The 144,179-nt window shown below is 34.6% G+C and overlaps 8 protein-coding genes and 1 long non-coding RNA gene across 35 annotated transcripts; 4 read left to right on the forward strand and 5 right to left on the reverse strand.

The window, feature by feature from the left end:
- The first annotated feature begins 21,062 nt into the window (after window positions 1-21,062).
- LOC18448254 (DNA repair metallo-beta-lactamase family protein) lies at window positions 21,063-30,127 on the forward strand. 3 transcript variants are annotated; one of them, XM_020676167.2, is made up of 5 exons: window positions 21,063-21,355; window positions 21,569-21,674; window positions 26,500-26,737; window positions 28,434-28,640; window positions 28,805-30,127. In XM_020676167.2, the coding sequence occupies exons 3-5, from the start codon at window positions 26,507-26,509 to the stop codon at window positions 29,969-29,971; spliced, it is 1,605 nt and encodes a 534-aa protein (XP_020531826.1). In that variant the 5' UTR covers window positions 21,063-21,355; window positions 21,569-21,674; window positions 26,500-26,506; the 3' UTR covers window positions 29,972-30,127. The 3 variants fall into 3 exon arrangements, with proteins under 3 accessions (XP_020531826.1, XP_006858395.1, XP_088708538.1); XM_006858333.4 differs by having other exon boundaries at window positions 26,526-26,737; XM_088852412.1 differs by lacking the exon at window positions 26,500-26,737.
- A 2,176-nt stretch (window positions 30,128-32,303) lies between these two features.
- Window positions 32,304-48,759, reverse strand: LOC18448255 (sequence-specific DNA binding transcription factor). Its single transcript, XM_006858334.4, has 5 exons — window positions 48,530-48,759; window positions 48,159-48,288; window positions 41,946-42,146; window positions 33,509-33,676; window positions 32,304-32,997 (listed from the first exon to the last, which is right to left on the reverse strand). Exons 1-5 carry the CDS (start codon window positions 48,661-48,663, stop codon window positions 32,551-32,553), a joined length of 1,080 nt encoding a protein of 359 aa, XP_006858396.1. The 5' UTR covers window positions 48,664-48,759; the 3' UTR covers window positions 32,304-32,550.
- Window positions 48,760-50,120: 1,361 nt separating this feature from the next.
- LOC110008486 (uncharacterized) lies at window positions 50,121-56,661 on the forward strand. 7 transcript variants are annotated; one of them, XR_016044855.1, is made up of 5 exons: window positions 50,166-50,544; window positions 55,225-55,275; window positions 55,355-55,459; window positions 55,580-56,014; window positions 56,125-56,661. It is a non-coding gene; the product is annotated as an uncharacterized LOC110008486 (long non-coding RNA). The 7 variants fall into 7 exon arrangements; XR_016044853.1 differs by lacking the exon at window positions 50,166-50,544 and adding an exon at window positions 50,555-50,729; XR_016044856.1 differs by lacking the exon at window positions 50,166-50,544 and adding an exon at window positions 50,558-50,729 and having other exon boundaries at window positions 55,154-55,275.
- Window positions 56,662-63,431: 6,770 nt separating this feature from the next.
- On the reverse strand, window positions 63,432-78,724 carry GONST1 (golgi nucleotide sugar transporter 1). 14 transcript variants are annotated; one of them, XM_011630253.3, is made up of 11 exons: window positions 78,417-78,724; window positions 78,131-78,293; window positions 76,315-76,546; window positions 76,065-76,204; window positions 75,566-75,695; window positions 74,359-74,457; window positions 69,438-69,592; window positions 65,287-65,403; window positions 65,043-65,140; window positions 64,810-64,917; window positions 63,432-63,748 (listed from the first exon to the last, which is right to left on the reverse strand). In XM_011630253.3, the coding sequence occupies exons 2-10, from the start codon at window positions 78,139-78,141 to the stop codon at window positions 64,859-64,861; spliced, it is 1,041 nt and encodes a 346-aa protein (XP_011628555.1). In that variant the 5' UTR covers window positions 78,142-78,293; window positions 78,417-78,724; the 3' UTR covers window positions 63,432-63,748; window positions 64,810-64,858. The 14 variants fall into 14 exon arrangements, 8 of the variants coding, with proteins under 8 accessions (XP_011628555.1, XP_088708541.1, XP_088708542.1 ...); XM_088852415.1 differs by having other exon boundaries at window positions 78,394-78,724; XM_088852416.1 differs by having other exon boundaries at window positions 63,432-64,178; window positions 78,394-78,724.
- Window positions 78,725-87,944: 9,220 nt separating this feature from the next.
- On the forward strand, window positions 87,945-94,185 carry NDHO (NAD(P)H:plastoquinone dehydrogenase complex subunit O). 4 transcript variants are annotated; one of them, XM_088852420.1, is made up of 7 exons: window positions 87,954-88,679; window positions 88,795-88,850; window positions 91,021-91,086; window positions 91,437-91,478; window positions 93,446-93,549; window positions 93,806-93,865; window positions 93,985-94,185. In XM_088852420.1, exons 1-7 carry the CDS (start codon window positions 88,439-88,441, stop codon window positions 94,088-94,090), a joined length of 675 nt encoding a protein of 224 aa, XP_088708546.1. In that variant the 5' UTR covers window positions 87,954-88,438; the 3' UTR covers window positions 94,091-94,185. The 4 variants fall into 4 exon arrangements, with proteins under 4 accessions (XP_006858398.1, XP_088708546.1, XP_011628556.1 ...); XM_006858336.4 differs by lacking the exon at window positions 93,446-93,549 and having other exon boundaries at window positions 87,945-88,679; XM_011630254.3 differs by lacking the exons at window positions 93,446-93,549; window positions 93,806-93,865.
- A 7,885-nt stretch (window positions 94,186-102,070) lies between these two features.
- Window positions 102,071-102,424, forward strand: LOC18448280 (SAUR-like auxin-responsive protein family). The gene has a single exon (XM_006858337.1). It carries the CDS (start codon window positions 102,071-102,073, stop codon window positions 102,422-102,424), a length of 354 nt encoding a protein of 117 aa, XP_006858399.1.
- A 12,546-nt stretch (window positions 102,425-114,970) lies between these two features.
- On the reverse strand, window positions 114,971-129,493 carry LOC18448281 (putative F-box protein At1g32420). 3 transcript variants are annotated; one of them, XM_088852424.1, is made up of 4 exons: window positions 128,140-129,493; window positions 126,075-126,700; window positions 115,833-115,992; window positions 114,971-115,413 (listed from the first exon to the last, which is right to left on the reverse strand). In XM_088852424.1, exon 1 carries the CDS (start codon window positions 129,326-129,328, stop codon window positions 128,159-128,161), a length of 1,170 nt encoding a protein of 389 aa, XP_088708550.1. In that variant the 5' UTR covers window positions 129,329-129,493; the 3' UTR covers window positions 114,971-115,413; window positions 115,833-115,992; window positions 126,075-126,700; window positions 128,140-128,158. The 3 variants fall into 3 exon arrangements, with proteins under 3 accessions (XP_088708550.1, XP_011628631.3, XP_088708548.1); XM_011630329.3 differs by lacking the exon at window positions 115,833-115,992 and adding an exon at window positions 118,574-119,189; XM_088852422.1 differs by lacking the exon at window positions 115,833-115,992.
- Window positions 118,570-119,820, reverse strand: LOC148779921 (putative F-box protein At1g32420). The gene has a single exon (XM_088850637.1). It carries the CDS (start codon window positions 119,818-119,820, stop codon window positions 118,570-118,572), a length of 1,251 nt encoding a protein of 416 aa, XP_088706763.1.
- Window positions 129,494-140,011: 10,518 nt separating the features above from the next.
- On the reverse strand, window positions 140,012-141,036 carry LOC18448284 (inositol diphosphatase DSP1). Its single transcript, XM_006858341.4, has 2 exons — window positions 140,792-141,036; window positions 140,012-140,552 (listed from the first exon to the last, which is right to left on the reverse strand). Exons 1-2 carry the CDS (start codon window positions 140,950-140,952, stop codon window positions 140,201-140,203), a joined length of 513 nt encoding a protein of 170 aa, XP_006858403.3. The 5' UTR covers window positions 140,953-141,036; the 3' UTR covers window positions 140,012-140,200.
- Window positions 141,037-144,179: the final 3,143 nt, after the last annotated feature.

The following is a 144,179-nucleotide window of genomic DNA, read 5'->3' on the forward strand; positions in this document are numbered from 1 at the left end:
TTGGTTACACCTGATTTGGAGAGAGAGAGCATGGTGAATCAGTCCGATCTGACTCTGTCAACCCGCTTCAAGATGAGAGAGAGTCTGGTCATGTCAACCCACGTCATGCGGATATCCCATCATAGAAGTCTGTGTTAAATAAAAGATTCTTTTAAAATTTTGGATGTTTTAAAAAATCGGATACCATACATACTTTAATGTTGAGAGCAAGATTCTTGAGAGTTTAGGATCGAGATTCCAGGATTGAGATCTTTAAAAGGCTAGGATCCGGATCCCTAAGATGTGGAGATTTAAACCCCTAACATATGTATTTTACAGACATCGCTTGAACTATACGAATCTTCTAGCGTTTTATGATCTCTTGTTTCCGATCCGATTATGCCTCCTGATTCCAATGACTATGATCTAAATGATAACAAAAAATTCCATTGAACTAGTATTTAAAACTGATCGGTGCTTGGCTAAAGCTTGGTATTCAATCCTTGCCTGAGCCGAGTAACTCAAGGTGAGTTCAGATGTACTGCATGAGTCATATAAGGCTAAAAATTATGAACAAAATTGCAAAAATTATTTTGATAACAAAAAATAATAAAAAGCAAACTAAACTGTAATTGAAAGTCTAAAAAAGATAAGAAATATATAAAAATAGAATTTGGGAAATTTTGATTTAATGTAAAAAATAGTCCAGAAAAAATCAAGAGAAGGGGAAAAATTAGAGCACGTGATCTAAAAAATCCTGGTAAAAAAACATCAAAATTATGCAACATATTTATACAATAATCTAGTAAAAAAGTACAATATCTATTCTTTTCTTGCACGGCTCAGCATGCACCCCAAGCTTGAGTAACTCGGCCCCTGTTCGAGTCGACTCGATTGAGTTTTAAAACCTTGATAATGTTTGAATCAAAAAACCTTCTAATATGCTCAAATTTGTTTTGAATGAACAAATTCAAAGTTGCTGTTGTGGTTTAATTTTTTGACGTAATATATTTATGCGCAATAAACTCACTCTCTCGAGTAAAAGACCTACTTAGAAGTACTACTTCAATTTATAATCATCGTGTCGGTATTTTCAAAAGGAAAATAAAATCATTTTTTTAGTTTCTAAACCAGCGTTTTAAAAAACGCCGAGTCGAACCGGACTCGCCCGGTTCGACTCGGAATTCGCGAAAAGGGACCGGATCGGTTGAAAAATCGGAAATCGTTCGGTTCTAGAGAGAACCGGACGATTCCGTCCAGTGACTCGCCGATTTACTGTACGGAATCGGCGAGTCCGAACAGTGAATTGGCGAGTCCGTACGGTTTTTTTTTTTTTTTTTTTTTTTTGTGATCCATGATAGATTTTTTTGTAATACTTGATCGATTTTTTTGTAATCCATGATCGAAATGTTTGTTTTCTTTTCTTGTAATCCATGATCGCTTTTTTTGTTTTTTTTTTTTTTTTTGTAACCCATGATAGAATTTTTTGTAATCCATGATCGAATGTTTTGTAATACATGATCGAAATGTTTGTTTTTTTTTTGTAATCCATGATCGAAATGTTTGTTTTTTTTTTTGTAATCCATGATTGAATTTTTTGTTTTTTGCTTTTTTTGTAACCCATGATAGAGTTTTTTGTAATCCATGATTGAATTTTTTGTAATCCATGATCGAACTGTTTTTTTCTTTTTTTGTAATCCACGATTGAATTTTTTGTTTTTTTTTGCTTGTTTTCTTTTGTAATCCATGATCGAATTTTATGTAATCCATGATCGAATTTTATGTAATCCATGATCGAATTTTATGTAATCCATGATCGAATTTTATGTAATCCATGATTGAATTTTTTGAAAATTTGTGATTTTTTTTTTTTAATCCATGATCGAATTTTTTTTTGTAATCCATGATAGAATTTTTTGAAAATTTGTGATTTTTTTTTTTAATCCATGATCGATTTTTTTGAAAATTTGTTATTTTTTTTTTTTAATCCATATTATTCAAAGAGAAAATGAGAGAGATGATGATTCTGAGGCCACCCTATCCCAGCCATATTATTCACATATCGAGTCCCAACAGCAACAGTGTAGGGATGAGCACGAAATACTGTAAATTAAATGCTGAATGGCGGTTCATGCAGGGAAAGAACATATCAATATTCGCATTTTCATTCAAAAACATGAAAATTCTTAATGGAGTACCCTCATTTTTTATTGAATTCCTAAAAAAAAATATTTATAATGAATTTTAATAATTTTTTTGAATTTTTTTTAAGCTTTATTCTGACTGATTCACCCGATTCCCGATCCGGATAGCCGATTTGCCGATCCGGATCGATTTTTTGGAAGCCCGATCGGGGTCACCGATCCGTTTTTTAAACCATTGTTCTAAACAGTTGGATTTGTTCTTCAATAAATTGGATTCGTTCTTTCAATCTTAGGATGCTGATTTTCGGCACATGGAAATTGCGTTTCCTATTTTGTTTGGATGTGGTGTGTGTAAGACATTAAACAATCAAAGTAAGGTGCACCTCCCGTCGTAATTTTGGTATAAATTTTTTTAAGATGGTACGAAAATCTGTTTTTATAAAATTTTCAATTTTAAAAATAGTTCAAGTCAGCCAGATCTTTTGAACTTAAAAAATAGTTCAAATCAAACAGATTTATAAACATGTGAAAATCTTGAAACATAACCCGTCCAAATAATATGTTGCAAGACATATTGTTTATAGGACTTGAAATATCTTTTTTCGTCTATATCTGTACATCTCGATATCGAGATGATCACTTCGATATCGAGATGGTCAATTCAATTTGATGTCGAGATGATAAATTCAATGATTAATTCTACATTTTATGGTGAACCTTAAATAAACTTTTTGCTTTTTATTTTTTGTGGTTTTTTGTTTTATAATATCGTTCTTTCCTCGGGTCGTTGTTGGGGTACGGTATATAAATGTCTCGTGCTATGCATTTGACCGAATCGCCGATTCTAGCTTAAAATCCAAGTGGCTCCTCGTCTCAATTGACATGATTCTCAATGCGAAGTCGGGTACGTCGGATTGAAGGATTGACGATCTAGATTAGTTATCCAAATTGGTGATCAAAAAATTAATAGAAAGTAGATAAACTAAAACAAAAATAAAAATAAGCAAAGGTGGGGATCTATGGGACCTAAAAAACTATTATATAACCTTTAAAAAATAAAATACACATTAAAAGGCAGATTTTGAAAAAATTGAACAGAAACTCGTGCCACCTTAGAACCGATTTGATCCTAACCAATTCTCATCTAAATAGACACTTTGGATAGGAAATCACCGAGTTTTAAAACACTATTTTATCATAGGGTGCAGGCTCTACACTTATTGTTATACTTAGAACGCTAATTGCCAATTAAGTCCCCACCACTAAATATTTAATTTAGATAAGAAAGGACCCAAGCTTCCTATGGAAGCTGATCACTCCCATTTGAATGTATATATATATATATATATAAATATATGGGAAAAGTTTATATAAAGTTGCAACTTTAAAATGTAGAATCACATATGCATCTCAAAAATCTATTGGAAATGCTGTTTTAATGTTGAAAAAACCCTAATCGATCATCTCGACATTCAAATATATGAATATCAAAACGAAAAAAGGTTTGAGTCTCGGAAATAGTGCATCTTGCAACACATTATCTAGACCGTCCATTTTCAATATTTTCATATATTTATAGATTTACTTGATTTTAACCATTTTTTAAATTTAAAATTTTCTAATTAGCTATGAAAATAGATTTTAAGATAATACTAAGAATTTTTAATAACAAAATTACATGTTATGATAAAATTTAAAGGTGCTAAGGTTGCAACCTTATGGAAACCGCACCTTAAACAATCCATTTACGGTGCACCTTCAAATTTTATCATAACATATAATTTTGATTAAAATATTCTTAAGATTATCTCAAAATATTTTTTCATATCTAATTATAAAGTTTTTAACTTCAAAAATGATTAAAATCAAGTAGATCTATAAACATATGAAAATCTTTTAAATGGACGGTCTAGATAATGTGTTGTAAGATGCACCATTTCTAGGACTCAAAATCTTTGTTTTTTTTACAGTCATACATCTCAATGTCGAGATGATGAATTAGATCATTTTTCAATACTAAAACGATATTTTTTGATGGATTTTTTAGGTACATCTGCAATTCTACATTTTAAGGTTGCAACCTTATATATATATATAATATATATATATATATATATATATGAAAAACTCTTCCCAACGTCTATAGGCGAAAATGAATAGTGATTTAGCCCACCTTCATCACCATCTAAACTTCATCGCACAGTTACAATTGCCCGGTAGTGTTTCATTTTTCATTTTTATTCTACAAATCCAAATTACTTAAAATTTGAAACGTGTGTACATCTTAGTGAGGCGAACCTAATAAAAATATGAAAAAAATAATTTATAAACTAAAAATATTTTTTTTTCCTTTTTAACATTGTTCATCTAATGATAATAAAGGCATCAAAAAAATTTTGAAATGAAAAAAATCCTTCTAAGGCCTAGAGCTAAGCATCTCACCAAAATGAATGGCCTGTGTTAATTGGGCTAAAAAAATACTTTCTATGTTATGTTTTCAATTTTTTCTTTTTCTTTTTGTGATTGTTCATTAGAATGAAAAGATTGTATATTGCAAAATTTGGATCAAACAAATGGCCATAAGATGGTTTTTTAAGGTTGTTGCATCATATTACTACACAACAGTTGCATGAAATCATCGTTATATATATATATATATATATATATGATGACACTACAAAACGCCTATAGGTGAAAATGAACAATCCTACTTTCATCACCATCCAAACTTTATTGTACGAAAACTCTTCCCAACGTCTACAGGCGAAAATTAACAGTGATTTCGCCTACCCTCATCACCATCCAAACTTCATTGCACAGTCACAGTTGCTCGATAGTGTTACATTTTTCATTTTTATTCTAAAATCCAAATTACTTAAAATTTGAAGCGTGTGCACATCTTAATAAGGCGAACCTAATAAACATATGAAAAAAATAATTCACAAAATATAAATTGATCAAAATAGTTGGGGTATTTGGTCAATTTATATTTTACGAATTATTTTTTTCATATTTTTATTAGGTGCGCCTCATTAAGATGTATACACACTTCAAATTTCAGGTAATTCCGATTAGTAAAAAAAATGAAAAAATGAAACAATACTGGACAATTGTGACCATGCAATAAAGTTTGGATGGTGATGAAAGTAGGCAAAATCACTGTTTATTTTCGCCTACAGGTGTTTTGTAGTATCCTCCTATATATATATATATATATTTATATATATGAATAATGATATTATGGGACCTGCGTGAATGGGTTGATTGATATATTTTATAGAGATTTGTGTCAAAATTTAATGGTGATCCCTTGGGGTCCTACTTTCATGGGTGTGGGAGGGTCTTATAGTATCATTACATATATATATATATATATATATATATATATATATATATATACCACCCGAAATAGAAGATACACTCCCAAAAGTAATAGACGATCTACAAACTTCCCAATAACTACAATATGTTAAGGAAGTTACAAGATTAAAATATGTAAACCTCTTGGATAAAGTGATAACCCAAAGATGGTTTACCATCATAAAAATAGTGGTACAAAAAGAATTCACTTTTCAAACTACTGCTCTAACCGATTCAGGAGCAGATCTAAACTGTATAAATGAAAGACTGAGTCCAACCAACTATTTCAGCAAAGCAACCCAAGTTTTGAATACTGCTGATGAAAGAAAAATGATAATAAAATACAAACTATCTGATGCAACAGTTTGAAATAATGATACATGTTTTAAATTTCTTTTTATAATGGTTAAAGGATTAAGCCAGCCTGTGATACTTAGAACTCCCTTCTTAAACATGTTCTATCCCATTAGAATTGATAATATTGGGATAAAAGCTGATATTGAAGTATATGAAGTAAAATTTGGCTTCATTGATAAACCAAGAATTCATGAAATAAATAGCATCAAAAATACGATTTCCACGAAAGAAAGATTTCTCTTTCATTTAAAAGAAGAGGTTAAATATAAAACTATTGATGAAAAATTAACATCTCCACAAATAAAAAGTAAAATCAATAACTTCAAAATGATATTAGAAAAAAAAGTTTGTGCAGAAATCCCTAACGCCGTTTGGAATAGAAAGCAACACATTGTGAAACTTCTTTATGAACCAGGCTTTAAACAACAGATAATTCCAACTAAAGTCAGGCCAATACAAATGAAAAACAGACTCTTAGAAATTTGTAAAACTGAAATACAAGAACTCTTTGACAAAAAACTAATCAGAAAAAGTTCTTCACCCTAGAGCTGTGCAGCTTTTTATGTGGAAAAAGCTTCAGAGATTGAAAGGGGAGCCCCACGCCTTGTTATAAATTATAAACCCTTGAATAAAGCTTTAAGATGGATTCCCTACCTTATTCCAAATAAAAAGGATCTCCTTGATAGATTAGTCAATGCCTGTATTTTTTTAAAGTTTGATTTAAAATCAGGATATTGGCAAACTAAAATCTTGGAGAAAGATAAATATAAAACAACATTTAATGCTCCTTTCGGGCATTTGAATAGAATGTAATGCCTATTGGGTTAAAAAATGCCCCTTCAGAATTTCAGAACATTATGAATGACATTTTTAATCCATATACTAAATTCATTATTGTCTAAATTGATGATGTCCTCGTATATTATGATAATATTGACCAACATTGGAAACATTTGAATATTTTTTTTAAAGCTATAAAAAATGCGGAACTAATTGTTTCTGCTAGAAAAATAATCTTGTTTAAAACAAAAATTAGGTTCCTTGGGCATAATATCTTTCGAGGAAAGATAATTTCTATCGATAGGGCAATTGAATTTGCTTCTAGATTTCATGACATAGATAAAAAAGAACTGAGATTTTTAGGATGTCTAAATTATTGCCTTGTTTTAGCTCTATCTAATCCTACAGCTTTTAAGATTATTGAAACCGATACTTCTAAAATAGGATTAGGGGGTATCCTTAAACAGAAAATCCTAGATGAGGAACAACTTATACGCTTTACTTCTAAAGCCTGGAATCCAATACAACAGAAGTATTCTACTATTAAAAAGAAAGTCTTAGCAATAATACAATGTGTCACAAAATTTCAAAGTGACCTATAACAAAAAATTCCTCATACGGACTAATTGCAAATCAGCCAAAGACATTTTAGAAAAAGATGTCAAAATCTCGTCGCCAAGCAAATTTTGGCTTGATGGCAAGGTATTCTTTCCGATTTCGATTTTGATATTGAACATATTCAAGGGAAAAATAATTATCTTCCTGACTTTTTTACTAGAGAATTTTTGTAGGGAGGGAAGGAGAAGTCAACAGTCGAGAATATAGCCAATGGATATAGTCCTTAGCTCACTAAATCTTCTATGTCTACTATCTCTCAGACAGAGTAAAACCGAATTATTTAATCCTTCTCTAGTTAATGGTTTTACTGCTATTTGTATAAGACCTATATGAAGATAGTTATAACCCTTTTTTATATGATCTGCAATCATTCTATTTGAAAAGAGTTGAAAGCTATCTTGATTTTCCATAACTGATAGAGTTTCTTCAATTATTTTTATTGAAAAACTGCTTTTAAACTCAAATGTTCCTTTTTTATATATATCATTTGTATGGACCTTTGGGATATTCCAGTTTTGTAATTGTTTATCAATATTATCAATTATTATTTCTTCTCTATTATTCACTCGTAGGGTATTATTACTAGAACTACCAGAAGCGGTTATATTTGATATAAATAGCAGAAGAGAAATCAATAATAATAAGAAAGAATATTTACTGCATCTCCAACAGTAATATTATCAAAGACCTATCCTGGTCCTACCTCACTTTTAACGGCCCATTGCTTAGTAGCATTTAAGATTTGATATTTTACTTCTTCGTCCATATGAAAATCCCACCATCTTCTAAGCCATCCAGTAAAGCTACATATAATGGCTTTAGCAATTTCGTGGTATTGATTTACATTTGTTTTACATGCGGTGACATACATAGTCATATGTTCACGCGATCGAGAATTTGATTCTCAAACATCCCATCTAATTCCAATTTACTATAGATCGTCTTAAATATGAGACTGAGGTAGTAATAAGGTCATCTTCTATTTGTAGATCTACAGGAGTGGGCATAGGATAATACATTCTTGTTGGGGGAACAGGCCTAGTCCTTTTCCCATAATCCCTTTTCTCGTAGTCAATCCTATTAAGCTCCAAGCTTTCTGGTTTAAAAGCTTCTTCTATTTTAGATATTTCAAGATCAAAAAAAAATTTGTCTTATTGAAGTACTTGGACATTACTTGATTTTCCTTTAATATCTAATTTTTCAAATCTTTTTATCAGCTCATCTACCAATTCTTTATTATCTTCTTTTTTTTTAACTCCTTGCAGGTTAAATTTTCCTGCGGCAATACTCGAAGGCGGTTTGAATAAAACTGTACTCTTTTCTTTATCTTCTTTCTTTTCTAGAGGTTTTATTTTATTTAAGACGTTTTCTATTCTATTGGTTTGTTTCTCTATAGTTTGTAGGAATAAATTTGTATAATTATTTTGTTCTATTATATGGGGTATGACTTCAATTTTAGCCATCTGGTTATCAGAATCTTTTGGTTCAATTTTGAAAGGTGAAGCTTTTATGTCTTGTTTTTCTCTTTTTAGATTTAGACTAGTTTCAGAAAGATGGATAGCTTCAATGCTTTCTCCTTTAACTGCATGAAATGTTTGAAAGGTGTTTTGGACATTAGTAATATTCTGGATAGTATTATCTTGAAATTCTGCGTATTCTACTCCTTCCTTTTTGAGGATATACCTAAGTCATTTAAAAAAATTTACATTTGTTTTATGTTGTATCATGAATTTATTGAATTTACTATGAAAGAGTTCTTTTAGTCTTTCACTGAATCCTTTGATTAACCATTCCCTTATTTGTTTATTTTCTTCAGACAAAAAATCCCTTTTTACCCATTCTTTATCTATGACAAACTTATCTTGGGTTTGAATTGTCAGAACTTCAAAATCAAATTCAGATATGGTTGGCTCATCAGGCTCAGTTTGAGAAGAGTTGAGAGTATTTACAGTATAAACTGGATGTTGTACTTGTTTTTCGTTTTTTCTTAATCCTTCTAAAATGATTTTGTTATCATGTGCATTTTCATAATTAGATTGAGGTATTAAAGAAGTCGGACTTCTAGAAGGAGTATAAGTTGAAGGTATAGTATTCCTGGTATGCAGCGTAGGAGCTAAAACGGTATTTGGAACACTCAATCTAGTTCTTCTAAGGGATGGAAACTGAATTTCAATTTTTCCATTTGGATATTCAATTATTTGTTCAGGCTCTTTATTTTCGGGAATATGTAAACGAGTCTCAATTTGTAGAGACCAATTTTCAGGTAAATTTACCTGCTTCCAGCATATAGCTTTAAGTGTAACAAGGTTGGATTTTTCCATATTTGTTTTAAAAAATATTGTTTGTCCCTTTTTATCAATTAATCTTGCATTAGGACAAAGAGTGTTCCTGACGTTATAACAAATTCGATAAACAAAAGCCAAATTCTAGGATATAGGGTCCATGTCAAAACCTTGAGTTTAAAGTTAAAGGTTAGCACTTTTAATAAATTTGGATCGGATAAGGACACATAACAATTTAGAAAGTAGTTGAAATATATGGGTCCATTACAGACACTCGACTCAACGATCCCTAAAAGAGAGTCACTGAATCTTCTATGTTTACTATCTCTTAGACATAGTAAAACCGATTTATTTAATCATTAACTAGTTAATGGTTTTACTGTCATTTGTACAAGACCTAAATAAAGATAGTTATAGCCCTTTTTGATATGATCTGCAATCATTCTATTTGAAAAGAGTTGAAAGCTATCTTGATTTTCCATAACTGAGAGAGTTTCTTCAATTGTTTTTATTGAAAAACTACTTTTAAACTCAAATGTTCATTTTTTATATATATCATTTGCAGGGACATTTGGGATATTCCAGTTTTGCAATTGTTTCTCAATATTATTAATTATTATTTCTTCTCTATTATTCACTCGTAGGGTATTATTATTAGAACTATCAGAAGAGGTTCTATTTGATAGTGTTCTAAACAAATTTTCCATTTTATCTTGGTTTTCTTTCCCTGAGTCAACTGGAAACAGTCCATGCACCTTACAGCCTTCCTAGCTCACGATGGTCTTTGGGTCACAACGACTTTAGGTATGTTAACCAGATAAATGTACAAATTGGTTCAGTTTTCTACTAAATAAACTCGACTCTGATACCATAAGTAGCGGAAGCAAGCAAAAATAGCAGAAAAGAAATCAATAATAATAAGAAAGAGTAACATTCATATGTAATATTTAAATATAAGTATAAAACAAAACAGAGATAGACACTTACATGAAGGCTCGAAGTAAAGGTGAGCGACAGAAAACAAAATGAAAGCTCGAAGTAGAGGTGAGAGGCAGAAAACAAACTTGAAGTACTCCTAATAAGTACTTAGGCTTACAACAGTCACTCAAAAATTATAATCACTCAAACTTATAACAATCACTCAAAAATTGCTCAAGCTTACAACACTAGCTATAACATGCAGAAGGAAATCTCAAGGTGTCTTACTTCTGAGGTCTGGTCCTCGTTTTATAGAAGAGGGAGGGCGGATTCCAAACACTCTTAAGTCTGCACCGTCAATGTAATATGCCTTTTCTTTCATGTCAAAGCAAAAGGTAGGTAAAGCAATTATTCTTGCCGTTTTTTCAACAATGTCGGCAATAATGCTTCTTTTACTATAGCAACAGTGTCGGCAATAATGCTTCGTTTACTGTAGCAATACTGATTGATGTGTTGACAGTCTTCTTTACCATCATTTGGGACACGTGTCCTGAATGGTGATGGAGCCGTACCGTCCTTGCTATTTTATCTAATTTAGTTGGGAAAATATCCTGTAACAATCCTAAAATTTCAAAAAAAAAAAAAAGAAAAAAGGAGAAAATATGTTTATAAATAGGTGATGTTCTGTTTGAGTATGATGGTCCTTGGGGACCATCACTGTTTTCAAAAACTTTTGCTTTGAATTAACATTTGCTTGCCTTTACTTTTTCCTTTCCCCGCTTTTGCCTCCTGCTGCTTGCAGCTGGCAGCGTCCTTTAGCGGACGTGGTTTTCGTACGATAAACATTTGCTTTTAACGCGACACCTCAGGTATGAGGTAGAGCGTAAGAAAATAATATAATAATACGTTATAAGAATTTAAATAGGGGATGTGAGCACTCCCACCCTAAAACAAAACTTTGAGATCTCTCTCTGGTCGAAACACAGTGAACTTCTCTCTCGAACCAAAAATTTTTATCGGAAGCTCCCTCTCAAATAATTGTGGGTAAGTGACATCGTCTTTCTGAAAAATAGTCTATTTTTAATAAATAGTGATATTTTCGTCCAGGATCTTTATTTTATAAGTTTTGTGTGTAAGTGACATCGTCTTTCTGAAAAATAGTCTATTTTTAATAAATAGTGATATTTCCGTCTAGGATCTTTATTTTATCAGTTTTGTGTGTAAGTGACCTCATTGTCTCGAAAAATAATCCATTCTTTTTAAAAATAAAATGAAATAATTATTTCTGCTTATTATCATGAATTTTAGGCGCGATAAATTTTATGCGCACGTGACCTCATTATCTTGAAAAATAATCTTTTTAATAAAAATTGTGATATTTTATCTATGTTAGAAATTTTGAATGCTGTAAATTAGAAAAATAAATTTATTTATTTTTCTTGTCTATTGTTAGAAATAAATGTGATATTTCTGCTTTTAGTAAAATTGTGATATTTCTTTCGACTGTTTTGAATATTTAGACATTAAAAAATTCATGTGCAAATGACTGCCGTATTATTTAAAAATTGACATTTTTGCAATTGATTATAGTATTGTTGTAAAATGTTTATTTGTGAATTGATATTCCATAAATTGTGATAATTCCGTATTCTTGAATTTTTATAAGAGTTTTTCTATACATATTAAATTGGCAATTATGCTAGAATGCCTTTACAAACTGCTACCTTTCTAAATTTGAGCCCAAAATATTTGATTGGTTATTTTTGAAATGTTATAGAGAGTGACTGTTATTAATGGTTTAAGGGAAATTCATATTAATGGTTTCAGTGATATGTTGAGTACATGATATTGCTGCTTTCGAATGTTTAAAGAGATTTAGAAATAATTTAAGTATGCAAGTGGACTCATCCGGTTCGCCGGTGAGGTATAAGTGGACCTATCTGGGACGCCGGTAGGGTTTAAGTGGACTCATCCGGTACGCCGGTGAGGTATAAGTGGACCTGCAGGGATTAAGTGGACCTATCTGGGACGCCGATAGGGATTAAGTGGACCCATCAGGACGCTGATGGGGTATATATGTGACCTCTTGGGACGCCAGTAGGGTATTTTGTGAAATCCTTTGAATTATGTATTGTCGTTAAAAGTGTTATAAGCATTTCAATTACTTGGATTATACTTAATTATGCACTTATTGAAAGTGAAATTGTTGATGCATTTCTATTAATAGATCTCATTTTGAAAAATATTGATATCTTTCAATCATGATTATTTTTAGGATTATGATGATCACTTACTGAGTAGCCAAACTCATCAAACTATGGTAAACATTTTTTCAGGATAACTACGGATTCATTTTGAGTGCTAGTCAAGATCAACCTTGGAAGATACTGTTGTTGTGCTAGCTTTCTTTACTTACTATGTAAGACCTCGCCACTGTAAATTTGTCCTATCAATAGATGTATATATGTTTTGTCTGTCACATCTCAGGAATAACAGTACTGTAAATTCTTGGGGTGTGACATATCCGCATATAATCATCTTCATTTGCAAGGTCCAGATCTTCGGTTTCTGTATCCTTTGAGGAATTTAGTTTTTTTACTTCTACTTCTTCTTCAAGGGCAAAGAGTAATTTATTCCTGAGCTCTGCTTTTGACAGAGCGGGATTTTTATGTTGCATTAGAGCAATGTAGTCGGAGAATCCCATATCTGATTTTGGTGAAGAGTTCAGAATTGCCTTCATATAGATTTTCTCGGGATCTAGAGCATCATACTTATAGTTGTCCCACAATTTAATTGAAATTTGTTTTTGTAGTTCTGGAATATAATCCCACCGGTCTAAATCATCTTAAAAAACTTGGTTGAACCATTTTAGAATATAGGGAACCTGATATAGGACCATGAAATATATGTCGTAGTCTCGTTATAGACTAGTTTTATTATATTCAGAGAATTTTATCTGTGATATTTGGAATTTTTCTGAAAGTATTTGACTTAATAATCCCCATAGCAGGAACCAACTTTTAAACCAGTTTGGAAATTATGTTGGCTCAGTTTTTTTAAACTGCACATACCAGTTGTGTGTATTTTTTGCATTCTAGTAAGCAAAGACTTCGTCCCATGCCTTAATATATTCAAAATAATAATAGGATTTGATTTTAAATCTTTTTGTAATTAGTGCCCTTGGTTTTAAGAGATTCAGACCCCAGCCATTATAAGAGATGATCTTATGTATTTTGAATTTTGAATATGCTATTTCCGAGTCATTGTTTCTATAGTGGTGTACTATTAACACCGACCCAGTTTCCATTAAAATAGCTTCATACCAATCTTTACATCTTTCTCCCATACTATGATGTAGATGATGGCACATATATATGATGGCTAATTCAACAGGGTCTTTTTCCCTGTGTTCCTTTTCGATTGTGATCAGCAGGATATAAGCTGTATCAAGAAATGACGTTCTATCAGGGTTTGGACTATTATAGCTCAAAGGGGATTGTTGAGGAGATATCTGAATCTCTTGAGCTTACTTTCTTATTAAAGCATTCGGATTTGATGAGGATGTCAGGGATTTTCCTAGGCTAGAACTATTTGCAGCCAGGTGTTTTCCTGGGCTATTATATATAGTTAGGCCTTTTCTTGAGCTAGGGACTATATCCATTGGATGTATTCTTGGCTGTTGGCTTCTCCTTCCCTCTCTGCAAAAATTCTCTAATAAAAAAGTCAGGAAGATGATTATTTTTCCATTGAATATGTTCAATATCAAAATCGAAAGCAGAAATAATACCTTGTCATCGAGCCAAAATTTGGTTGGTAAAAAGTCTTTGGCTGATTTGCAATCAGTCTGTATGAGAAATTTTTTGTTAAGTAGTTCACTTTGAAATTTTGTGACACAATGTATTATTGCTAAGACCTCCTTTCTAACAGTAGAATACTTCTGTTGTGCCGGATTCCAAGCTTTAGAGGTAAAGCGTATAAGTTGTTCTTCATTTAGGATTTTCTGTTTAAGAATACCTCCTAATCCTATTTCAGAAGTATCGGTTTCAATAATCTTAAAAGCTGTAAGATTAGATAAAGCTAAACAAGGTAATTCTTTGGCCTTTTGTTTTAATTTTCTGACTGCCGTGGTATGTTCATCAATCCAATCTGGAGGATTCTTTTTAGTCTCTGGAATAAAGGCTTAGCATCTAAAGCTAAATCTTTATAAAAATTTGAAATATAATTTAGACATCCTAAAAATCTATGTAATTCTTCTTTATCTTTTATAATGTCAGGAAATCTGGAAGCAATTCAATTGCCTTATCGATAGGAATTATCCTTCCTTGAAAGATATTATGCCCAAGGAACATAATTTTTGTTTTAAACAGGTTTATTTTTTTAGCAGAAACAACTAGTTCGGCATTTTTTATAGCTTTAAAAAATATATTCAAATGTTTCCAATGTTGGTCACTATTATCATAATATACGAGTACATTATCGATATAGACAATGATGAATTTAGTATATAGATTAAAAATGTCATTCATAATGTTCTGAAATTCTGAAGGGGCATTTTTTAACCAAAAAGATATTACAATCCATTCAAAATGCCCGAAATGAACATTAAAAGCTGTTTTATATTTATCTTTCTCCAAGATTTGAATTTGCCAATATCCTGATTTTAAATCAAACTTTGAAAAAATACAGGTATTGACTAATCTATCAAGGAGATCCCTTTTATTTGGAATAGGGTAGCAAATCCATCTTAAAGCCTTATTCAAGGGTTTATAATTTATAACAAGGCGCGGGGCTCCTCTTTCAATCTCTGAAGCTTTTTCTACATAAAAAATTGCACAGCTCTAGGGTGAAGAATTTTTTCTGATTAGTTTTTTGTCAAAGAGTTCTTGTATTTCAGTTTTACAAATTTCTAAGAGTTTGCTATTCATGGTATTGGCCTGACTTTAGTTGGAATTTTCTGTTCTTTAAAGCTTGGTTCATAAAGAAGTTCCACAATGTGTTGCTTTCCATTCCAAAAAGCGTTAGGGATTTCTGCACAAACTTCTTTTTCTAATATCGTTTTGAATTTATTGATTTTACTTTTTATTTGTGGAGATGTTAATTTTTCATCAATAGTTTTATATTTAACATCTTCTTTTAAATGAAAGAGAAATCTTTCTTTCGTGGAAATCGTATTTTTTATGCTATTTATTTCATGAATTTTTGGTTTATCAATGAAGTCAAATTTTACTTTATATCCTTCAATATCAGCTTTTATCCCAGTATTATCAATTCTAATGGGATAGAACATGTTTAATAAGGGAGTTCCAAGTATCATAGGCTTGGATAATCCTTTCACCATTATAAAAAGAAATTTGAAACATACATCATGATTGCAAACTGTTGCATCAGATAGTTTGTATTTTATTATCATTTTACTTTCATCAGCAGTATTCAAAACCTGAGTTGTTTTGCTGAAATATTTGGTTGGAACCAGTCCTTTATTTATACAGTTTAGATCTGCTCCTGAATCGTTAAGAGCAGTAGTTTGAAAAGTGAATTCCTTTTGTACCACTATCTTTATAATGGTAACCATCTTTGGATTATCACTTTATCCAGGAGGTTTACATATTTATAATCTTGTAATTTCCTTAACATATTACAGTTATTGAAAGTTTATGAATCGTCTATTACTTTTGGGAGTGTATCTTCTATTTCGAGTGGTAACATATTGTGATTATAATAATCCATTAGATTATTAAAAAAAATTTCAGGATTTTCTTCCTCATTTCCACTTTTATTTTTAGTGGCTGCTACTTCAAGAATTTGTACTTTGGTTTTAGAGTTATCAGTTCATTTCGAACCTCTTTTATTTCATTTTTTAGATCATGAATTATAGGTTCTTTTTAGTGTTGAGTTCTATTTTGAACTCTTTTCAGAATATCACTAAAGCTGTAATCTTCATTAGTAGTAATAAGAGTTGGTTTAGGAGCAAGAGAACTTGAAGGTTCTTTGGCCATGTTGATATAATGAATTAAGACTTCTCGTTTAACCTCAGGGTCACTTATTTTATCAATTAGGTCAATTATGAGATTTTATACCTTAGTCAGAGTATTTAAGTTTAGGTCTTTCAAAAAATTGCACTGACAATTTATATCTTCAGAATCTGTTTCAGAATCTGAATTGGAGAAAATCAATTCTTCATCATTTATTTCTCCGATGAGCATTCTTCATCAGAGTTAGAAGATTCTTCAGAATCATCTCTTTTAATTAAGAGGATATCAAATAATTGCTTTTTTATTTCAATGTCTATTTCTAATGCATTTATTTTCTTTTTCACATGACATTTATTTTTATAATGTCTTACTTTTCCATAGTTATAGCAAACTGGTATTTTTCTTTTTTCCTTTTGTTTAAAGCGGTGATCTTGTAAGAATTTCTTAGGAAAAATATTTTTCTTTTTTTTTAGATATCTAGATTTTGTCTTTCTAGAATCTCTAGAGTCTCTAAATTTCTGTTTGTGAGAGAGCTTGGAAGTAGGTATAGTATTAAAGCAGAATTGTTCACAAAAATCTCCTAATTCTTTTTTCCCAGTCATTTTTTGTTTCTTCAATTGCCTTTTTAATTTTAAGTCTGTGCATAAAGCAAGCCCTTCAACACATATTTCTGCTGATAATTCTCCAAGTGTGTACACAGAATAAGGTATAATTCCTCCATGCTTATTTTTCAATCTTATATTGACTTTTTCTCCAAACAAATGAGGAAGTCCAGCAATGAATTTTTTTTTCCAATAGTCAATTTTACTATCTTCTCTGGATAGCAGTCTGGAATAAAATACATCTTTATACCATTTGAAATGTGAGAGAGTTGGACAATGGAGATTTGAAAGTAGATCCTTCGATCTAGCTAATAAAAGGATTGTACTCCCCACCGGTCTAAATCATCTTCAGAAACTTGATAGGACCATTTTAGAATCCAGGGAACCTGATATAGGGCCATGAAATATATGTGGTAGTATCAATTTAGACTAGTTTTATTATATTCAGAGAATTTTCTCTGTGATATTTGAAATTTTTCTGAAAGTATTTGACTTAATGATCCATATAGCAGGAACCAACTTTTAAACCAGTTTGGAAATTCTGTTGGCTCAGTTATTTTAAACTGTACATACCAGCTGTGTATATTTTTTGTATTCTGGTAGGCAAAAACTTCGTCTCATGCCTTAATATATTCAAAATAATGATAGGATTTGATTTTAAATCCTTTTGTAATTAGTGTCATTGGTTTTAAGGGATTCAAGCCCCAGTCATTATAAGAGATGATCTTATGTATTTGGAATTTTGAATATGTTATTTCCGAGTCATTATTTCTATAGTGGCGTACTATTGACACCGACCCGGTTTTCATTAAAATAGCTTCGTACCAAGCTCTACATCTTTTTCCCATATTAGGATGTAGATGATGGCGCAGATATATGACGGCTAATTCAACATGGTCTTTTTCCTTGTGTTCATTTTCGATTATGACCAGCGAGATATAAGCTGTATCAAGAAATGAAGTTTTATCAGGGTTTGGACTATTATAGTTCAAAGGGGATTGTTGAGGAGATATTTGAATCTTTTGAGCTTGCTTTCTTCTGTATGAAGGCAATTTCAAACTCTTCACCAAAATCAGAATATGGGATTCTCCGACTACATTGCTCTAATGTAACAAAAAAATCCCACTCTGTCAAAAGCAGAGCTCAGGAAAAAATTACTCTTTGCCCTTGATGAAGAAGTAGAAATTAAAAAACCAAGGTCCTCAAATGATACAGAAACCGAAGATCTGGAACCTCCAAATAAAGATGATTGTATGGGGATATTTTCTCAACTAATTAGATAAAATATCAGGGACAATACGACTTCTTCACCATTCGGGACATGTGTCCCAAAAATGATGGTAAAAAATACTGTCAATACATCAATCACTATTGCTACAGTAAAAGAAGCATTATTGCCGACATTGTTGAAAAACGACAAGAATAATTGCTTTTACCTACCTTTTGCTTTGACGTGAAAGAAAATGCATCTTACCTTGTCGGTGCAGACTTAAGAGTGTTTGGAATCCGCCCTCCCTTTTCTATAAAACGAGGTCCAAGCCTCAGAAGTAAGACACCTAGGGATTTCCTTCTGCATGTTACAACTAGTGTTATAAGTTTGAGCGATTTCTGACTGATTGTCATAAGTTTGAGTGATTATAATTTCTGAGTGACTGTTGTAAGCCTGAGTTTGAGTGATTATAATTTTTGAGTGACTGTTGTAAGCCTGAGTACTTATTAGGAGTACTTCAAGTTTGTTTTTTGTCTCTCACATCTACTTCGAGCTTTCATTATCATTATATATATATATATATATATATATATATATATATATATATATATATATATATATATATATATATATATATATATATATATATATATATATATATATATATATAGCAATGATCCAATACAAACAGTTGTATCATAGTATAATGCAACGACACTTCTAGAAAACTATTTTTGTGGTATTTGTATGATCCCAAAATTTACACACTCACTCTCTTTATCTCAATAATCAATCATCAAACAAATAATTCAATTTGAACCCTAGATATAGTCAAAATGAGTCCCCTTCAAAAACAAATATAGAGCATTCATTTTGTGAGCCTTAACTTATTTTTGAATGACTTAATTCCCCACTATCGTCTCTCCATCTCACGTCATCGGTCTATAAGTTTATGACCTTGGACGTCAATGGCTATAAAGTAAAAAAAATTGCTATTCCTGCAGGAGTATGCTGTGTATTTGCTCCTTCAGGGTAAAACTCATGCTAAGGAATTTTTTTTTTTTTTTCGTTTTTTTTGGGACATAAGATATGGAGTTGTAACTTCTAGAACCTAACAACGGACTTCAAAGGAAAAAAAATTAACCCAAGATTGAACAAGAACCACCACAAATTTTTAGAAGGCAAGATCCATGTGTTTTAGAACTCAAAATTCATTTTTTTTCATTAAAATAATCATCTAATCACACCTAAATAGATCCCAAAGTTTTGGGTTTTAAAAAATCCTTCAAATTAGGTCTTGCGCCCGAGGGAATAAGAATACAATAGCTCCCAAAAGAGCATCTATGCGGCTATAAAAGCCTTTTTTTTTTTTTTCCTTTTTTTTTAATGTTATTAATGGATATACCCTAATCTTTATTGTTCTAACGAGAAAAAATATACTTGATAATATCCCTAGTACAGGCTGCCCTGTGATATTACGTGTTAACATATTAAGGATGTGATATTTTAAAAAGTTAGGCACTTATGCGTGAGAAGAAATCTCGAAGTACTTTATAAAACCTGAAACTTAAAACGTTTTTCATTCATTAAAGTTTGAAGGGAAATTTAGCAAAATACCTATAGAATATATTTACCTTAAGGTAAATTTAGCAAAATACCTATAGAATATATTTACGTTAAGGTAGTTATACACGTGAGTATTTCTTTAATATACTCAATATTTTTGGATATTTATTGATTTTTATTTTGTAAGACATTTATTGATTTTTATTTTGAAAAACAAAATTTTTGAGTAAAAACATTTTTTGTTGTTACGAAGAATAAGATATACATTTTTATATGAAATTAGTGTCATTCTAGTAGTAGTTAAGAATCACTAATTGTTCCAAATAGGTGATGTCGGAGCTTGCGTGGATGATATCATTTTTCAATATAATTAATAAGTATTTCTATTTCTATTGAGAATTTCTACTTTACTTTTGATTAATCCCTAGAAAAAAAATTACAGTGTTCTTTGAAAAAAGTACACAGTAGTTGTTTCATTAAGGTAATGAAGTTACATAACAACAAACAAAAGAACATGATAAAAGGAAAAGAAAGAACACAAACGGACATGAAAAAAATTACTATATAATTAGCGAAATGTAACAAATATGTAAAAAATATTAAATACCTTAAGAAAATACTCATATGTATAACTACTCTAGCATAACCTTTTTATATTTGGATACAGTTAGCATGCAGCAAAGCCCACACATTTATAAATATAGACTTGGCAATAAATATATCTTTTAAATATAATTTGATCCTATTTTTTAGAGAATATATAATCTTTAACATAGAGATTATGAATATGAAAAATTAAATAAATTGTAAAAATATAAATAATAATTATATTAAGAAAACATTTGAACCGTTAGTTACAATTGTTTTTAGATGATCCACCTATTTCCATTCATCTTTGAGATAGAGATGCTTCATACCTCTGAACCACGTAATGTACAAATGAGATCCATCCCGCATGAAACAATTACTCGTTATATTCTATATGTTTGTAACTATTCCTAATCGCGAATATGTGTATTTTGATGGGTATCTTAAAATTAAATCAAACAATATGATTAAAATATCAAATTACTAATCTTTCATAAGTACCTTAATAAATTATTTAAATTGAAATGATAAATAGATGGCATGCTTTTTATTTAAAAGATTCATTATTTTATTTTGAGACTCGTATCCAGGTCGGGCCATTCCATGGCCTCTTTCTTTGGTCATTCATGTCATTCGCTAAACTTATGAGGACTTCTAATTAATTTTTCATTCCTCCCCTTAAAGCTAATTAATTTTTCATTCGTCCCCTGCAAGCTATGTATACCTCCATGTACAGATCAAATCCACATTCTCTCTCTCTCCAAATTCATTCTCTCTCTCCTGTAAAGCTATGGCGGTGCCTCTCCCCAAAGGCCTTCCATTTTCAGTGGATACATGGAACCGATCATCGATAACGAAGAATTACCACTTTCTTACCCATGCCCACAAAGACCACATCATTGGAATCGCCAACCATGGCTCCTATCCCATCTACTGTACCAACATAACCAAGCTTTTAGTCCTTCTTCAAACTCCACAGGCATGCCATTTCTTATTTTTTCTTTTCTGTTTTTTGGGTGTTTAATTTTGAAATTGGGTTTTTTGTATCTGTTTTGGGGGTTTCTTAATCTGAATTTCTCTCTCTTTACATTCGCAATATCCCTTTTCTTCATTTCTGAGTGGGCTTTGATTTTGGGTTTTTGTATCTGGTATTGATTGGCTAATCTTTCTCTCTTTAATGGGTATTTTACAGCTCGAAGAAACCTGGTTTGTTGAGTTGAGGGATGGAGAGTCGGTGGAAATCAAAGACCCAGGTTGCGCTTTCACTTTCACCGCTTTCGATGCCAACCATTGCCCAGGTATTTTTTATTCTGTTGGTTCTTGCCTTAATTCAAATGCATTTCAGACGATTATATTTGTGGGTTTATTTTCTTTTACATTTTGCAAGGATGAGGTATCACTCCTATAATCATATGTTCTATAAATTTGTGATTTCTGGATTTTTATCAGAGCTATTGGAAATAAGAATGATTTTCTTGGCAGTTTGAAGTTATATTTACTAATTTCCTTTTGTTTGGATAGTGCATATTGAGTAAGGACGAATTGTAACTTACGTTGAACCACGTGACCAAGTGAAGATTATATTTTTTTATACTAATTTCCTTTTTGTTTTGTATAATGCGAACTGGGTAAGGACGTATTTAAAGTTTCATTGAATTATATGGACTGAAGGAAGATATATTGAATTTGTTGTTTTGAATTTGAGATTTTTGTTCATAAGATCTCTTGAATTATTGTCCTGAATTTAAGATTCTTGTTCATGTTTTTTATGAGGTAACTAATCAATCGTGCTTTTAGAACATTTTTCTTATTTCTTAGGATTATGCTATGATTCTAGTCTTGGTGGATCTATGCTATGGAATTTTGTGTATCTGCTGCCATTGCCTTTTCAAAAGGAGAACCTGGTCAAATGGGTGGTCTCCTGCAAATCATGGGTCATGTGGCTTCTTACTGAATCCGAGTACTCTCACGAGCTTTCACATATCACAGTACTAAATTGTCCACCTTTCTTGGTTTTGATTCTCAAGTCACTATTGCATCTCTTATGTTCTTCTAATACAGTATTTGTCCATTATCCTCCTTGTCAGCCTGCTGAGTCCCTGTTCTATTGTAATTAATTGACTGTACTAGATTCTCTTTCTCTCTCAAGCTTTTATTCTTCCTCAACTTTACATCCTCACTCTTGTGTCTTCAACATTAAAAGTCGATCATCGTTGATTTCTCTTGCGAAGTATCAAAGGACAGGCCTAGCCACTTTTCCAGCTTCTGCTAATTTCTCTAACTAATTGGTTGAGGAGTGAGGATTTTTTCTTTAGTTATTCCTATGTTCCCTAACCCTCACTTAATCCTTGAATATACCATGTCACATGCCAATTGTCTACTATGTGAAGTTACCAAAGACCCTACTCCTTCATGCCTCCTACCTTCCCTTTTAGTAAACATCCATGGAATTGAATGGAAGGAAATACTCTTTGGAAAGTTTTGACCTTTCCCTTTTGGTCCTCTCAGTTGTTCAATTGAGGTGCCTTCCACTTGGGTTTGATCTTTGAAATAATATCAATCTTTCCATCACTGCATCATTGATGCTTCACAACACTTCATCTCTTGTTCATTGTCTACTGAATGTTTAGAAGATGTTTCACACATGCAGTCCAACTATTACTAAAACAGTTGTGGCTCTAGAGTAGAAAAGCATGCTTGGGAGTTCATTTCAGATAGTGTTGCGATATCTAGAATAGCATTAGTCCCTTCCCCATTTCACTTGTGTAATTCTTAATGCCCTTGTGGAGTTTGTTTGATCATCCCCAGTCTTCAACTCATGATTTCCCTCCAGAGCTTCTATGCTACGCATATCTTTGGCTCATAATCCTCTCTCCTTTCTCCCCACCCTCCCTGTCTTATACGTTCAAAGCTCTTCAAACACCTGACCCCTTTCTTGGAATACTTGCAAAATGGCATTTGCGTTGCATAGTGCTCCTGCTAAAATGACTGGATAGAAGGTTGTTTTTAATATTTATTTAGAAGTAATGTTTGTATTCCTTCATTCTTGATTATTCAATATTATTTTAATAGTTGTTTGATTTTATACAAAATATTTTCTAATTTCTTTTTTGTGTTTTCTTGTTTAGACAAGCTAATTACTATTAAAGAAATTTCTACTTTTGTAGTTCTATTTTTAATTAGCATAAAAAGACCTTTCTAAATTTTTTATTACATTTTCTTTTGTCATTCCCTTCTATTTCTTCTTCATAACAATTTTCTAAATCAAGATTTGGATCATCATCATCATCATCATAGCCTTTTCCCAACTATTTGGAGTCGGCTACACAAATCCTTGTCCACTATTCTACTCTATCAAGGGTTATACCCTCAGAGCCTTAAAATTAAAAAAGATTTTTGAGGAGATACAGATTCTTTTGGCAACTTTATCATTAGATTTATATAACAAATTGAAGTGATTTTTTTAGCAAAAAGATGTCAAGGATAAGGGTTTATAAAGAGAAAAGGTGAGAGAGATTTTTAGGGAATTTGGAGGAAAAATATGTGTGAAAAATTTAGAACTCACACTCCTATATATTCTCCCTTTCGCATATAGATATGAACCATGAATTCAAGGTTCATGCACAACATCTCTTATTTATCTCATATGACACCCTTCAATTGGATTTCTAGGATAACTCAATTGTATTTCTTGATATAGCTTTTATGTCTATCGATCTCTGTTTACATAACTGAATAAAGAGATATAGAAAATTTTTTGGGTGGATCATAGATGTGAAGATTCCATAGTTGTATTTTTCTTTTTATAAAGAGAAAGAAGAGACGGGAAGGAGATGAGAGGACAAAAATACCTTATCAGATCCCTCCTACATGGGTGATTTCTACGAGAAAAAGATGAGAAAGAATCCTATCAGGGTGCTTGAGAGACTTACTCAGACTTATAGGCCTGCTGGGTGTGATGAAATCAACCCCAATAGCCACCATGAGCAGTACCTCGCTGCCGTGAACTCACTCATTTTAGGAACAGGACTAAGGATAGTCGGGCTTTCGGGTTAATGCATTAAGAAAACAATATCACTAAAGAGACAATTTTGATTTCACAATTCTCTTGCTTCATTAGAATACAAGGGGTACAATTTATAGGCCTCAGGAGGGAATCTTTGTTCCTCCTTTACATCAAATTAAATAAAACAAATCTTACTTTACATCTTATTAAAGGAAAAGTAAATAAATAGTAACACATTTACATCACCTCAAAAAAGCTTATGAATAGTAAAAAGCTAAAGAAATGTAAACTTTACATCTTTTCAAGAAAAGTAAATGAAGAGTATCTACCATTCAAAAAGTAAAAGAAAAAGTTTATATAAGCTTGGAACTTTACAATGTAGAATTAAAAATGAAACTAAAAAATCTATCGGAAAATGTAGTTTTAATGTTGAAAAACCATCTACTAATTGATCATCTGGACATCGAGATGTATGAATATGAAAAAAAAAAAAAAAACACAGATTTTAAGTACAAGAAATAATGCATCTAGCAACATATTATCTACACCGTCCATTTTTAAGTTTCTCATATGTTTAGAGATCTACTTGATTTTAACCATTTTTGGAGTTTAAATTTTTATAATTAGATATGAAAATAGATTTTGAGATAATCCTAAGAATTATTTACACGAAAATTATACGTTATGATAAAATTTGGAGGTGCGCCTTAATTGGATTGTTTAAGGTTGCAACCTTATAGGAACCACACCCAAAAGCAAATGAGTAGTATCTACTATTCAAAAAGTAAATGAATAGAACTATGGAAAAAGTAAAAGTCACGTCAATGATTTATGTCTTCTTCGAGTGGACAGTTGTCTTTCTTAATCATCTTCGAGGACATACACATTTCTTCTTTGAAGGCCTCTTCAAGTTCTTCTTCTATTTCTATTATGCTCTATGCCATCTGGATTTCCTTATGTTGAAAAATTGCTCTGATCTATCTAGGTGCTCTAGATAGGCATTGAGAGGCTCCATGACCATCTTGTCTACAAGAAAAACAAGGTCCTCTAGGAGCTGGATTATTATTTTTTTTATAAAATTTATAAGGCTTAACAGATCATTTTTTGGGATATGCTCCTTTAATATTATAACATCCTTTGGCAGTTATTTTTGGAAATTGTTTAGGGGCATTTATATTATTTTTTTGATGAAGTTAATTGTTTAGAGCCATATATATTAAAACATTATTTTTTAACTTATGATCGGGCCAAAATCACTAGTCTTAGAAGATATGATTGATTTTACCCGATCAGAAGTTAAAAAATTATGTTTTAATATAAATGCTCTTAAACTGCCAGAGGATGTAATAATATTGAAGCAGCAGAAACCTATAATATCCCAAGATTTTGAAAAGCGTATAGAAAAAGATCTTTTAAGCCTTATAAATTTATAATAAGGCTCGCAATCCTTCTCAATACTCATCCAAAGCACCTAGACAGATCAGGGCAATTTTTTAGAATAAGGAAATCCATATGGCTTAGAGTGTAATCGAAACAGACAAAGAACTTGAGGAGGACTTCAAAGAAGACAATGTGTATGTCCTTGAAGATGACTAAGAGTACAATTGTCCACTCGAATAAGACATAAAGCATTGAAGTGACTTTTACTTTTTGTATAGTTCTGCTATTCTTCAGCTTTTCACTATTCATTTACTTTTTGAATAGCAGAAACTATGCATATATTTTTTGAATAGTAGACATTATTCATTTACTTTTTTTGAAAAGATATAAAATTTACTATTCCTGAGCTTTTTACTATTCATTAGCTTTTTTGAGGTGATGTAAAGGTGTTATTATTCATTTACTCTTTTTTTAATAGGATTTGATGTACCTTTTTTTTTATTCAATTTGATGTAAAGGAGCAACAAAGATTTCCTCCCGAGGCCTATAAATTGTACCTTTTGCATTCTAATGAAGCAAGCGAGTTGTGAAATCAATTTGTTTTTTGCTTGTGACCTTCTTATAAGCTTTCCTGATAATGGGTAAAGTTACAAAATTCTTTCACTGTTTTATCAGCTTATTTTTTTCTAATATGTTATTTAGACTTATTCCAGCTATTGCAAACACTTTATTGACAGATGTCAAATGTGGCATGGGTACTCAGGGGCCATCATGCTTTTGTTCGAGGGTGACTTTGGCAGTATTCTGCATACCGGTGATTGTAGGCTTACTTACAATTGCCTAGAATATTTACCACTCAAGTATATAACCAAAACAGGGAGAAAATCTGTTGGATGTCTGGATTACTTATTCCTCGATTGCACATTTGCGAGATACCCTTCAAGGATTCCAAGCAAGAAAGCTGCTATTGAACAGGTTCTTGCCCATTCTATTTTCAACATAATATTTTTCCTTTGCTGTACTATTTCAAATAATTCCTAGTGAAAGTAATCTGTAGTCCACGGGACTATTGTATATGGTACTCAAGGGGGACATCCATCCTCAGTTCCCATTGATGTGTGGATAGTGATTAACTGCAGCGCAACCCAGAGGGACATCCACCTGGGTAATCCTTGGTGATTTAATCTCCACCCATTCATTCATGAGAAATGAAATGTATCCTAAATTACCATTACAGTATGGTGTACTTCCCTATACTTCCGATGTACACAGTTCTGACTTCAATGTTTTTTCTTTGATGCAATTTCTCTTTGTTAGCATATCAATTAGACACTTGAGCTTAGTGGTTTGAGTTGATTTAAGATAAAATATTATTCAAAACTAATTATGGGGAATTATAACAATCTGTTTGAACCAAATTATGATGTCGTGCTTTGAATCTTGAATGGGGAACTATGAGTCCTACCAACACCAAATGATTTTGTTGCAATTCGCGGGTTATGTGGCTATGTTTTCCATTTCCTTACTTTATTAGAAGTTGATATCGTCTAATCGGGTAGCTATATGCTTAAATTCCCCTCATGGAGTATTATTCAACTTCAGTTTAGAGGATTCTAGGACACTATTCTTGATTTACTTACACTCCTGGACTTCATTTTTGGCAAGAGACATTTGTTTTTATTTTTTTATTGATAGTATAAAATTTAGGGCCTATTTGGATAACTATTAGTTTTATCCGCAATTATCTTATCTGAAATTAATAACTCTTGATAATGTTATTCTGTTAGCCGTTTGGTACATATTTTGTATTATGCATAATATTATGTAAAGGAAGCATCTACAAAACGCCTATAGGTGAAGTTCTACGGTACTTCACCTACACCTCATCACCGACCAAAGTTCATCACACGGTCACAGTTGTCCGGTAGTATTTGAGTTTTTATAATTTTTGTACTAATCAGATTTATCTAAAATTTGGGGCATGTGTACATATGACCAAGTCGCACCAAAATAAAATATTAAAAACATAAGAGTCTTAAAATAAAATAACAAAATTACCCCTGAAACTTTATAGGGGTATTTTGCATAATTTTTGTCATTCAAATTGTTTGTTTCATATTTTATTCATGTGCATCTCACTAAGGCGCACACACTTACAAAATTTCAGATCATTTATGATTTGTTGAAAAAATATTAAAATTAAAATACTATCAGACATTTGTGATCATGTGATAAACTTTAAACGGTGATAAAGTCATAGGTGAAGTATTGTAGAACTTCACCTATAGGTGTTTTGTAGTGTTTTGCTCATGTAAATCAGTAAATATTTGACTTTTCAGTGACTTCCTGCTATTTTTAGTTATTTCCAGCCAAAAAAATTTTCTATTAAACTGCCTATAAGTTTATATCTTATTGCTTCGTGATGAGCACAATGTCCGACAAAACGATAGTTAACTTGTTACTTGGATTAAATTTATTGAAGTAGTGAATTATCAATGATAATGAGCACATCCAAACAGGCCCTTATCTTCCATCACTTCCTAGTACTAACCTCACATAGAATTAATTTTCACTAATTCTAAAGAATCCCTCATATCCTTATCCTAGATGCAGATGAAACTTGGTGCATATTTATCGAACACTTCATAATGTATATAAATCTATGTTGTAGGTCATCAGTTGCATATGGAAGCACCCAGATGCCCCCTTTGTCTATCTGGCTTGTGATCTTCTTGGACAGGAGGAGATCCTTATTGAGGTATCAAAAACATTTGGATCCAAGATATTTGTAGATGATTCTATCAATCCTGAGTTTTCCAAAATTCTCTCCATCACGGCACCCCACATCCTCTGTCAAGATTCCTCTTCACGTTTCCAGGTACAGCTTGTATTATTGCAACAATTCGAAAGTTACTGTATCTGTGTAAATTTGTACAGCTTAAAATGTTAGTATTCTTGAGCAAGAGAGAGAGTGCACACGAAGGCGAATAAAAACGATTGAAATGCGTTCAAGGATACTTATCTGTTAATTGCTACCATCAGGTATGTGAAGGATATTCAACCCGACTGTATGAAAAGGCACAGGTGAAGCTAATAGAGGCAAAAAACAATATGCAACCTGAGCCTCTATTTATCCGACCATCCACCCAATGGTACGCATGTCAAGAGGGCATTGATAATATGAAACAATGCAAGCAGAGATTGAAAGAAGCAGAGAGAGACCAATTTGGGGTATGGCATGTTTGTTACTGTATGCACTCCTCCAGGGAAGAGCTTGAACTAGCCCTGAAAAGGCTCCAACCCAAAAGAGTCATTTCCACCACGCCGAATTTTAGGGCCATGGAGCTTAACTATGTAAGAAAGAACTGTTCCTTGTCTTCTATAATGGACAATGACCCGCTGTGGAAGCTTCTTGACATCAGAGCAGATAACCCAACTCTTTTAAGCTCATGTGCATTATCCAGAAGTGATGAGTTAACAAGAGAGGTGGTTTCTCTGGAAGAACAAGATTCAACACTAAGAATCTCCACAAATGTTGATAAAGAGTTGAAGCTTTGTAATTCCACCATGACCAACTCTGCAAATTTAGTTAAAGAGGGGAAGACATCTGATATTTCCATGACCAGAGCAACAAATGTGGATAAAAAGTTGGGTAATTATACTTCCATCATGGCAAAATCCACAAATTTAGACGATGAATTAATGACCTCTACTTCAACCACAACCAGCTCAACAAATTTAAGTGAACGGTTTTCACAGACTTATGATTTCACCAGAAATCATGCGGAAGAGATCGTGGATTTGTCTTCTCCACCACTCAGTAGCAGACCCATTACTCTCTTTGGAAAAGCAAGAATGGGCCTTCAAGAATCGCCTCCCCGTCCCCTACAGAAGGATACCCTTTCAGTAAACAAAAATAGGATTCCTGGAACAGTGCCCATTGATTCGTTGCAGAAGGTCCCTTATAAAGAAGATGTAACCTTGAAAGAGAATGAGGCCACCGCTGATACAAGCAATGAGTATTTGAGACATGAAGGCGGGATTGGGCCAAGAGAGAGGATCACTAACATTGGTGCCTCCAGGACTCTTGATCCGAGCCTTAGGAAGTTATATAGGGCCATGAATGTTCCAGTGCCCCGGCCTCTTCCATCTTTGACAGAACTTATCAGAGTTGCGAAACAAGCTAGGAGGGAATATGGAAAGAGATGAAGTTCTGCATCTCAATATTGCAATTGTTTAATGATTTTTTGCTGATGTATGTCTTAATAATTTGTGTAATTCATCCCACAAACATTTGTTCCATATGCATGCTCTTCAGTGCCCAATGCATGCTTACATTCAATAAAGGTTCAACAGATTTTCTTAGAAGTTGACTAAAATTTCTATAGAAGTATTTCATATTGTTTGAAGGGAAAGCATATGCACGAAGACTGCATTGGATATGTGGTACACAGCCGGGTTATCTACTGTCAGATCTTGACGAGCTCCCTGTTGTAGACATTCACAGGGCTGCAGTTAAGGTCTGCTAGTTGAGGATTGACAGTTTATACCTTTCACAGTTCCTTTAGATTCTTCTTCCAATTCCGCTTTTTCTTCTTGGAAAATCTAGCCAAGCTAGATCAGTTAGTAAAATATCTTCTTTTATTTATATTAAGAATAATAGCCTTTTTGTACATTCAGTGCAAAAAAACATGGCATCAGCTTGTCTGCGCCAAAAACTCGTAAGCTTGCACAAGGAAAACTTAACTATGAATTAAATTTTAAAAATAAAGAATAAACGTGGGAAGGCTTCAATGCAAATAGGGTTTGCTAATGGATATGATTTAAAATCCATTCTGAGGTGCTGATAGTTATGATTTTATTCCATATTAGGTTTGATATTTACTGAGGGAGGTGCTTTCATTTCTTAGACTAACAAAACGCAATGCATGTCACACTACGCTGAGCGCTGTAAAGCTGCCCGATGAGGCGCCTAATTTCATTGGAAATCAATGGTGAGGATGGAAAATATAAGCTGGGGACTTTTGGATAATAACTGTGTTTTCATCGAGTGAATGATGGAAAATTTTGGATATTACATACGTTAAATGTCATGATTTCTTAAAGTAAATTGAATTACTTTATTTGAATAGAAATTTATCAAAATGGAGGATGTGGTATTTAACATTTTGCCTTTGTAACCATTTCAAGATCATGCGTTTTTTCTATGGGTATTTGAAATTTAATAAAAGAAATATGGAAAAAGTTCTAAATTATTTGTCAACCATAGGTAATTTGATAAATTTCCTTTATTTGAAAGTCAATGAACTTATTCCAAAAAAAAGAAAGGAAGAAACTAGATGCCCTATCGGGTGAAGAATATTCAAAATTCTCTCTCTCTCTCTCTACTAACAACTCTTCCACTAAATTTGTTCTACACAGCTTCTTAAAAAATCAAAACTCCTAAGTTAATACAAAAAAAATAAAAAATTAAGTTAGAGAAATTCACTTTATTGTCATGTTGCATTTTAAACTATATTTTGACGATAAAAAAGAATTTAATAGATAACAAGTATTTAACATGAAACAAATTCTCAATATTTACATATTTTTGACACAATAATGAAAAATTATAATGTAATTGCCACTATTTCTTTTAAAAACTTAAAATACTAGATTTTGAGAAATTATCGTGATTGTTTGAAAAAAAAAAAAATTAGGCTGAAACCAATCGATTCTGCAATCAGTATCACCAATCCACCGATCCAACACAGTTTTGGGGTGGCCGATCTAGATCGCCGATCCATTTATTTAAACCTTACCAATTCCCCTCTCCCTTTATCGAAAATGAAGTACAAAAATAGAAAAAATTCCTCCCCCTTTTCCAAAAATGAAGTACAAAGATATAAAAAGTTCCACTCCTCCTTTCTTCAAATATGAAATTCAAAAATGTTTTACGTGCTTATTTCGTTTCCATTTCTTATTGTTGGTTTTGCTGGTAATTTCAGGAATACAAATAAACCGCATAATTTGTATGAGTATTCACATGAATCTATAAATTTTATGCAACTATTTACCTACAAACTATGAAGTTTGTTATCAAATAGCTTAGTAATAGCAATACCACACCCATACGCAACGCTACCCTAAATAACCTAAATAATTATCGAATTAGACAAGTAAACAGCATAAATTACACAAACAAATAACGCTTGTATGTTGCTAAGTTTTCAAGAAAAAATATTGTTTAAAAAATGGAAAACACTAAATTAAATACACCACTCTACAAAACTAGTTAAGTTGCCAAATTAAACGCATTTCCAAAGCATATAAAGTCTTCTACTTTTGAATGCTCAAAGTATTACCTGCTCACTATCAAAAGATTTCAAATCATATAAACAACTTTTAAGAAACTAAAAACTTTCCCTCTGCTGCAAACTTAAAAACTTTTCATCTCAAAATATCACCACAATGGCCAACCTAAAAAACAATTTACCATCAAATCAATTTGTAATTTTCACAATGCCACTATATTCCACAGGCTTGAAAGGGAAAATTGAAATTAAAAAAAAAAAAATGAAAACTCTATTATTATCTAAGTCAATCTTATAGCACTGCAAGCAAAACCTCTTGTGCCAACTTCTCTTCAATACACATGCATGCAAAACAAATATATGCATGTGTACACGCACATGCATGTGAACATTTTCCAAATAATGCATGCACTCATGCATAAATATACAGGAAAAATATTATGAATACCCATTTCTTCATCAACACTTTGCTATTTGTAAGCGTCAATTGTCACATTAAAAGGAGTAATCCTTTAGATCTGAATTGGGGTCTCCTACTTCCACGTCGGTCTCACATTCCTCCTTAGTTAGAGGGGGGAGTTGCCTTGTCTTGCGCCTGAGATTATGCTTGTGCCACTCACTCTTGAAGTGGTCTCTGTACTGCTTTGAATCTCCAACGAAAGCATTACAAGTACCACACCTTTGTTGCTTCACCTGATCTTCGCTCTTCTCTCTAGAGGCTGGCCTCTCAGATATGGCATGTTGCTGCAATCTTTCAGTCAGTGAAGAAGGAGAATCACTCTCCTTTGTGGAACTCAGGGTGGCCTTATCTTGGTCATCATAATTATCAACATGGGCATCCCCCTCAAAATGAACTGAAACAGCAAGTATTTCTAATCGTCCCTGGCAATTTCTCACTAAGCTATCACAATCTCGGAAGAAACCAGGATCCATTTCACAAACCTGGAGTACATGACATACAGAGCACTAGTTAAAATCAATTCTCTCTCACGAATACACAAGGATATTGACTTTACTGACCTCTCTAAGTGGTTTACTTCAAAAAGAATTGAGCATTACCCACATCCCCCGCTTTAAATTGTTTTGAGTAGGTTCATTTGTCAAAGTCACTTTGCAAATGATATGTAAGACATAGGCATAAATGCATGGTTATACATTTAGTGCCTCCTTAAGGTGGTGTCACCACTCAACAATGTGTCACAGATCAATGCATATTAAGTGTGCTTTTCCTTATTTTTCACAAAGTGACACTGACAAATTATCACAAGAATCGTTGTAAATTACAAGACGGATAATTTATGTCCAAAACTTTTTTATGGAAGGATGATGAAGATTACCCCATAGGGAGAAAATCACGTGTTCAGAGTTTAGAATCACTTTTTAGCCAAGTATTTAATAATTTTTATCACCCATTTATGTAAATCAGGATTCATCTTTTTTACTGTATGCATACCAAGGTGAGCTGATTTCCTGAATCTTCTCTTGAAACAATGTGAGCATTCCATGTACTGAGCTTTTCGATAAGAGGAGGTGCATTCTTCTCAGGGACAGTTAATTGAAGTCTCATGGGTGACCTTTTTATAGGAAAGTGCTTCTGAAGTTCCCGGATAACTTCTAAAGCCTGCAAGAGATCGCGGAAAAATCACAATATCATTCAGTGCAAAGCAATGAATAAAAACACCAGCAAGACCTTTCAATTTCTTTATTGGTGAACTGATTTCATTCAGAAATAAGAGTGCAAATATAAGTAAAGAACAATGAATAAAACCACCAGCACTACCTTATATTTCTTTTTTTATCTTTATTGGTAAACAACAAGAATGTTAGCATAAGTAGATATATGCTTTGTTCAGAGAAGTGTTTCAGACTCGACATTTTATTACTAATATATGCCAAGGCACAAAATGGTTGCAATTTTGTGAATGTAAACCCAAAAAGGCAACCATAATTGTCTAGATTTCGCATAAAAGTTATCTCAAGGCTACTACCCAAATAAACAATGCTTGAAAGCGAGTCTTAGGGAGGTCTGTCAGGATTCTTGTAAATTTACTATTTCAAATGGAAAAGAACTTCCATACTTTGTTTCTAACAAAACTTGTCTTTTACGAGTATGGTGCATGAAAACCTTAAGATGATTCAATTCAAATAAAAAATTAGATACAATCCCCTCAATCCTTTATACCAATAAAAATAAGTACATAAGATTAATTCATAAGAAACTGAATAGGGAAAAAATTATGGGCCTAAGATATTAAATGAGATATACTCGATCGAGAAACAATTTGCAAACCAATTTCAAGTTGGTTGCCCTTATGGCTACAAACTTGGCTCCTGCACTGAGTTGATATCATTGCTGAACCTCTTTTTTTGGGGGGGTTGGGGGTGAGGGTGCAATCACAGTTATCAGAGAATGCTATGATTCCCTATACCTACTATGCTTTCCTACTTTCTTTGTGTTTTGCTATTCTCGTGTTTGCTTCTCTGGCACATGTTTCCGTCTGTCAGGCACTTCATTTGTTTCTCTTTCTTCTTTTTCTTTTGTGACTTACGTGCATATGCCTGTTCTCCTGTTCTCCCTTGTGTATTTCATCAATATCTCTTTTCTCTTCCTTTCTTTTCATGTGTGATTTGGCTTGTGTTGGCTAGCGCTCTTCTTTCTCTATCAGATTTGTTTGCTGGAACACTCATCTTTGTTTGCTGGAACAGTGAAAAGCATCAAGCATGTCCTTCATTATGTAAACAAAACAAGGTACTAATTCCTCAATAGTATTCACATCTCATTTAAAAACTGGATCAGGTTAAGAGCAGGGTCTTATTTCCAACGGCAAATTGTCTGGTGCACATCCTATTACTCCACTACAAATTAAAGACCTCTCTGATTAAATCTTCCTCTTTTATATTGATAATCAATTTTGGTTAGTAAATTTTCGGAAAATTAACTTTTGTTAAAAAATAAGAATCATCATCATCATGATCTGGGCCTTATCCCAACTACTTGGAGTTGGCGACACGAATCCTGTTCAGCCATTGGTCGAGGCTTAATACAAATAGATGTGGCAAAAGTTTTATACTGGCAACCAACCTAACACAACAATCCTTTCTCGGGCTTGGGATCGGCATATGCCCAGCTTGGTATCGGCCATGGCAATATATGTGTATGTGTGTGTGTACACACACACAGTTTGGTTGATGTGGTATTCAAGCCACTGATGTGGTGATGCCACTGTCAACAGTCTAACCTTTTCCTTGTTCTTTTGAAAGGTAACACCTAACACTAACCAAAATATACAGAAAGAAAGGTAACAACCTTAGCTTTCAAGCCATTGCCCAATCTCACCGAACAAGAATAGTAGCTGAATCAATTTCAATCCAGAAAAATAGTTGATAGATTATTTCCCTCAAGCACCTTTACAAATGTATAAAACATAAAACATGGTTTGAATACCAAAGTATCTTGAATACCAGAGGACCAAATGAGCTAGGATTTTCCTTCACATTAAAATTTAAGCTTGATACAGCCAACATGAGTTTTCCAAGTTTCTATTTTTCTGCTTCAGAGCCGAGACTATCCAAGTAAGCAAAACACTTCCTTTGTCAAGCAAGTGAAGCCTCTCCAATCTTGTCACTCGTATGTTTCTATAAAGGTTCAGAAACTCATCTCGGTCAAGGCACGAGCCAAGTAACTTGGCCAAGTTTGGGTGGATTCAGCCGAGTCACATACAACCAGAAAAAGGTAAAGAGAAAATGTTAAAAAAAAATAAAAGTTGTTAAAATAAGAAAAAAAAGAAGAAGAAAGAGGTAATATAGAGAATTAAAAAACTAAAAAGATGAAAAAGATATACAAAATAGGGATTATTGAAAATTTTGATTTAGACTTTGAATATTTCAGAAAAAATTTAAAAAAGGGAAATAATATGAAGTTCTCAAATCATTTTAAAAACTACCAAAGTCATTTAAAAACTTATTTCTAACAAATATAGTGGTGTTTCCCATTTTCTTCTACATTGTTTTCTTTTCTTATATATATATATATATATATATATTTTTTTTTTTTTTACTACATTTCTAAGGGTGGTGGGGAAAGTTGCCATGGAACTCGCCCCTACTTGGCCTGGCCAATAGGGCAAGTCTGAGTAACTCGCCCAAGACTGAATGGACTTGGGCGAGTCATGGAAAGCTCGTTTGTACGATATGGTGGGACATAACTATTTTGTTCAATTGATAAAACTTTACAAATTTCTAATCCAAAAAGGAAAAAAATAACTTGTGAACCCATGTACTAAAAAAAATTCCTTGATTAAGGGACATGAAAACCTTCATCATGATCATCATAGCCTTTTCCCAATTGTTTGGGGTCGGCTACACGAATCCTAGTCCACCAATCTACTCTATTAAGTGCCATACCATCAGTGAGGCTATAAGTCCTCATATATTTTCGGACTACTTTCAACGACATCCTTTTGGGCTTACCCCTTACCTTTTTCAATCCTTTCACTTAAACCAACTTGCACCTCCTAACAGGTGTTGTACTGAGTCGGCGCCACACATGGCTAGCCCACCGAAGTTTATTCTTTGTCATCTTATCTCTGATTGGTGCCACACTTAAATTTTCCCGAATGGATTCAATTCAAAATTCTATCCCTTCTTCTCTTGCCACTCATCCATCTCAACATCCTCATATCACTACACTCATTCTATGGGTATACTATTTTATGTCTGCCCAACATTCCGCCTCATAGAGCAAAGCTGGTCTCATAGCTGTCCTATAGAACTTGCCCTTCAATTTTGTTTGTATGCAACGATTACATAAAATTCTAGTTGCACATTTCCACTTCGCCCACTCAGCTCTAATTTTGTGTGCGAAATCTTCCTCAATCTCTCCATTTTCCTGAATTACCCACTCAAGATATCGAAAGTGTGGTCTTTTTTGTACTTCTTGACTGTCAATCTTAATTACTTCCTCGTCTCTACTCCTATTTTTACTAAACTTACATTTCATATACTCTGTCTAAGTCCGGCTAATTTTAAAACCTTTGGATTCTAGAGCATCCCTCCTAAGTTCTAACTTTGTGTTGACGTTGTTTCAGGTTTCATCAATCAAAACTATATCATTTACGAACAACATGCACCAGGTACCGCATCCTGTAGATACTTAGTTAAGTCGTCCATAACAAAAACAAAGAGGTACAGGTTCAATGCTAACCCGTGATACAGACCTATTGTTACTGAAAACTCACTTGTCTCTCTACTAGTTGTTCGAACAGTAGTTAGCACTCCATCATACATATCTCTCACCAAGTCGATGTAGCGTCTGGAGACCCCTTTCTTTTCCAACTCCCGCCAAATCAAATCTCGAGGTACTTTATCATAAGCTTTCTCTAGATCAATAAATTTTAGACCATATGGGGGTCTTTTCCCTTTGCTCTAAACTTCTAAATCAGTTGCCTAAGTAGGAAAATAGCCTCAGTTTGTTGATCTTCATGGCATAAAGGGACATGAAAACCTTAAAAGTCATAGTTCCAACTTCTATAGAACAGATAACCGAACCAGTTTGATCCTTTTTTTGCCCCTTGCAGTGGGGTAACAGTGGGAATGGAGACTGGGACATTATGCTGAGGCACTTGCCCCCGAGCCACCGATGTCCCGATCCCTTTCCCTTAAACCGATCTGATCCTCACTTCATTTATCAATATTTATGGACTTGGTATAAAATTTAACCGAGATCAGTGAGACCACGTCCTACTTCAAACATGCAAAGAGTGCATTAAAATGGCAATAGCGAACAAATGACACAAATATATGTCAATAGGGCTGAGGAAAAAAGCATTGTTCAAAACTTGTATGAACAGAGATTACTAGCAACTGTCATTACACTGTTATGTGCCAACATCATTAAACAGATACAAGTCCTAGATTAGACAGTGTCAATTTTGTCGCCCTCCAATGGAATTCAAATCTCAATTAAAATTTTCATCAGATATGTAACAACTCATTTGAAATCAGATCAATTTAAGAGAAGTTCAGCATTTTCCAAAGGGAAAAAAATCAGTGTCACAGCCTTTTTCTGTGTATCAAGTATCCAAAATGAAACATAGAAGTGCATTACTTGGGTGCAAAACATCTATTGAATTTAGAGAGACAACTTGCTTACATTTTTTGCCAAAAGGAAGATAAATGAATTTTCTTTTTTACAATAAATACACTTAGCAGCCCTAATCGTACTCCTCGGGCTCCCGTTTGGAGACCCCCCGACACGGGACACCTTAGACTCAACTTTGATGGCCGTTCTCTGAGTAACCCCAGTCCATCGGGAATTGGCTCACTTATCAGGGACCACACTGGTGCCATTATCGCTTCTACTTCCAAGACTATTGGACATGCCGCCTCCAGGACCGTTGAAGCTCTCGCTTTACTGGAAGGGGTTAGGCTATTACTCCCCTTTAGGCATACCCCAATTGTCATTGAGGGTAACACAAAGAATGTTATTGGTTGGGCGTCTAAAATTTCTCCCTTCCCATGGACTCTAGCTCACATTTTTGATGAAATCAATCACCTTTGCAAGGATATGCACGTCAGATGGAAGCATATTTGGCAGGAATCAAACCAGGAAACTGATACCCTCGCTAAGGACACAGCATGCATGGATAATTCGCAGATTTTTTTTGATGGCTCATTTTTTATGGCCCTTAATGTTATGTTATTGTAATTTTTTGTAAGAAAGGCCATTGCATAGTTCTTTCACGAGTTCTTTCTGCACCCCTTTGGGAGTATTCGTATATAGAGCTTAAGCTTGTGATAGCGAATTTTTTGGGAAAATGTAACTCCTTTTTTACTTTAATACAATGTTAACATATACAAAAAATAATAACAATAATAATAAATACATTTAGCAGCTCTAGAAAAAACTTGGATTGCTCATTTACACGCAGCAAGAAAACAAACAAACCCAATAAATTATGGCACTTGTAACAGGGCAATGTTTAATTAAGAGACTCTTTGGCAAGAGACTCTACCAAAAGATATGCCAAGCAACATAGATTTTAGGAGACAATGCAGCCAGTACCCTCACAGCTTTGGCCCAATATCAACAAAAACTTACTGTTTTCTGTCTGAATCTTTCAATAATTGAAACCAAAAAATTTATGTATCACTAAATAAGATCAAAGTGGAGTGAAAAATAATAATAATAACAAAATATTCCATAGCAAAGTGGCAAATTTTATGTATCACTAAATAAGACCAAAGTGGAGTGAAAAAAAAATACTAACAAAAACTTCCATAGCAAAGTGGCTTACATTAAGAGCGAATGAAAGAAGCAGATCAGAATAAACAAATATGAAACATGCAGTGTTTCTCTTTGTGATGCAATAAAAAGAAAAAAAAAATGCTATGTCATCCTACAACTAAGACAATTACATTTGCTATTAGAGTTTTTATTGATATTCGTATGACTCAGAACTCCACAATAAGACAAGATTCAAAGTAATTAAAACTAGGGAGCTAGAAACATCCCAACCCTCTACCCTAGATGACATGTTACACCATATATAGAATCATGACGGTATAAACCTAAGAGAGTTGAGAAGGCGAAGAATGCCGCTGCAGATAGAAGGCTATGCCAATTTATGATATGAAAACCCAAACATCATGAAAAAGCAAAACATTTAGCACTTTAATCAATCAAACTCCCCTAAAACATGATTGAAAATGAATTGGGAGTAAGGAGTAGAGGTGTCAAATGGGTCAACCCGATAAGTCGAGCTGACATGGCTCCAAGTGTGGACCTGGATACTAAACGAGGTGGGTTGGGTCCGGGTCCATTTGACTTGGATCCAATACGGATCGGGATCCATTCTAGACCTCATCAGATCAAGTTCGGTCGACCCAACCCAATATATACAAATATAATACATGTATAAATATGTTATAATTTATATCTTATCAATCATACATATTAAAATTTATAAAATGCTCTAACATAAAAAAGAATCTTGCTCATTTTTATAAATGCTCTAACATAAATATTAGAGTAGTTTTAGTAGAACACAAATTAAAAATATGAATCTAAATTGAGAAAACAAAATTTACCCGAATTTTCAATCTTCATGCTCTGTGTGAATCGAAGTCTCCAATCTTTGTCAAAGCTTCCTTAGACAATCAAAATCAAAACCACCAAACTATTTTCAAGTTTCAAGTTCGGATCTAGGAGAACGGAGTTCTTGAAAATTTTGGATGAATAGTAAATTGAAATTTCAAATATCTCCGATCCTAATATTTTGTCTTTTTGTGAAAACCAAGCCTATAAATGGATAAGAACCAAAAATAGGCTTAGAATTCAAATTTCATCAAAAGATCGACCAGAGCTTGTGAACAAATCGACTCGTGAACAAATCACAAAACTTCTGAAGCAATCACAACTTTTCTAATTTAATGAAACCCTTGCCAAAAATATTCGATCTAAAAAATCCATATGTGATTTTTTATCTTAAATCTAATGTCTCTAATGGATGAATCAGGCTAAATCTTTATAAGGACTCAATTTGTGCTCAAATCCCTGACCCTAGAATTAAAATGAAAGAATACAAAGAGTAAGAAGGGGGCCATATTTCCTCCTACCCCTTTAAACTGATAAGCCTAGAATTCTCGGGTGAGTACTATAGTCAATCATCCGAGTATATTGTGAAACTCGGGTGAGTCAATATTCGGGGAGTATGTCGCATGAGTACTGTACATTGTACACTTAGGTACCCTGTCCTGGCCAAGCTACTCGCCTAGTCTAAATTGATTTGAACAAGTTTTTGACAACTGGACCAACACTCAAACGGGATTAAACAAACCTCTCTTTAATTGCCATATGGTTCCACTTTAAAAACTGATAAAATAAGTGCCATCAGTTTTGTACAAAATAAAATTATTGCTAGGTCATCATCCATGCGCACCTCACACCAATTAATGACCGCAATCCTTAGGTCCATAGAGATTACATAACGATATGAAAGCAATTCTTGTATTAAGATTTCTCATACCAAGCTTGTATAATATGGGCCTCTACAAAGTTACAACGTACATGAATATGATTTAGTAACCAAATATCCAGGCCTGCATGTTATACATTTTTGGTCTTTTTGTTTATACATTTTTGTACATCCTTTATGGATTCTTTCATCCATCTTCCCCAAATTTAATGATATACAGTGAACCACCAAAAGAAAAAAAGGGCAATGATCTAAGCAGCTTTCCACTGTGGTGACTATTATGGCCTTGTTAATATTAAGGAAAATTCCTATGCTGGAGCGTGTGATGGTAAGGCACATTGATGAAGAATCCCCACAATCTTGGAAACTCAATCTGAACAAAAGTTCATTAAGGGGACTCCTCACATTCTTGGAAACTCAATCTATACCAAAGTTGACTAAGGTCCTCTGTATAGTATCCTACTATATTTGGACCCTTTAGTTGTAACCTATGTGCATGTTGACTTGTATTGTTACCCCCACGTGGATACTTGTGTATATATAGCACACATTGCCCCATGATTTATTTAAACAATGCCATAGACATCTACGTTTTACCCAATCATTGGGCTTGAATGTTCTTTTTCCTACGTCTTCCTCAAACTTAACATCAACTAATATTTTTTCAAAAACTTTAAAGAAGTAAAATAAGATGGTGAGATATCAATCAAGAACAATGCAACAACAACATCTAAATTTTTCTGGTCAAAGTTCCATACGATTAGGGAGATATTGGCAGAATACAACAATGCAGTTCAGCAATAAAATACATGTTCAAATATTAGAAATTTCCTAAAACAAATGCAATCTGCAATATCATATCTCGAACAATGGATTGAGTTAAACAAACAAAAAACACAAGAGCAGAAAATTAACCTGCTTCTTTGAACTATTATGAGGGTCCACAGCATAATGTATTTCATGCATAAGCCTCTCAATCATACTAATTGTGTAGGGGCGTTGTGTTTCCTGGTTTATTGTTTTCTGCATAACAATAGTGGCAATATCTCGAAACTGACTCGATAATTGAGATTCCCTTTCCTTTCCTGCAACTTGCAGCTCCCCTTTCTCCAGAATCTGAAAAAACATACAACTCTCTCAACACATGAACTGTACCCAAAATATATTTTAGTTCCACTGCAGTTTACGGGCTTACTCATCCAGTGAATCTTTGCAAACAGTAAGAAACTAAATGCATTTAACTGAAACCATGTGAACAGACATCGATAAAGTTTATACTTTTAACTTGGATATCGGAACTCCAAATCATTCGTCTCTAATTCGTGTAACACTTCCAACATGGACTAGAAGTAGTCAAATCTCAAATTACTAGTTTGTGTGTGTTGAAACTGATTGAAGCATGTTTAATAACTTGCCCCCAAATTTCCCTTTGCCAAATCATTAATAACTTTGCATTTGTGGCTGAACAACATGGAGTATGGCAAATTCTTCAATTAATTATTTAGATTAATAGAAATTCCATAAAACATAAATTCTTTAGGTAAGATATACAGCAATATGAATTAACACATGAGGAAACTACTAAACAAATAACAAACAAAAGAACTTAAACCATCCCGCATGGTGACAGTGAAGCAGGGGTCTCAAACACAGTTTTGATTGAATAGTTCAAAGTTCGGTTGATTAGTTGGGTGAAGATGAGGATAGAATATTGGGGGTTTACAAATTAAAATTTACCAACCACAGACATGTTATTCCTTGGCATCCACAATTCCCCTCCAAAAGGATACTGCCCCCACCCCAATTCATCAAATTGAATTTTGATGGGACCACAACAATCCCGGAGTGTTGAGAGTCAGAGTGGTCTGAAATCACCAGGGAACCATAGTAGCTTGGAGCAGGAGGGGGGCGCGGAGCAAGAATAGGAGCAATAGATCGACACATGCAAGAAACTCCCTAGGTTGGTAGCACATTCAGTACAATTTGTTAATTAATAAATATCTTTTAAAATTAAAATTTCTAAAATAAAACTATGATATAATCCCAACAAAATATAATAAAAAAAGGCCACATAAAAGGTGGGAAATAAAAAAAAAAAAAAATATCAATTAAACCTTATTTTATTCATAAATAATAATACTTTATATTCCTTTGAGGTGTGCAATAAAAATTAATTTTTATCAATTAAACTTTATTTTATTCATAAATAATAATACTTTATATTCCTTGTAGTTTATGCAACAATAATCCCACAAAATACAAGGGAGCTAATACTTTGTTCATAAAAATCTGCTTTATTTACAATTTCACACTCAACAATATCCAAAAGCAATTTTATATTTTACAACATCCAAAAGCATTTGAGAGAACGAGTATAATAGCAACTAACATCCAAATGAATCATCTTCTTGGCCTCTTGTTGGCCCTTCAAGTGGCTAGGAGCAATCCCTAAAAGTTGGGATCGAGATTCTAAGTAGACCCCTATCCAAGAGCATTGGATCGAGATCCCGGAGCGGGATTGACACCTAGGTAGGTAGACCCAGTAACTATGCCTTCTATAATTTCAAGGACAGTCAACCAATCAGCAACAAAGGGAACTCCTGTAAGATCCTAGCTGGAGTCTTTACTCTGAGGTTACGCCTATGGTAGGCCCTCATTATATCCCCATTAGGAGCCTTTGAGTGTTTGATTCGATGAGGGGAAGCCAGGCATCCCAGTGAAGGGAGAATAGGACCTAGCAGTTGTGTATTGGAGCAGTTATGGAATTAATTTTGTGGAGAACAGACTTTGGAGTAAGATGGAGATTGAAGAGGATGGATAGGGAGGTGCACTTCCTCCATCTAGACTTCTATCTTGGGGAATAGATTACATAAGAGGCATCGTTAGAAAATCTTTGTACTGTGACAAGGAAATAAACCATCCCCTTTGCTGTTTACCAATGTATCAGAAGGTTTGAGTCACATCATTGATGCAGAGGCTTACATAGCCATCCACAGTGGGATCCGACCCAGGCCCTGGAGGATACTCAATTTTATGTATCTACAGTTTCTAATGACCTTTAAACAAGAGCACAAGACACGTGCTTCCACTGATTGTTCCTCATCTAGGAGACGCACTAGATGGTCTAGGACAATACAACCTCTTACTAAGTGATGTACATGCAAGCTCGTTTTACAATGTTGATGAGGAATCTCGTTACAAAAAGGAAGCAACGCTGCAACGAAAAAGTTGCACGTTTGCAACGAAAAAGGAAGCAACGAAAAAGTTGCACGTTTGCACGTCTGGAAGCGACACATTTTCTTGCATCTGGCACGACCTGTGCGGAACAAGAAGAGTATACTTACCAATACTCTCTTTCAACATTGCCTTGAGTAAACCACCCAAAATCGTGGACTCCTCTTTACAAAAAAGCGACGACTTCCACAACTTATGTGCCCAAGGTTCCACAACCCACTCCCATGAACCCCAACAACTCCATTTAATAAAAGAAAAAACCAGCAACTCTACAATCCTTGGAAGTCTGCATCATGAGGATACCGCTCCAGTGAGAGTTTGACACTAAACCCTTGACTAGTATAAGTAGTTATATGTCCTAACAACCCATCCAGATACTCAAACACCACACCATAACGCCGCCTCACATTACCCCACTTCAATCACCAACCCCAAGCCACCTACACCTACCAACCATATGTGACATGGTTCCCACATCTAATCACACTACGTCCAATCACCAACCCCAAACTACTTGTGGCTACCAGCCATCTATGACATAGTAACCCCATCTCCACCTCCCATCACATAGATGAATCCCAGTTTGCTCATAGTAATAAGGGACCTCCTAGACCAAGTCATTGGGATGCGCAATCAAATGGGACTCAAGCTGCCCAGGGTATGCCATTGACATTTTGCATTATTAATACTTGAGAATTTCCTTAAGGAGGTTGATCAAGAGAAAAGACAATCTGAAGCAACGTGATAAACAAACTCCACCTATCATTGACCAAGGGTGAGGGCAAACTCCAGCACACAAAGAGCAGATTCATAATCAACAGCTCTCATTCTTGGACAGTGGAAATAGCAGTGCACAAAAAGGAGATAGGGGTGCAATGGCTCCAGCCACCATGTTGTGAGGGACAGTCTGTTCATCAAACTATCTTTCCTTTCATGAAAGTCGTATATTACTTCCATGCAGGCCATGAATTTACAGATTTACTAAGGGGCCGTTTGGGTACTCGGAAATATATTGTCTATGAAATACATTAAAAGTGTTATGTATTACTGGCGTAATGCATTACCTGGAAATTAGTTTTTGTTGTTTGGGAAGCATCCAAGCACAACCTGGGAAATACATTGTTGCTGTTTGGCTGTCTGAAAAAAATCTATGAAATGCATTATCCTCATTTTAGCTTGAAAATATTGCATAAATTTTACCTATAGTAATGTGATTTTTTAATATACGTTTTAATATATTTCCTCTTTTAATATAAAATATCAATTGAAACGAAATAGAAATATAATTACAATTCTCATACTCATATAACAACAATTGTCTTGAAGACATGTATGTGATACAGTGAAGAAAGCGCCAATACTTACTCTGTAAATTTGTAAAGAACACTTACAAAAGGAAGGCAGACTCGTGCAACACATTAGCCAAAAAAAAAAAAAGACAACAACAAATTCCAAGCCTCCTAACAAAAATTTCTAAAAAAGTAGATATCCACTTTAAATAAATTTGACACTTGTAACTGGCCAACAGTTACCCTGGAAATTTATATTTGCACAGAAAAAATAAGAACAAGGCAAACTCGTAATAACCTAATAAAATTCCCACCCTACTATTACGACACTTTACTCTAGAATTACATTTGAAAAAGAAAAAATCAGCCAATAAAAATCCTAATCCCAAATCTAACTCAGCAAACACCATATCACCGAGTAAGTACTACATAAATTACCCCCCCCAAAAAAAAAAAAAAGCACACTATATCGAGACATACTTCAAATTAGGGTTTAATCATAGATACCCAAAATTAGAGATATTCTAAATGTTTTAAGCTAGAAATATATATAATCGAGAAAACGATGAACATTTCCCTGATTGAAATGGCATTAAACCCAAAAATTGTTTTTGTTCCTCAATTGCTATTCCAAAGCCAATTAGGATATTATAGGGAATCACTCTCTTTGCCATTTGTGGGAAGCATCGGGATATTATTGGAATTTGGGAGTGCATCGGACAGCTTGCTGCTGGTTCTTTGATGCACGCAAATGCTACGGTTTTGCAGGAGGAGACCAGGGTTTGAAGGGGAATAGGTAGTTGACGTTTTGCAAGAGAGGAAAAATCAGGGCGTTTTAAGGGCGAAGATCAATGCCCTGTGAAAGACAATATGAGCGATCACAAGTCTTGAATCTTGGATCGCAAGAGGAAAATGGGAGAAGTTTTTGAAAGAGAGTCACTCTTTTATGCAGACCTCAAATTTATGAGGTGTATTTTATATGTTCTAGTAGGTCCATTGTGTTTATATTACCTGTCAATCTCGTAATACATTTTTCAGCTAATGGGGACAGGTAATAGATTTCATGATATTTAGGGAAATCTTAGCTAATGTGTTTCATTTCCTACCTACTATGTGCGTACCCAAACACTGTAAATAGCATATCTCCTTGAAATTTATTTCCCTGTAATGTAAATACCTGTACCCAAATGGACCCTCAAGGTGCGAAATATAATTTAACATTGCAATATAAAACTTAAGAACTTATACATTAATTCATGTGGTGTTAATGAATAGCAAAGATCGTCACTACAAACACAAACAGACACAAAATGCTCATGCAATGGTAAAAAGGAACCAACCAATGCAATGTGAACTGGATAATCAAATGGCTATTTTAAGGTTTTCGGGAAAAAGAGCTACTTGGGAGTCCGAAAATCTTGGGTCTATCTAAATATCATCAGATGATAGTTTTCAACAAAAAAAAAAGATTTTGAGTTCTTGAAGCCTCAATCTTGGCTTCCAAAAATAGAACAGTTCTTGTTCAATCTGGGGACTTTTTTTTTTAAGGCACATAGAGAGTGCAACTTATATATTTATTTATTTTTCCTTCAATGCTGCTTACTAGGTTCTAGAGGTTACATCCCCAAAATTTGGGGCTAAAAAACTATTCCAAGCTCGAATTTTATCCAAGGGAGAAAATGCACAGTATGCTCCCATGGGAGCAGCAAATCTTTCACTTTACTTCTCTGCCTGATAGCAAAGCCAGCTACTTCACTATATACTAGCATAGGAGCCCGGAGAACTGCTGAGTTAGCTTAGCTATTGGCTGGCAAAGCAGCACCCAGCAGATTCGTCAGCCTCCCAGTTGAGCTCTCTTTATAAGCAAGCATAAGTTTCCAGCCTCTTTCTTTGCTAACGGGACTACCCACAAGCATACGCTTCCAGCCTCTTGCTTGGCTAACTGGACTACCTAGGGAAACATTCTAGATTAACTGTTCCAACTACTTAGTCAGATCAAATTTTCAAAGGATTGTTCAAAACCAACAGTATTTGGTTTCCAATATGACTGAGAATATCCAACCAACTAATTTCATTTAAGGGCAGCCCCCCATTTTTCACACCCAATGAAAATCAAATGATGGTTTCAAGTTCCACACCAAGGACAAGAAATTATGTTAAAATGCTATAAGACATTTCTCCCCTGAGATCAATGAATAGATAATCAGCAATTTAATATTAATACTATGAACAAATTAGAATTAATCTCCAGTAATCAAATCAAAATAGCAAAATAAAACCCTAATTTTTGCAACGGAAACATGTAAAAAACATTATAAAGTACTCTAACAAATATATGAATTAGCATGCCACAAAGTTATAAGAACAAGAAATAATAGCAATCTAATTTTCACAACACGGATAGCACACTGGCGATTTAATTGGCATAAACAATATCAAAAGCAAGCAGCACTAGAATGATGACTAATCTGATTTCCTCAAGGGCTGAGTAGATCGGTTATTTGAACTTAGGTTCCAAATGAATACATGGTCTATCACAGTAATAATCTAGCAAAAACCAAACTGAAATTTCAAGAATTTACGACAAACGAATAATCAAACTGACCTCCAAGCATATTTTGGAATGATCATCACTTCCAAAAGCCATAATCAATTCCTTGGACTTCGCAAGAACTCCTTTCGAAACATTGGAATACACAGTTTGTGATTGCAATACTTCATCCAAGTCTTTCTCTCTACATCGAAGAAAAGTATATCACTTTACCGCAATTTATTATCGAAACAAAGTCAATCACAAAAAATTGAAATTTTTCCAAGATAAACCAACAAACTTAGAATAAAAACAGATAAAAATGTGCCAAAAACAGGTTTAGGATTCAAAATACGTGAGCACTATACAAAATTGCGATTTATTATCGAAACGTTTATATGAAACTTTCAGCTTCTGACTACAAACGAAGAGAGAGAGATGGTTACACTCCAGAACGCCATGAGAGAACTTTGTTCTTGTAGCAAGCAATCTCGAATCGCATGCCATGTTTCTTCAGGCGAACAACCGCAACATTGGTGAGCCTCTTCTGCCCAATGGGCTGAACAAGTGTCTTCGACATCTCTCTCTCTCTTTAAACCCTAAAGTTTAAAAACTCTAAAACCCACTTCCTTGTGAATTAGGGGACGTGCGAGAAGCAAGTAGAGCTCAAGTCGCACAAATTGTGTTATGGCAGGAGAAGATGCCTGATTGCGTTTTACTTTTTTTCGTTTTTCGGTTGATTTAAATGGGGGAATAATATAATGGACACGAAATGAGTCACCTCTTATAAATCTTTTTGTCAGATGGATTTTTGGTCATATCTCTAACATGGGATCATGACTATAAATATTAAATAAATAAATTTAAAAATTAAAAATAATAATTCTATTAAAAATTTATTTAGACAAACATAGGATCATGACTATAAATATTAAATAAATAAATTTAAAAAAATAATTCTATTAAAAAGTTATTTGGACAGTTTAGTTTCAATTTTTTTAGATGGGCTACCTATTTGCATCTATCTTTAAGATGCATGTCTTATACATCGGAGGCTGTAAATGTAGAATGTAGTCCTTGTAGCATGAAATAATTTTTCTAATAATATATCGGCAAACTAAAATAACATAATAAATTAGTTTTGCTCTATAAAGTCGGAGACAAAAGATGGGTCAAAAATACCAAAAATTAGGAATGTTAGATCATTATAAATAAAGTGAAAAAAACATGTATATAAAAATAAAAAGATATGAGATTATGAGTTGTGGTTATTGTATGGATACATCAAAACTACTGAACTATAATTTTATGTTCTAATATTGTTAGAGGTGATAAATTTTTGTCTAAACTTTTAATGAATACAACAATAATGTTTATTATTTTGTCAAGATACAAAACATATGATAGTTTTATTAAAAGCATATAATAAAACAACAACAATACTAAACACAAGAACTACATTAGCAAATAACAAGAATAACAACCTAAGTTATGGGATTGTTCGAATAAAAAAGCAAAATATAACCCTCAATATATGAAGACAATTAACTAAAATCCAAAAATATAAAATAGTGGTCAATCTAAATTGCTATGTTGTGTACAATAATTAAATAGAAAAAGATTGAAACATTGAAATTAATATGTACGCAAAAAGCAATAAATAAAATGTTAAACCAAATCTACACATTTGAAGCTCATCCTGAATTCCTAGCTGCCCTAAGTCTTAGTTTACTGAATTTCTTTCTTGCTCTTTATAATGACGCTCTGTGTTTAGATAAATTTTTTTTTTTATTGGGTTACTCTTCTTTTAACTCTATCTATTATTTTAAGATATATGGTTGTTTTGATGGATTGTTTTTGAAAAATATATTGCCCTTTTTTTTTTCTAGCAACATATTAGTGAAATTTTTTGTAGTAATTTTTGTTAAATCAAAATTCTTAATTAAGACATATTTTTAATTAAGACTTATTTTTAAGAAAAAATTACAAAAACCCCAATGATATTATCAACACAACTTACCCCCTAAGCGGCTCAACGGCTTTTACGCAACGCATTTTACCCACGCCTCTCTCTACGCCTCTCTCTGCGCATCTTACCGTTTTACTCTCAGTTTTTTTTACCACGCCTCTCTCTGCGCATTTTACTGCTTTACTCTCCATTTTTTTACCACGCCTCTCTCTGCGCTATTTTCCTCCCTTGCGCCCTACGACCCGAGCTCCCTCCTTCTATGTCCCCCCATGAGCTTCCACCCTTGCTCTCTGGCCCGAGCTTTACTCTCGCGCTCTCTCTCTCTCTCTCTCTCTTCGGCCCAAAAAACATTTTGCCCAAAAAAACCATTTTATCTCTGTGAACCGAGGTCTCTCCCTCTCTCAACTAAAGATAGCAGGGCTCAAGCCCGAACCGATGAAGCCCGAGCTCTATTTTTAGCTTATCTTTCATCCCAAATCAGCCCCATCAAAGGTATAGCAGATTTCATTAATAATATCACTTAAAACACTAACTGAATCTGTCTTTTTGAAGCTCCAATCCCGGGTTTTGACACCTTGTGCTTATGATCTAGAAATGTTGTATGGTGACTGTTCGTGGAATTTTGTTATACTTGATCTGTGATTGACAATGAAGGGATGGATTGCTCATGGATTAAGGTTTATCGAAGTTTTTCTTGTTAAATTTTGTGGAGTTTGTCATTTTTTTTCTATTGTCATTTTAGAGCTTAAATGTACTTGGTGGTTGTAAATTTGGAGTTTGTTTTACTGAATTGTTTTCTTTGCATTGATTGTTTCTTATTAGATGAGCCATTGTCTTTCTCTTGTTAACATCTAGTTATTAAGAAAAATATGCCTTGATATTGTTAATTTTAATAGTAGTTATGATAGCTTCAATTTGTCAATTTATCTTCTTGTTATGATAGCTTTGATGCAATAATAGTTTTGTCAATATTGTATCACTACTCACTGAATACAAGCAACAAATGTAAGCACTAGACAAAGTCCATATGCTCGATAAGACTTTCAAAGTCTCGAACTAATATAAGCAATAGTTTGGAATGAATTTAATTTCAATGTTTCTTGTGAATAAATATTTTATTTAAACATATGCATAGAAGATTTTTGCAAGGAGTAAATAAAGAAGTTGGTGGCGGTGCAATTTGACAATTTGATAACTAGGTGTAATTGTGTCTTTTGTCTTGAACTATAATTTTGTTGTTTAGGCATAATTGATTTACGTTAGCGCTATATAAAATTGTCATTGAGAACTATACAAAATAAGAAGTTGGCTAAAATCGTTAAGATTGCAATATTCAGATAATTATTGCTTTTATTTATATGTGGAGTGTAAATTATTACAAATCTTGTGCAGGACAAAAGAAAATGAGTGATAGGAGATTAATTTATTGTATTTTTGGTGGAGACCTCCAATCAAATATCGATGGGACTTTGAATTATATTGGTGTTGATGCATATACATTTATGATTGAAAGTAGAACTAGCTTAGGTGAGCTGCTAAAATATGTAGCCGAGCATTTCTCGCTAAATATGCATTTGATATCATTGAGGTATTTTGTCCCGAGAAATAGAAGATTTATTGTGAATCTATTCATTGACGATGATATTGAGATGATGTTGAATGCACATGAAGGCGAGAATAATCTCTTCGTTTATATATTTGATGGGAGTGAACAAAGGGGTGCAAGTACTTCATGTAATAGTAGAGCAATCGAAGAGGTTAGACCCCCTCAATCCTCTAATGTTTTGCACTCTGGTTCTGAACAAAGCAATGCACCAAAGTTGCTTAGTTCATAGGAGGATGTACTTACTGGTATAAGGCAACAATTTGAGTCTCTAGATGACTTTCAATAAGCCCTTAGTAAGTTTGCTATAGCACACCATTTCACATACCATCTTGTTAAAAATGAGGGGTATCGCGTAAGAGCGAAATGCAAAGGTGATGGATGCAAATGGAAGATATATGTTTCGAAGTTAGGCACGACATGTTTTTAACATCAAAACATGGATAAGATAATACTCATATAATATTGGGACAAGCAATGTGAAAGTGGATGCAAAGACTAGAGCAAATTTTCAAGCCAAAAAACATGACAAAATGGACACCTTTAACAAGCCACTTGCTAAAAACCAAGATAAGTGAATAAGTTACAATCTTTTTACATAACAATTACAACCATTTCTAGCCTTGTATAATCGCTGTAAATAAACGCAAATACTAACCCCTTATGAGGCAATCACATATAAAGCAAGACTAGCTTATGAATTACACTTTCATAGCACAAATTACATAAACTATGTCCCAAAGCTTAAATACATCATGTAACTAATCTAAACAAAATTCTAAAGAATAAAGTCAATTAAACAGGGAATTAGAATTCCAAATTAAAATAGGGAAGCCATGTTTCGAACCTCTTGTGTCGGGGCCGCGCAATCGGGCCCTATAAGGACTTAATTTTGTTCCTTCGGATTGTACAAAGTGATTCAATCTCACAAGAGTGTCTAATCCAAATGGGAAGAAATTATACACCTTAAAGTCACTTTTTAAGATCTCAATACCTAGCATTATCATCCAAAACAGAATGCAAAAGGTTTGAATCGAATCGGATAAAGAACAAGAGAGTTATGGCCACATGGTGGTCCTTCGGACCACCAAAACAGCCTTGTATGAAAAGATTATGAACCCCATAGGTAAAAACGTGTTGAAAAAGTTCTGAAAATGGAGTGACAGTCTGAGACTAAATTATTTGATGGGTTTGAACCTAAGTAATTAATGGATATTATGCATGATCATGGATTCTCATTCATATAGGCTACAACTCATGAAGTACTACACTACAAATAAGCATGATAAAAAAGATGATCAAATGGGGATTCTAAGATTAATGAAACTTCTCTAAATTCAAAACTCCATCAACTATAGATGCCTAGGATATAATCTTATGCGAAAAGAAAATTCAATAGAGTTTACCTTGATAAATGCACACTATGGACTTAAGCATAAGAAAGGAAGACCACCATCAAGATTACCATTAATGGAACTCTAAAAGCTCTCTCTCTTCAATTTTCTCTTACAAAACCTTAGAAGAAGGAGGGGAGCAACAATTTTTCAAAATGGTTCAAGAGTTGAGATAGTTAGGGTTTGAGATCTCATGATGTACTTTTATAACATGGGTGTAACTTTGGATTCAATCAACACCCTTGATGCACTATTCTAAAGGCACATGAGAGGCTAATGTACCTAACCACCTATCCCCATCCAACCACTAGGATGAAGGGATGAGATTTCACACCATATCACTCACCCTAACCCTAAGTTATGCCACTTTACCATTTTGTCATTGGCCCATGTTTTTGTTCTAATTGTATCCAATATGGCCTTACAAAAGTACCCTTAGTTTTTTTAATAATGCATTAGAGTAGATAACAACAAAAGCTAAAGAGCAAAGAAGTAATTGGCAAAGCTCACACATGTAGAGATATTCTTTTTTATCAAAGCCAATCACTTTATAGATCTAAAATTTCAAACCAATCAATTTAAAGATAATGTCCCCTTCACACATGTGTGTAAAGACATTTTTTAACTCAAATTTGAAAATGTATTTTCTCTTTAATATCAAATAAATAAATTAATTAAACTTCACACATGTCATGCATGACCCATGTGTGAGTTAATTAAAACATGTGATAAAAATGAGACCTTGATTTATAACATTATATAAAAATATATAACAAGACATCATAACACAACTCCTTATAAAACAAACAGCCAAATGCCAATCTAGTCCCCCGCCTAGGGATCAGTGTCCAGCTGGGCGGTGATCTTAGAGTGAGGTGTGGGGTACCATGTGGCAGCCCTATGGCCACTCGAATGCCGCATGACATTACCAGGTCAGGACTAAAATGAAATTTTAGTCAAACAGTATGAAAACCCTTATTTTTTAGCAAATAAAATTTTGAAAAATTCTCTAAAATTCACAATAAATATTTAAAGTATTTTTTAGAAATTATTAGGTTTTTATCATCATTATAAAATCGGACAAAAAGAATAGTGAGATCTCAGGCTAATAATTATAGGTATCGAAGTACTCCATCGGGCTAGTCCCCAATGACGTTCCGTCGAGTCTCAGATCGACTCAATAAACCTATGTTCTATAGTCTAAAGCAGAGACACATAATTGACCATATCAAAGCTGTTAAACCAGAGCTTCCGATCATTCGACTCTCAATGGATTATAGATGTACTCCTATGGGACATGAACCAACTCAATTACAAGGGTCCTCTTAAAGCACATGTTCACTGACTCTTCCAAACTCGCATAATCCATTTGGAAGAGTGGCTTCCTGTACGAAATGAAAATGCACATGTAATGCAATGGTCTCGTGTCAGGATACGGACTTATGTCACATAAGTCTTGACTATTCCATATATGGTGAATACTCAATAAGTACTCAGGTTCTATTTTTCTCATTTGGATTCTCCAAGGCCTAGCTGATTGCAGCTAAACATGAGGCTAACCTATAAAATCCTGAGTAGGAGGTAACCCTCACACCTCCTTGAGAAATTGCTTTCTCAACACGTGAACTCTTGATGCCTCATGCGTACTCGAGGTAAAAGAATCTGGGCTCCATTTCGCAAGATGTCAATATTTCAATCTCTCAATCGCTCCCACTGAATCAGAGACTACTGGAATTTAAGTCTTGATAGGCTATATTTCCAACAAATACTGCATTTTTAAGCATCGGTGAAATGGCTCCAACATTATACGATGTATGTCAAATATTAATGATACCCATGACAAGTGAGCCTGTAACCGGCATCAGGCCTGAAAACTATATTGCTTTTGTCAAGGAGTATCTGAGAGATTGCCCAAAAGATGTCACCCCGATGTCTCTAAATCATACATGGTTGAGGAGTAGATTCAGCCAACTATAAAAAAAACCATCAAATTACAACTCATGCAACCCACACGAGTATATCTCCTTTATTTAGTTGAAACAACTATATTTCTCGACTCACTTAAAGGATCTGACACTTTTAATATATCTGCAATGGTTTCGAGATTTTAATGAGGCAAAGAAGTATGCATGCGGTGCTGCGGTTCTTGATTTATTGTATCGTTCATTGTCTAAGGTCGTAGGTGGGGAAAATAATCATTTTAGTGGGTCAGCGACCTTACTACAGGTATTTCTCACTATCTATATCATATATATTTAAAGTATTACAATTTATGTAGCTTCTTACTTTTTTTATTTTTCTACAGTGTTGGATCTATGACCATTTTCGAGTTCTAGCTACCATGCATGCATTGGCCATCAACCTAGAGATGCTTATGACTTGCATGTGGAAGAATATCTCGTTTAATATGGTTAGTGATTGGCTTGTGTGCTCATAATGTAGTAGATATTCAACCTATGCTATTAATCTAGTAGATAATGTATTAAGAATGTCTTGCCTTGTTGTTAATATCTCCTGCTTATTTTTGTAGGTGACCTGGCAACTGTATGAGGAGTCGCAGGACATTGCAGAGTACTTCATGTGTCGATCATACCTGATTAGTTTCAACATTGTAGAGTACTATATGCCCGATCGTGTGTTGCAATAATTTGAGAAGATACAAGGTATTCCTGTTATGCCACCCAAGTGGGATAGGAGGGAGAAAGTCGGTGTACATCCCACAAATTGGACTGAAGAATTGGGTAGGCAGATAAAAGATTGGAAACAACGAAAACATGACGTTGTTAAGGCACCCTTAGATAAATCTAATGGAGTACTTACAGAAGAGTACATAACCTGGTACAATATGTTTACGCAAAGAAAAACATCATTTCACCTCCCGTCGCAGTCGCAATCCCATGTACAACCCTCCTCAAGCCAATTGCATGTACAACTCTCCATAGGTCAATCCCAAGATAATATATTGGTATAGTATTTATTATATGTATTTTCTTATTTTATCATTTTAATATATCTTAAAATTATAAAAAACATATCTAACAATCAAATTTGTTTGTTTTCACTATCTACTTGCAGCGACATACATGTATAGAGTTGCTACAAGCTGCACTTAATGGTGAAGTATTGGCCGGGGAATCCAGACGTTATGTATAGGCGGCTCATGATCTGCTACTGACTAACACTTCTGTGGAGAGAGGTGTCAAGGAGATAGTGCGGACTATGGGAGAAGTGAAAAGTTAGAGTGAGGAGGGTGATGAAAGTGAAAGAGAAGAAGACCATGATAATGGAAAAGAAGATGATGATGGAGAAGAGGATGATAGAAGATGATGATGATGATGATGTAGGAGATAATGGTGATAGTGAGCATGAAAATGAGAGAAGAACAAAGGAAAAAGTTGATCACTTTTAAGCGTCGGCATTACAAGAGGAATCGAGGTGGGATTTGCGGCGGAGAGATTGATTTTTTTTTTAATTTTGTCTTAGATATATATATTTCAAACAAATGTTAAGTAAAAAATATGGTTGATTTTGATCGCCATTCATATGTATTTTTGGATTTGATCAGTATGTTTGAAACATATGTTAGGTAAATGATATGGTTGGTTATATTTTGATGTTGAGTTTGATATGCATTTTTGGATTTTACATGCATGTTCGAAACAGATGTTCAATCAAGGGTATGTTACATAAATGAGATATCTCTCTTTATTTGCCTTTTCAATTATGAGAAAGTCATCAAGTTGGAGATTATATATTTTTATGACAATGTAACTTGGTTACCAGATGCGGTTGCTTTCATGCAATGCTAGTTGTTGCTTTGGTAATAAACTATGAAGCCATCAAAGAGAAGTGTAACTACTTTAAGGCTAACATATAACACCACCAAAGACTAACATATAACACCGGTACATAAAATATAAAGCCACCACCAAAGGCTAACATATAATACCACCAAAGGCTAACATATAACACCACTAAAGAGAAACACCTAACTCAGTTCTAACATACAACACCACAAAAGAAAAAAAGCCAACAAAAAAAAAAAAAGGTAGTGCAACTCCGACAGTATAAAAAGTTGCTCTGGCAGTACAACAATGCGCTCCGGTATTGAAGGCTCTGGAGCCACAGCGCTCCGGCAGTACACATGTACACTCCGGCAATTATAACAAGATGCTCCAGCACTACATATTTCACAGTTCGACAGTATAGCTACTAGAGCCACAACGCTCCAACAGTCCGTTTACACGCTTCGACAATAGAGAAACACACTCCAGTAGTACAGCTTCTGGAGCAACAGTGCTTCAGCAGTCCGTTTAGACACTCCGGCAATAAAGACAATGTGCTCTGGCAAAATAAGTAAAGCCTCACCTCATAAGTCATTGAAAATTACAATTCAAGCATTAGAAAACATTTATATCAATCATCTTAGCTTGAGTATTATGGTTGTGAAAAAAATTAGGATTTTAAGGTCTAAAATAATATATATATATATATATATATATATATATATATATATATATATATGAAAAAGCTGGTATTAGTCCACTAGCTTATATGAACATATAAGCCCAACGGCCAAGATTGAATCTGGGCTGATCTGATGGTCACGGATGTTTGTCAGTGTTTGGATTTTAATTTATTTTTTTTATAAATCCAAATAACTTGAAAGTTTATGTATGTGCTCTTCTCATCAAGGCACACCTAATAAAAAGATAAAAAAATTATTCGTAAAAAATAAAATGACCAAAATACCCCCAAAACATTTCAGGGGTATTTTGGTCAAATTATTTCATGTAAAATATTTTTTTGATATTTTTTAAAGATTCACCTATTTTTATGAACACAGGTCTAAAATTTTAAGTGATTTAGATTTAAAAAAAAAAAAAATTAATGAAATACTGACAGACATCTGTAACCGTCAGATCGGCCTATATCCAATCTAGGCCATTGGGCTCATATAAACTCATATGTTCATATGAGCCAGTGGGCTAATCCCAGATATTTCCATATATATATATATATATATATATATATTGTAACTATTTATCTAGACTGTCCATTTGATCCTAAAAGTAAATGTTTATAGATCCTCAAGATCTGTTCCATTATTTGAGTTTCAAATTTTCTTCTCGTTGTTGGAAATTAATTTTAGACCCATCAAGGAGATTTCCGTTGTCCAAAAATGATTTCTAAATAAGAATTTGAGATGAGGCTTTTTTTTGTTTTCAATAAAGCTTATGCCTTACAGAAACTTCATCCTTTAAAAACGAAGACTTGGTAACTATGGTTTCTATAGGACTTTGGCTTTATGAAAACAAAATAAAGCCTCACCTCAAATCCTCATATAAAAAGTTCTTTGGGCATTGAAAATCGTCATGATGGTTTTATAATCAATTTTCAACACCAACAATAAATTTTGAAACTTAAAAAATAGTACATATTTTATGAATCTGTTAACCAATTATCAAATAGGCCTAGGTGGGTGGTCTAGGTGATTTGTTGCAATATACAGTATTTTTTTAGACTTGAAATCCTAATATTTTTTCACGACTATAATTCTCAAGCTGAGATGATCGATTGAAAGGTTTTTCAATACTTAAGTTGCAAATTTTGATGAGTTTATGAGGTGAGGCTTTAATATATATTATTTAAAATATATTATAGTGTTTAAAAAAACCAAGTCAGATCCGGATCGGATCCACGTATACCCGGATCAGACCCGAATTACTATTCATATCTACATTTTGGATTTGGATTCGAAACCTAAAATTCGGATTCAAATATTGGATCCATATCCATAACTAGATAGGATCTGAATTTTAGGTTTCAGATCTGGACCGAGTAAATTCGTATTCAAAATCTAGGCAATGGGGCGGATCATTCACCACATATCTCTGTCAAATCACTGGATCGACGATCTACTTCGGAATGGATCTATCTGAATTAGTAATCCAAAAAAATATTAAACATATGAAATAAAATAAAAAATAAAATAAAGGTTTATAGGGTGACAATTTAGAGATGACCTAAGGAAACATTAAATAAACTTAAGAAACAATAAGAAAAATATATGTTTGGGCATTTTAAGATGGAACTAGGCCAGGACATATATCTTCCCGAAACTAATTCAGGCACGACCAATTCCCACATGATTGGCAACCTAGATAAAAAATCGCCAAAGTTTTAAAACATTGGAATCACCAATCTTTTTGTTTAACTGACAAGCAGAAACTGGTTGAGACCACTTGGATCAGCAACTGATCTGTTTGGATTTGAAATAATGAATGGAATGAAGCAAAATGATATTTAATATTTTTTAAAAAAGGGAATATAAAGCGTCCATCTTAGACCATAGAAGTAAGGTACATCTCAAAAAGTTGCCAAAAAAAAGTTTTTTCTAACGATGAAAAACCTTCCAATTGATCATCTAAACCTTTATATATATATATAGATAAAAGTAATGATCCTAGAGACCCTCCACACCCATATGTGTAGGACCCCAAAGGATCACCATTAAATTTTGCATAGATCTATAGAAAAGTTATCACATGGGTGTGGAACTTGATTTTTTTAGAGATCTGTGCCAAATTTAATGGTGATCCTTTGGAGTCCTGCACACATGGGTGTGGGAGGGTCTTATATGATCATTACTCTATATATATATATATATATATATATATATATATATATATATATATATAAATCTCATATGTTCATATGAACTAGTGGGCTAATCTCAATATTTTCCTATATATATATATTTAAAAAAAGATATGTGTTATTTTAAAAATTTTAAATTTCATGATTACAGATAAATAGATTGTCAAAGTGGTCAAAAGAATTTTTTAGGAGTGGCAATGGGTCAGGTATGTGTCGGTCCGGTTGGACTTAGACCCAGACTCAGACCCAAAAGTATTCGGGTCCACGTTTTGGCCCGGACCCGACCCCTCGGGTCGAAAAATTGGACCCATACCCGTCGGGTCCCACCCATTGGGTCTCAGGTCCATTGCCACCTTCACTATGGTTTTTTTTTTTTTTTACCCTTTTTTTACTATCATACACCCGTATTATTAGCAACAAGGTCACAATCGCCCGCCATTAGATTTCAAGCCATGAAATTTGTCATTTAATAGCTAATAAGCGGTCTAATTTGTTATTTAATAGCTAAAGATGATTACAAGTCTTATTGTATACGATCTTTAATACATCCAAATGAATAGGGCTTAAAGTATTTTATTCCCAACAATTCACAGGTATAGGTCGGGTATGGGTTGGATTCAACCGGACCCCGACCCAGACCTAAATAGTGTTCAGGTCAAGGTTTTGGACTTCAACCTGACCCATCGGGTCCAAATATTAGACCCATACCCCGACCCGTGTTGAGTATACCCAACAGTTCTGGGTCGGGTCTGTGTCCATTGCTACCCCTAAAATTTTTGCCCCGGTCTTGCATCTTCTTTCAGGATTCAGAGGTGCGCCTTATTTTGAAGTTTAGAGACTAATCATGCATCTTTTTTACATGGTTTGGAGGTGGCGTTGGTTGAAGTCATTGGCATCATACTTGGCATTTGAGTATGAAGACACGTTGTATACAAGAGAGATATGTCCTATAGAAAAAGAAAAAAATTTATATTATGGGAGTAAGGTGTACCTTGAAAATCCAATAGAAAAGAGTGTTGATTATCTTGATATGTCTTGTAGAAAAGGAAAAGGAAAAGTTTATATAAGGTTGCAACCTTAAAATGTAGAATCACAGATGCAATTCAAAAATCTATTGAAAATGTTATTTTAATTTTGAAAAACCTTCTAATTGGTCATCTCGACATCGAAATGTACGAATATGAAAAAAAAGAAGTTTTTTAATCCAAAAAATAGTGCATCTTACAACATATTATCTAAACCGTCCATTTTCAAGATTTTCATATATTTATAGATCTACTTGATTTTAACCATTTTTAAAATTTAAAATTTTCAAATTAGATTTAAAAATAGATTTTAATATAATCCTAATAATTTCTTACAATAAAATTACATAATTTCTTACAATAAAATTACATGTTATGATAAAACTTGGAGGTACGCCTTTGTAACAATCCTAAACTTCAAAAAAAAAAAAAAAAAAAAAAAAAAAAAAAAAAAAAAAAAAAAAAAAACGAAAAGAAGAAAATAAATTTTTAATACATGATGATTCGTTTGAACATGATGGTCCTTAGGGACCATCTCTACTTTTCAAAGCTTTTCGTTTAAAAGCTTTGTTGCTTCCTTGCTCTTGCCACGTCCACTAAAGAACGTGGGCTTTAAGCGTAACCTAACGCTCACACCTGTAACGTAATAAAAGAATAAAATAATATATTAGTAGAATTTAAATTCAGAGAGGTGAGGACTCCTACCTTATAAAACTTATGAGATTATTCTCTCTGGTCGAAACACAGTGAACTCCTCTCTCTAGCCGAATTTTTATCAGAAGCTCCCTCTCAAGTATTTGTGGGTAAGTGACATCATCTTCTTGAAAAATAGTCTGTTTTTAATAAATAGTGATATTTCCGTCCAGGATCTTTATTTTATAAGTTTTGTGTGTAAGTGACCTCATTGTCTCGAAAAATAATCCATTCTTTTTAAATGAAATGAAATAATTATTTCTGCTTATTATCATGAATTTTCGGCGCGATAAATTTTATGCGCACGTGACCTCATTATCTTGAAAAATAATCTTTTTAATAAAATATGTGATATTTTATCTATGTTAGAAATTTTGAATGCTGTAAATTATGAAAAATAAATTTATTTATTTTTCTTGTTTATTGTTAGAAATAAATGTGATATTTCTGCTTTTAGTAAAATTGTGATATTTCTTTCTACTGTTTTGAATATTTAGACATTGTAAAATTCATGTGCAATGACTGCCTTATTATTTAAAAATTGACATTTTTACAATTGATTATAGTATTGTTGTGAAATGTTTATTTGTGGATTGATATCCCATAAATTGTCTTAATTCCTTATTCTTAAATTTCTATAAGAGTTTTTCTATACATATTAGATTGGCAATTATGCTAGAATGTCTTTACGAACTGCTACCTTTCTAAATTTGAGCCCAAAATATTTGATTGGTTATTTTTGAAATGTTATTGAAAGTGACTATTATTAATGGTGTCAGTGAGATTCATATTAATGGTTTCAGTGATATGTTGCGTACATGATATTTGCTGTTTTCCAATGTTTAAAGAGATTTAGAAATAATTTAAGTATGCAAGTGGATTCATCCGGTTCGCCGGTGAGGTATAAGTGGACCTACCCGGGACGCCGGTAGGGATTAAGTGGACTCATCCGGTACGCCGGTGAGGTATAAGTAGACCTGCAGGGATTAAGTGGACCTATCTGGGACGCCGATAGGGATTAAGTGGACCCATCAGGACGCTGATGGGGTATATAGGTGACCTACTTGGGACACCAGTAGGGTATTTTGTGAAATCCTTTGAATTATGCATTGCTGTTAAAGTGTTATGTGCATTTCAATTATTCGGATTATACTTAATTATGCATTTATTGAAAGTCAAACTGTTGATGCATTTCTGTTAATAGATCTTCTCTTTGAAAATATTGATATCTTTCAACCGTAATTATTTTTTAGGATTATGATGATCACTTACTGAGTAGCCAAACTCATCAAACTATGGTAAATATTTTTCAGGATAACTGCGGTTTCATTTGAGTACTCGTCAGGATCAACTTTGGGAAGATATTGTAGTTGTGCTTAAACTTTCTTTTGTTACTTTAAAAAAAAAAATTCTTCATCGTAAATTTGTCCTAAAAAGAGATGTATATATATATTTTGACTGCCACATCTCAGGAATATCAGTATTATAAATTCTTGGGATGTGACAGCCTTAATTGGATTGTTTAAGGTTGTAACCTTATAGAAACCACAACCAAAAGGAAAATGTTTTATTCTATCGAAGTAAAGTTCAAAGTTAAAAAACCTTCCAAGTGATTATCTCGACCTATATTTAAAGCTCTAAAAATAGTACATCTTTTAACAAGTAATCTGGACTCTCCATTTTCAAGATTTTCAAATATTTATAGATATACTTGATTTGTACAGTTTTTGAAATTTTAAATTTTATAGTCAGGGTTGCACATGAATTTTCAAGTCATCGTAAAGTTCCTTGCATCAAAACTATCTTATGACAAAATTCAAAAGCGTGTGTTTACTTATATAGTAGTATACAGCAGGCACTTTATACAAACCTCACCCTATTAAAGTTTTACCACTTTATACAAACCTCACCCTATTCAAATTTTACCACAGAAGTGGACAATGGGAACCACAGAAGTGGACAATGGGATCACTCCTATTGTGTAAAGTAAAGAATAAATAATCCTTTGATAGAAAAGAGCATGGCTCTTGTATTAATGAAGATTGGAAGTGGTTTTAAGAGAGTCACCATACTGTAGAGGTCAACCCTGCTCTACACTGAGCCAAGCATAAATGAAGATTGTAAGTGGTTTTAAGAGTCACCATACTGTAGAGGTCAACCCTGCTCTACACTGAGCCAAGCAAGATCCTTATCTATAATGGATTTCGATGGTACAAAAACTTCCCAAACGTAAAAGATTAGACATTGGTTTGAAAGTTGTATTCATTTTTTTAAAATAATCTACTTCCATATCATGAACTCCACCATGGCCAGTCACAAGCCTGAATGAAAACGGAAAAAGATTGTGTTAGGTTGGCAACCAGTATAAAACTTTTACCATATCTCTGTCAAAGACTGAAATGATAGTGATGAATCTACTTCTATAAAAGTCAAATATTGTTGATAGGCAAGAAACAGTGACCTCTTCTAAAATTTTGAGCTCCAGACCATTTATTGGATCAAATTTTAAGCTGAAGTGGCTTGAATTCGTCGTATTAATTTCATCAGATTTTGCTCGAATTCCAGCTTAACAGGGTTTTAAGTTTGATGGCAAAAAAGTCAAAACAAAATGACAATCTTTTTCAGATCCATTTGGACTAATTCCTGGGCTGAGTTTGTAACATCTGAAACTATATCAGAGCCATGAAGCAATTTTTCTAATTTTGACTTGTTCTTTTGTTGTCTTTGGTGTCCACCAAGATTGAGACTTCGCTGTGGGGTAAAAACAGATTAACATTTAACCAGTGGTCAGTGAACTGTCAACATTGATGGCCTTTCAATGAAATGTGAAATTAATTGAACTTCTAGTGGTTGAAATTTCATGCAATTTAATAACAATAAAGAATGTAAATAAATTTAATTTCCTGAGTTGATTGCTTACAAATGCAGTCTGAGCAAATGCCCTTTTCAGAAGGATCTTGCCAGCCTTCAAAGAAACATTTTCTTTTCGTATTTTAGTCCTAAGATATGTCTCCTTCCTGCTATTTTAGACCTCAAACCCATTACCAACTGCAACTGAGTTATATCAGTTAAATGGTGCCTAATATGAATTTCCATGAGGAGCTAAAGCAAGGGAAAAGTGATGGAAGATAACATTAGACGGGTAGATTAAACTAATAGAAGTTGCAGACGAAGAAGCAAATGAATTTACTACAAAATCATATCAAAACTGGGGCATCCCCATCCCAAAGGAATTCATTGAATAAACCAAAAGTCATACAACATCAAACATTTTCAATTTCTCATACATAATTCACCCGAGCAAGAGTTATCAATACAACACCTCCAAGACCTTCTCATTTTCCTACCACAAGGTTAGTATTTGAAAGAGTTACAATAATACCTCCTTTCAGGGGAAAAGATTTTAGGGGAGAAGAAAGGTGTATGTTGACCTAGGATTGTGATCTCTCCAACATCTTAGCTCTGGCAAAAAATACCCCAGCCAAAAGACCTGCAAAAATGGGATTTGAAACAAATTCCCGCATGAGAGAGAGAAAGAGGCAGATTTTACACCTGGTTAACAAGCTCAAAGGATCAACAAATAAAGGCTAGTATTGTGTCTGCTTAATTACATACCAAAAAGAATGCTCAAGAAATTCTTGAGACTAGTAGGTACATGAAACAACAGGATCCCCGCCATGGAGAGAGGGATCTTGTTAAGTGACCCGACCAAGCTGTACAATGACAACCATTAAAATATCTATTAGAAATCACAAACCTTGTTAAATATCCCAGATAACCACTTTCAATTTTTACTGAATTACCTTCAAGATCTAAGGCCATAATCCCAATTTAAATACATAAGAGAAGGCTGGCTAACCTGTATGTGGTAGCACCCGTCTGATGCAGAAACCACATCGACGTAAAGCTGATTGCGAGGCCCAAGAACCCACTTGAAGTTATGACTACCCAGAACATCGGCATCTTCAACAATGGCCTGCCAATTAACTTGAACAATACATGAGCAGAATAAGAAAAGTTCTGAGAAAGATACTACTACACACGCAACTATATGTGTGTGTGTGAGTGCTCTGGAGGCATGTACTTGTGTGCCCCCAGGGGGTTGTGGGGGAGAGAGAGAGAGAGAGATGGTCCAGTGATACAGGTAGTTATACTAATTAATGTAACTCCTTTTCACCCTTTGCTGCAAGAACTAACTATTATTCTAAGTTTTGTTTCCCTCAATACCAAAATACATCTAAATGGCGTTTTAGGGAGCTTGAGAAGCAAACCATGCAGATCTTTCAACGTCGTGCGTCTGAACAACATACAGGTTTAACTGGAGCATACTTTGTGTTTGTGACTGAGTTTGGGTTTGTTTTAAATTACTTTTATTCCAATACTCGCACCAAAATTCATTCCAGAAGTTATTGTTTACGGATTTCGACCATCGGTAACAGGGCATACCAAAGTTCTGGCTGCAGTTAAGCTCAACAACTCCCACCTAACTTCTGTATTTTGATTCATCCGCCTTTGGCACGTGTTGGTCCTTCAACCACTAAAACATGCTTCATTGTTATAATAGTAGATCAATTTTGGGGTTTGAGGTCAACAAATACCCCTTGCAGTTAATTGAAGGTTAATTGCAAAAATATCTCTCGAATCATTTTATAATGAACTCTCTGTGCAATATTTTGCTGTGGTTGACTGAGAAACTACGAATTCTCCCAGTTTTTTCAACCATTGCTCACAAAATTTGTTTCCCTAAGTGTGAAATCGAGTCCCAGTCCTAAACCAGCCAAAGAGGCAAATAAGTTTGGTACACTGTATTCTCTAGAAGATTCGCCAAGAGTGCAACTCTGAGAAGGCTTTTACAAGTTCTTCACATGGCTTAGTTGTGCCTTGTAGGTATACTCATCTACACACAATTACACCTCAGAGTTATAGGGTTGAGGGCTATTAATACCTTGAAGACAACAAGAGCATCTTGTGCCTCAGGGTCACAATTGAAGCAGTCAAACTCTTTCCGCAAACTAGAGTTTGAAAACCCAATTCTATGTGCGATATCTTCCTCAATTTCTCCATTTTTCTAGATTATCAATCCAAGATATCAGAAATACTCTCTTTTAGGTATTCTTGACCATCAATCTCAACTACTTCCTCGTTTTTACTCCTATTAGTACTAAAATATTCTATATTAGTCTGACTAATCTTAAAACTTTTAGATTCTAGAGCACATCTTTGGCTCTTTACATTCTCAAGAAGGCACTTACTCTTCAGGAAACTTATTATACTTCAGGTCAAAAGTTGATCTTTATGCTAACCAAGCCGATATATGTATGTGTATATATAATATATGGGAAAGTCTTCCCAACGCCAATAGGCAAGAATGAACAGTGATTTGGCCTTATGTTCATCACCGTCCAAAGTTCATCGCACGGTCACAATTGTCCGATAGTGTTTCAATTTTAATTTTTTTCTATAAATCGGAATGATCTAAAATTTGGAGTGTGTGTACATCTTAGTGAGACGCACCTAATAAAAATATGAAAAAAATATTTCACAAAATATTAATAGACCAAAATGCCCCCGTAAATTTTCAGGGGTATTTTGGTCAATTTATATTTTATGAATTATTATTTTTTTATATTTTTATCAGATTCTCTTATTTTTGACGAACACACGCTCCAAATTTCAGATCATTCTGATTTGTAGAAATAAAATTAAAATTGAAACAATACTGGACAACTGTGACCGTGCAATGAACTTTGGACGGTGATGAGCATAGGCGAAATTACTGTTCATTTTCTCCTATAGGCATTGCGTAGTGTTTTACATAATATATATATATATATATATATATACTACTCCTCACATGGAGTATATACTTAATGTACTTAATATTTTTGAACACTTAGATACCTTTGATTTGTAATACAAAATTTTTCAAGCACAGACATTTTTGGTCATTAGGAGTGGTAGAATGAATATTTCTATAAGAAACTAGTGGCATTCTATTACTGGTTAAACAACAATTAATGCTCCATGCGAAGCACGTCAGTGATGTCATTGTCCACTATAGTTAATAAATGCTATTGATTCTATTAAGAATTTTTAATTTACCCTTGGAGATACTTAAAATACCTCTAGACAAAAAGTTACATTATAGGATATGGAACCCTTGACATCATGTTATTGCTCTGCCACCCTGACCACCCAGGCCAAGGGATCCTAACATCAAAAGTAGAAGTATACTAAGTAAAACTAGGGTTCTTTTATAAAAAAAAAAAATTAGCCTCTAAGATTCTCAAAAGGGCATTCACTACAATTCAGGGAACTTACAACACTTACACGTAAATACTGATGCCAATATTAGGCTATAAGCTCTAAAGTATTGCGTTTAAGATGTTACGCTGATAGCCAGAAAATTCCTCCAACTCAATAATCCAATAAACATAAAACAAGGCCATGAGTAAGAGTCAGACAAAAACATGATGTTCCCAGGGCACTTAATCTTTCAAGAGCATTAACATATTGTACAAGACTTCACTTGAAAGTGTAGTGACCTCTTCTAGCTTCGTTCTTTTCTGTCTTCTGGCTTCGATGCTTCGTCATAGGGTCAAGTAAGGTTTCTTGATTCTGTAATTCAGAGCCCAAGTCTTCTCCCATCCCTGCACGAAATGTCGGTGATTTGGCCATTGTTGTCATCAGATGGAGTATTATGCAGAGTCTTCATCCATATATTTTACCAAGATCTTTTCAAGAATTTCCCAAGAAAAAACAAATATTTTAGAATACTCTGAGAGTATAGCCCATGAAGAAATTTTCAAGAGTGAGCTGTGTGCTTATGCTTGCTCATCTAGTGGATACTCCCGATTGACTATTCAGTAAAAGTGTGCATCCTCTATCATAAAACTTACAGCCTCTTAAAATTGTTAAGCCCAAAATCATAGTTTGATAAGTTTTTGTATTGAGTTCCACAACGAAGCCACGCTAAGGGTTAAAAGAGGTACTTCCTAATTTTTTTTACACACAAAGTGATGGCATTCCTTGCATGCATGTGATATTAGCAAAACGATTGAACAAGTGCCCCAAAAAAAAGAGTTGTTGTAAAAGATCTCAGCTGGACTAAGACATGTCTCAAACCAACTTCAGTAGTCTTGCATTCTTGCATTGAATGGCTGAACAAAAGCCCAAAGATTTGAGGTTGATTGAAGGCAACATGTGTATTCCTAATGCAGCAAGTGGTAATTCGATATTCTACAGAATCCAGACCAAGACTTCAACAGCCCAATCAAAGTTAAACCCCTTGAAATGCAGGGTGTCCAAATGGGTCTGATAACATGCAAAACTGGAGTTCTTTGGCAAAACATATACTTTCAGTCATTAACTTGATACACCATAAGAATATATATAAGATCAAGATGACCTATAGACTTAGGAGCAGAGTAGTTTTGTTGAAAGCAAAAAATGCTTCAGCAATTAACTGGCCGCACCACAAGAGCATAGACTTCCATTGAGAACACAAACAAAAAAGTTATCCCTCACTCTGGCATGTAACAATGCATATCTCTATCAACAATTATAAAATCGAAAATGATAGCACTTGGGTTTCAAAAAGCATCCTCGCAGATCCCAACCATCCAATGTTGACAATGGAAGGTTGAAAAATGGAATTTGTCTGCTCGAAGTCCGTGCAATGTTTTTGACGGACTTTGAGATGAGGAACAACACTCCGCAGTTATCCTTCATTCACATTGGATGGTTGAGGATTTGCTGGCATACTGTTTAAACCCAAGGAGTATCTTACAATAGTAACAAAACAGATCCTCAAATAAATAAAAATGTACTATATTCTCTTAACAGCACACACACACTTCGTTATTTGCATGTATTTGACTTAGGAATGTTGAACAATGCACTTAGAATATAAATAAAATACAGTACCTTTTGTTTTATAAAGGCAGCCCACTACATTAAATGATTAAAAACAAGCTCAAATATCAAAGGAAAAGAAAGAATAGAACTCACGTCTCACAAAGGTAGTCCACTTCATTAAATATAAAAATGAGCGTCAGTCCTAAGGGCAATGAAAGAACATTGTTGAGTAACACCATGGAAAATTCATTCAAGTTTCCGGACTTCGTGACTTGCTTTGCTGTATCCATCACTCTTCGCAAGGTCAACTGGAGAAGAACAAAAAATTGACAACAAATGCAATACAAATTAAATTTATTACACGTGGTAAGAAGGACAAAAAGCATCGAAATAATGACTTGTCTATAAAGGAACTCAGTATTCCATTATCAATTTTTTGTTTCTGATTTGTAAACAGGGGATTCAACCTCCAACCTAGGCTCTGAACTTAGAGCTCCATTAAACCAGTGATAGGCTACAAGGGTTTGAACTATCAGTACTAATGACTAGAAAGTTAAATAATGTATATCAAGTAACACCAGTGCAAGTGATTGTCATTGATTAGTGATAGATACACAGTTGCCCTTCACTTTATGGGCAATTCTAAGTTCTAACCTCATTATTGTGTCTCTCTTTTTATAAATTCTAACCACAATCTAACTTCTAGCTTCATTGCCAGTTTTTTTTCTCCAACACATAAGCTGGCTCTCTCTCAAACATCAAGGCTACTCACTTCCCCTCTACATCAAACGTTAGCATCTAGCATTAAAGCTAGACCACAGCCTGGCCTTTTGGCTATTCTCTCTCCAGAATGCACACCAACCCTTCATGCTATTCTGTCTCTAACCTTCCATTTATCTAGCCTTCGAGTTAGTCTCACTCTAGCATTTCTGCTATTTTCCTAGATGTAGAGCTAGCTTCAGAACTTGATTGAGAGAATTCAACCGCTTGGTCAAATCCTTCCAACAATTGCGATAGTTTTTAGCATTAAGCTTGCTTTCCAAATCCTCCTCAACTTGACTAATCTCAAGGGGTCAAACCATTGTCTTGAACCTATATATAGACTCAAACCCTGTATTCAAAGGTCCTAAACCCTTTGTTTAAGCAACAGGTCTAACTTGTCTTGCAAGGTCTCTCAAAAGCCTCAATCTTCCCAAGCATCATGCCTCATGTCTACAAGCTCAAGTCTTGTTTCCCAAGGTTCTAATATCTAAGCAAGGTTGTAAGGATTAGACCAGCCATCGTACCCGTGAGGGCAACAGTCCAGTTCTAACTGATCAGACTGACAGGTTCACCAGTCAGAACTGTCTGGAGAATATAAATAAAAGTATAGAGATCAAAAATAAAAAACTAATCAAAACCGAATTGAACCAACCAGTTCAGATCCAACTTTTCACCAATTGCTAGTTTAGTGATTAGTCCAGTCTTGACAATATTGGTTTGTTTGGATAGAAAAAGCGCTTTTGAAAGATTTTGAAACAAAAAGACTCCACAGGCTCAGAAAACCACCAAAACATGCAAAGTACTACCAAATTCACAAGAGATAATAAGTATATTTGGATTCAAGTGCTCTCAAGCCACCCATTTCATTAACATCCAAATGCCCAAGAAAGGAAAAGGAAAGCCCTTAACTGGCTTTCCAAACACAACAAAAGGAGGTGAACTTTGAAGCACAAGTACAAACTAGATGTAACCCAATAAAAAACGTGCAAAGCAAAAGTACAAACTAGACGTAGCCCAATAAAAAATGTGTATACCTTCTTTATATGTTACGAGGGAGAATATCTAGCCCCATCGCGCACTGCACATATATATATATATATATATATAGGGAGGGGGGGTGGAGGTTGGGAGCTGCTCTTGCAGCATTCTTCGTCTCCTTGGTCGTGCTTCGTAAAGAGGTTAGGCTCTTAGTTCTCTCTCAATTGAAACTTAGTCTCTCAATAACCTCTCTTGAATACTCTTAGAGATCTGCCTTGGGAAAGTGATTCTCTCTCTCTATTTTCAGGCTTTAGTTGGTTCTCAGGCATATGAGCATAGGGGAGCTCAATATGATCTTCTCCGGAGGAGGTAGATGCAGGGGAAAAGGGGCCAAATTAGGGTTTTCCTCGCCTTGGAGACTTGGGGGGAAAGTTTGGGATCAAAATCCCTTGAGAGTTGACAATTTTGCGCACAAAATATCAGGGGCCAGGCCCACTCAAACCATTCGCGGTCTGGCGGCTAGGCATGAAAAATAGGCCCTTCTGTCAATTCAACCAGATTTATATTGTGCATTTCTGAGCCAGATTTTCATTCTAAGCATTTGGGGTCATTGAGTTTGGAAACTTATACCTCAATTCTCAAGTAAAAACTCCTCTGAATATCGAATTTTCAATTGAGCTCATGTAGAGCACTTTTTGACAGGATTTGCTCTTGAAATTGATTCTCAATCATGGAACAATTCATCCGGAAGTTTTAATGGGTTTCTAGAGCAATGAAAGAGGACCATTCTGACCAATTTTCAGCTCAGGACACCAAAGGATTAGGAAGAAAATAAGTCGCAGGCTGAGGGTCTGTCAAACCACCAACAGTGTGGACCCAAAAGATTACTTGAATGCTGGGTCAAATGGTGTCCAAATAACCTGAAATTTGGTGGGTAGGATTGAAATCCTCGAGATTAAAAATCTAACCAAGTATCATCTGCATTAGAGATCGTTTTCGGGATTCCCTTTTGTGCATGGCCCAATCAAAGTACCCTCAACCCAATGGTGAAAGCATATATGTTGCCTATGTATCAAAACTTCATGAAATTTCCCAGGGAGGTTCTTCTAGCCATATCTTGAAGACCATTCAAGTTTCATCCTATTGTATGACCATTTCATGGGTCTTTGAAGGATGCCTTCAAACCACCAGCAGTCCAGCTCACAAAAGCAAGTACACTGCCAAGGCATCCAAATCCAAAAAAGTTGGTAAAGAGGCTTCTCTTGCCATGATTTGAATATTTTCCCAGTTTGAATCTATTTGGGCTGATTTGGTATGGGTTTAGGTAGACCGGAGGATAGAGGATGGGGGTTGCTTGGTCTCTGGAAGTTCAGCCTTCACTATAGATTAGTCGTAGGTGGCATTTCGGTTGGGGAAGAGCTGTAATATGCACCCCCAGGACTCTGTGCCATGTTTGAGGGAGTAAATATGTTCACCCTCAAGATTGTCCCAAGTTTGAGGATGGATGTCTCGCCATATTTGTTGATTCCCAGTCTTTGTGCATGCTTTGGCTGACCTTTTTCTGGGTTGGGTTTTGTTAAGTTCTAGATGATGCAAAACACACCCAAATATTTAACCCTTATAAGCTCCCATGCTTGTCAATTGAAATACCAAACCCCCAAGTCTTGTCTAAATTTAAGGTCTCGAACCCTTCGCTCAGATCTACAAATCTTCCATCATTTCTCATAAGTTTCATTCTTGGTTATTAAGGTTTCTCCAAATCCTAAATCTTGCCCGAGTCCCAAAATCTCTGATCTACAAGTTCAACCTGTGTCACCAACGTCCTAATCCATGGATCTCTTTAGAAGCTCTTGCAATTGTCCTCCAAGGTGCATTACCCTTAATCTTTACATGGCCCCTTAAACTAATATTCAATGCAGATCCCCGGATCAAAACTCAGCTCACGGACTCCTCTAACACCTGATCAACTACAAGTCCCTTGTGGCTTTTTTTTTGGGGGGGAGGGGGGATACTTCAGTGGTAGGAATGGAACTTGGGATGCAGTGTTGTTTAACATCAACTGCTAACCACTCAAGCCCATGCCCTATTCCTAAGTCCCTTGTGGCTTGTCTAACAGTAATCAACACCCTTGATTAATCTCAAGCTATCATCAGCATCTTTTTGTAAAGTACTACTAATCTAACAGTGTTTTGTTGCCTACTCCAACTTCGAGCTTACCTGCGAGCTCCCTCAACTCTGACCTTTTGGTTTGACACCACATGTAATCAAAGCATTGTCCCAAGACACCACAGGTGCCCTCACATATTTCTGCAAAATTCCTTCGAGTGTAGAATCAAGGGATACTTTCCTCCAATTAATAAAATAATGTTTACTTCTTTCTATATGTACCAATTCAACTTGGATGCCTATAAATACCTAGCAGAAATGCATTATGATAAACAACAGCAATACACAGGGCACCAAATCCAGTTCTTCACAAGCAAAGTACGCACGTCAAAGTTGATTACCATTTTGTTAAAGCGAAGGTGTGTCCGTTCTGTGAAGACAAGATTCAACTAAAAAATATAAACTAAATAAGGGCGTTGGAAGTCTGAGGATACGACACATCTAAGGTAATGGGGCAAATCCGATGTTAATGAAACCAATTAGCGAATTGTTTGATATCATGTTTCTAGGATACATTGCCATTCCGTTTCCCTCTTATTCCCTCCATGTAACACTTTCTGCACAGGAACTGCAGGGGGCACTTACATCCATGCAAAATATAAAATGTAATGTTGAATGTTGTTACACAACAACCTTAATTTACGATTCTGAGTTACCAAAATAAAACGAACCAGACCTCTAAGTAAGTTGTTAGCTTCTCGAGTTTACACATATCAGCTTTTATGCAAAACAGAAACAATTCCAGAATCTGTTTAGTGTCAAAATATTTGTACTAGAGTTAGCAGGCGCATTTTACTTGACTTCCAAGTAAGTATTTTTCTTCTATTGGTGAAATGAAGAACAGTGGATATTCAAAGACAAGCCAACAAAGATTTGTCATAGCAAACAGGAGAAGAGAATTTTTATACATAATATTTGAGATCAAGTGGCTTCTCCAATTCAGTTAGATTTGAATTAGGCTCCTTGAACCATAGAGCTCTGTCTTATTTCCTGTAAACCTTGGATTTACTCCAGAATTTATGAACTGAAATTTTCATCTTTTCATAATGGAAACACGTTCAAAGGGAAAGCAAACATAAGAACTCTATAGGAAACATAAGTTTATATACCAGAATTGGACTAGAACATTCGATACATAGTATGAAGTGACCAAAAGATAAGGAATTACCGAATACGACGCTGTTAGGAAGCAATTTATAACTTGCCACGAATAGCCAACAGCATGGAAGGAAAGATCTGTAATTCCACCTGAGATTGCTGAAACAATCTGTAAGCAAAATTCACAATCAAATTCTCACAATAGTGGGAGAATGGCACATCAGATATCAACTTTATGGGGCCAAGTGAAAGGTTTATAAGCATCACAAAGAAGACAGGTTCAAAGTAAAATGTTGCGTTAGAAACTTCAATAAGAAGAACTCTCACAGTTTATCACTCTTGATTGATAGAACAAGCTCAACTAATTTTGGGTTGAGTCAATTCTAATCACTGATATGGATCTGCTTTGTGTACTTTTTCACATGCTCTCTTTGATTTTAATTATTCAAACTTTGATTTTAATTATTCAAACTAGGGTGAGAGTCTTAGAGTCATCCAAACCATTCTTTTGTCTGTAGTCCATGCCAATTTCCTTTATATTTTCAGCAGAATCATGCAACAAAGTTTTCTTAACTAAGCATCTAAATTCTAGCATGTTTGTTTGCCATTATTAAAGTGTCACCAACAATCTCCAACAAAAAGAATTCCATTGCTACGTTTTTTAAGTAAAACTAGCAGAGTATCTTCAAAATGGTTTAGGAAACATCTAACTCTAACTCCTCAACCATCTCTTGTGCTAAACCTAGAAGCCTTCTATCTCATACCTTTTATGTCATGGAGCCTGTCATGCAGATGCAATTCGGACTAACTGAATCAGCAAAACTCATACAGAGTAGAATGATCATTCAGAGATCAAGTAAAGATCAATCAATCCAACTGAAGCAGATTTTTTATAATAAATCTAAAATTTTGGAACCTGCCAGAATTTACGGAGTCCACTATCAGATTAAATCTTATGGTACATCTTCTCTCCACATTGTCAACTTTTTGACCTATAATTTGATTGAATGAAGATCAAGCTAGCCCTACTTAACTCTGGCACTGACATGAACTTCACCTTTGCAAAGTCCACTATTTTTATTGCTTTCCTAGAGTGATTACAGTATACGTGCACAACATATAGTTGGTGCTAGAGGAAACAGCAACAATATGAGACCATGAAACACATCCTTTGTTCTTTTTCTCTAGAATAATTGTGAAAGGAAGAGGTAAAGAAAAATTCAATCTACTTTAAGCATGAATTTTTCAAATTTGAAATGCCAGAGTCATGACAATACCATTAGGAGTAATGCAGCCCAGACTTTGCTATCATGATGCTTCTTGAAAAGGTACATCTCCCCCAAGGCAGTTATGACATTAGTAACATTCTTCAGAACTGTGACCATAGCTACATTAATGTACTTCAGACTGCATTTATACAAAAAACAAAGAACTTTAGATTGCAAAAAACAAAGTCGGCAGGAAAAGCAAACAAGAAGACACATATCTATAGTAAAGCTTCCATGATCTTATATCGAGAGCAAATATATACTTAGACTGTTTTGAACTTCAATTTCATTTGATAGGTAAGCATGGGGTACCATTCAAGAACTTCCTAGAGGGTTAACCTAATCCAACTACTTTCATTGTAATAGACTTATTGTAGAAAGTTCTTATACAAGCTAGATTCCAGAGCAGATGAATCACAAGAAGACACTGAGAAATTAGAGTTTATAGCACATCCAATACTAAGATCATATCATAAAAATAACGTGAAAACAAAGTCAGATACCATACCTGAACATGCTCGTAATAAGCATCCCAACAAATATAATGTTCACTGGTAACCAGACCCGAATCAATCTCCACGTAAGTTGTTCCGTTGAAATTATCCCAGCAAAGCTCAACATGGATACAATAACTACTGAAACAAGATTCTGCATCATTGATAAAATTTGTTGTTATCAAGAAATTCCTCAACTGGAAATACTAACAACCAATAAAATTGAAGTCAACGAAACTATTTAAACAATGACAGCAACTTCACCTGGTAAAGCATCAAAGATATGCCGGCATTAAAATCATAGGTTGAAAGAACAAACTTATTCACCAGTATCATGCTGCATGATGAGATGCAGTATGCTAAGCCAGATAAGACAGCTTGGTTATGGACTTTCACAAGAGTGTGACCCCCCACAGTTTTCTCTCCGTCCTTTTCCACCTTTCCATCTTCCAAATCGAAATTATCATCAGAAAGAGGTTTTGCTCCTGACAAGGATCTATAGAGAAAAAAAAAATACCATTAAAATAGGTAGCCAGTACAAGAAATTCGCATTTCATTAAATGCAGCACAAGTACTAATAAGCAAACCAGACGATGCTTTCTAGGGGTGATATGGTTGCAGTATTGGAACTCAAAACTCATATGGGGAAGTTCCCCTGTGAGTTTGGAGGCTTCACTGCCCATAGAGAAATGCCAAGTACTTACAATAATTTGAACTAGAGAGAAGGTGTAATTACCTCATTCATTGAAAATTTATTAAAAATAAGAACCAATAGATGTTTCAAAAAATCTTCTTGCAAACAATGCACAACTATGCATGATGACACGATGAATGGTAACATGACCCCAGAAAAAGTAAAGCTGAATCATTTGTTAGAAAGCCTTGGCAGAGTGATTCCAAATGATGGAGTTTTGAAAGGCATAGAACCTGAAGTTAGAGATGTAGTAAAACATGGACTAAGCTGCTTTCTGAAGTGTAAAGCAACAAGAAATATTTGGGAACAGTGCTACATTCTGACATACATTTGAACAGATCCATTACCCATTGCCACAAAGAGATGCCATTAGAGATAGCTAGAGACTATCAATCCCTGTTTTCAACAACTTTCTTTGTTTAAAAGAGGAGGTGACAACTAAGAAATTCCATATATATGAACAAATTCAACCCAGCATGCTAAGGCTCATGTGCTAAGATGGCAATTCATTTCAATCCTTGTAACCAAAGTAGTGAGAAGAGATGTGGAAACATATTATCTGATTGAGGGTATAGCCCTTGATAGAGTATAATGACAGAACATAATTTGTGCAGTCGACCCCAAATAGTTGGGATAAGGCTCGGATGATCATGATAACGATGATGACTCAAATCCCTATGCCTGGTAGGATCTGAACTTGGAATGTAGTTTTACATTTGTCAACACCTTCCTGATCAAGCCCAAGCCTGAATCTTTAAAAACTATATTCATAAGGTAGATCAGTTTCTTTGCACATAACTATAAAGGTCAATTGATCAATTACTTCAAATTGATATAAGAGATATAGAAACTAGAAAGTAGATCACAAACACTAATGATAATGATCAATGTTCCAAAACAAGGCTCGGACTCGGCACTGGGCTGGGTCCCGAGTCCAAGTTGTCCAAACAAATGGGGCAGAATCTGTAATGGACTCTGGTCAGGTCTGTACAAGTAAATACTAAAATGTAGAAACCTGCTGAGTTGGGCCAGTTCCTACTCGGACCCAGCACCTTGTCAAGTCCGAGTAACTCAGGTGAGTCCGGGTGGACTTCCCCAAGTTTTACAACAGTGATAATGATTTATTATGATACACATAAAAAAAAGCATCAATTTTGATGCCAAAAATGATAGGAATTTCATTTCCGTTTTTGCCGTCCAATAAAAAAAAAAGGCCAAACTCCATTTGTAGAGCATAACATCAACAACAAGAAAAACACCAACAGTTCTATTCACAAACACACACACGCACACACCCGCAGAGAGCGAGAGAGAGAGAGAGAGAGAGAGAGAAACAATCTCAAACAGTAACAGGAACTTGTTATGAATTAAGAGCTATAAATTTACCTGGAGCCCATGATAATTGAGGTATGAAATGCCCCACTAGAATCAAAAGCCCGATCCAATTTCAGTATCCCAAAACACCATGGTCAAAAATCAAAGCAGCTGACCTCAGTCGAAGAAACCCAATTCAAAACAACAGATCAAACGAAAAATCATCAAACAAGGCCTGCAAAAATTCACCAAAAACTCAAATACAATCTCATAGAAAAAAAACAGAAAGATGGAGAGAGAAAGAGAGAGATGGAGCAAGAGAGAGAGTGACATACTGAAATCTAAAAAAGGGACTGACCCAAGAGGCATTAAAATTGTGCGCAGAGAGAATTAGAGTAAAGAAGTCGTCGTCTCAATGGCACGTTGGAGTTGCAGAGAGAGAGAGAGAGAGAGAGAAGAGCCCCTTTTAGCGACAGGCATCGCACCATAAGAAAATTCAAACACCGTCTCTCCACTCTCAAATAATAAAGAGGACGTGAACACTGAGAAAACGAACAGGACCGTTAAAGGATTCTCTGCTCCCGCGGGAGCATCTTGGACATTCCATCCCTGGGGTACAGTACGATCTCATGACCCAAAAATTTGGTAACCCCGCAAACCTAGCGAACTCAAAAACAAAATAAATAAAAAATAAAAAATGCACTCAATGGGTAGAGAGAAAAGGAGAGGCAGGGTGGTTTACTTTTTACGGTAACAGCAAAAATAATAATAATAATAATAGGGTCATGAGTGTGATGGTAAAAAGATTGAGAATTAAAATGTCTATAAAATTTATTTTGGGAGTACCCATAATTTTTTTTATCTAATAATATATAATATATACAAATAACATTAGTTATGTAATGAAAAATATATAAAGGGTTGTATACAATGTGATCACCTTTAATACAAAAAAGTCACAATTACTTATAATCATATGATATAAAATCTAATAGCTTAGGTGTGTCATATATTTTGAGAAAACTTATTTTTAACTACGAGCTTGATCAATGGATAAATGTAGCCACCTAATTTTACATCTTATCAAAAATAATTATGACCACTTTGTATCAAAAGTACATAATCTCAACATATATTTTATTTTATATGTTGTTATTATCAAAAGTACCTCGATATCGATTTGGGTTTGGACTCAAAGATTTGATAGGTTAGATTTGGGTCTAAATGACTTGACTCAATGTGGGTCGGGTCTAGGTCCATTCCCAAACTTTCTCACATCAAGTTCGGTCTTGGTCAAGGGTGACTTGCCCCGACTTAATCTAAGATACATATATATATATATATATATATATATATATATATATATATATATGGGAAGGTACAGATTGAAGCTATTTATTTTTGGTACAAGGTGGTCACATTAATCTTGCCCATTGGATATAAAATTGGGTGGCTACAATTATTCCATTGACCAAGCTCAAACTTCCAAAGAAATTTTTTCGAATTTTGTGACATATACACGCTATCAAAATTCACATCAGATACTTGTAAGTAATTGTGCTTACCTTGTATCAAAGGTAAATAGTCTCATTATATACAATCCCATATATAATACTAAGTATAAATTATAAACATATTTATAATAAAATTTATTTTCCTTTTATCTATACATGGACTGGACCAAACTTGGTGGATCATGTATGAATACAATGACCCGACCTACTATGCTAGCAGTTAACACCCCTAATAATAAGGGATGGCTTTCTATGTGAACCCATGTATATATGTGACCCTTGGCCTCAACTATAAACTGAGTAAATGGCTGAGATGGTTTGAGTCACAATTTCACATGCCAACACTTAACTGTCATATCTTAATCATTTAACTTATAGTGTTTTATTTTATTTTTTTATTCTACAAATAATTTTGAAGCAAAATTTGGGGCATGCATGGATCTAACAAAAGCGCACATGATAAAAATATTTAAAAAATATTTTTGATAATAAAAATTATCAAAATACCCCTAAAAATTGTATGGACATTTTGGTCATTTATTTTTACATAAAATATATTTTTTTATTTTTCCCAGGTTTGTCATATTTTTCTGATGGGCCGCCCAAAATTTCATAAAAAATATATTTTATAAATAAAAATGAAAAACAAAATAGGTAAGAACACTCGTATAGAATGCTGGTATGTTTTAGTCAATTTCTAAGCGTAAGAGGGCAATATTTGAGTTTTGAATGGTGGGTTTAGGATGGCATTTTAGGCAGAGGTTGTGCGCACGCCCCAATTCAACACCCCACTCAACACAAAGTCGAACTCCACCCCCAACCCCCCCACCCGCAACAAATACAATTACTAAAACATCCTCTCTCTTTTGAAGAAATGTCTAAGATGCCTTGCCCTGTGGGCAATAAAGTTCATACACTAGAAAAGTTTACTGTATACCATACTATTGTAGTGCAATAGCAGGATATTCATTGAATCAAGATTATGACCCCATTTGAATGTTGATCGTTGGGAGTTGATCTCCACCATCCGTTGCTAAAGATGAACAGTAGATGTGCCTAGCGTGTATCATTACTATATATTACTACTCCATCGCATAATTTTGTCTAAAAAATTACCAAATAATTGTCTAAAAATCTAAAATATTATGGGGGTTTGGAATACCAATAAAAACATGATGAAGTTTCTCCAGGCCTAGGCTTTATGAAAAAAAAGAGTAAAGCCTTCACCTAGAAACCGGTTGAAAAACACTTTGGGTATAAAAATGTCTTTGATGACTCTAAGATCAATTTCACTATTGAAGATAAAATTTGTACTTCAAAATGGTACGAATTTTGCATATATATGAATACTTTAAAAAAAACTGTCTAGATAATGTGTTACAATATATACTATTTTTAAAGCTTAAATTTTTTTTTTTCACAATCGTAATGCTCAAAGTTGAGGGAATCGATTTGAAGGTTTTACAATGAGTTTTGAGATAAAGCTGTACTTTTTTCAATAAAACTTTGGCCTTATTTTAACCCTTTCCATTAAAATATGAATCCTCTCCAATGGATACAAAGTAATGCTAATGCTCACAAAGATGCAAACAAACACGACAATGTTTAGGTATTTTAGTCTTACCTTCATTCTCTTCTATTTTGGTGTGGAGAGAGAGAGAGAGAGAGAGAGAGAGAGAGAGAGGGATGTGCATTTTGGCTCTCCACCACAGATTTGTAACCACATATTTGTAGTGGACTAAGGGACCACAAACTTGGCCAGAAGGAAAAAGTAAGGCATTGCAACACAGCATGGCCCAGCCTTCTATGGTTTTAAATCAAAATGATGGCCCACATTGACTTTAGAGAAATTAACATACAAACTAAAAAATAGGTTTTGCTATCAAAGAATGATTCATATCGTGCGGAATTTTATGGTGGAGTCTGAATCTTTTTGAGTTCTTTCATTCCTATTTTATCCCATTTGAAATCACTCGAACCTCTCAAAACCCCCAAAAAAGAAGAAAAAAAAAAAAAAGTCAAAAAAAAAAAAAAAGAGGCAAGTGTTTGAGTGGTTCGAAGAGTGCAGCTTTTGCACCTCCCAAATACTTCTTTTTTTTTTGTGTTTTGGAAATTCCAAAAGTCGAGGGTAAAATGAAAAAAGAATAAGCTTAAGCTAAAATTTTTTGAACCTCATGGAAGAATATCTTTTGATTTAATAAACTTTTTTTGTGTTTTGGTCATTCCAAAAGTCGAGGGTAAAATGAAAAAAGAATAAGCTTAAGCTAAAATTGTTTAAACCTCATGGAAGAATGTCTAAAAATATAGACCTTGTTTAAACTATTTAATATTTAACCCATATCTTTTGATTTAATTTTAAAATACCCATCAAGAGCGTATGATGATGCCTTGGAGTTGTTCCACATAGATAAAAACTTAAATAGTTCAACTTTTTGATAAATTTCTCCCTAAAAATTTCTTTTTACCCATATGAAGACAGCAATCAAAAGGTAAAGTGGCTCAAAATTTGACCTTTTCTATGCCCAAACCTATATATTCTTTTCAAATATTTGGAGAATGAAATCAATGGCAAAAAGGCACAAAATTTGAGCTTGTTTCATGCCCGATAGCGTATAAATGCCCCACCATTTGCACCCTTGCAGTCATGCTTACTTGTTTAAGTCTAGCAGCCAAGGCCTTGTGTCTGGTCAAAATTATGGAAAATACTTTTCGATTTCCAACCCAATTGTGATATTATGGTAAGATCACAATAGAAGGTATTTGATCTATAACACTCATTGACTGTTTGGTTGCAAAAGTGAAATTCTCTCCCTCCCCCAGAAAAGGAATAGGCTCAAGGAACAAGTGGTCGCGGCAGATGGTCTGTACCATAATGTGACATCTTAAGTTTCATTCCTACAACAGGTAGATGACTCTTTCCTCACTGAACTACCCAAAGAAAAAAAAAATCCTATAAAAAAAATTTGTCATCTACTTTTTGACATTATTAATTGCATTATTAGACAGAAAAATTGGTCATCTACTTTTTGACATCATTAATCTGCACCATTAAGCAGAATACAAGTTTGCGATGTTACTTATATCCAACATGATACACCATTAAATAATGGCCGGGAGAAGATGAAAGATAAACTAAAGGAAGTAATATCTATTGTAGGTCAAAAGAAAATGAGAAAAAAAATAACCACAAATCAGAAGCTACACATATTCTTTGGCACACTCATATCAGAGTAGTGCACATCATTCACTCACATAAACCACAAGCTATACAAAGCAACTGAAAATCCAAATTATTACACCATATGAATGAAGTCCATATCCACATGTAACGAGAAAACAACACCCAAATCATTGAATATACAGTTCAATGTGAATACAAAAGGAAGTCGAGGCCATGAAAACTAGATCTCCCTCAAAGACCATACTTCATCTAGATCCAAGCAATCCTTTCCTCCGCGCTCATAGCGAATAAGATTTCTCACAAAGCTGCTGTAAAATCGAGTCACTGAAATATGGTTAATTTCAAATTTGCATCAATTTTTGGACCTTGCCTAGCTCATCATATTAGCCTCGGATACATGTCTCTCCTCACCTCAACTTTCCATTGCTTCTCCATGTATATTCAGGGACACAGCGATTGACACGATTATAGTTTTCTTTTCCTTTCTCCCCTTCTTAGCTAAGGATATTTCCCTGGAGCTCCTGTCACCCCCTCGAGTCGTCCTTGCATGTATGGGCTCATCTATCCCCTCATCATCTTCACCAACCTCTGCATTACCTCAACATCTTGCCCCAATTTTTTTTATTTTTTTAATTTAAAATTTGGTATATTTATATTCATGTATACACTCTATGAGATTTAAGAAAAACAGTCACTAAGGCCAAAGATTGGACTAACCATTTATTAAGGAGTACTCAGGTTTTTTCTCCCCCATTCATGATTAAAAAAAGAGAGGTTTTGCCTACCCTGCTAGTCATGGATAAAGGCTGCTTCTTTCTTATGCTTATCATGATGTAAAACACTATGCTGCCTGTTTGAAAGAGAGAAACATAGAAATTCCCATGTCAAAGAATAACTAATTAATTATAGAAGCATGTCACAATTATTCCTAGACTTATGTGTCTAAAAGTAAATCGTCTCTTTGTATACCTTTTCATAATAGAAATATAGGACTATCCAAATTGGCCTAGTTTATTGGTCATGATTATGCTTTTATCAGGCCACCAACAAACAATTAATATTGAAGAAAAATGATTAACAAATTGTGTATTATTGTCAAATTTTAGTATTATATTGCATGACCTTTTTTTATTTTCTTGGAGGTAGTTCAGAGGTAGGATTTAAACATGGAATGTCATGTTGCAATTATCAAGATCTTAACCAATCAGGCCCAAGATTGATTCCTATAAATGGCTTCTTGATGGCCTTATAGGTACTTTTTAACTTAAAAATGAAAAATATCCTTTGAATATTTTGAACAAAATAAAGCAAAATTTTTTCCACGTTCACACCAACCAAAATATGCTTATCCCCTATGCTTAGAGGTATTTAAAAAATTATTTTACATATTTTATATTTTATGTTCATATCCCTTTTTTTATTTTTTATTTTTCCTAAATTATCCCCCATCAGGAATTGTTAGTTCCATATTGCTTTGATCTATACTCTTTTGTAAGGAGTCAAAGTGGTCTAGAACTCTTAGTTTTGGATCCCTTTGATTTCTTACAGTAAGTAGTTTGGAACTAATAGTTTCATATCACTTTTGTGTGTACTCTTTATAAGAGATCAAAATGGACAAGAATTCTTATTTACCGATTGCTTTAATTCTCTACAATAAGCAGTTCTGAACTAATAATTACTAACCAAGGGTATTTTGAGAATAATAAAAAAACACAAAAAGAAGACAGAATACAACATCATCATTGTCAAAGTACTTTTTAAATTAATTGGAGTCGGCTACACAAGTCTTGGTCTTTCAGTTTGCTATATTAGGGACCATATCCTCAGGGAAGCCAATGATCCCTTTATCTTTTCTCACTACTTCTAACCATATCTTTTTGGGCCAACCCCTTATCATTTTTTAGCTTTCCACTTGAACTAACTCGTACTTCTTAATATGTGCTATGTTGGGTTGCGCCACACATGGCCAGCAAACCTAAGTCTATTATCTCTCATCATATCGCCTATTGGTGCCACAGCTAAATTTTTCCAAATGTATACATTTTGAATTCATCCTTTCTCGTCTTGCCACTCATCCATCTCAACTTCCTCATCTCCAGGACAATCATTCTATGAGTATATTGTTTTTTGACCGTCCAACATTCTACCGCATAGAACAAAGTTGGTCTCATATTTGTCTTATAGAACTTACTCTCCAGCTTCATTGGTATGCAGCAATCACATAAAATTTTGGTTGTATATCTTGACTTCGTTTACCCAGCTTTAATTCTATGTGCGACATGTTCTTCAATCTCGCTATTTTCTTAGATTATCAAATATATCGAAAGTGCGTTCTTTTTGGTAATTCCTTGGCGTATCTTGATTACTTCCTCTTCTTTACTCATGCTATTACTAAACTTGCAAGCTATATACGTTATCTTAGTTCGGTTAATTTTAAGACTTTTAGATTCTAGAGTATGCCTCCAAAGTTCTAACTTTGTGTTGATGTTGTTTCGCGTCTCCTTGATCAAAACTATGTTATCTACGAACAACATGCATCACGGAACCTCATCTTGTTGGTGCCTAATTAAGTCGTCTATAATTAAGACAAAGAGGTAAGGGCTCAATGCTAACCCTATTGTCAATGAAAACTCACTCGTCTCTCCACTAGTTGTTCACACACTAGTTAGCACTCCATCGTATATATCTCTCACCAAGGCTATGTAGTGTTTGAAAATTCATCTCTTTTCTATCACCCACATAATCAAATCTCAAGGTACTAGCACAACACTCTGTAAGATATGTTTGACACTAAATTTGGATTACCGGAATCACTATATAAATGATTTCAAATCATTTCTAAGAAGTGAACTTCTAGGAAGTCATGAATTAGGTATCCAAGGTTAATAAAAGTTTAGGCCCTAAACAATCAAATTAAGGCGCACTTTAAATATTCTCTAGAAGAGGTTGTTTCAATGCCAAAAAATCGTCAAATCGATCATCTTGACCTCAAGATTTATGGATATTAGAAAATATAGATTTCAAGTCTTGAAAATAGTGCATCTTGTAATGTATTTTTTGAACAGTCAATTTTCAAGATTTTCAAGTGTGCATATATATGCTCGATAGGTACTGCTTTTAAAGTACTAAGTTTTATAATTAGAGATGAAAACAAACTTTTAGGACATCCTAAAGATTTCCAGTACTGAAATAACATTTTTCGATTCTATTTGAAGGCATGCCTTACTTTGATTGTTTTGATTGTTTAGCCTTAGCGTTATACAAACCACCCCCTCCAATGTTTTTTTTTTCGTTTGGTAGGATAGGAGTCTTGTTGAGAAAGACATACCCCAACTTCTAGGTGTATCAAAATCATTGTTGGAATCGCACAATCTAACCGGTAACCATCCAGTTAGATTGGAACCGGCCAATTCCGGTTTCCATTGGTTTTGGTGATTTACAGGGTATTTTTTTTTTAATTTTTTTTAAAATTGTATAAAATCTAAAAAAATAAGAGATTTTGTTTGTAATGTATTTTTAATGTTTTCATAATTATAGAAAAAATGGAACTTTTTTGGCCATTAATATGTATTTTTACGTTTTTCCACCTTTTTTAAAAAATTCAAAAATATCCCTAGTCACAAATCGATTATTTAAAATTCATTTTTTTTCATTAATTTTTCAACTTCATTTGGATGTGTTTTGTTTAATCATTATTTAAATATATTTTTCATATTTTAGTAGAATTTTTGTATTTTTTTAACACTTTTTTTTACTGACCGAGACTTGTCCGGTTAGAATGGTTGAATTGACCAGTTTATCAATTAGCACTTCTAGGCCCATGTTCGGTTAACCATTCCGGTTTGATTTTCAACACTGATCAAAATAGTCCTTCACATGGTTTTGTCTTAAGGAGGAAGTGCACAATTTGCAACCGAGGGACTATATAATTGTTAGAAAAACATTCCAGGTTAATTGGTTAGGGCTTAATAATTTGCAATGCTATATCCCAGGCTCAATTCATACTAAGAGTAGGGGCCCTCTCCCCATTGACTCCCCCAAAACCAAAAAAAATGATTCGTTACTCAAGGACTATCTAATTGGATAGTGCTTGACGATTTGCAATACTACCACATCTTAAGCTCAATTCCTACCAAGGGTAGGGGCCCTCTTTCTCCACTGACTCACAAAAAGAAAAACATAATATATATATATATATATATATATATATAGGAAAATGATGAATAAAAAAAATATTTTTGATAAAATTGGGTATTTTTATAATTTGAATTTTAAGAGGCATCAACTAAATGACAAAAATGATCTTTGTTATTATGCATTATAAGTAAAGAGCGCATATTTAATATTAATAATGTAGAACAATTAGGGGTATTTTTGTTATTTTTACTTTACATATATCAATTTACAAAAATACGTCTAATTATTCCACATTACAAATATTAAATAATGTATTCCTTATTTGTAATGCAAAACAACCGGGTGTATTTTGTTCATTTGGATGAGGGCGCTTTAGGGTCAAATTGTTGAAATGACCCTCATTGTTCCCCATTTTAAATATTGAACAAGGGTAATTTAGGTATTGTTAATTTTTTTTGGAAAGAAGTAGCTAAGTAAAATGAAAAAAAAAAAGAAATACGAGTATACCCTCAAATGGTAATGAAGATATTTTGACCTATTAATAATATTTTATCCCCTCCCCCAAAAAATAAAAGAAAGGTTTTTAATGCTTTCCTTTACATCATAAAAAAATATCCCATTTTCATCCAACTGTCTAATTTAGATCAAATGAGCTATTAACTATTTAATATAGATCCGATGCATCAGAGTAATTTTTTTAATTTTTTTAATTTTTTTTTTACACTGATTATATGAATAGGAAATTTGGTATGTGCCATCACTTTAATAGGGCGTACCTAAATAAAATATTAAAAAATATTTTTGATAAAATACAATGACTAAAGTACCTTTGAAACTTTCAAGGGTATTTTAATTATTTTATTTTATTGATAATATTTGTTTTATATTTTTTTATCGGAGTGAATTCAAAAGAGGATTGGACATCCAAAATTTGGTAAAAAAATGTTTTGTATAAAAAATAAAAATAAAATAGTATAGAGGATGACATTTAAAAATATTTTGTATAAAAAATAAAAAATAAAAATAAAATAGTATAGAGGATGGCATTGTGATTGGGTCATCTAAGCCATCTATTTAGACAGTTGGATAGGAGAGAGAATATGAAGTGAACCTTATACACCTCGCATCTCTCTAGGCCGAGACCACCAAGCCAAAATACATACTCTAATGGCCATGAGCATCATCATCAAAAAGATACGACCAGACCCATAACAGTATAACATGATCCCAGTGCAAGCTCCACTCTCTCCATAAGAGAGACACACAAGAAGGTGATCGTTTAAAAAAGGGCTCACAAGAACATGGGTCTAATCTCTTTCCATCACAGTCCACCCATTGATTGGATAGTGATAAGAACTCATGGCCATAATATTTTTCATGGTCATGTCAATCACAGCATATCTCCCTTTTCTCTGATCCGTTAATGGCTAGCTTGTTACTCAGTCCATCTGGCACAGAATGAACGCGTTATCCCAGCCAACTCATCAAACTGCCGCCAATTCCAAATCCAAATCTCTCTCCCCCTTGATGAGTTTCAGAAGCTAATCCATGGCCACCGCCACACTTGCACTCTCTTCTCAAAGCCCACCAACCATGGCGGCCTTCTCTGCATCTCCCTCACCCCAATTGACTTCATTCAACTTGCCATCACTCAGAAGAAGAAAACCCAATGAATTTTTCTTAGTAAAAGCGACAGCGAACCCAGAAGCAGAAAAGGAGAAGATGGTTCAGACTGAAAGTGAAGAAGTGGCCAAAGCTCCCCCGAAGCCTAAGAAACCCCAATATTCCAGTCAGTTTCTCTCTTTAACTCTCTCTCTCTCTCTATCTTGATTACTTGTTGCTTTCTTTGTTGCTCTATGGTTTTGTATGTAGTTCAGAAAATTTTCTTGCTCGTTGTGGGTCAGTGAAGAAGGGGCAAATTGTGAGGGTGGACAAGGAGAAGTATCTCAACAGCGTTAATGTAAGGCTGATGATGCACTTTTAATTGGTGTGAATTCTTTGTCTTTTACCCTTTCTGCAAAATTTCCAGTATTTGTTTAGTGGAGGTTTCAAGTTTGATGCATATTGATATTTTGAATTGGTTATTGTAAATTTAGTTGTATTTTGTTTGCTCCATCGGTTCTTGAGTTCGGTGCTTGCATCATCTTCTGGTTTTAAAGTTTGAAACAGTGATTTTGAGTCATAAATAATTAAACTAGAAACAATTAATATGGTGGAGGTTTATAAAACATTAGGCCTGCAGAGGGGGGTGGGCCTGGCTCCGCCTGGCTTGCCCAGAAACACGAGAAAGGGCCTGGCCTGGAACCAAGCTAGAAACAACTGGTCTGGGTCTGACCCTCTGGCTAGCCTGTGGGTAGTGCTTCTGCCATTACCTTATATGGTTGTTTCAATCCCCATGAATGGATGTTTTTTTGTGAAAAATAAATTAGCGACACTGCCTGTATAAATATCACACACATTCTAAATTGGTGTTAACACGCGGTGTTGGAACAAAAATTTTCAGACATGTATGACCAGCATGTTAAGGGCGGTCTGGGCGTGTCAAGAAGTGACTAAGTGTCGACACATGACAACACGTGAAACAAGGGAAAACATGGAGTGCCTCTGTAACACTGCAGACAACGAGGGTGTTCTGGGCCTCACCCTCAGGCCCCTTGTCTTTAACCGGATTAGGCTGAAATAGCCTCCTTTAAAAACATGCATATACTCTTTGGTTTGTTGTGGCCCATAGGGCCTGAAAAGAGTGTAACCCAATTCTACTAGGATGACAGTGAGTATGATCTAACTTGGGCCAACCAGAGCCATATCCTGAACTTACCTTGTTAGATTGCTTCTCTTGCTCAAGTAGACTTTTTCCATTTGAAATTTTCCCCCATCATTTTTATTAGACCTCTTGGGTTTCTATTTCTTATATCTCAAACGTGTTAAGACAAATGCCGTGGAACACAATGGAGAAAGGGTTCATGGAAAGAATGAAATAGAGCTGACTGTTCAATGGAAAAAAAAAAGGCTCAACAAGGAGAGTTTCTTCCTTTGGGGTATGCACACACAAGGAAAGGCAAACAAGTTGAAGTTATGGGAGGTTTACTTTAATCCTGGACTTTTGAAGTGTTAATGATTGAAAGAGTAGAGATGTGAATTGAAAGTGCAAGAGGATTAAGAGATTGAACTTTAACAATATGTCAATTGGTGAAGGTCGAGGGAATGAAATGGGAAAGAAACTAGGAATTCTTGCACATTGCCAACATATTAACTTAACAAATCAGCTTTTTGATTTCAGTAATATGTATGTTCTAGAAATGGAAGTACTTGTGAAATTTGAAAACTTGAATTGGAGATAATTATCAAAATTTCTCGCTTTCATGTGAGTGTAATGAAATGTTGAGTGCTCACTTATAAGAAGTATTACGTACGTGCACATAGTGGTGAGGGATTTGGAAAGGTTGTACATTCTTCTATAACATAAAAAGAAATTCTCTTTCTAGCATGTTTTACAGCTCAATTGTTGCTTCTCTAGTTCTTTCTGTTAATTATGCTCCACCAATCTTGAGATGACCATCAAGTTTCAAAATAGTTGCCGGGGTTTTGATTGGAAGAAAGGAACAATTTCTTTTGTGAGTGTTGTGCTAGGGTTGGGATTCACATAGACATCACAAAAGTAACTAAAGAAGACTCAAGACTTATTTCATACATAATGATACTTGTTTATCTGTTCAAGTTTTAGGCGCTCTAAGTTGCCCATAATCAAGCTATACTCAGAAAGCATAATTCTCAATTGTTAACAATGGTATTCGTTGTGTGTGATAGTAACTTTATGCCATGATAAAAAAATTGAATCTGTGATAGTTGTAGAACTGAGGCCATGAACATGAGATTGGCCTATCCATGTATGAATAGAGGCTACCATTGACTCTAGACAGGAAATAGACTAGTTTAGGTATAATACATAGGAGTTTTTCACATAATAATTACATGACAATGGGTGATGGGTGCATAAAGCATAAGTACATATGAAATACTTTGCGCATCTATTTTAAACCTTTTGATGGTTCACACACATCTGCTATATTTAGTCGCACTCTGTCTTGCTCTTTGCTTATTATCAGTTGTCTCCGTTATGTTGGTTTCAGTATCTCTCAGTTGGGCATCCCCCTTACTATAAGGGCTTGGACTACATCTATGAAGACCGTGGTGAGGTATAGTAATTGATATTCTAGTTTAGCCTGTCAACCTCTTCATTTTAATGAATCGATGTTTACTTCATTTTATTTTTAAGAGCATGAATGTTAGATATGGCGGTATTGGAGTTTCTTTAGTTCAAATGCTCATATGTTTGGCATTTAAGAAAACTAAGTCCCTGCAAACCCAAGTAGCTTTGTGATGTTTCCATTGGTTGCTTAATAGAATGATCACTCCCAACTCTTTTCCACCCTTTCCTTTTGAATTATCTTTTATTTTCGTATCTTGCTTCGTTTCCCCACTGTTTTTTACTTCTATGCTTCTTAATTATATCGGTACTCCGTAATTGAATGATGGATTCTCGTAGGTCTTGGACATCCGAATTTTTGAGACTGGAGAATATGCTCTGGTTAGTCGCAATCTCTTTTTCTTCACTTGCTTTCCTTGTTATTCTTTCATCTGTCCTGTTTATCTTATGAGCTTATTATGATTGGCTTGATCTTGTTTCTGTATGTGCATTTAATAAAATTTCTGAAGTAAATGCCAGTAAATCAATTTGCTGGTTAATCTGATTGATGTCCTTGTATCAGCCAAATTTGGAAACAAACTGAAACTTTAAACTGTAAACTCAACTATGATAATATTATATAACTTCAAGCAATATTTAAAAGAAATGGTAGTAAAATTGAGTTGTGCTTTTTCAAATAAAGTCAGAATCTGATTGGGAATTTCTTGAGAAGAATCCATGTAGAGAGGTCTTTTAACCTCCCCATTGAATGGAGGAGCCTTTTTTCTTGTGCCTGGAAGACATTCTTGGTCAATACCTTTTTATGGGGTGGCCACGTATCTCCTCACATGAGGAATTATTCCATATGTGGAATGCAAAATTTATTAATAATAGGTGTAAAAAATGAGGAATTAGTTAAGATTGATATCAAGAAGTACCTAAAAGAGATTATTTTACGATATGAAAATGGAGAAATTAAGGAAGAGGTTGTGCATAGAATTAGAGCTGGATGGACGAAGTGGATGTGTGCTTCGAGACTCTTATGTGATTGTAACATATATCAATGGAACTAAAGGGGAAGGTTTATAGGACGGCTATAAGACCTGCTATTTATGGGAGAGAATGTGAGGCAGTCAAGAAATGACAAATCTATAGAATGAGTGTATTTGTGATGGATGAGTAGCAAACATGAAGGAATAGAATTCAGAATAAATACATCAGAGAGAACTTAGATGTTGAGATGAAGAAAGTAGACTTAGGTGGTTTGACCATGTATGGTGTCAACCTGGAACATCACCGGTTAAGAAGGACGATTTGGTTCAAGTGGAGGCTCTAAAAGGGTAAGAAGAAGGCCAAAAGAACATGGATGGAAGTAGTGAGAAGAGATATAGTGACTTATAGTCTTATTGATATTATGGCCCTTGCTAGAATGGAATGACAGTACATGATTTATGTAACTGACCCCAAATAGCTGGGATAAAGTTTGGATGATGAATGATGAATGAGGAATTATTCTCGAACAAGGTTTACATTAAGAAGTCTCATTTGTGATCTCCACATAGTCATTTACTTTCACTATTTTCTTGTAATAATTTCCTTTGTAATAGTCAATCAGGGCAAATTATACATCTGGGCAAGTTTCTATAGCCTAATAGCCCAATGAGCATATATAAAAGTTAAGTGCACGATAATCCTATGTGCCATGATATATGTTGAAGGGCTAAATTTTTCTATAATTTAATTTTAATCGCACGACCTTGGCTTCTAAGTTTGGCTGCTGAGGGATTAAGTTTGGCGAACTCAAATGCACCAAAACACATACAAAGGGAGAAAAAAAGGTCAAGGGCTCTGGCCAAATTTTGTTGTTCTGCACAATTGCGCGTATACTGCACCAAATGCCTGTCGAGGATTCGGGCTGAAGGTTGATATAAAACCCAGATCAGTTACAGGAATTTGAATTTGAAATACACGGGCCCCCAGCAGCCAACCTTAACTCATGCATGGCATGCTTGTGTGCCGTTACACCCACTCATGGTCAATGACCCGGACAAGTCCCACTATCTAGCCCATAAACGCAATGACTGATTATATTATTCTAATTTTGAACTTGGCTGTTACAGCCAATGCGCTGCCTAGCTTAGCCTCACTTAATGCACCATCAATCTCACCCGCCCAGTTTTGTGCATGTGTAATGATGAGATTGAGCCCCCTTGAACCACACAACGCACCAACCTTGTCTGCTGCTGTCTGTAAGTAGGCCCAGGGCTTATGTACCTCCCCTCATAAAGGTTTGTTGGCTTAAAAAATTTGACCACCAAACCTGATAACTAAATCTTGTCTAGTATCACTAGTCTGTACAGGACTTGCAGGTCCTTTTGGACTTCCATTGGCTGGTGGGTTATTTTATCATTTGTTGGCCACTCCAAGGGAGCTTCATGCACCAAGCCCTTGATCAGGTTGCAAGAGCCAAATTGTAGGTCTGGCAGTTTAATTATATTTCTATTGGGATAATCTCCATTTTTGAAGTGATGGAAGGTGATGACGGTATAATGGTAGCCATTAAATCAGGACATGACCTTGGTAGTGGCTCCTACTCCATGGCCTTGACTATCCATTATTTCATTGGATGGTGATGATTCTATTAGGCAATGGTTCCCCAATCCATTAGATTATGGTTTACTTATTGCATTTATAAGAACTTCCCTATTCAAATATTGTGTTTCTTTTAGATTGCGTGGGTTGGGATCCCCACTGCACCTGCATGGCTTCCCACAGAAATGCTTATCAAGGTATTGTCATTGATCTTTTTACATCACTATGTTATCTTGTGAAAAAAATTTCCTGTTTGAAGCATGATATCTTTTTTGGGATAACCATATTTTCTTTGATATTCATATGTCGTTTGCAGTCAGATAACCTCAATTATGAGCGATTTTGATGCATTATACCAAGGAATGCTCGAACATGGATGGTGTTCCACAATGCTCGAAGCACTGCCATTTGTGTCAATGTAAGGATGCTTGTGTTACTTTACTACACAAACATGTGATTGTAAAGATGACAATTAATGGCATGTCAGCCGTCAATGAGTTATCCAAATGTTGTATAACATGTCAGTGTTCTTAGCCAACAAAAAAGAAGGGATGCCCAAATTACATCAAAAGTTAAAGGGTAGGGTTTAGGTGAGCATGTCTACTCAGCTCTTACTTTCGGGCTGTCCTTCCAAAGTCCATCTACAAGATGGATTTTGGATCCATTATATAGGTATATCATCTAGACCACCAAGATCATGAATTTGAAGAAAAAGAAAAAATAAATTTTGAGCCTTAATGGTTTAGTTTGTAATTTTCTTTTAGACTGTTCATTTTAATTCTTCAAAGATCACCAGATCTCTACTGTTTTTGGAGCTCCGAAATCATGGATATTAGGTGGAAGTGGACTTCTATAATTTGTGGAATGTATTTCAGGCCCTCGACCCTTTGCAAAAACCAGGGAATGCATGAATTAGCCGACTCGCAAAAGACTTTTTTCGAAACTTAAATTTCCATTCGATTCTGTACTCACTCACTTGCGATGCCTAATAATTGAATTATAGCCACACATATGCACTTTTAGATCTATTAAAACAAATTTTGGCCACACATGCACTTTTAGATCTACTAAAACAAATTTCTTCATACCATCCGATCTCTAAATATGTATTGCTTTATTGTTCTAGTTTAAATGACTCTAGCAGCAACCAACTATCTTGTTTCTTATGTGTTTGTTGAAGTATTGATTACCTCATACATAGGGTTGGGTACTACGACATTTAATGGTGTGCAGATAATAACTTGTTGTTTGGAATGACTCTAATTTTCAAAGTGGCCTTAACAGTGTTTGCAAACTCAGCCGGTCCAACTTGTAACCGGCCGGTCAAATCAGAACCAGGCACTAGTCGATTTGGTTTTGGTTGGATTTGGTGGTTCGACCGAATATTCTAAAAAATATTCAGAAAAAAAATATAAAATCCCCAAAAATAAGGGATTTGCTTTCCATGTGGTTTTTAATGCTTTTATCATTCTGGCAAATATTGGAAAGTGTTTTGGATACTTATTTTTATATTTTTCCCATTTTTGAAAAATTTCAAAAATACCCTTGGACACAAATCTATTTTTTAAAATTTATTTTTTAACTACTTTTCAATTTCATTTGGAGGTACTTTGTTTAATCATGCTTTAAATATGCTTTTCATTTTTTTCGTATTTTTTTTAACTCTTGTTAAACCAATTGGGACCAGCTTGGTTAGGTAGGTTGAACTAGCCGGTTTACCCGTTAATCGGATCCGGCCCTTGGTTGGTTTCCAAAGCTGGTTTGATTTTTCAAACATTGGGCCTCAACACCAAAGCCGGTTTGATTTTTCAAACAGTGGGCCTGAACTTTTGTTTCTCTGAATGACCATGGTGATTTGGTTCAGTGTACAAAATATTGAAAACTAAAATGGTTTTCCATTTTGGGGTGAATCAGTGGGGAAAAACTAGAATGTTGTGACCTCTAAGAACACACATCCATATCATGCCTTTTAAACAAAGAGGTACTATACTGAACGGAGGTCTGGGTCCGGTTGGACCTGGACCTGAAAATATACTGTGGGACTTGGACCAGATGGGACCTGATCCAAAAATTAAAAAATATATATACTTAATTATTATTTAGAATAGTTAAATATATTTTATATATTGGGACCTGAAAAATATCTAGTATCTTTGCATATCTAGTTTCTTGATTGTTGGTACTTGAAGACTGGCTTTCTTTTCACGAATGCCCTAAAAAGAAACTAAAACTAATCATGTTTTATGACCACCAATGGCATCCAAAAGGGGTACTAAAAGATGTGAAAGCTTTGATACCATAACTATGACGATCCTGTTCTGAGCAGCTAAAATGCGGGATCGCGACCTCCGAATGTCATTCAGGTAGGAGTGGTTCAACGCATGAAAATACAGGTGGGAGTAGCTCAACGCATAAAAACACGAAATCGAAAACAAACCACGAAAGAAAACTAGAATAAATCCATTCATCAAATAATAATCAAATCAAAAGTACAACCATTTTATTCATTCAATATCAAAAGTCGTTACAATTTATTTAAAGCATTACTGGTTCAAAATATACAAAATGAAGTATACATCATATTGCTGAAATTACCAAAACATACTGTGAAAGTCTTCGAAAGACGGCTTCTCAAACTTCTTAATTTCAACCGGCACTAATGTTTAAAAAATTGGTGAATTGGATCGGAACCGGCCAAGGAAAGGCAGTGCCACATTACCCAAACCTCAAAGGATCCCAAACCAAGTTAAAACCCAAACCATTTCAATACAGATTGATAGTGCAAAACACTCGGAAAATCTTTTGGTTGCAACAACCGACATGGATAACTAACCACCCAAAATAAGAGAGGTTAAGTATTTGCTTTCAAAATAGTCCAAACAACAAATCGAGCAAATGTCCGTCGTTCAGTAGCCTGTAATCTTTGGCCGAAGAGAGAGAAAAACAAAATCAAACCTCGTGCCTTTTGATTCATCCACGTTAACTGATAGTATAACCTTTGGGTCGTATGTTGCGGCAATGACAAAACAAGATAGCCTCACAAGTCGATCAACAACGTTTCTGCGATCAATCTCAGGCATAGATAAAGGACGGTGGATAGAGGGCTTTGAAAACCTATTGTTGTGAAACGATTTGATAGTGGATCTGAGCCAAGTAGGGTGCAGCACCAGTTAGGCAGAGAGTTGAAACATGGCTCGATAGAAATTGTACTCAATGGGTGAACAACAGACTCATCTTGAAAATCCTAGATAAAGCTTGAGGGACCCATCTTGAAAATCATTGATAAAGCTTGAGGGACTAGGAATAGACATGAGAAATATGAACCTGGCTGTGATAGATTGTGAAGAGTATCGTATATCTCTGAAGAGACTCCATGTTCGTTAAACATGTGCATCTACAACCTTGTTTTTTATAGACAAATTACCCGATGACAATACTAGAAATAAATCCTATAATATGCCCAGACTTACCATAAATACAAGATATTGCATCTATCGGATATACATATTACAATATAGACCTTCTATATTATAGGCTGCAACCTTAAACAATCAAATTAAGGCGCACCTCCAAATATTATCATAAATATAATTTTTGGTGTAAAAAATTATTAGGATGGCCTGAGATCAGATAGATCTATAAACACTTGAAAATGGATGGTCTAGATAATGTGTTATAAGAAACACTATTTTTAGGATGTGAAATCTTTTTTTTTTTTCATATTCATATATCTCGATGTTAAGATAATCAATTAAAGAGTTTTCCGACAGCAACCAATCTCTTATGATGAATTTGTTACGTACACCTTAACTCTACATTTTAAAGTTGCAACCTTATATAAACTTTTTCCTTTGATGAATGAACTTTATTGTTCTTGTCAGAAACAAGAAGAACTGGAATATGTGTTGAAGAAGCATGGAAAAAACCCCATTCTCTTTTACGAGAGCTTAGAGAATGAGCATTTTCTCTACAAGGAGGGTGAAACGGCTCTGATACCACTTGTAGACTTGCGCTATACGAATAGCACACACACATTACAAAAGCATCCAACAATCTTTTTTTGCTTGATGCTCTTGTTGATCCGAGTACCGCACTTGAAACTTCTGCAAAACGAACACATAAACTTCCTGCAAATAATGGAAGCATGCAAGAAGGAAGCAATGGGATATAGACCACCAAAGTCTTTGAGAGAAAATTTTCACACGATGCACCTTATTGGAAAGAAGCGAACTCATGGTTTTGCATCATCTCTCATGACTTCTTCAGTTGTATTGAAAAAGCTTGCAAGCACTCGAGGTTTAAAAACACGCCGGTCAGGATCGGAATTGCTGAATTTGGATTGGAAATTATCAGGGATGAACCGGTTCTTGCTAAATAGGCCGGTTCCCCCCATGAACTGGTATGGTCTAACGGTTTTGTAAGAGAACCGGCCAAAAACCCGCCCCACTTTTCTTTTTTTTCAAATTTGTTTTAATGACCGATTCGTTCATCCAGATTACTAATTTGCCAAACTGAATTGGAAATCCTGATCGGCATTTCAGATCAACCGTCTATTTTTTAAAACCAGTGAGGCCTATCTAAGGAAAGATATCAAGGTAATTTACTAAAGGAAACAATTTATATAGGGTTGATGCACCTAAAAATTCCATCGAAAAATATTGTTTTAATGTTGAAAAAACCTCTAATTGATCATATCAACATCGAGATGTATGAATACGAAAGAAAAAAAAGATTTTGAGTCTTAAAAATAGTGCATCTTGCAATACATTATTTAGGCCATTCATTTTTAAGATTTTCATATGTTTATAGATCTGGTTGATGTTAACCATTTTTGGACTTTAAATATTTTATAATTACATATAAAAATAGATTTTGAGATAATCCTAAGAATTTTTTCAATTATACGTTATGATCAAATTTGGAGGTGCACCCTAATTGGATTGTTTAAGGTTGCAATCTTATAGAAACCACATCCTTTACTAAAACGTAAGTGATCCAATTAAGTCCAATTTTATCCTATTTCTAGTTACTACATTCAAATATTTGATACCTCATGAAGATAGCACAAGTTATCAACTTACTCGTTGCTTGTATAACTAAAGGAAACAATTTATATAAGGGTGAGGCCCTAAACAATCAAATTAAGGAGCACTTCAAAAATTCACTCAAAGAGGTCGTTTTTATGTCCAAAAATCCTCTAATTGATCATCTCGACCTTAAGATGTATGGACATGAGAAGAAATGGATTTTAAGTCTTGGAAATAGCCATCATGTAATGGATTTTCTAGACCGTCAATTTTCAAGTGTTCATAGATCTGCTTGATCTACACTATTTTTGAAGCTTTAAATTTATAACTAGATATAAAAATAAATTTCAGGCCATTACAAAGAATTTTGATACTGAGATGACATCTTTCAACACTATTTAAAAGTGCACCTTACTTTGATTGTTTAGGGCCTCTGCCTTATAGAAAGCACACCCATAACTAAATCGTAAAATTCAACAAAAAAATTAGGAAATATCGCTAACAGATTATGGAAAAAGTTAATATAAGGGTGAGGCCCTAAACAATTAAATTAAGGTGTGCCTTAAAAATTCACAAGAAGAGGTGGTTTCAATGCTAAGAAACCCTCAATTCAATCATCTTAAACTAAAGATTTATGGAGATGAGAAAAAATAGATTTCAAGAATAGGAAATAGTGCATTTTGTAATGTGTTATCTAGACCACCAATTTTCAAGTCTTCAAACTGTTCATAGATATGCTCGGTCTACACTATTTTTGAATATTTAAATTCGATAATTAAATATAAAAATAAAATTTTAGGTCATCATAAAGATTTTGATACTGAAACAACATAAAACAACATATTTCTGCACTAGTGAAGATGCACCTTACTTTTGATTGTTTAGGGCCTCGACCTTATACAAACCACACCCCTATATTAAACCTAAAGACAAAAATCTAACATTTCCATTAATTCCAAGTTGGTCCTTAGACCAAAGTCCTTTAATCTTTTGGTGCTCCCACCAGCCGAACCCCTCTAGTATGTGTGAGAGTCAAGAATGACTAAACAATTTTAGGGCAAGAATCTCTTGGATGAACTAATAAGCTAGCTACCACTGCTAATGCTAACTGGTGGCCTTTTTTTTTTAAATCAAAGCATAAGTGCTAACTGGTGGTCTTAATCTACCTAATACTAACTGGTGGTCTTAATCTACCTAATACTAACTGGTGGTCTTAATCTACTTCAATAAGAGACCTTTGCATGTGGCCCCACCCACATGGATGGTTAGATAGTTTCAATCATAATGCCAAGCTTAACATTATTTCACATCAAATACTTCAATATAAATCACATTGAACATGAACTTGAGTTGTATCATACGACCACAACCAATGACAAAAGACACACTATTTCAATAAAAATTTCACCAAAATGCACAACTACTTACAGGGATTATTTCAAAAAATTGACGAAAATAACATGCTTCGAGAAATCTGATCAAGATCAGATGCTAACTCGTGACATTGTGACTAAAGCCATCGCAACCACTTACTCAAATTGAGTGACTGAGAACAAGAAGCACGTATGTCTATAAGTGACCTCAACATAAACACATAAGCCTCTTTCTCATCAATCCAAAAGGGTGATTCTCAACCAAAAGTTTTCCTAATTTTATTGAAATGATCAAACTGCCTCCTTGAGCTTTAGGATTTCCTATTAATCTGTATGCAAGGCTGCTACTTTGAGCCATAGGATTTCCTTGAGCCCTAGCATATATGAGAATTGAACATATTTCAAAGTGTCTTCTAACCACATTGACTTCTTCATGAAATTTCAGTGTAATTTTGGGATAGCCGATTGGATGAACTTAAGTAGTTAGCAGTTGACATGAGCAAAGCTATATCTCAAGTCTCATTCCTATAGCTTAACTACCAAGAAGAAAAGATCCAAGCAGCTATTAAATCTTCACCCATTTATTTAATGCAATTCATATGATGTTTAAATGAAGTACAAATTCGAATCTATACGTTAAATAACTTTTACTTTAACCAAAGATCCAATCAGAAAAATAGTTGGGACTATTGTATCGAATCTCTTGATAACAAGACATTGAATAGAGGGTTCATTACTGTAATTTCTCCCAATAGAGAAATTGCAAAATTGGAATAGGAAAACAGAGATGGTGAAAAAAAAACAAAAATATCCTGGTTAGACCCCACTCTCACATGCTTGTTGCACTTTTTTGTGCTTGCACCCCATCGTACATGTTGAGTTAGACTAGACATGCACTTGTCTGTCCTTTTCAAGGGCAACAAACAGCCATCTTATCTTTGTAGCATGTGCATGGAGTGAGCGTACCTTGAAAGCTTCACATGGCATTTATCATAGGATCCCAGCTCAATATTTCGAAAATGTACGCATGATTTTTATGGGACTTAAAAGTATACATCTCACATTCTTAGAGTGTGTTTTTCTATTAATTTGGTCTCAACCATGCTGCAATAGTAATCCAAATGTTACTGACTTTTAGAGCAATTTTTCACACTGCAGCCTAGTACAGGGTAATTTGTTTATTTTTTTCATACAATTGCAATACTTATTTTTGTAATAAGGTGAAAAAAGGGAAAAAAAAGGGGATAAATTCTATTTGGAAAAGTATACAATAAGACCAGTTACCTTTCATACTAGAAGGTCCCAATCACCACTAGCTATGAGATTTGAAAGCTAACTAATGGAGGTGTTCTATTGACTACACTCAATCCCCAAAATAAAAAATTATCGAGCTTTATGAAACAACCACAGCTATCTAATTTCACATTTGATGGCTACCAGTGATTTTGACATTGTTGTATCTAAGGTAAATGTTCTTATGTTATCTATCAGGTAATGGGGCACTTATGCTCATTAACTTAATGGACACGAGATAACAAATTTGCTACACAATCTCTGTTCATAAATACGGATTTGAGCCTCAGTTACATGGTGGTCGTGTTTTCAGACCCTACTTATCACAAAAACAGAACCAAACTAAACCAAAGTCCTAAACTTTCAACACAGGGATTGGGAAAAGACAACTCAAAATGGAAAGATACCCCATCAGTCTAGGACCCCCCATTATTTGTTCTCTACCCCAGGCCAAGCCAAGTGCTTGGAGAATGACTTATCAAGCACCACATTTAATGAGGAGAAGTACCACTTTCATGCATAAGTTCTAGACACTCCTCATATTTCCCTCCCTTATCCCTTAAATGGTTAAAACACACCTAAGCTTCACTTGTACCACATGGTACATAGTGCACATACATGGTACATAGTGCACATGCTTTTCCCTCTATATAGAGCACAAACATGTTTGACGAAGATCCAGTTCCTCAAGTGTAGAGCATGCTCCTCAATGGCCAAGACTAGGAAGATAAAGGTGATGACAGGGATAAGGAATATGATGGTGTTAAAGCATCTGGCTGAGAGGATACAGTTTGGATCCTTGCAAACAAAAGGTGCGCGAACGAAAGGCACACCTATCGCTATCCCCAAAGATGTGAAGGAGGGGCACTTTGTGGTCCTTGCCTTCGAGAAAGGCGACATTAAGAGGTTTGTAGTGCCATTGGGCTGTTTGAGACACCCAGCATTTATGAGACTCTTGGAACAAGCTGAAGAGGAGTTTGGGTTTAACCAGAAAGGAGCTCTGGTCATCCCTTGCCACCCTAGTGAGCTTGAGAGCATCTTGTCTGAGCAGTGGATTGAGTAAAAGAGCTTCTCTTTCAAGCAACTGCTTGGGAGAGAGCTTCTTAGTGTAGTTTTTTGTAAACTCGATTTGTAACACCTCTTAAGGATCCATCAATCAATTGTGATTTCCTTCAGTAGTAGATTTTGAAGGAAAAATAGCATTATTTTCAGTATAGAAAGACATTGTCTGTTAATGCTAATGGGGTTGGGGCATTGGTGGTCGGGGGCAAGCAGATGCCTCAACATAACGTCCCACCCTCAATTCCCGCCATTAACATGTAAAAAAAAAAAAAGCAAAACAAAGAGATATTGCATGTTAATGTAACAATATGCATTTGTAAGTGACAGGAATTAGATCTGAAGTAGTGGCATGACGATTAATGACATTGTTACTCCATTTTATCTTGAACAGTATTACCTCTTATCTAATGTGGATAATATTCTCCTCCATTTTGGGATCAAAAAAGCCTTAGAAAAATTAAAATATATATAAAATATAAAAAATAAAATAAATGGAGTAGAAGTAAAGTAAAACCAAAATTAACATTAAAAAGTCCACATAAGCTTACAAAAGTATAGAACAATTAGGAAAAAAATTGATTTATGGTTCGGGACAACTATATATATAAGGAATATGGCAAAAAACATTCACCAATCTTTAGCAAACACATCCAAATTATAAACAAAGAATTTGCACAATATTCCCATCTTATTTACTATTTCATAGGATTTGTCGTACTTTTATTTAGGTACTCCGAATTGTACACACCCTCGGGGCTACGGGTGAGGCCAAAGTTACTCGGCCGAATCCACCACTTGGGCCAGTCTGGTAATATTGCCACGAAGTATTCGAACTTTGGATGCTGTGCCGCAATTGTCAACATCTTAACCAATCAAGCCAATGCTTGAATCCTACATTACTAGTTTCTTGGACAATTTAGACACTCATGTAGCGATCTCTCAAATTTGCTTCCTCACATTCCATGAACAAATGCCTCACAGAAAAACAATGAACACTCAGAAGAAAAAAATTTCTTCTTGGGTGAATCAAATTCTTCTTTTTTACTGCAAACCACAAGAGAGAATTGTAGTGCATTGTTATTACTAATTATTTGTATTTGTTTGATTTTTCTTTTCTGGGTGGCTCAGCATATGTTTGTACTTGGGACTTAGTCCTGTGATGGAGATTTGAGAAAGGGACAGCATGAGATATGGGTCCTCAAAAAAAGTTGCAGGTCTTTTTTTCGTTAGTTACCCATGGATATTATTGTTGGGCTCACGTGTTAGAGCCCTCTCTCAAAGATGCATATTGGAGTAATGGAAGTCGATTTATGGGACAAAAACACCAAAATGTGTGTTTGGAGCGAAAAACATGCAATAAATAAAATAAATAAATAAGAAAAAAGTTTATATAGAGTGGAGGCTCTAAAAAATCAAATTAGAGCCTATATCAAAAATTTCACCAGAAGAGGTTGATAGCCCAAATATTCTCGAATTGATCATCTCGACATCAAGATGCATGGATATGAAAAAAACAATGGATTTCAAGTTTTTGAAATACTGCATCTTGTAACGTATTTTTGGACCGTTAATTTTTCAATATTTTCAAGTTTTCATAGATATGCTCGATCTACACTATTTTTTAAGCTTTAAATTTAAAATTAAAGATGAAATTTTATTTTAAAGCTATCACAAATATTTTCGATAGTGAAACAACATTTCTCAACACTATTTGAAGACGCACTTTACTTTCATTGTTTAGAGCTTTGGCTCTATACAAACTGCACCTAATAAACTTTCATTGTTTAGAGCTTTGGCTCTATACAAACCGTACCTAATAAATAAATCACGCACTGGATATGAGATTTATGTAGTTTACTTTTTTAGACTACAATCACAAGGTTTTCACTAAGATGATCAAAATCAGTTTCTCCTAAAGAAACTTTAACCTCCTTCACGTGAGGTTCCCTTTTATAAGGCATTAATGACTTGTTCTCCAAGTCATTAGTTCTACAATTAGGGCTAAGCTCATGAATCTATGCAGCCTAGATATTTCAAAATTGCTCAAATTTGTGTCAAAATGATGTGAAACTCTTTGAGAATAGGGAGTGTCGAGCATTTCTTATCATTATTATAAAATTTAGACACTGCAGGCAACTTCCGAAGTCCAAGAAGGCATGTTATGATTTAACACTCAAGGTGAGTGTCAGGTGGTCGAGAAATGACCTTATGAGACCCTCTCATACCCATATATGTAGGACTCCAAAGGATCACCATTAAATTTGGTATAGATCTCTATAAAAATCAAGTCTCACACCCATATGATCACTTTTCTAGAGATTTGTGCTAAATTTAATGATGATCCTTTATGGTCCTATACACATAGGTGTGGGAGGGTCTCATAGGATCATTATTCCAGACGGTCTCATCACTATATTAAAATCCAGATATTGACATGAAATATTCTAGTTAGGTGTGGCATAAGTAAGCAATAAGATGAAAGAAAATAGACTTATGTGGTCTGACAGTGTGTGACACATACTCAACACAACACCTATTAGAAGGTACGAGTTCGTTCAAATGAAAGGCTAAAAAAGAGCAAGGGATAAGTCCAAAAGAATATTGTTAGAATACTGAAAAAAAAAAAGGGGATTTATAGCTCCACTGAGGGTATTGTCCTTGAAAGAGCAGAATGACTTCGTATAGCTGATCACAAATAGTTGAAAAAAATCTTTAATGTTGACGATGACGACATGAAATGTTATAGTTTATGGAGGCCAAAAATTCCTTTTTAAGAGTGGGAACTTAGTAACTTTCCCTTTAAAGCCGCATACTTCAAAGGTTGTAAAATAATAATAGGAATTAAGGAATTAACAATACAAGCTTAACATCGAAGTGATTATTTCGTAAAATAGGAATCAAGTAAAATTGCATCAAGAACCAAGTTAACAATACAATTTGATAAAATTCGATTCGGTTTTCCATAATCAAGTGTCGAAATTTGTAGTTTGGCTCACTCCATGAATTTGGACACTCCATGCCACTCTCTCCCCTCGTTAGAACTCCCTCTCTCTCACTCTACAAATCGGCACAAAAAAAACTCAAGTAAATCTTTTTCAATTGTTCTTATGATGGCTCGGAGAATTATTTCCGCCGCCAATTATGAAATTTGTAGCTTAAAAAAATGTGAAGATCTTGACAGATCTATGAACATTTCAAAATGGATGGTTTAAATAATGTGTTATAATATACACTATTTTAAAGGCTTCTAATCTTAATTTTGTTTTACAACCATAATGAACAAGGTTGAAATAATCAATCTGAAGGTTTTTCGACACTAGAAATAATCAATCTGAACGTTTTTCGACACTAGAACTATAGTTTTTTGAGTTTTGAGGAGAAAATTTACCTTTTTTCCCATAAAACCTTGGCCTTATTTAATATTTTCGTGCACTAAGATGTGATTATGTAGGTGGGCCATGATTGGGTTTGGAAAATGTTTATATACAGTTGAGGCCCTAAACAATCAAATTAGGACACCTCAAAATTTCACTATAAAAAGTTTTTTCGATGTCGAATAATCCCCAAATCCTATCTTCTTGACCTTGAGATATATGGACATAAATTTTCTTGAACTACTTTATTTGTTATATTTTAATTTTTATATCTTAAAAATAAAAATTAATTCAAACTATCACAAATATTTTTGGTACTGAAACGACATCTTTCCACATTGTTTGAAGGTGTGCTTTACGACCTCAGCATTGTACAAACCCGCACCCTTTTCTGAAACAGTCGTACTTTCAAATAACAGGGCAATTTTTTTTCAAAAAACCATGGCAATTTTCACAAAATAAATGGTAAAAATATAAAAGCCAAAGTTGTTTTGAACCACCCATCAAAACTAACACCGATTTTATAAGGGATTCTATAAAGGGTAAGGAGTTGCTTCATGAGTCTCGAAGTATGTGTCCGCAATAAAGTCGTATTCATGATATATGATTAATTTTATTTTCAATTTTCTTTTGTTTTGTCTACTTGCAACGAGCTAATAGGCCTAGCCTCTTTTGATGTGGTTTATGTAAGGGTGAATTTATTTTATTTTAATAGAAAGTTCACTAATTTTTTTAGAATGAAATTACAGATTGTAAGGGTGAATTTATTTTATTTTAATAGAAAGTTCACTAATTTTTTTAGAATGAAATTACAGATTCCGAAACGGATACATCAGAAAGAGTAGTACCACATTTGACAAGAAAATATGCCAAGGCATTCGCCTCTGTATAAGGGTGAAACCTTAAACAATCCAATTAAGGTAGACCTCCAAATTTTATCATAACATGTAATTTTGTTGTAAGAAATTATTAAAATTATCTAAAAATCTATTTTCATATCCAATTATAAAACTTTAAATTCAAAAAATGGTTAAAATCAAGTAGATCTATAAACATATGAAAATATTTAAAATGGACGGTCTAGATAATGTGTTGTAAGATGCACTATTTTTAAGATTCAAAATCTTTTTTTTTATCATATTCATACATCTCTATGTCAAGATGAGGTTTTTCAATATTAAACCAACCTTCTCCGATGGATTTTTGAGGTGCATCCTTATTTCTACGTCTTAAGGTTGCAACCTTATATAAACTTTTTCTTTTTTTTAATGCCTTTGTTTATGTCAATGATTTAAAAAACAGATCAATGACCGGGATCGGGCATCACACAAACCAGTCTGGATCAATAAATTGGCAGTTCGGATCACTGTTTGACGGTGTAGAAAAAAAAGTGAATTAGCAAAAAAACACATGCAAAAAAAGTGAATCGGCCAAAAACCGATTTGAATTGATGAATCAATATTTTTACTATAGCAACACGCCATTTTATTGTAGTAAATCGACGGTTTTCTTCTACACCCAAATGATTTGCTCAATATTGACATAATCGATATGGGATGACCGATTCCCAGATTAGACCGAGCAATTATGTGCCGACCCAACGTTTTTAAATCACTAGTCTATGTGCCTTTTTTTTTATATATAAAGTTTGTCAATGTACGGCAATAAACAATTTGCAATTGCTATGACATTACTATTTTTTGTCATGTTTCTATTTGCAAGAACTAATTCAATTAAAATTGCCTGACATAGAGATATATTCAACATATTTACCCCAAAAAAAAAGATGTATTCAATATGCTAAAATAGGAAAAGGGGGAGAAGAACACTAGGGAAAGCTTTGGCTCAATCCTTGCTGTCAGTTCTTAAAGATGGATTTTAGATTCAAATTTTTAGAAGATTCATAATCTCTTGAATATAAAAAAATAAAAATGAAGCAAAATAAAATAAAATTTAAAAGTATTTTTTTCAAAACCTTTTGCACCTTTTATTTGTGTGCCCTCTTAACGACCATCTTTAAGATGGATGTTGATGTTAGATGTGTTAGATGGTTTGGGAATGCATGCATCGTATCGTCTGACTCACAAAACACTCTTTGTTTTTTTTCTGATAAAACACTCTTCCTTTATTAAAATCCCATAAATTGCTACCCCTAAACTTATCATAAATATGATTATGACTCGCTTAGTGATAAATTCTATTTTTTCTTTTTCCTTTTTTTCTTTTTTTGAACTTTATTTCAAAAAAAAGAAAGAAAGAAGAATTTTACTAAATTCTTTCATTTTACTAAAAAGAGAACGGAAAAAAAAAAGATTATGGTAAGGGGTACTTTAAATTCTAATTGTTGACCCCTTAGTTTAGCAAGTATGGATGATCAAGGAAAATAAGCTGACCTATTGGAAGAATGATCACTTTTTTATCACTTTTCTTTCTGGGATTGTATACTATGAGACCATCTACCTTATAAAAGGTTACAATTATATGCAAACATCCGATATGAAATCACATAGTGTCACAAAATTTGAGAAAATCTCTTTTGAAATTTGAGCATGATCAATGAAATAAGTACAACCATCCAATTTTACATCCAACGGTCAAGATTAATTGTGACTATCTTGTACCAAAAAGTGAGTGGTCTCATTGTATACTTTTCCTTTCTTCGATATGAAAAGACTCGAAAATCATTAAATCTTTAATTTTCCTATGTTTTACCTGAGCACAAATTAGTAGTCACGGATTATGGGAGACATTTATAGTCCTAACTGTCTAGGCATGCATCACTCTACTAGGTCAATGAGATTGCTCTAATGGATCACTAATATTTTATGCTCCAGCGGAAGCGCAATGTCTATTTACTCTGGTAAAATCTAATCTAGAAGTAATTTCAGAACCCCAAAATTTAGGGATGTAATCTCTTCAAACCATTGACTAATAAATTTCAAATCCCACTATCTATGCACTCGGAAAAGACTAATATCTCAAGATTGAACATAGACCGTCCAATTTTTTTAAGGCGGGATCTAAGCGTTAGAAAGCTTAAAAATTCAATTTTTGTCTATTGAAAAGAATCATCTAGTGATTCTTATGCAGTTCCCGAGATTATAGGCAGAACAAAATACTCTCAAGTAGGTCTTCTACACAAGGAAGTAAGTGTACAATATGCACCCGTAGGAGCATAGCATACAAGTCCAGATACCTTTAGGCAACCTGCAAGCGATTAAAATTAGTTTCTATTTAAGTTGACACTAGCTGTAAATAATTAAATATTAACTTGATTTGAGAATACAATTTTTTAAATATGGGTTATTTTAGGTTGCACTACTAATTTAAGGGGTGAGATTATAATTTTTTAACATGAATTTTTAATGTAAATGACTATTTTGTGGTACCTCTAAAAATAAAATATCAATTTTGCCTAAAGATTTCCTATTTAGGATTATACAATTCATCTACTCCCTCTCTCTCAACCTGTTCTAGCTCATTCCGCCCCTCCTGTATCCCCTTCATGGATTCAAGCAAAACCATTGCCCCCTCGCTAGAAACCAAGTACCTGTTAAATCACCTTCTTACCCTGTGTCACCTCTCCCTTCTTGCCTTAAGCCTCTGCTTCTTCTCTATACATGCTGCTTCCGCATCCAGAATTTTCTTTGCCAGAAAATCACTTTTGCTTTTCTTTTCGTAAAACCATTCTTTGTTGGATCTACATTTTTGTGGTCCCTAAATCTTCATGGTATGGGCTGTTGTTATTTTGGTAAATTCATTATAGATAAGTTAACTAGACATTTACACAATGAAGTCCCGTAGTTTAGGTTAATTGCTGATGACACGGTTTTGATTAATGAGACTAGAGACGGTGTAAACATAAAGTTAGAACTTTGGAGGTATGTTTTACAATCTAAAATGTTTTAAAATTAGTTGGACTAAAATAAAATATATAAAATGCAAATTTAGTAATAATAGGAGTAGAAACAAATAACAAGTGAAGATTGATAGTCAAGAAGTACCTAAAATAGATTAATTTCAATATCTTGGGTTAATAATCCATCAGGAAGGAGAGATTGAGGAAGATATCGCTTATAAAACTAGAGCTGGATGGACACAGTAGAGATGTGTTTCTGAAGTCTTATGCGATCATCCTATTACTAACAAAACAGAAAGGGGAGTTCTATAAGACGGTTGTAAGATCAGTTATGCTTATGGGACAAAATGTTGGAGTGGTTAAGAAATAAAATACCCATACCCATAGAATGAGTGTAGTTGAAATGGGGATGTTGAAATAGATGAGTGATAAGACAACGATTGACAGAACTTGAAATAAATATACATTCGAAGGAACACAGGGATAACTCTAATAGATGATAAAATGAGGAAAAGTAGCCTTAGGTGTTCTGGTCAGGTGCATCATCGATCTAGAACATCACGGGTTAGGAAGGGTGATTTGGTACAACTGGAAGGCTCTAAAAAAGTAAAAGGAAGTCGTAAGAAAAGACATGGATCGAAGTAGTAAGAGAAAATATAGTGACTTATAGTCTGACTGAAGGTATTGCCATTGATAGATCGGAGTGGTAGAACAGTATTCGCTAACAAACCTTAAATAGTTGGGATAAAGCTCTGATGGTGATAATGATGATGATTGTATAATATTATTGTGCAAAGATAAAGCCAGATGAAAGGATTCAAATGTGGCAAATGTATGAAAATTTCTAGTTCCTCATAAAATTGGGGTATTTATGTGGCTTTTAAGTCTTGAAAACTTTGATGGAAGGATGAAAATGTGGCAAATGTAAGAAAATTCTTAGTTTCTCATAAAATTCGGTTATTTATGTGGTTTTTAAGTCTTGAAAAGTTATTGGGTATAGCTGCGCTCACGAAGAAAGGAAGAGTACTCACAAGTATTTGGATGTTTTGTAAAAATGATGAGAAAACAAGAGATCATACTTTCTTAAGATGTCAGTATATTGGAAAGTTGTGGGCCGGGAGGCCTTGGACGTTACAATTGAAGTCCCAATGCCATTGCCTAGATAGGTTAGACAAATTATGTTACAAATGAATAATGCATTTTCAAGAACTGAAAGTGTAGTTTGGAAAACATTTTAACGTGTTTTGTCATGGGAGGTTTGGAAAGAAAAAAATTGAAAAATTTTAAAGGGCAAAGGATGAAACTAAATAGAATTCAAGCAATGACAAGGCATACAATATTTGATTAGGCGCAGTTTAGTAAGAAGTGTTTGAGAATAAGAAGAGAAGATTTTCTATATGAGATTAGTGAAGTATCAAAAATGGGAAAAACAAAGTAATTGTGGGCATTGAATTGGGAAACCAGAAGGTTCCATTGACTTAATTTTGATGGAAGCTTTACGATAATCCAAGACAGGCTGGAGTTGGTGGTAGAGTTCAGGATTATCGAGAGGCAATAGTGTTTCTGAACCTGTTCGTATTGCAACTGTGAATGAAGCAGAGTTGAAATCAATTCTGCAAGGTTTGAAGTTACTCTAAGGTGCTTCACAGAAGACGATAGTGGAGGGGGATTCAATGAGTTCTATAAAGCGGTGAGAAGGAGAGCAGCCAATACCATGGACTATGAAGCCTATATAGAGTGAAGCAAAAAATTCGTATAGGAAGAAAGAGGATGAATTTGTTCATTTATATATGGATAGGAACAAAGCTCATACTTTAGCTAGACAAGATGCAATGATTCCAAATTATGCTGTTGAATAGATTAAAGTAGAACGTATGTGTTCATATAGAATGTTGGATGTAGAATTGCTACTTTTACAGTGGTAATACTTTGTATAGTTAACAAAATGGTAAGTTATTAATGTTAAACATAAATAAAAATGAGGGAGTGTATTGAGGGCCCTGGTTGTGGAGATTGGAGAGGTGTTCAATCCTAGCTGCTTGCTTTTGATTGATTGAAGTTATGTGCTTTCTAAACAAAGGTGCGCTTAGAAAGATGTTTTGGCCCAACTGTTGTTCCTTGGCCAGGAACTTGCAAAATCTATGAGGAAGAGCATAGCCATAGTATTCGGGGAGCAGGAAGGGCTTACAATTAGAGAACCCAACCTTTCTTTTGCTTGATTCCATGTTCCATGGGGACTATGAATGGGGAGTGATAAATCCAAAGTTGAGATTCTAGGTAATTTTGTCAGTGTTTTTGCATGTTGAAGATCTGAGTTTGGAGTTTAAAAGTTGGTGTTAGACAAAAATTACGAGAGGAAGAGTGACTGGCCCTCAGAATATGGGCATTTCGAAGTTTGGCAAGTGTAATTTTTCACAAATTAGGGCATTTGTAGGTCTATGGAATATGGGAAGGGACACCACTATGCTAACCCCTCTCTCAAATGGTAGTGGGTAGGAGTTAAAAAGAGAAAATGGCATAGTAGGTACCTTGAATGACATGGGATTTTAGAAGTCTACAGTGGGGGGGGGGGGGGGGGGGGGGGGTGGAGAGAAGCTCCACAACAGTAAAAGGATGAGATAGAGCAGCCAATGAGGGACAAGAGACAGGCCAAATGCTATATCCTGCAATAAACAGATAAATTTGTGTATAATGATACCTATCAATCAGATAACAGAGTAACATCGTATTGAATATTACAATTGTCTCTGTTCTTTTCTTTTTTCTTTGGGAAGTTGGACTTTGATCAATTCACTCACATGAATAATTTGTTAATCCCAAGGGAACAATTCAATATCTCAATTATAAGGGTAACTCAAATGGCTTGATTTAGAAGGTCTTTGAGATATGAATGCGTTCCTAGTGGATCATTCGTAATGCAAGAGAGTGGAGAGAGAAATATTCACAAGTTCCGCATACTCATCAAATGTATCTTCCTGCAAGAATTGATTCTTTAGGAGATGAGACCTATGAAAGTCATGAAATTGAAACTAGACTTCTCATAATTACTTGTCCCAACAATAACCTCTAGGGCAAATGCTCATGAATCTTGACTCAACCATACCTTTCAATTTATCCGTTGTTTGAGCTTTATAGTCCAACTGATAGTAAAAGTTGACCTCTCCAACTAATTCGTGTTGGAATACCGATTTGAAGGAAAGAGTTCCAAATTAATGTTATGTGGACATCAATAGGAGCAACGATTCCTAGAAGAGTCAAAGGCGTCTATTACTTTGACTTGAAAGGTTAATACAACTACATATGGATTATTATTATCCACAAATAAAATATTCTGTTTTCAAGTAAATAATCAATTTCCATCTCTATAAACAACGTACAAAGTGGATGAAGAGTGGTAGAACACATACCACTAGGCCAAGATGGCCTGATCTAGTACTCTACTGCAAGTCCTTCTGCAAATTTTTCCATTGTTACAAGAATCTTCCACTCGAGGTGGCAATTCCACTTTGGAATCTCGATTCGGTGATTTGATCAGCGTATCTTCATGGAACTTGATTTTCTAAAGTTAGAAATCACACTTTCACCTTTATAGAATCTCTCATTATCATCAGAGCCTTTTTCCCAACTATTTGGGGTTGGCTACATGAAAATCCTGGCCACCATTCTGCTCTCTATCAAGGGCCATACCCTCAATGAAGTTATAAGTCGCCATATATTTTCTCATTACTTTCAACTATTTCCTTTTGGACCTATCCCTTACCCTTTTTTAGCCTTCCACTTGAACCAACTCGCACCTCCTAACAAGTTCTCTACTAGGTCTGTGCTGCACATGGCCAGCCCATCTAAGTCTGTTTTCTCTCATCTATCACCTATTGGAGCAACCCCTAAGCTCTCCCCCTTTATAGAATCGCTATCCAATTTCTTTGGAATCTAAATTCCACATCATCAAATATTGCACTTCATAGGTGCCCATAACTGTGATTCAATCAACATAGAATCTCGCTTCCAATTTTTAAGAAAACCTAACTACAATTATTTGGAATCCAAATTTGATAAAATTCAATCCTAGGTTCATCGGTGCACCGAGCAGTGATTCCAACATGGAATCAAGATGCAAATGTAAATGTCTAGTGTGATTAAGTTATTGACAAAGTATCACAGTAATGTCTTTTGCAGCTAAGTTTAAACTATCGACAACTTGGGCCATGGTGACATGTTTTAAAGTGTCAAAGCATCAAATAACTTGAGCTTGACACCCAATGTCAAGGTAGAACCCAAAATAAATATCTTGTTTTTTTTAAAAAAATTCATTATTAATAAATTAAGTACTTTTACTTTCTTTATTCAATCTAGAACCGCAATAAACCTCAAATCTAGATTTAAGGGCACACGACTGGTGATTCCAATACCTGTAAGGAATTGTGATTAAGGCTAATCAATATATCAATTTTAATAATAGGGAATCCCTTGTTCAGATCTTTAGGACCTTTGAGGGCCTCAATTCCTATACAAGGGGAACCCTGGCAAAGCATGATAATCTATTGATTCAAATACCAAGGGATTCTTGGTTAAGTATACTTTAGAACCTCGAACTTTCAGCCCCATGGAATTTGTTTCTTGATGATTTTTTGACATGGTTCCAAGTGGTTGGATGCCTGATTCCAGAAAGGCAGGAATCTCGATTCCTATTCAGTTGGAGCGCAATTTCCAGAACCTAGGAATCTCAATTGCTATAACATGCATTGTACGGATGGCACTTCCTACCATAGGAATCTTCTAGCTACTAGCATTTGATTCCTAAAACGCTTCCAAATCTCAGACACTTCCGACAACTGTGATTTTTTCTGTATCTTGGTGTCCTAAGGTGTCGAAACATGTCAAACTATCAACAAGGGATGCCAACCAGGGCTGTAAATGGGTTGGCTCAGGTCCGTGTCGATCCCTACCTGATCCCGACCTGACTAGGTAAAAATCCAAACCAGGATCAGTCTGGTCCAGGGTCTAGATATGGAAAAATATAAAATTTATTTTATAAATTTTATATTATATAATTAGCAACTTTTTTATATATATTATATTTATGTGTGTTTGTATTAGGTAACTGCACCTTACCTGTCAGATCCAATGTCGGAGTCTAGACCAATAGGGTCAGGTTCACCACATTCCACCTCTAACACCAGCCATGAATTGGAGTTGAGACTAACATAACGTAAAAAATATCTATTTTCAAGAGATGACTAGAGTACTATTTACCCAAAAAAAAAAAAACAATGTTCACTTGAGACCTAGGTAGAAACATGGTAAATTCCATCTCTAATAAAAAAGAAATCATGTATCAGTATAACCAAGTAATTCACACAGATCCAGCATACTATATTTTCAGTCATAAGGAATAGGATCAAATGAATGTTCTTCAAGTCAACCAGGATCAAGATTAAATGAATGTTCAAATTCTTCAAGTCAAATAGAAATCTCTCTCTCTCTCTCTCTCTCTCTCTCTCTCTCTCTTTCTCTCTCTCTCTCTCCAAAGCATAGACCAGATGAAGCTTGCAAAAGAAACAAGCCTGACCTTACCCACATGAAGAGTCTTACGGCCTCATGTGAGTCAATCATCACCACCAGAATGATTGAGCTTAAAAGGCTCATTGAAGCAAAAGCACTAATGGCATAAGCATTCATGTTCTTTTCAAAGCATGGGGAATTGATGAGAAAGCTTCAAATCCACTTCCCTCTCGAATGGCTTCACAGCATCTCCCACTGGTGAGACAAAAAAGAGGAATCCAAATAAGAACTTGCATAAAATCAATTCGCAAGTGAAACAGAATATTTGATTGTATAAAAAAGACATGATTTTTCCTATTGATGATATTCCCATTTCTCATGTTTAAGATGGTGGAGGGGTTTATGTTTAAAATGATTTATTTAAGAAAAAGCTTATATAATTACTTTAATACAAAGAGGTCATAATCACTCTTGTCCGTCAAATTTCAAATTCAGTCGTTATGAGTGTGTCATTGACTTAAATAAAAGTTCAAAAACAGTTTTTTCGAACTTTGTGACACACCCCAAGCCATCCAATTTGACATCTAATGGCTAATAGCAATTGTGACCTCCTTATAATAAAAATAAATGGTCTGATAGTATACATTCTCTTTAATTAAATGTCCACAACTGACCTATACTTATCATGTCATGACTTCGTGCGGAAAATGAGATCACATTATCATATCCCTTGTTGATGGTGTTCCATAATAGAAGCTAGTGTTTAGAAAATCGACTCGGCCAAGGTACTCGGACCTTGGCCAATGCGAGTCACTCAGCCGAGTTCAGGTCATGCTTAAAAAAAAGAGGGAATAATAAACTTAATAAGGTTTATATATAATAAGATGCCGATATCTATCATGAATAACGAAGTAGCGTATTGGTATTAACGTTGTGGTGCCTCAAAAAGAGGTTCAGGCATCGAATCCTGCCTCTTGCACGTCACTTTGTAACTGTGTAGTTTTTTAATAATTTTTTTATTTTTTTAAAAAAAATAAGAAAGGTATCTAATTATAATAATAAAAAATCATCTCATCGGGAGGATTTGAACTCCCGATGTGAGGCAACCGAGACATGCACAATGGCCAAAAGTCACTTTGATGTTCTAGGAATAAGGTAGTGAATAAAAATATATATAGAACTCAGTACATAGTACTCAGCCTCGCCCATAGCCCGAGGCCGACTAACTCGGCCGAGTCTGAGTCACTACAGCCAATTTCAGAAACGCTGGTTGAAGCAGCAGTAAATGAACAATAATTATCCAAGACTTTCATAGTGACAACCAAAATATAAGAATGATTTGAGAGGAATGTCATTATGGCCAATAAAGATGACTCCTAGTACTGCATAAACATCTATTTACATTGGATGTTCATAGTGAGACCAAAATGTACCACGTTCATGATGACTCTTTGCTTGCTTGGGAACTCTTTGAAAATTGACAACTTTTTGAATAATCAATAAAGTTAGTAATAAGGAGCACAGATTTAGTTCAAATAAAGGGACAGTGGTCTTTATGATCAGTGCTGGTTCCAGTGAAGGCGCATGGTTTATATAATTATATGTACTAGAAAAATATAAACTGTCAATCCCCATCCATGTATTCGTCATATGTATCATCATGTAGAATTCAGTGGATATTTGTGCTGCCAACATATATCACAACACACTAGATTCACTTGATCGCTCCATTTCACTAGGAATCACCCCAAAACGGATCCTTGAGGTAACAAGTCATTTTCCTAGGGAAAGAAAGGAACAGACAGAGAAAAATGTTAGAAATAGACAGCATGGACGCATCAGGCATGGTAGATACTTTTAAGTGAATATTAGTGATACTTCAGAGGGTATTTTGCTGTTCAAATCATCATCCCTGTAACAATGACAAGGAGCTTCAAGTAGAGTAGTAATCCTGGCCACTTTCTAATTCCACTTTTTTCTAATACTTTATTGATCCTTCACGTAACTCTGGGTTCATAATTAATGGGATGATTCTGCTAGTGTTTAGTCAGTCAACTATGCTTAAAGGGGCAAACGAGGCCCAGCTGGTGTTTGGTGGCATTTCTAGAGACACTACATGATGTGTGAGGATGTCTAGCTCTGGCCCATAAGGGATTTTGTAAGTCCACCATGGCTGTGGTATCTGCTCTCCTCACTGCACTGATGCTATACAAGAAGGCCATTCTATGACTGTTGAATAAGGGCGATTCTCTCAATGTAATTTCTTTGGCAGGGAAAGTGTCTCTGTTTCCATGGAAATTGTGGATACACTCACGAGATTTTTGCATTAACAGATAGATTAACAAATGAAGAAGCTGGATTGAGTTCTTCAGACATTCAGGTCACCACTTAGTCTTTGCCCCTTCCCATTCCTTGCCTCTTGCTTTCCACTCACATATCCCCTTTTCTCCCACTGTGAAGTATTAGTCTGGTAAGTGGAACTTGATGTACATTTGTCCCGCTTTTAGTGAATTGTCAGACGCGCACACACAAGCATGAGCACGTGCGCACACACACGCACGCAAACACACACACGCACGCACACACACACACACACTTAAAAGGAAGAAACCAAGGTAACTTTCCAATAATATAGAGGGATTAAGAGAGCGGGCTCAAACAAGATTTATGACATTCATCCACATAGCATTTTGACGTAAGAGGTTGATGTCAAATAATGGAAAAGCAAACCACATACCTTTCTGATGTATTAATCTAACACAACCAAACAAATGAAATGCCAACTAATAATTGTAATAATCATTCATTTGTCACCTACAATTCAACAACCTCAAACAAATTCCATTATTAGTAAACTTCCCATTGTACTTAAACATAACACAATGATGTTTCAGCCAATATCACAACCTGAATACACTTGCTGCTCCAAGCTTGAGGATGTGGGTTAAAATGAAGCCTAGTTGTCCAGGCAAAGAGAAACACAACAAAGTTCAAGCAACTCAATGCAGTCAACAAGACTCACAGCATATTATACTCATCATACCCTTCAATAGATTTAAACATAGCATCATAGCACGTCATTCCTTCCAAAATCCATCTTGAAGATGAATAAGTTCTATCCCACAATCATGATCTGAGGAAAACAAAATGAATTTGAGCCATAAAAAGGATCCGTCTTGTACCCTTTTCTTGGACCATTCATTTCAATAATTCAAAGAACATAAGATCTACAATATTCCTTCGAGCTAAAAACTCATGGATTTAGGCAGAAATGTATTTGCAGTGAATTGGGATGAGTCTTGGGTTGTAAAACCCCAGAAAATCAAGGTGGAGGGAGTAGGCTGAATCACTAAAAACATTTCTTAAAAACAATCAATATCAAAAGAAAACAAAATGTAAATGGTTTATAACCTACCTAATACATATTTTGTCGTCTTTCTCCAACTTGCAAATGAAAAGGGTAGGACGATGCATTACAAAACAACCGATCAGATGCGGATGAACAATCAATTCACTGAACATGCCACTTTTTCTATCATAGGCTATCTGCATGTTCCAGTAATGCAAAGGCAAAGTACTAGGAGATAATTCTGGTCTGACCTGGATCCTCAAAAATAATGTTTCACCAACCCAGAGATCAGGAAACAATAGGAAATCATTGAGTTCTAAACCAAATCGATCCAAAACACTGAACCCTGATTTATCCAAATCTGCTCTCATTACTTGCACCCACTTTTTCTCGTCATGTAAAACCCAAATATCTGCTTGAACTTCGGCTCCCAAATGTTTAGTAACTTGTATTAGACAAAGCTCATTATCCCTCTCTTGGATTTTGTAAGAGCAATTGTTTCTGATCGTTACTGGGGTATGGATTATTTCCCATTCTTCTTTCTCCATATCAAAAGCCATTAGAATCTCCTCGTCGGGCTCCTTCGAAGAAAATCCATAGCAACAGGAACCAACAGAGACTACCATCCACAGGGCATCTATCTGAATTTGTGGTAGATTTCTTGGCAATCTCCATTCCTCAACTGATGAATCAAAGATCAAAAAGGCAATGGACTCATTGGTACTTGGATCTATATAAGCATCAGCATTTACCAATATCTTGAAGTTTTGGTTAATGGGGTCAAAGTAGAATCCATAATCATGCAGTTGAAATTCAAGCATTGTAAGAGGTATAAGTTCGCTCTGGATTAGTGGGTTCCCAATAGCCAAGTAATAACCCATTTTCGATTCCATGAGGCAGCACACTAGGCCATTACTACAGGCAACCCATTTTACATTTTCTTGCTGAAACTCTGTTTTTCTATAGGCTGAAGGACTAGTATTGTTATGAGCATCAGCATAGAACACATGAGTGCCATCAATTTTGTACTTGAGAAAGAGAGAGAAATACTGGGATGTTGAGATAGAGTGGACTACTGCAAAGTGATGAGAGGATAATAAACTTTCCCATGATTTGCTTACAGCCTGGAACCTGCAGATGGACTTCATAGGAATTTTAGCAAGGATCTCAATCACAATATCATCTGGAAGGCTGCAAAAGGGAGAACCTGTCGCTCCCTTTTTCTCTCTCCCAAATAAACAAGTGAGGAAGCCAGAGATTGTTGCTATAAGAGCTCCGCAGAAATGAGGGCCACACTTAACTAGAGAACCCATCTCTCTCTCTCTCTCTCTCTCTCTCTCTCTGAAGAAAAGCTACAACTAGGAGATTAGTACCCTAGGGTTTGCAAAGAAACCACACTCCCTCTATCCCTCTGAAAAATCTATTCAGAAATAGAAACTAGAACGGCAGAAGAGACCATTATACTAAGGTTTTGAAATGTGAGCGTTCAATGTTGGAAACTCTCTCTCTCTCTCTCTCTCTCTCTCTCATCGATATCCGCTCTATTTTAGACTGTAACAAAATTTTTTCAGACGGCTTTAAATGTGGGGTCTCATTTTCCAAAAAGGGTCTGTGTACTGGAATCTCATGATTGCATCGACATCTGGCATGAGGGTCATCACCATCCAATTAACGTGTCAGACGGTTATGGAGACAAAGTCAGACTGCCCAGAACATCAGATGACTTTGATATTGGATATCAGTCTCAACTGTCCATACAGTGATGATCCTATGGAGTAGAGACTATTTAAGCGGTGAACCACATGCTGAAGATAGAAACAACAGTAATATGCCAAAAGGAAAATATGGTACACTGCTAATGCAAGATTCAGGGAATTACCTTTAGTAAAAAAGGATTGTCTACAAAGAGACCATTTACTTTTTGTATAAGGAGGTCACAATCATTCTTGTCCTTTAATTTCAAAATGGGTGGTTAGAAGAGTGTCATTGAATATACACAAAGTTCCGAAAAAAAAAATTCTCGCACTTCATGACTCACCCCAAGCCATCCAATTTGACATTTAATGAGTGGGAATAGTTGTGACCTCCTTGTAATAAAGATAAATGGTCTCTTTGTAGACAATCCCTTAATAAAAATTTACCATGCACCCTAATGTGTGATTTACGGTACATCATGGTGGCATTGGCTTTCAATTCACAATGAAAGACGGCATTTACTGACTACACACACCTAAGTGTTATTCAGTGACATTTACAATTCATCTCCACCATCAATCATAGGGAACAAATGGTAGATATCCAACTAGTGCACTTCTCCAATATCCATGATTCTCATCAGACTAGGGAGAAATTGTGACAGATTCCATTGGTGTAGTTTACAAATGGTTTTTCACAAACGAAGCCAAAAGTCTTTTGAAATAGTTTAAAGATATGCTCAATTTTTAACGTGCTTTCTACTTGAAAAAATGGGTAGGGGCCTGTCGTCCCAACTGAATTACCCACAAAAAAAAAAAAACTTTTAATGTGCTTGCAAATACAACAAAAACAAGATAGTAACTGATACACAAGGTTAAAACTATGCAGTAAACAGTCAAATCAAAAGATGTATTTGTACAAAAACATATCCAATACACTGAAGTCCTAAAGAAAGGGAGAACAATGACTAAAACACAAGGACAAGGATTATGTGGAACCAGCTTTCACCCTCCTCATCTAAATTATGAGGGACTGCACCTCATGGAATCTCCACACTCGAATACCAACCAGTTTATAGCATATGCTAGATTAGATGTCACTTCTTGCCCTTCAACGAGTCACTGCAATGCTATTAGCTACCCATTGTACGATTATTATCATTAGGTTTCTATTACCATTAATGTCCACATTACAATATCTTACTGCACTCCTTTTGACAAAACAAATTGGAAATTATGTGAGCCGTTTATATGGACCATCGCAAGAAGTGTTACCCACCAACCTCTCATAGAGATTTCATTCTACAATTGCCTAAGAAAAATTTTGTATATGATTTTACCACACATGCAGCCTGCATGGGACTTATAAATATAAGATGTCCTGATTAGGTTATTTATCATTATGGACTAATTTACAAACCATTGCCTGGTTTGGTTGCCTTTACGAGATGCCTAGGACATACATGTCACACTACTTTGGTTTAATTCCCATAGTTTCACAATCACGACAAAGGGCTCAAAATGCCATAATTGTAAGCCTGTTCTTCCTGGAAACCCAAAAATAATCTCTCTCTCTCTCTCTCTCTCTCTCTCTCTCTCTCTCTCTCTCTCACACACACACACACACACACACACACACACACACACACACACACACAAGCATGCACGCACACACAAATTCTCTCATATTGTCAACTACATGTATACCAATACTTGACATGTTCCCTCCATATTGTACTTTTTTTTGGAATATAGCAAATATTTGAGGAATAACCTCATGAAATTTGTCTTGTTTCCAATGAAGTTAGGCCATTTCCATATTAAGTATGCCGTGTTTGGAACGTAATCTTGGCAAAAGATGCATGACGATTACTAAAAATTTTGAACTAATGAATTCCATGAGTTATTAATAGAAATTGAACACAGAGGAGTTTATTTTGACCAAACGTTCAATAATCCAAATTTCAAGAATTATATTTTTTTATTTATCAAATTTTGCTTGTGTTTCAGTTACTGCAGAACTAAACATTATGAATAAAATAGAAGACATGTATGGTGTTTTCTAGTTTTAGAAATTTTTGGTCCTCTAAGGACCAGTGAACGAATTTTGATGCCTCCAGCAAATAAACGAACTCAAGCATTCAAAAGCAAAAAACACGATCACTTAAGCTCTGTTTCACTATGAAAACTTACCATATTTATATTATGGCATAATCAAGATAACAAGGATAGAAAACATACGCTCCAAAATTAAAATACACAAACCATCATTTCACAAATAGGCCATGTATTTTAATACATCTTAGTATCAATGCCCCAAATAGTTGGGATAAGGCTCAAATAATGATCATGGCCTCAATGAGAAGAATGAAATTCACTCACTAGAAGTTTGGCCATAGTTGAGATAATACAAACGAACAATTTTACAGTAAAACAGCTAATAAATGGCACTGTACATAATATTTAAACTTCAACAACATGCTTAAAGGCTTCTAGAGCAATGCATGATCACAAAGGTTACCAAAGATGGCTCTCTGTTTCTCTTCCTGACTCTTTCAAAAGTCTATATTTTCAAATAACTATTTACAATATTGACATTTCCTCTTCTGTTATTGTCGGGCAAAGAGGGAGGCATGAGTCAACCCAAAAAGTAATAGCTTGCATTAGCGCTTTGTAGAATACATTGGAGCACACAAGATTCAACATATAATAAATTTTCATAACTATAATTTAGATCCAAGCTTTCACTTGGCTTACCATTTCAAATCGAAATCTTACCCTAGATCAAATCTAAAGGAGAGTTTCAATCTTGCAAACAGATGCCACCTGTGCAAAGAAGAAGAGAAGTCTCACTCTCACCTCTTCAGCCAGTCACTTCGCGCAACAAGTTTAGAACAAACATCTGAGGGATTTCAATTACCAGTGGGCCACTCCTCCAACCATTAACTCTCTTTTTTCCCCATACTATCTCCACCCTTTTCCTCGACTTGACTGTTCTTATGGAGAACTTCCATCCAAGAAACTTTATGGTCGATTTGGAAAGAGTGCAACTCTCAACTTTCCTGGGAGGTCAAGAGCAGTGCAACAGTAACAGCAGAAAAGGCTAGATCACTCACCATTTTATGGGCTAGCAGCTGCGTAACTATTTAAAAGGTTCGCAAGATTGGACTGCGAGACCAAATGGTTAGACTTAGCAAGGTCAAAGAAATTCAAAACCTCGAGCTCCAGTGCTTGGATCCCTTCGCCATCAAAGTAAACATTGTTGGTTGCTCTCTACGAAACCTGGGTTCGAATTGAGTGGGAGGAATCTTCAGAGACTCCTATGAAAACAATCTCCCTTCTATCTCCATCCACATCGGCTACGGTGATTCAATTGGATTGAGACAATGCATTGCTCAAGGCTCTCAAAAGATCCAATTCTAGAGGGGGGCCTCACTCAATTGTAGAGGAAGATTCTGTAAATTTATCACACATGGGGATCGAAAACTACTGATCCCCTTGGCGGCTAACCCATATATTTAATCATGTTGCTTTCCTTTGCTGGTCATTACAAGTTGACTTCCAGCATACCTGGTGGGAGAAGAACGCAATCACTGACTTGTTTGTCAAGCAGGGGGCACAATCCAGCTCAATCTAAGCACAAGGCCAATGAACAATATTTTTCCTGGCCTTTTTCCCTTTCTTCTTACTCTGCCCCTCTTCCATCTCTATGATAATACGTTGACTTCCAGCATACCTGGTGGGAGAAGAACGCAATCACTGACTTGTTTGTCAAGCAGGGGGCACAATCCAGCTCAATCTAAGCACAAGGCCAATGAACAATATTTTTCCTGGCCTTTTTCCCTTTCTTCTTACTCTGCCCCTCTTCCATCTCTATGATAATACGCCTCTTGTCCCTCTCTTCTCATATTTTTCTTAATTTTCTTTTTTTCTTTCTTTTTGCTTTCTTCTGGTTTCACTTCTGTCTACTCTTTTCTTTTTCCTTCTCCCCCCTATCTCTCCCTACCTCTATCTCCCATCCTTCCTATCCCCCTCTCTGCACTCTCCTTGACCCCTATATTTTCATAACTTGTCATCCTTATTTCCTCTTCTAATCTATTCAATGCCCCTTGCCATTCTCTCTCACTAAAATATGCCCTCCCCCCCCATCTTCTTTTCACCCCAATATTCTCCACCGCTTTCACACCTAACTCATCCCCATTTATCTCTCTCATCCCTATCTCCTCCTCTTCCACGCCTACATTCTCCCACATCGTCTTACTACACTTTTTATACATAGGTTTTTTTTTTGTAAGAGCAACTAACCTGTGGAATGCCTATACCCACAACCCATAGGCTTTTTGTAAAACATATGTTATTATCAATATTATAAAGGAGTAGGTTAGCCTCAACCCCTTGGGATTGTGTCTAGGACTATGTTACATAGACATTGACACGGGTGTCAGTTACTTAAACATGTCTGAAGTTCTAGACATGAGGATCCAAAACCAAGAACGGACTCTAATCATCCGCACAAGTAACTAACATCATAATAGAAAAAATCATATAAGATATAAAAGATTGTAAGAACGATGAAAATAATGAAATATATAAAAATATAAAATTAAAGATATAATTAGTTACTCTAAATAATCTATTTCAAAATATTAATCTTTATTTATAATTGATGAATATCAAAAAATCACAATTGAAATTATTAGTCTGTCTTTGTTGATTATTTCAGTTATTTATTGTCGTCATTGTGTCCAAAATGATGCTTAGGAGAAATTCTTGCCAAGTGAAATTTATACCTATGTGTGTGTGTGTGTGTGTGTGTATTTCTTTATTTTGTTTTCTATGTAACTACATAGTTAACTGCAAACAAACAAGAATTTAAGCAACTAAGAAAAAGGGGAGAAAAATCATGTATTTGATCTTAAAATTGAATTTTGAGCAAATATAAAGGGAGTATTTTAAGCTTAATGTATAATCTACTATGAATAGAAAGACTAGAGTGTCCTTTTAGAAAGGTAATATGTGCAAATGTAAATCTTAAGAAGAAAAGGTTCACGTGTGGCTGTTGAATTTTGAACCCATAGATTAAACCATGCCAGAAATTACTATTCTGGAGCTGGAAAACCATCAAAATATCATCTCAGCCTCGACAACTATAAATCTAGAAAAAAATGGATTTCAAACCCTAAAAATGGTGTATCTAGTAACACATTATCTCAACCATCCATTTTCAAATGTTTACATCAAATTTCATAATCAGGGCCAGAAATAGTCTTTTAGGTCATCACAGGAGTTTCTGGTGCCGGAACTGGCAGGTTTTGAGACGCAGTTTACTTTCTATGGTAAGTCTGTGGCCTCACGCTAACTCCACCCTCTCGAAATACATAATTTAGGAAGAAAATGGATAAAATGTTGTCAAAGATGGGATTATATAGTTTGGTTTTAGATGTTCCTTGTTTTAATCCCAATTTGCAAAAGAATGACTTGTGTTTTATTTATATTAATAAAATGTGAAATTTCCGACCACCTTAATGTCCTCTAAACTAATGATTAGCTCCTTGGACTACTAATCAATAGATCCTTAATTTGAGTCCCACATAAGATATTTACTTTTTAGACATCTTGTCCATATGTGTCAAAACAGATCATATAATACCAGACAGTCCATAAAGAGATGGGTCTGCAGCTTGTTTGGGCATGACATGTCAGTTTCATGTGTCAAAACATTTTGTCACACGAAACTTAACCTGTCTCGTGTTTCTTGGTAATACGGATTTAGGATAGATGCAATGCTGTAAATCCCAATTGAACTGCCAAAAAGAAATAAAGGGAAAAAGTAAAAGAGAAAGGAAAAGGATTATGGAGATTTAGAAACTTACAAGTTCTTGGAACAAGGTAAACAGGTTGTGGCCTTCAGCTTCAGTGGCTGCATTGTGAGCAAGTTCACCGCATTGTATACAAAAGTAAAGGCAAGACAAGTGGCAGCAATCTGTCATGGTTTTCAGGTAATACAGCTTGGAAGCCCGATTTCCTCACAGAAGCAAACAGCCAGGATATCTCTCAAACAAACGGCTGCTACACCGCCAAATGGGTTCAAAACCCCAAATCTCACCAATCAAAATAGAATCAGGAAAACAACCAAGGTTAGGATGTGAAAGTAATCTTCAAAGTTTGACACCGAACTAGCCCAGCCAGAGCCTGTGTGTGTGTGTGTGTGTGAGAGAGAGAGAGAGAGAGGGTTTAAAGAAGTCAAATGTTAGGAAAGAATATTCCATAATTATGAAACAGGGAATGTTCAAGCGAGCCCTCATAGCTTACGCAAACCGCAAGGAACTCCACAGGCAAATCCTCATAGTAATTGGGATGTAGACCACATGTGATATTTGACATTGCTAAATGCCAGCCCTGCACCGGACTTCAACTCCATCAACACATGCAATTGGTGGTGGAAATTATTGCTGCACACATATGCCATAGTCCACCAGGTGAACTTGACCACTTTCCTCTATTAGGAGACACACAAAAGGATCATTAGAAAGGGACATAAATTTTCTTTATTTGATCAATCTTTTGAATATGTTAAGCCTATAAGAGAAAACTATGCTAAGCCTTTCTGGATAAAAATCTGAAAATAAAAATAATGAAAAATAAAATAAACATCCAACATGGGTGATTACATGTGATGGATACTTTTAATGAACATTAATGATACGACTATGAAGAAGAACAAGAGCTTTCAAATTTCAATGAACATTACCAATATTTCAAAAGATAGCTTGTTGTGCAAATAATCATAAAACTATAATAAGGAGAAGGAGCTTCAAATTTGAAAAGTAGCACTGCCACCTCGCAACTCCCAGATCATGTTGAAAGTACAAATATTTTACCGGTTTTAGTCATGCAACTTTGCTCAAGGAGAAGTGAAATAAATAAATTGTGGAAAAGTTTTAAGAATAGAGAGAAATACAATAAGAAAAGGTCCTCATAGTCTTCATCCCCAAAACACATTGTTGTGTAGGCTTCTTTTTGGAGGATTTTCCAAACAACATCAAGGGTGGCTGAGTTTATATGTTGGAAGCCCATGCTCAAGATTGCAGGGGTCCTGATTTTTCATCAATAGAGTAGTTCCTAGTAAAAGTTTTTTCATTCCAATAATGTAAGAGCAGCGTACTTCATAACATCATTTTCTTCACATGTAAAGTGGGATACTTTTTCTTTCTTCACAAATTAAAATTATCCTTAATCAAATTTGTGTCAATCAATTCTTCGTAGGGGAAAATATACGAACATTAAACTTCATAAATAAAATGGAGCAACATAAGAAACAGATTTCGACTTGTTTAAACATGTTGGCATGACTTCACTGCAGAAACAGATTTCAACTTGTATAAACATGTTTGGCTTGAGTTACTCACAACCCTTATCATCAATGTCCAGTATCACACATTAGTATGCACTGTCCTGCAAATTTTTAATAGCCAATTCTGTGATAAAATGGTAGCAATGAACATTGAGTAACAAATCCAACAAGTCAAAAGGACAGAAAGCTGTAAGAGAGTCCTACATTTCAAAAAAAAAAGAAGCAATGAACAAATGAAATGCAATGTACCAACACTTTCTATCTTCTTGAAGTACTGCAAGATTCAATCAATTGCAACAACAATTCAAATGACCACATAAGGAATCTAGAACTAGCATTTTGTGCAAATTCTAGAGAACCTTGCCCAGTTTGAGCCCATAGCTCAAATGTCAGGCAGTCTCCGTTTAAAACATTGAGCTTGGGGTTCAATCCAGCTTACTGATCCATGAAAAAAAAAAAGTTCACGGACATCACCCTAACTCTAGAGGTGAAATACAAGCCAAACTCCAGCGACATAGAATTAGAAATACAAATGATTACAGAATTACGGAGTATAATTACAGAATTACAGAGTAAAACCCTACCTTACAAACTACCCCATATTTATTTTCCGTATGGCTCAATCTGGCAAGTGAATAGAGTGGGTTTATACATCAGAACACAGCTGATATCAGCATCAACAACAATTTCACCAAACTGACCACTCTTGCAATTATATACCACCTGTAAGTCCGAAGTATACAAATCATTAAAAGCGACCTCCTCGCTAAGCTTGATGCCCAGAAGTAATCGGTCATCAATCCAGAGATGTGGAAACAATAGAAAATCAGCGAACCCAACCACCGACTGCTCCAATTTGTTCCACCCCAACTGCTTCAAATCTAAATTCATCAATTGCGTCCACTTCTTCCCTTCACTTAATACCCAAATTTGTGCTTGTGCTCTTGAATCTGGAATTACCTGTACTAGACAAAGCCGACCATCCCTCTCCTGGATTTTGTAGAATCCTTCCTCTACAATCTTTGCTGGAGTCTGGATACTTTCCCATTCTTCTCTCTCCATCTCTAAACCCATTATAAGGCGCTCCCCCTGCTCCTCTGATGAAATTCCATAGCAAGTGGAACCAACACAAACCATCATAAACAGGGCCTTTAACTGAATTTGTGTTTCGTTTCTGGGCGGCCTCCATCCCCCAACCGATGAGTCAAAGATAAAAAAGGCACCAACTTTGCGATCGATGTTCACCAATATCTTGTAGCTTAAGGTAATGGGTTCAAAGTAAAACCCAAAGTCATACACATGGAATTCTAGATTTGATATGGGGATGGATACTGTCTGTATGAGAGGGTTTGCAACAGTAAAGAAGGAACCCATTTTCGAAACTATGAGACAGCACACCATACCATTGTTGCAGGCCACCCAACAAAGGTCCTGATGCTGAAACCGAGTTTTCGTGTAGGACCGAGGATCGCTTATATCCTGAGAACTGGCACAGAACATTTGGGAGCCATATTTTTGGTAATGGAGAGAGAGAGATAGGGAATGGGAGGTAGAGAGAGAGTGGTTAATGGCAAAGTGGTGAGAGGACAGTAAGCTCTCCCAAGACTTGGATACGGCTTTGAATTTGCAGATGGATTTCACAGGCAACGCTGCAAGGATCTTGATCATCGGATCATCTGGCATGTCGCCCGACAGAGAACCCATCTCTTCCTCTCTCTCTCTCTGAAAATCTTTCAAGAGGAATTGCAATGGAGATTTGAAGCTACCAATCATATACTCCCGCGAGTGCACACCGCACAAGATTTAGCGCTCCACCGGAACATATTTTCCCGTCTACTCCTTCGGGGAAAGGAGCATTGTAGGAAGAGGGCATGTAGTATGCTCCCGCAGGAGCGTAGTGTATAAATTTTTTATTCAAAATATTGGGATCGATTATTTTTAAATAAAAACTAGATTTTAAGTTTGATAAAAGTTTATATAAGGTTCGAACTAAAAATAGTATATTTTATCATATATTATCTATGAAGTCCATTTTTTAGATTTTCATGCATTTATAGACCTTCTTGATTTGGATTATTTTGAAGTTTGAAATTATAATAAAATATAAAAATAAATTCTCGTACCATCTTTAGATTTTTCGACACCAAAATTACATTTCATGCCTAAGTTTGGAGTTGAACCTTACTTCGATTTTTTTAGGGTTGCAATTTCATGCAAACCGCACCCTCCTCCAAAAGTTAAACTGTCCGTGTGCAATACTGGGGTTTTCGGGATCTAAAGATTACTTCCCAAAATTTGGGATCTAAAGAAAATATTTCAAACAAGGATTTCACCCGAGGGAGTAGATGGATAACCATACCCTCATGGGAGCATGAAATCGTTTAGCTTTTAGGAATCCAAATTTTGGAGGTAAGCTCCGTGGTTATGAAAACAAAATAAAGCCTTACCTCAAAAATCAATTTTGAACGCGAACAATAAAATTTGAAACTCGTATATAGCTTGCAGATGTATGAATACTTATTTTTAGGGCGAAATAGATGGTCTAGATAATTAATTACAATATACATTACTTTTTACAACTATAATGCTGAAGCGGAGATGATCGATGTAAAGGTTTTTTAGTACTTTGAATTGTAATTTCAATGAGTTGTGAGGTGAGGCTTTACTTATATTAATTGGGTTGCAGCCTATCAAACCATTTTCCAACTTAAAAAAAATGAGTATTTTGTACACTCTGTTAAACTTAAACAATCAAAATAAGGTCCACCTGTAAAGTGCGTTAGAATATACATTTTTGGTGCAAAAAACTAAAGTTATGGTCAGAAAATCTAATTTCACATGCATTTAAGAAATTTAAAGTTCTAAAATTGAGAAGATCTATAAACATTAAAAAATCTTGAAGATAGACAATCTAGATAATATGTTACAAAATGTACTATTGATAATATGTTACAAGATGTACTATTTCTAAAACTTGAAAACCTTTTGTTTTTTTTATATACATAGATCTTGATGTCAAGATGATTTAATCGATGTTTTTTTTATATATGGTAATGGTAGGAATGGAGGGTGGGATATTGTGTTGAGGTATCAACCCCCTTAATTACTAATGCCCACCTCCTTTTCAAAAACAAATGGTTTTCTAGCATCATAGCAACCTTTTCTAATAGAATTTTGAGGTATGCTTTATTTCAATACTACAAGATTAGATACTTTATATAAACTTTTTTCAAAAACTAAATAAATAATTCTCACAATATTTTCCTAAAATAACATCTCGAGATTGAACATGTCGCGCTCTAAATTTTGTACTGAAAATACTTACATGAACCAAATTACTCTTTTAAAAATAATCATCTAGTAATTATTTGGTGGATCCCGAAATTTCAGACTGAAAAATATCCCAAATAGGTGTTTTGCCAGAAGAATACATGTGCAACATTGAATACCTGTAGGACCCCAAATTTGGGTATGTAACATGCGTTAGCCACGATGAACCTGAAAAAAAAATCATACATCCTTTTATGCCTCTGCAAAACAAAAAAAGCTTTCCAGAATTAAATAGAGATCTTCAATTTTGGGAGGATCTATCTGATTAAGAATTCAAGACTGGTTTTTTATGGGAATATTCATAGTGATTTTGAAGTGGATAAAAAATTCTACATTCCTTAATCAGGTCTTTACTTGACAGAGTAGATGTACAATATCCTTGTATGGGAGGATACCATGCACCGTCTTTTTAAAGAGCAGGGCAAATTGATAATTTATAGTACTTTTTCAAATTATTTTTATTTAGGAAAAGCAAGCATGAGACCAATGCTATGTAAAGTTGGATTCAAATCTCACTAGAAAAATGTTGAAACTCATGATCTCGACCTCAATCATTGTGGAGATGTGAAAAGAAAATCAATTTCAATACTTAAAATTGGATGCATTTTGTACCACATGATCTAGACCAGTGTGGTCAATCATTGTGGAGATGTGAAAAGAAAATCATTTTCAATACTTAAAAATGAATGCATCTTGTACCACATGATTTGGACTAGTGTGTTATCTTGTACCACATGATCTAGACTAGTGCGGTCGATCATTGTGGAGATGTGAAAAGAAAATCAATTTCAATACTTAAAAATGGATGCATCTTGTGCCACATGATCTAGACTAATGTTTTAAAAATTGTGGAGATGTGAAAAGAAAATCAATTTCAATACTTAAAAATGGATGCATCTTGTGCCACATGATCTAGATGTGAAAAGAAAATCAATTTCAATACTTAAAAATAGATGCATCTTGTGCCACATGATCAAGAGTAGTGTTTTAAACATCAGCATTCCGATCCCAGATTGGGCCACACCACCTAGCATTCCACTCTTAGCGTGCGCTTCACATGTGCACTTGTATTCGTGTTGTGGGTATTTTGTATTGATTTTAGTTATTGTCCCTTTTCGATGTGGGACAAATTGTTCATTCCTCCCATGCCCTAAAATCTAAATAAGCAGTAGTATCTCTCTCTCCATATATATATATATATATATATATATATGTGTGTGTGTGAAAAAGCTTAGGTGAGCCCACTAGCTCACATAATAGTATAAGTCCAATTAGCTCACAGAATAGCTCCATATAGGAAAACACTTGGGTGAGCCCACTAGCTCACGCCTAAAATTTCAAATGATTTGGATTTGTAGAAAACAAATTAAAATCCAAATACTATTGGGCATCCGTGATCGTTAGATCGATCCAGATTCAATCTGAATCGTTTGGCTCATTTTTTCCTGTGAGCTAGTGGGCTCACCCTAGTATCTTCCATATGTGTGTATATATATATATATATAATTATCTATGGTTGGCTCTCTACAATGAAATTTATAGATATATAATTATCTATAGTTGGCTCTCTACAATGAAATTTTAATTATGTAAATATGATCACATTAATATTGTTATGTTGAATGACTAAATTTATGTAAAACTTGTTAACTTATTTAGTATAATTATGTTAAAATTGTTATTACTATATCAAAAATTTTATTTTTATAAATATATTAAAACATCACATCCTTTAATATATTAAATTGCTATGTGTTTTAACAAATTATTATTGTTATATTGTCTCTCTCTTGCCTTAACTCTAAACTTTGGTTCTCTCTCGCCTTGGCCTCTCTCTCTCTCTTTCTCTTTCTAAACTCCTATTTTATTAACAATCTCCCTCTCGTGTATCCTATTTATAGTTATGTAATGTATTAATTTCTTTGTATTATAGTTATGTAATGTATTGTTTTCTTTGAATTGTAGTTATGTAATATATTATTTTTTGTCATAGTTGTAATTACTATTTTTCAACTTAGATGATATTATAAATCAAACTTTAAATTTATTCTAATTTTTATAGTAAAATAATTATAAAATATAAATTAATAACTCTAATTCAATATATAATATTATAGCTAGTTAGTTGTTATAATTTTAGATGAGCAATGATAAGTAATCAATATTTAAAGTGATACTAATCAATAAGGGGAATTATTTTTTTAAGGGTGCAGTTGGCATATCGATGCATCCGTAGGTGTAGAGGTAAGGTGCACCTTCAAATTTTATCATGGTATATAATTTTGATGTAAAATGTTATTAGGATTATCTCAAAATCTATTTTTATATCTAATTATAAAATTTTAAATTTAAAAAATAGTTAAAATCAAGTAGATCTATAAACATATGAAAATCTTGAAAATGGGCGGTGTAAATAATATATTGTAAAATGCACTATTTCTGAAACTTAAAATCTTTTTATTTTTCATGGTCATACATCTCGATGTCGAGATGATCAATCAAAGGGTTTTGCAACATTAAAATTACCTTTTTCGATGGATTTTTGAGGTGCATCCGTAGCTATAGAGGTAAGGTTGCAACCTAATATAAACTTTTTCTTTTTTTTAATCATATAAAATGGTTTTTAAAAAAATTAAATTAAATTATTTTGATGCAAAATTAAATTAAATTATTAAATTTAATAGTCAACAGTAGTTCATATATGTAGTACTCTTATTTTTTAATGGATTACTAAAAAACAACATTTATAAATGATTTTTAATAATTTTTTAAATTTTTTTTAAGGCTGAATCCGATCGATTTCCGATCTGAAATACCGATTCACCAATCCGGATGGGTTTTTGGGGTGCCCAATCTGGGGCACTGATCCGTTTTTAAAACCACTGATTTGAATTAGGCCTCGCAATGGGCCGAGCAGCCTGGCCCGGCCCCAAAAACTAGGGCAGAAGCTACAAGATGTGGTTCCAAAGCCAGACTAAGTCCAAGCCACCACACTCGACAGGGCTGCCTCAGCCCAACCCATTTTTTGGTACTTTTTTTCTTTTATTCTCTTGAATTGTGTTTGGCTTGGCCAAGCCAGACAGAACCAAGCTTCTTCGGCCTGGTCGAAGTGTATGGACTAGTGCTAGGCCCAAGGCCATCCCAACTGAGGCGCGGCCCTTTGCGAACCTAGTTTGAAACCATCCTAGTTTGAACCCCAACAAATCAATGAAAATTTAGTTGATTTACATAATGAATTTCTTCTTTAAAGAGGATTAATGAGAACTTAAAGACACACCCACCCTAAGAATTCTTAGTTTGTCTTAAATTCATTTGTTTCGTTATTCATCTTAGTTTTCCATTGGTTCTTCCTTCTTTAGGTAGGTTTAGTGAAAATTCAAGACACCCACCCTATGAATTCTTAATTTCATATAAAATTCCATTTGATTTAGTTCAAATATAAGACTATAGAAGGGCAAGGGGAATGACTCAAAGGATATAGATGAAAGTAGTGAGAAAAGATATGGTGACATATAGTCTGACTGAGGGCATGACCCTTGATAGAGCGGAATGATGGAATAAAATTCGTTTAGCCAACTTCAAATAGTTGGGATAAGACTCAGATGATGGGTGGTGAGGGTGATGGTGATGGTGATGATTTTATATTTTCTTCTTAATTCTCTTTTAGTCGATATATTTATTCAGTCGTGTTTTAACATAGTGTTCCAATGATCATAAAGAGGAAAAATAATAATTCCCTGAACAATAAACAATATTAAAGATGGCTTAAGACCCAAATAGCTTGGATAAACTTATCATTGATAATTCACTATTTCAATAATTTTATACGAATTACCTGTTGTTTAAATGTGTGTATTATAAAACTATTTAAGACAAATTTATAAGCAATGTTATCAAGATTGGATTGAAAGATCTTGACCGTGACCATTGTGGATATGAAAAGAAAACCAATTTCAATACTTAAAAATAGATGCATCTTGTACCACATGATCTAAACCATACATTTTCAAGTGTTCTCAGATCCATCAGATCTACACCATTTTTGTGTTCAATTTCATCATCAGGGCCAGAATAGATTTTTCATGACATTAAATGTTTTAGAGATTGATTGTAAAATTGGAATTAGCATTGATGCATATTTTTTAACTTAATGCCAATATAACGTTCCTATATAGGAAAAATTCTAAGAAAATATTCCACCTCTACAATTATAATCCAACAGCTAGTAAGCGTCATGCAATCGAAAGAAATACAGTAGTTCTGCATCGCGAGAAGCTATAGCCGTAAGTACCAGGTATATAATTAAAAAAAAAAAAGAATTCAACAACTTTTATTACCTGTACCGCGATTTCAAATTATACCTCTCAAGTTGAAGGTTTTTCTAGAAAACGATTGGGCTCAAGAACTCAACATTTGACGACGATTTGAAAATGAACATCAACTGTTTATGTAGCCAACCCCTGATTACAACGGATTTTTTCTTTGGATGACCTTGATTCAATCTTAATCATAAATAACCATGAGGAAAATACTCCTTTATCCTCTAGTGGCTTGGTTTCAATCTAAACACTAGAGGATCAAGAATTAAATGTTGGAAGATGCTTCACTAGATCAAGCATCCTCATTCCTTCAACCAACTGCTGAGGCCTATATAGAAGGTTATGGCCTGAAATCCATGTGAGTAGAGAGATCAAATAGAAAACTTCAACAAGAAGAGAGCAGAGATTAAAGCTGATCTAAGTAGTAGGACTAGGAGAACGAGAGAATGTAGTAAGATAGACAATATTTTAGGACACTGAGTAAATGACTGCATTTTTTCTCTTTTGTTTTGAGTCTTGAAGCTTTGTAACCCAGGTCGAAGGTATTCCTATTGTGATAAACAATTTCGGATATAACTGAACAAGGCTCCTATAGACCCTTGGAACTTTTCTTGCCTAGTTTGATATAAAAAGGCTTCGATCTTTGTAAGATCGTTGGTGAATTTAATATCTTTTTTTTTTGGATAATTCAATGGGGAAGACATGCCCCTATCATCTGATTTTTCAAATAGTATAGGAGTTAATGGGGTGGTGTACGTGGAAATGGAAGCCACAATGTGGTGACTAAGGTGTGGGGGTGCTATCACCGCGATATGTGTTTTCTGGTTTTGGAGTTTTTTCCATAACTTTTCTTTTAAGTATACTTGATTACATCACAAAATCAAGGAGATCTTCGAGTGAAGATTCCTCAGATCTAACACTACAAACTCGTTGTTAAAATGTGGTAAATAAATGATATCAATCGAATCTAATGGATGATCTATTTAGATACGAATAGACTTTCTCTTAGAATAGCAGTAGAGACGGCATCGATCATAGTCTTTTGAAAATCAGGATATTGCTATTTTTTTTTATTAGTTCAAAAAATGGTGAGTCTGTTAGGATACTGGATCACAGGATGGGGACTATAGACTACGATGTTTTATAGCTTAGGGATTTCCTAAAATAGTGTGGTCTTAAGGGTCTAGAAAAATAATGAAATTTACCAAGTTCAAAAATAGGGTTTCTACGATGCTTCTATTTAAATAAAATGAAAAAAGCACCAGACATCACCCATTAATAGGGTGGCCAAGTTATTAGTCCCATAGGGTTAAAACTATGGTTTGAACTTAGTAAGTTTGGGGCTTGTTCTTTGCCTTGCTACCTCTTATGGAAAGAAAATTTGTATTATATATATTTCCTAATACAATATTGGGAGAATTTATGGTCAGCCCACTAGCTGACAACTACAGTGTAAGCCCAATTGCCTAGATTGAATCTAGGCAGATCCAATAGTCATGATTGCATTTCGTATTTGAATTGTTTTTTTTTTTTTTTACAAATCTAAATTACTTGAAATTTGAAGCCTTTATTTTTTAGAAATAAGAGAATTTAATAAAAATATAAAAAATAATTAGAAAAAATAAATTAATAAAAAAAACCCTTGAAATATTTCAAGGGTATTTTAGTCAATTTATTGTTTGCAAAGTATTTTTTTAATATTTTTATTAGGTGCGCCTTAATGAGAAGAATGAACATCTCAAAATTCATATGATTTGGATTTATAAAAAATATTAAAATTATATTATGAAATAATATCATTACTGTCAAATCGACCCATATTCAATCTAGACCGTTGTACTTATAGTATTCCACCCGCCCATGGGCTGACATGACATTTTCCCTGTAATATTATAAAGAATATGATATGGATATGTCCAACTCTATTAGCATTCTAGGTCGAAGTATAGTACTTAATACTCATGTCGGGATCCATGTAATATTGCTTGCGACCAATATTGAAAACCTTGGAATATAGTACTCTTGATTTTTGCAATGATCCATACCACTCTTATTGTGTATGTTTTTGCTATCAAAACATTAGAATAGTATCAAGGTTTAAAACTACAGATCAGTAACATGGACCTCTAATCTAGAAAACCGGCACAGACTGGCTAATCAACGATCTGGATCGGTTATCCGGCTGAGTGAACCAGCCAATTTTTTTTTTTTACTAAAAAAAAAAAAAAAATTGAGATAAAAATTGAAATAAATTTTAAAATAAAGTAGGTCCAGTTTTGGTCAGTTCAGAGTTTGGGGTATGTCTGGCTGGCTCCCAATATTTTATTGGAACCAGATTGGCCTCGTCGGTTCTTAATTCAAATCGACTAGTTCTGATCTAAATTGACAGTAGTTTAAATCATCATTAGTAGCACCATGTTTGGGTGCACTGATGGAAACTTCATTCAAAATTCTATTCCACCTAAAATTTTATGGTAGAAGCAATGTATTAAAAATGGCCGATATGGATTGAGAATCGGAGCGACTAATCATAACCCTAGTCAAAGTCTGATTTTCACATGCCAATGTTTTAAAAACCAATGATTTTTTATCCGAGTCGCCGATTTGAGGGTAGACAACCCACCCACCAATCTATTTTCTTAAGGAAAATGGTTTGCTAAGGCTGCAACCCTATCAAAATAAGTAAATCCTCACCTTATAAGTGATTGAAAATTACAAGTCAAGCACTGGAAAACCTTTACATCGATCATTTCGGCTTGAACATTATGGTTGTAAAAAATAACTAGGATTTCAAACTCTAAAAATATTGTTTGGTATAGCAAATTATCTAGATCATCCATTTTGTCTTAAAAGTAAGTGTTCACATATTTGCAAGATCTGTACCATTTTTTTAGTTTCAAATTTTATTATCAGTGTTGGAAATTGATTTTAGAGCCATTATTGACATTTCCATTGCCGAAAGTACTTTCGGGACAAGGATTTGAGGCGAGGCTTTATTTTGTTTTCATAAAACCTATGCCTTAGAGAAACCTAGTCCTTTTCTTAAACATAATCGCAGCTCCATAGACCAGCGATTTAGGTTTACCGAATCCTGCTAATTTATTTTGGAAAATTGTTTCATGCAGGCTGCACCACATTTCTACAATATGCGGTCTAGATATATAAAGCATCAATCTTACAGATGGATGCAAATAGCTGGTCCTTCTAAAAACAATAGTAACTAACGGTCCAAATGTTTTCTTAATATAATTATTATTTCTAGTATATATATATATATATATATATATATATATATATATATATATATGTTGTAAAAATGAGTATCAAATTATATTTAAAAATATATATATTGCCAAGCCCGCATTTCTACAATATGCGGGCTGGCCGCATAGAAATCGTGTCCAATTATTTTCATTAGATTTTTCCAATATGTAAAATTTTCAAATTTAAAATTTATTCTTAAAATTTTTTTTGGACCAATTGCCAGAGAATTCTAACTAATGTCATTAAATTCGCTTCGCTTTGGCCGAAGCCTATGGATTTTAAGCATAAACCGAAGCTAAGAGAAGCATGGTGCTGCCGCTTCGGTCAGATTTGGGCTGCTTCGGCCGAAATTTCGAGCTCCTTCGATCATAATATAAATACCTATATAAAAGTATTTTTAAAATTTATTTGGGAAAAAGTTTATACATAGCAAAGGCTCTAAACAATCAAATTAGAACTCACCTCAAAAAGTTTATTAGAATAGGTTGTTTTGTTGCCCAAATATCTTTAAATTGATCATCTCGACATCGAGATGCATAGACATGAGAAAAAAAATAGATTCAAATGTTGGAAATAGTGCATATTGTAATGCATTTTTGGACGGTCAATTTTCAAAATTTTATAGATTTGTTCGATGTGGAATATTTTTGAAGCTTTAAATTTGATAGTTAAAGATGAAAATATATTTTAAGGCCATCAAAATCTCATTTCTCGCAAAAAAAATTTAAAAAAACCCGAAGTCTTCCCCGGAATAAGCAGAAATTTCTCAGAGACTCGGAAGCCAATCTGACGACATTGACTCTAACAATTTGCTTCCATCCAGCTTTTATTGAGAGAGAAACAGAGAGGTTTCTCTATGAACTCTCCTTCTTTCCCAAAACCCTACCAATCAGTTTCCATTTTCAGTGAAGTGCGATTGCATGTGAGAGAAAGATATAAGCCTGCACCATTTGTATCATGTCTTGCGGGAGAATGAGATGTATGGATTCTTTCTCCAAACTTGCATCTGGTTTTTATGCAAAGTCTCAGAGATGGTTATCTTGCCAGATGCTGTGATGATCCAGATCCTTGCAGCATTACCTGTAAAGTCCGCAGATTCAAGGCGTTGTCGAAATCATGGGAAGGCTTGTTATCCTAACGCTACTTTACCATTATGCAATACTCTCTCACTTCCAGTCTTTTGCTCTCTTTCTCCGAGGCCCTTCCGGTGGCCGGGAAATGTTCTAATGCAAGTGCCGAGAACATTCACAATCCTGATTCCTATACGAGAACAGTGTTTGAGCATCAAGGTCTGATATTAGGGGATATCTCCTGCCATAGTGGCATACTGTGCTTTCTGATCGGTTGTGAGGGCTCTCTATTCAGCCCTGTGATGTGAGATCACAGACAGATATGGGTTTTATGCTAAGAGAAGAAATGGGTGCAACTGATGAAAGCCTTATCCCATTAAAACAAGAAACAAATAAGATAATATACAAGAAATAATAAGAGAATAAAAAGCCCATTGGCATAAGAGAAAAATAAAAATTGGGAGTTCTCACAATGATTATCAAGGTTCATCATATTCATATCCAAAAGTTAAAAAATAAAAAGCATAAATCATGTGTATTATATACAATTATAGTTGGGAAATCTGCCATCCATCTTAGAGATGGACGGTAGAGAACCAAAAAAGCCATGAATAACGACTGAAACAATGCTTTGATCTCGTTAAACATGAACAAGAAGGAACTCAATGCTTGAAGCTGGAAACATCAAACAACTTCATAAACTGGATATCTGAGGCCCTTGCTTTGGCAGCAGCAAAGCGCAGGTATTCATCCAACACCGAATCCAAAGACCACCTCTGCAACTTCCTCAAACACCCGACCACGCAACCTGTTCTATGCTTTCCACGTTTGCAGTGAATCAAGAGTGGCCGGTTCGAAACATCGACCACAACTTTCAGTGCTTTGCGAACTGTTTCCTCAGGAATGGTCTCAAAGGGCTCTTTGTGGCCTTCTATTCCAAACTGGAAAAGCTTGATCCCATGGGACTCAAGAAAAGCTTGGTTAGCTTCGGGATAGGGCTCTGGGCAAAGGTATCTGCAGAAACCCAAGAGAGAGAAAATAAATAATCAGAGGGACAAAAAGAATAAAAAAGAAAGCGCAATTAAATGTATTTCCTTGAAAGAGGGGGAAAGATGAGAATTAAAGAAGGGAAGAAGAATTTCAGTCATGTAAAAGAAAGGAGAATTCTGCTGAAAGAATCAAAAGAAATTTGAAAAAAAAAAAAATTCATATATTGAAAAACAAAAGAAGGAAAAAAGGAAGAGTGTGTTTACAGGATGGAACGAAGGCCAAGAATTTGGAGGAAAGAGAAATTGGTAATGTCTGGGAAACTAGAGCGAAAGACACCATGATCGACCATGGAGAAGTTTACAGGGGGTCTTAACGAAATCTCTACCCCTTCCATTTCTCTCTCTACAATCTCTCTCATCACCATAACGCAAAAACACGATCTCTCTTCTCTCCCTCTAACAAAGATTCAAATAGCCTCTCTTCTCTCTCTAACAAAGATTCAAATAACCAAAACATTCAGATGAGAACCCATATCACTTCTTAAAACAATCTCTGCCTCTCTATAAGATAGAATATTATATATAACGAAAACATTCAGATAAGGACCCGTATCACTTCGTAAAAAACTCTCTCTCTCTCTATCTATATAAGATTGAAGATTATCTATCTCTATATGATAAAAGATTATATATGTCCCTGAAAAATAGTTTTTTTTTCTCCCCTTAATTTGAATCTAGTGAAACCCATGTGCGGAGTTTTTTTAAACATCAAATTACGAAAAAGAAAGATAGAGATAGAGACGAAATTCGGCTAGCCCCGTGAGAGGAGGGGGGGGGGGGGGGGGGGGGGCGTGGCGGCCTAGCCGCCAACCTTGTCGAGAGTAGAGAGAAAGAAGAGAGGAAAGATGGCTGGTGGCCTAGCCGCCAACCTCGTGGCGAGGGGGGCTGGCGGCCTAGCTGGTGAGACGGTGGCTCGAACCCACGGCTTAGACTTGGTCCCAGCAGTCTTTGAGAGCTCCTTTAGAGAGGATTAAGATCTTGGGGTAGAGGGTTGAGATTGGTGGTCTAGGTAGGCTACGGAGTATAGTTTGGGTATATGGGTTTAGGTGTATGGGTTTAAGTAAGCTAGGGAGTATGGTGAGGGTAATTTGGGAGTACGGTTTAGGATATAGGATTAAGGTGGACTATGGTGTATGGTTAGGATAAGTTGGAAGTATGGCCTAGGGTGTATGATTAGGATGGACTATGGTATATGATTAGGATGGGCTATGGTGTATGGTTAGTATGGTCTAGGGTATGAAATCTAAAGTATGGGATTTGTGGTCTAAGGGTATGAGCTTAAGGGGTTAAAGTATTATCTCTCCTATCTCTTGGGCTGAGTATTGAAGCACAAACACAATCTCAAAGGGAATATATTTAATAAAAAAGAGTGTTTTAAAAATCGACGATTCGATTTGGAATCGGGTGATTTGGATCAAGTATCGCTCAGTATGTTCCCGTTCTTGATCTGGTAAAAAAAAAGGGGAACCGACCATGATCTGATTGGTTTTTTTAGAAAAACGCTCGATGACATCGTAAGTCGGATTTGATGATGTCATAAATCGCTCGATGATGTCATAAGTCGAATTTGATTTGATGATGTCATGAATCGTTTTGCATGGATCATTTTGAAATTTATATAAATTCTGATGATGTCATAAGTCGGATTTGATGATGTCATGAATCGTTTGCAATACACGGCAACTTCTTAAACCTTTTTATAAATAGCGTTATCTCTCTCATATGTACAATGATGTATAAATTAAATGTTCTATAAATAAATCTCTCTCTTATAAAAAGACATCTATCAGATGAAATTATCTATAATTCTTTTTAAGATTAATTATATTCATTTATTTTTAAGATTTAATATTTTTTAAGAATAATTTTATTTATTTATTTTTTATAATATACAAACATAAAGTGCATATAATTAATATTTCATTATACAATTACAAAAATAAAATTCTATCTAATAATTTAAAAAATTAACATAATTATATGAAATTGTTGTTTATTTTTGTTAATAACTTAAATAATTATGTTAAATTTATATCAATATAATTATTTTTATATATATTAAAATTATTTTTAAATGATATGGAAGTGTTTTTTAATTTTAAATTATTTTGACGTAATATTATAATACTATATTATAATTAATAGTTATACAATTATGATAATAGTATATTATAATTAAAACAATACTATATTAATGTTAACTTAATATAAGTTCATACATGGAAAGAACATCTCAATATTCGTATATTGATAAATAAAAAAAATGAAAGTTAATAATGTAATACTCTCATTTCTTATTGGATTCCTTAAAAACAACATTTATAATGATTTTTAATAAGTTTTTTGGATTTTTTTTTTGTCGAATCCGACCAATTAGGCCGATTCCCAATCCGAACCGCCAATTCACCGATCCAAATCGGTTTTTTGGATACCCGATCTGGGGTACCGATCTATTTTTTAAACCACTAATAAAAAAAAAACCTTAAATACTCAACCTCTAGGCTTATACAATTCATAAATATGGGTGGATGCCCAAGAAACACCCTAATTGACTAAAATTACATTTATAATGAATAAAAGTTAAATCCCATTTTTGGAAAAAAAAGAGATCATTTTAGCCTTACCCAGGCATAAAAATGACAATTTTGTCCCTCAAAAAGGGGCTTTTCCATCTCCATACGGTTCGAGCCCATTTTTGGTGCTTCTCTGTAACATTTCGGACGATCTAACGTCATAGAAATGTAGATCGTCGTGAGGCGATCAATTTCATACAAAATTTGTGAATTGGGACGGAGTTTTGTCTATGGTTCCAAAATTCTGGCCAAAGCCGCAAACTTGATAGTTTTTATCTTCGATCCAGATTGTCATGGTCTTGATCTTCTTTTTATCACAACTTTGTGAACTTTTTTTTCATATTTTATTATGCAACTTTTTTTTTTTTTTTACGTAAGTGGGAACTAGATTTATTATTGAAAAATTATCAAAATTATACTTTAATTTTCTCCTAATTGAAAAAAAAAAAACCCTCAACTTTCATAAACCTCGTCCACACTATTTTCAATTTTAGTATTTGTTTGACCAAAACAACCTTTACAATAGTCGTATTACCGTAATGACTATAGCATTACAGTACTTTAAGTATCGTAATGACCAAGCTAAGCATTATGGTACTTTAAGTACTATAACGATCATGCTAAACATTAAGATACTTTAAGTATTGTAATGCTCGGATGTGGCAAATGAGGGAAAAAGAGACCCAATGAGCATTACAGTCTTTAAAGTACCATAATACTTAGCCTGATCATATCAAGTACCATAATACTTAGCCTGATCATATCAAGTACCATAATGCTTATTACGGTACTTAGGGTCGTTTGGATACCTGGAAATATATTGTCTGTGAAATATATTACTATCATAATACATTACTACATAAGACATCACATGCAAATCGATTGTTACTATTTGAGTAGTACTTAGATGCAACATGGGAAATACATTGTAGTTAGATTACACAGTTTAATATGGAATTGTCTACATAGCGCCTTAAATTTGCCTTTACATTGCTCTTACTGGACATAATGATTTAAAA

Source organism: Amborella trichopoda, chromosome 11 (assembly GCF_054954075.1).
Source record: "Amborella trichopoda isolate Santa Cruz 75 chromosome 11, AtrichopodaSantaCruz75HAP2 v2.0, whole genome shotgun sequence".
In the NCBI taxonomy this organism is placed as follows: domain Eukaryota; kingdom Viridiplantae; phylum Streptophyta; class Magnoliopsida; order Amborellales; family Amborellaceae; genus Amborella; species Amborella trichopoda.

Coding starts and splice junctions, on each gene's coding strand:
- LOC18448284 (XM_006858341.4), bottom strand. CDS start 140,952: ATGGTGATGAGAGAGATTGTAGAGAGAGAAATGGAAGGGGTAGAGATT. Junction 140,553..140,791: donor CTTGGCCTTCGTTCCATCCT/GTAAACACACTC, acceptor GGGTTTCTGCAG/ATACCTTTGCCCAGAGCCCT.
- LOC18448254 (XM_006858333.4), top strand. CDS start 21,167: ATGGCGGTGCCTCTCCCCAAAGGCCTTCCATTTTCAGTGGATACATGG. Junction 21,356..21,568: donor TCCTTCTTCAAACTCCACAG/GCATGCCATTTC, acceptor GGTATTTTACAG/CTCGAAGAAACCTGGTTTGT. Junction 21,675..26,525: donor CGATGCCAACCATTGCCCAG/GTATTTTTTATT, acceptor ATGGGTACTCAG/GGGCCATCATGCTTTTGTTC.
- LOC18448255 (XM_006858334.4), bottom strand. CDS start 48,663: ATGTCGAAGACACTTGTTCAGCCCATTGGGCAGAAGAGGCTCACCAAT. Junction 42,147..48,158: donor ATTCCAAAATATGCTTGGAG/GTCAGTTTGATT, acceptor ATGTTTTTTCAG/ATTCTGGAGAAAGGGGAGCT. Junction 33,677..41,945: donor ATAATAGTTCAAAGAAGCAG/GTTAATTTTCTG, acceptor GATCTCTTGCAG/GCTTTAGAAGTTATCCGGGA.
- NDHO (XM_088852420.1), top strand. CDS start 88,439: ATGGCCACCGCCACACTTGCACTCTCTTCTCAAAGCCCACCAACCATG. Junction 88,680..88,794: donor TAAGAAACCCCAATATTCCA/GTCAGTTTCTCT, acceptor GTTGTGGGTCAG/TGAAGAAGGGGCAAATTGTG. Junction 91,479..93,445: donor AGACTGGAGAATATGCTCTG/GTTAGTCGCAAT, acceptor CAGGACTTGCAG/GTCCTTTTGGACTTCCATTG.
- GONST1 (XM_011630253.3), bottom strand. Junction 76,205..76,314: donor TATCTTTGATGCTTTACCAG/GTGAAGTTGCTG, acceptor TCAATGATGCAG/AATCTTGTTTCAGTAGTTAT. Junction 65,141..65,286: donor ACGGGTGCTACCACATACAG/GTTAGCCAGCCT, acceptor GTCATTGTACAG/CTTGGTCGGGTCACTTAACA.
- LOC148779921 (XM_088850637.1), bottom strand. CDS start 119,820: ATGGGTTCTCTAGTTAAGTGTGGCCCTCATTTCTGCGGAGCTCTTATA.
- LOC18448281 (XM_088852422.1), bottom strand. CDS start 129,328: ATGATTGGTAGCTTCAAATCTCCATTGCAATTCCTCTTGAAAGATTTT.
- LOC18448280 (XM_006858337.1), top strand. CDS start 102,071: ATGGCCAAGACTAGGAAGATAAAGGTGATGACAGGGATAAGGAATATG.